The 114,650-nt window shown below is 34.5% G+C and overlaps 6 protein-coding genes and 2 long non-coding RNA genes across 13 annotated transcripts; 4 read left to right on the top strand and 4 right to left on the bottom strand.

Moving 5' to 3' along the window:
• Positions 1–5,278: 5,278 nt before the first annotated feature.
• LOC106130670 (rho-related BTB domain-containing protein 1) lies at positions 5,279–20,224 on the bottom strand. Its single transcript, XM_060951037.1, has 18 exons — positions 20,042–20,224; positions 18,773–18,876; positions 18,139–18,222; positions 16,978–17,091; positions 16,660–16,867; positions 16,207–16,299; positions 15,641–15,796; positions 14,798–14,883; positions 14,307–14,433; positions 13,548–13,685; positions 10,174–10,287; positions 9,754–9,924; positions 8,987–9,174; positions 8,337–8,397; positions 7,040–7,173; positions 6,300–6,421; positions 6,025–6,145; positions 5,279–5,411 (listed from the first exon to the last, which is right to left on the bottom strand). Exons 1-17 carry the CDS (start codon positions 20,219–20,221, stop codon positions 6,042–6,044), a joined length of 2,184 nt encoding a protein of 727 aa, XP_060807020.1. The 5' UTR covers positions 20,222–20,224; the 3' UTR covers positions 5,279–5,411; positions 6,025–6,041.
• A 3,580-nt stretch (positions 20,225–23,804) lies between these two features.
• LOC106130671 (DC-STAMP domain-containing protein 2-like) lies at positions 23,805–27,631 on the top strand. Its single transcript, XM_060950909.1, has 11 exons — positions 23,805–24,223; positions 24,297–24,447; positions 24,531–24,690; positions 24,877–25,140; positions 25,385–25,598; positions 25,889–26,042; positions 26,156–26,324; positions 26,543–26,710; positions 26,906–27,049; positions 27,134–27,233; positions 27,505–27,631. The coding sequence occupies exons 1-11, from the start codon at positions 23,805–23,807 to the stop codon at positions 27,629–27,631; spliced, it is 2,070 nt and encodes a 689-aa protein (XP_060806892.1).
• A 1,447-nt stretch (positions 27,632–29,078) lies between these two features.
• LOC106130741 (uncharacterized) lies at positions 29,079–30,058 on the top strand. The gene is made up of 5 exons (XR_001228502.2): positions 29,079–29,159; positions 29,261–29,381; positions 29,464–29,525; positions 29,843–29,885; positions 30,011–30,058. It is a non-coding gene; the product is annotated as an uncharacterized LOC106130741 (long non-coding RNA).
• An 867-nt stretch (positions 30,059–30,925) lies between these two features.
• Positions 30,926–40,770, top strand: LOC106130740 (ubiquitin-like domain-containing CTD phosphatase 1). Of its 4 annotated transcripts, none has more exons than XM_013329650.2 (10): positions 30,926–31,104; positions 31,324–31,419; positions 31,718–32,086; positions 32,638–32,678; positions 32,786–32,848; positions 32,922–32,976; positions 35,334–35,515; positions 36,211–36,346; positions 37,087–37,298; positions 37,910–40,770. In XM_013329650.2, the coding sequence occupies exons 3-10, from the start codon at positions 31,906–31,908 to the stop codon at positions 38,228–38,230; spliced, it is 1,191 nt and encodes a 396-aa protein (XP_013185104.1). In that variant the 5' UTR covers positions 30,926–31,104; positions 31,324–31,419; positions 31,718–31,905; the 3' UTR covers positions 38,231–40,770. The 4 variants fall into 4 exon arrangements, with proteins under 4 accessions (XP_013185104.1, XP_013185103.1, XP_060806908.1 ...); XM_013329649.2 differs by having other exon boundaries at positions 31,089–31,173; XM_060950925.1 differs by lacking the exons at positions 30,926–31,104; positions 31,324–31,419; positions 31,718–32,086 and adding an exon at positions 33,468–34,402 and having other exon boundaries at positions 32,657–32,678.
• A 4,609-nt stretch (positions 40,771–45,379) lies between these two features.
• On the bottom strand, positions 45,380–46,513 carry LOC132903246 (uncharacterized). The gene is made up of 2 exons (XR_009657350.1): positions 46,417–46,513; positions 45,380–46,207 (listed from the first exon to the last, which is right to left on the bottom strand). It is a non-coding gene; the product is annotated as an uncharacterized LOC132903246 (long non-coding RNA).
• A 5,243-nt stretch (positions 46,514–51,756) lies between these two features.
• Positions 51,757–73,838, bottom strand: LOC106130771 (inositol polyphosphate-5-phosphatase A). Of its 2 annotated transcripts, XM_060951033.1 has the most exons (13): positions 73,518–73,838; positions 67,563–67,793; positions 66,841–67,008; positions 66,083–66,208; positions 63,739–63,867; positions 62,825–62,983; positions 61,712–61,836; positions 60,687–60,782; positions 59,899–59,992; positions 59,125–59,255; positions 58,252–58,429; positions 57,367–57,403; positions 51,757–53,209 (listed from the first exon to the last, which is right to left on the bottom strand). In XM_060951033.1, exons 1-13 carry the CDS (start codon positions 73,596–73,598, stop codon positions 53,052–53,054), a joined length of 1,713 nt encoding a protein of 570 aa, XP_060807016.1. In that variant the 5' UTR covers positions 73,599–73,838; the 3' UTR covers positions 51,757–53,051. The 2 variants fall into 2 exon arrangements, with proteins under 2 accessions (XP_060807016.1, XP_060807015.1); XM_060951032.1 differs by having other exon boundaries at positions 53,067–57,403.
• Positions 73,839–74,994: 1,156 nt separating this feature from the next.
• On the top strand, positions 74,995–80,056 carry LOC106130694 (alpha-sarcoglycan). Of its 2 annotated transcripts, XM_013329593.2 has the most exons (10): positions 74,995–75,130; positions 75,295–75,427; positions 75,844–75,986; positions 76,321–76,469; positions 76,879–77,010; positions 77,410–77,584; positions 78,004–78,254; positions 78,434–78,505; positions 78,831–78,932; positions 79,023–80,056. In XM_013329593.2, the coding sequence occupies exons 2-10, from the start codon at positions 75,298–75,300 to the stop codon at positions 79,420–79,422; spliced, it is 1,554 nt and encodes a 517-aa protein (XP_013185047.1). In that variant the 5' UTR covers positions 74,995–75,130; positions 75,295–75,297; the 3' UTR covers positions 79,423–80,056. The 2 variants fall into 2 exon arrangements, with proteins under 2 accessions (XP_013185047.1, XP_013185048.1); XM_013329594.2 differs by lacking the exon at positions 78,434–78,505.
• Positions 80,057–80,343: 287 nt separating this feature from the next.
• LOC106130688 (beta-alanyl-bioamine nonribosomal peptide synthetase ebony) lies at positions 80,344–113,456 on the bottom strand. Its single transcript, XM_013329587.2, has 17 exons — positions 113,311–113,456; positions 94,309–94,434; positions 91,564–91,711; positions 90,849–90,982; positions 90,012–90,188; positions 89,317–89,543; positions 88,455–88,731; positions 87,785–87,952; positions 86,460–86,618; positions 85,603–85,742; positions 84,970–85,060; positions 84,318–84,530; positions 83,845–83,986; positions 83,168–83,310; positions 82,698–82,841; positions 81,464–81,621; positions 80,344–81,167 (listed from the first exon to the last, which is right to left on the bottom strand). The coding sequence occupies exons 2-17, from the start codon at positions 94,427–94,429 to the stop codon at positions 81,024–81,026; spliced, it is 2,586 nt and encodes an 861-aa protein (XP_013185041.1). The 5' UTR covers positions 94,430–94,434; positions 113,311–113,456; the 3' UTR covers positions 80,344–81,023.
• Positions 113,457–114,650: the final 1,194 nt, after the last annotated feature.

The following is a 114,650-nucleotide window of genomic DNA, read 5'->3' on the forward strand; positions in this document are numbered from 1 at the left end:
AGAAGCTTAAGTCTTTTGTTCGGTTAAAAATGAAACAAATCAATTTACACATACATTTATTACATTTATTAAAATCTATGGGTACGTAAAAAATGGCAGATTGTCATAGACTGACAGTGAAGATTGGCAAATTACAATTACTTTAATTACGCACTAGGATCACTAAAATGCCTTAGCTAGTCTAGATTTGCAATAGAGCCTAGGTTTCAGTACATTAAATATTCCATATGAAAATATATATTAAATGACCAATACAAGTTTCTATCGACCACCCATAAAACGTTCACGTAGTCCACCTCTACAAATTCAGATTAAAACCCAAATCAACGCCTCTATTCACAATTTTAGCAAGACATAATAAATGTATTACCTCTCGCTCTATTTCTTCTATTAACCTTAAATATAGAAAGAGGGCAGATGATAAAGTAATGGACATGTGTACGAGTAAGTTATGCGCGTGGAAACAGGTTCAAATCCTATGACCATATTCTGAGTTATGAACATTAGTTTTGGGTGCTAACCGATGCAATACCCTAAAAAGACTACTAACGATGATGTGACAAAGAATTTGGAAACAACTGAGTGATACTGGATAAATAACATAATGTCTTTATATTGACTACAGGTAGGTATACAATACTGAAACCTATGCGCTATGGTAATACTAATAATTGAAGCAATTAGACTTACGAGAGTAACCCTGCATTAGAATTAGTGCTTCGCGATGAGATCTTAGAAAAATACATTATTTAAAATATAGTTAAAAATGTCAAAATTATCTGTTGACGCTATCTTTTAATCTATAGCGGGAGCAATGATTCGGCTCGACAATGTTGTGTCGGAAGTTGTATATATGCTCCTATACGTGAAAACTTTGCTTGCGCGATTTAGACTTTTGGCTGGTTTTACTGATAGCGTCCTGTGAGAGAGAGAGATGTCGCCACAATGTTGTCTATGCATATGTTTATGAAGCTATTTCAAAATGATAGTCATATAGGAATATCTCATCTTTAAAAATCCACAAACTATGTACCTACTATAAAACCGCCAAAATATAACTTTTATGGAAAGTTTCGAAATATAACGATACTAAAATAACGGTAATATTGACAATCGATAAATAATGTGGTCGCAGATTAAAAGATAGCAACAAATCGATAAAATTAAATTTGTAAATAAAATTTATATTTCTAACGACGACAAAAATGTACTAAACAAATAAACTACCATGACCCAGAACCAAAGACAAATATTTGTAATTCTTTTTTGTTATTAGGTCACGATAAGTTATTTGTTCGAGATAATAAAATACTGCAGTGTATTTAGTGTTGATGACATTTTGTACTTTCAGATACTTAGGGCTTGAAATACTCGCACATTGTATTTAGCGACGAATCATTGACACGACGAACATGTTCCACGCTCAAATGTCTTTTCCATACAAATCGTATTTTTTAGCTGTTTTTATGTTACTATGCCAAAAGAGAAATAAGTAAGTTAATTAATTTAGATATAAAGAAATTACATAAGTCTTTATATCTAAATTAATTAAATTTAATAAAACATGTTTGCATGTAGAAACAAATAATATCAAGAAAAAATACACTTGTAAATAGGAATAATCAACGATTTTATGTCCGCCATTTGCATAGTTTAATTGATGAAAAATAAAAAAAAAACAATTATAAATGCAAAACTATTTTGCGTACATACCCAAAGCGCTCTCAATCGACAACAATTACATTTTAGAAGTACAGTCAGCAGAAAAACTATTGTAGGACGTTAAAATAAAAGAAATAACATTTCGCATGGGGGGTTAATTCAATAAACTTTAAGAATAAGCTTATTACAAATTCTAATTACAGCATCTGCCCTAAAAATCTACCACATTGTAAATAAGTTCTTGTTAATAAACTTTACATAAATTTCATCTGCTGACTGTATCTAATCCAACCTTTGGTATTAATGGTTTGACCATACTAATCACAGTTCTGTCAAAACCTATCACAGACTAATAATTTTGGGTTATTCCCTACTCCTTAAGAATAAAGAATAATCCTTCTTTTTCTGAAGCAATAAGCACCCATCAAACCAAGCGTCCATTTCTCTAACACACACTTAAAACTTAAAATAGACAGGTTTTATTACAAATACCTTAATACTGAATATAAGCTAAGTTTAATTTGACATTTAAAAATAGATCCATGAATAAATAAAAAGGAATTGGTTGAAATTTCACACATTTTTTAATACTGAATAAAATTGCTGAGTTTTAGATAAAAATGCAGTCCCGGGCTATAAACAGGTGAAAATTCAATCTGAATTGCGCTACGAAAATCGAGAGACCATAAAAATAAAAATCAATTTCTTACCTCTATTCTCTTCTAAATATAATTAACCTAAATAGTGAGATGTCGCAAGAAAGTAGTGTACAAAAATATTACATATTATATTAATTATATATGAACTTTCCGGGCTGATGGATTTTGCGATATTTTCTCAAACTCTAGGTAATTCTTAGATTACTTAAAAAATAATTGTAATTAAAATATTAATCAATCACAATTACAATCAAATGACCGATAGATACATCAATCCAAATTATAAAAGTGATCAAACAAAAAAATCGCGCCTCTTTCTCTGAGGGTATGCAGAAGTTTAAGTGGTATAAGAAAGGTAACACAAAATCTACCAGCCCACCTCCCATTGTCACTTCTAAGAAATACACCGCCACCGCCACCGACTATATATTGACTATATTATTCCCTTGTCTACAACCTACCAACACTCACTACGTGCAGTTCACAATAGGGTTACATCAATTATAGCAATTAATATTTTATAGAAAACTAGCGACCCGGCCCGGCTTCGCACGGGTGCAAAATTATAAATGTAAATAAACAAAATAAAAACCTTCCTCTTTAATCACCCTACCTGTTACAAAAAACCGCATCAAAATCCGTTGCGTAATTTTAAAGATTTAAGCATACAGACAAACAGACTAAAATAGCGACTTTGTTTTATACTATGTACCTAGTGGCTAGCCCGCCACCGCTCAGTTATGAGACGGCGGGTTATTGCGATTACATATTGTAATTGACGTAGTATAAACATAAAATCGGGCCTCTTTCCCGCAGGGGTAGGCAGAGACTACATCTTTCCATTTGCCCCGTTCCCTGCATACTTCTTTCGCTTCATCCACATTCATAAATCTCTTCATGCAAGCTCGTCGATTTACATGTAGGTACCACTTCTGATTTTATCTTTTCATAAGCTTCACAAAAAAAGAAAAACACTTCCATCGAAGTGCTAATTAAGTATGTTTATTGTAAACAATTTTATATGTGTATGTATGATGTATGTATGTAATAATTATTTATAATATGTTTTTTATGCAGTCGTAGCCATAATTGATATAATCCGTTTTGGAAACCATACAACAACCAGCATTTAATAACCTAAGTTTTTATATATATATAAAACACAGTCTATACTTAGCGCTAAAATATTCAAAGGTGATCGTGAGCTGTGACAAGTCGTCTTACGAGGAAATACTGGGATTCTAAGCAAATATTTCAAGAAACATATTAAGTTTTTTAGTTGACAAATAAAAGTTACATGCACGTATAATTTGTGTTATTACAACCTAATATGTAAAAAGAATCGGATGTATACAATAAATGTCAATATCGATGATCTGATGATGATGAATGCTTGCATTTCCTCTTAAGACCGCAATTTAACTTAAAATTAAAACTTCAAATAAAAAAATGTTAAGGATATACAAAACTGGTTACATAAATAGTATTTAGGAGCAAGTTAGCGGTTTTGACTTGTTAAGAGACAGGGTGTTTATTTTATACAGAACTTATATGTACTTATATCTCGCTCCTTAACTTTTAGCTTATTTCTCGACCATTAATACAGTCATCAATATTGTTTTGACACTACAAATAAATAAAAAAAAACGAGAACTTATGAGCATAGTCAAGACAAACGTCATGCGGATATATTTAAATACTGATGGTAGGTACTTACTTATGTTTATAATACTCTATGATCAAGCACCAAGCTAAACTCACCTTCAATATTGCACACAATAATAAAGTGACCACACACTGATTAAACCAATCTTTTCTTCCACTAAAAAAAACTAATGGCCCCCTAAAAACTAAACAATTAATTTTTAGGAAAACGTGGTACTATTCTGAGTTACTTACATTAGTTTCATTGCAAACCGAAGAAACTGAGGAAAAAAAAATGGAGGTAACCTGTATATTCGGGCAGCTGGATGTGTAATCATAATTCAATATGAGTTAGATTCACCTGCAAAGGTTGCGGAGATCAGACGGGAGTAGGTTCTTACAGAAACTTATCCAATCCAGTATCTTGATACAAACGGGTTACTCTCCATCTATATGTGAGCACTAATGGGCATCATTAGTTCAAAGTTCAAATGTAATAATATGACCAGTGTGTAATCACCTGATTTCTCATTAACTTTTATCCACACGATGGTTGTTGTTACAATAAAGTTACATTAGAGGCACATGTGCTTACCGAAACCGTTTAGATCTAACCTCTCAATAAGTGGAATTAAAATTGTGGATAAAACATTTTAAAAATTCATTTTTTACGAAAATATCTAAGCCTGACTTTTTTATATTAAAATATATTTACTTTTCGAAAAAAAAACTTAAATTATAAGTAAAAATTGTTGAAATAGTTCGTAATTTTTGAAATCTGTTATATTTTAAATACTTTTTTTAAACATAAACGCATTTTAAAAATCCGTAACATGTGACAATAAAAAAACACAAAACGGTTAAAACTCACAAACCAGCCCTTAATATAATTATAATCAAAAGTAACTGTTACTACATTGTCACAAATTTTATTAAACTTAAATCTTTTTTTCTTATTGGTTAAAAAAAATTAAGACCGAGCCTTTGAGCTTCACAATTTTATGAGATTTGGCTATGATTCATAATTTATGAAAAATAAATGACCATATTCACTGCTTTAAAGTAATTAAATAAAGCTAAAGTTTTTTAAGTAATGCTTTAGAAGCAAATTTTCTTTTAGCTAAAAAGTTCTGAAAATAGATTATGATTTAAAAGCTTTTCCAAGCTTTCATTATAAAAAAAAAAAAAAAATTGTAGAGATAAGACTTTAAAAATTAAATTTTTTCATTAATTCTTATTTAATTTTCATAAAATCAAGTTTCAAAGTCCGTACGAATTATGACAATGCAATATCAGCCTTATAAATAATAGCAGTCAAGTGTTAAATCGAGTGCAATCTCTATGTTAAGACTAGTTTAAGTGTATATGTGAAATAGTACGAGAATGGTCAGTATCGTGCTCATGAAGCACATTGAAACGGGCAACAGCACCGCTAAACGGAGAGATCTGAAAGAAAGAGAATATTTTTTCTTAAATAAGCAAATCATATTAACGAAAAATGTTGGTCTGAAAATGATGCCTTGTGGAGCCCCATTAATTTTTTTTTAATTTTTCAGAAAAGCCTTTGGAACTTCAATTATAATAGTTCTTCATAACAAAATATAAAAAAGTAATCGCAGTCGTGTCTTCATATCGTAAAATGTAATGATTTTTACATTGATTCAACATATCAAGAAAGTCAAACGCCTATGCAAGTTCTGAGAGCGTAATCATACAAGCGTTTCCAAGTTTTTAGTGCAATAGTCAGACAAATCTGTTCTTTTATAGTTAACGTAAGTTCATTTATAAACCCTTCTATTTTTAAATTTCTACGTCACAAATAAATTACGAATTTTTTAATATCGAAGATAATCTTCTAGCTGGGACACTATCCCATTTTAACATTTCTCTTCTTACAATATATATATACCTATATATTGGACTATAGACCTACATACATACATACATATAATCACGTCTATATCCCTCGCGGGACAGACATAGCCAATCGTCTTTTAGACTGTCGTTACTGTAATAGTGATAATATTAACATTATTATCGGTCATAAAGTAAGTCCTACCTCCAATAGGTGTGCTGTCAGAGAGGCGGATGATGCACGGCGTCGGCGGCGCGACACAGCGCGGTCGTCACGTCCGCCGGCGGCTCCGCGGTGCCGGGTTCACTTTCCCGGCGGACTTTACCTACAATAGTGCCACAGATTATATATGTAAAATAACATTGTATGTGTGGTTCCCGGCACTAATATAAAAAAGTATAGGGTCCTATGAGATGGTCATCTCTATCCTATAAATGTGGTGAAAGGCGACTATGGGATAAAATTAAGAAAATACTTACTGCTAAAACATAGACATCCAGTCTGTTGATTCGCCTGCACAGAACCACTTGGTCTGATCTCCTTCTGTTCTTTGTTTTGTTCCGTCACGCATTTCTGGTAATAGTCGTACTCTTTCACGTACCTAATGAGAGAAAAAGACAAAAATATACAACATTATCTTGTTTCTCTGTCATTATTTATCTCATTTATTAAAGCGTATTTTCTGTTGATTTTAAATAAAGAGGTTTTCGATATCATAGTGATGCCGTGTAAGTGACCAGTAATAATAAATGAATTATAGGCAGTTTGATACCAATCCTCAAATTTTATACACAACCTAAATAGCGCAGTGGTTAAAAATCTCACAAGAGAGCATGAGCGAAAATTTATCTAATATAGGAATTCAGTTATTTTCTGAATTTTGTTTTTATCGTTTAGATTTGTAATTGTTCTCTGAGATTGCATAACCGCAGAACCCTTAAGAGCCTTTGCACTTAAAGTCAGTTCCAACTACAACTACACATAGAAGGCAGAGAGTACGATGAAAAACGCTATGATAATAACTTTTGTAAAAAGAGAACCGCCTCCAATCGATATCCTCCTTTCAAATGTCGGTTAAATATCTAAAACCTACACCCAAGTGTCACAAACACTGTCCTGAAAACCACATCAAAATCGGTCCAGCGAAACGCGAGATAATCGCGGACAAACAAACATACATACGACTAAGTACATAAAAAAAAGACCATATCACACTCACCAAACAGGCGGCCACCGATTATCGGACAGATAGTCCCTAGAAGCGGAACTGAGGTATTTAGCGCGACAGACTCTGTCGTACGCGCTACATAGGCGCCACATGCACCAATCCGCCAAATTGTGCGCGTTGTGCAACTAAAAAAAACAAAATACACATTTATTTATTTCCTTTTCTTACATCTACCATCACTGCTGCCCTTTTGAATTTAATCAAATTGCCGGCACCAATAGAAAAAAGAATAGGACCACTCCGTCTCATGGATGTCGTAAAAGGCAACTAAAGGATAGGCGATGGGCTAGCAACCTGGCTATTTGTGTCTCAATTCTATCATTATACACGTGATTATATATATACCCTGCATATATGTATATATACTTGCAGGGTAGGCAGAGCCAACAGTCATCAAAAGACTGAAAGGCCACGTTCAGCCGCTTGACTCAGTTACTTAAGTTTGTAGTTGACCCTCTAAGCACTCTCATCTCATACTTATCAATACCTGAGGGGTTACTGCTAGTTTCACGGATCGAGCACAACGCGAATGTCTATGAGATTTAATCAGCGCCATCTAGTGGTAACGCGATGGTACTAATTCAATTCCATACGAATTCGCGTTTTGAAACAGTTAAAACTCTTACGGTGACGCAAAACATCGTGAGAAAACCTGCACATTAACGCAACTGGTTGTGTAACCATGATCGATCCAATACGGGTAAGATTTCCCTGCAAAGGTGGGGAAGGTCGGACGGGAGTCGCATCGTGTAAAAACCTAACTCACCCAATCCAGGACTCATGGTCAAGGGCAAACCTCGGGCTCCTCGCCAGAGTGGCGAAGATGCAACCGGGACTAAAGCCAGGAGAAAGATCGAGAGAATCAGGTATTTAAATAATTTAAAATAATTTAAGACCGAGCCTTTGAATTTTATGAGATTTAGCTGTGATTCATAATTTATGAAAAATATATGACCATTCTCACTGCTTTAAACTACTTAAAGAAAGCTAAAGTATTTTATATAATGCTTTAAAAGCAAATGTTCTTTTAGCTATAAACTTTTCCAAGCTATCATTATTAAAAAAATAAAAATTCTAAAGACATTAAAAATTTAATTTTGTCATTAATTCTCATTTAATTTTCATAAAATCTGAAGCAAAGATTTGAAGCAGTTAAATCACCCAAACCATGGTCAAGGTCGTACTCCGAGTTCCTCACCAGAGTGGTGAGGATGTACCAGGGATTATGGCCAGGAGGAAGTAGTATCTTTTTTTTCAGAGGTTAATTAAATGGAAATTTTTGACATACCTTCACTGGCTCCAAGAGCGACAGCGCGATTTCCACAACTTGCTCATCATCGCCACACACCCTGAAAGGAATGAGTAACCCTTTATCATTAGACAAAATGATTATTATGTAAATCGTCACTAGGTGAAAGTCTGGAACAGCCAAAAATTTTACATGGCCAGCGTGAAACCTTAACCAATACGTTACTGACTTTAGTTTTTCAATAAATATTACAAATACTATATACCTAATAATTTTTTTTTTAACTTTAGTTTTATTAGATTTAACAAATAATATAATAAATTCATTTATTTCTCCCAAAAATTGAAAATACAAATGTCACACCAAAGATACATACATATAATTACGTCTGTATCCCTTGCGGGGAAGACGGAGGATCATTCTTCTTTATCAACCATCATTATTATTATTCATCACGCTGTATCCTCATCATTCACATTTATCAATCTGCGTAATCAATCTCAATCATCATTCATTATCATCCATCTCATCATTTACTACAATCATCACCACAATAATCACTCTATCATTAAACCAAACAGCTGAACGTAGCCAATTCTTCTTTTTGAAACTGTTGGCTCTGTCCTCCCCGCAAAGGAAAAAGACGTGATTAAATGTATGTACGTATGTATAATCATTGAAAAACTCACGTATCGTGATGCTGCAACTGATGTATGACCCTCGCCTCCACCAAGGTCACCAGTCTGTTCATACACAGTCTGTTAGCTAGTTCCAACAGTTCCAGACATCTTGTGGGCTCGACCATTGGTATCTTGTCGGAATATATGTAGCAGAGGAGTATGTGGAAAGCGTACATTTTCACGCCCGGGAACGATATCTGAAAACGAGCAAAGATTAATTTAACATGTGTACGTGTATAGTGGTAAGTACGACTAGTTTTCACTAAATACAACAAATAATTGTCACTATTTGCCTATAAAATAGTGACTTTATAGGTAAACAGTGACAACTATTGGGATTTTGCCAAGTGAAATATCCATATAAAAAGAGGTTTTACTATGGGAGAAGCCCTTTGGTACATTAGTTCAACGGATACAAAATATCCCGTTTATATTTTGACATTCCTCAAAAAGAACCCATCTACTTATATTATATACCAATCAATTTGAAGCGAAATATTGTTTTTTGTATGCATGTACCCATCTATCCTACTTATATAATATATACCAATCAATTTGTAAAAAATATTTTTTTGTATGCATGTATGTTTGCAACGCGATAACACAAACCGCTAGTCATGATGAGACTTAAAAGGTACGAAAGATCTTTCATTAGAACTTTAAACAAATTTCCGTTATAAAGTTTTTATTTAAAAATAGAAGTGTTCTCGAGGTATTAGTTCGCGGCGTACGACTTGTTAACAAAAGCTAAGTGCGTGTCCAACAAGAATACTTACCACTCTAGAAGTGCTCTCCCTAAAATGGCCTTGGAACATGGCCTTCATAGGGTCACATCTGGCCATCAATATAGCTCTGTGCGCTAAATGTATGCCATCGTCAAGATCAAAAGTCACATCCGCGAAGAGATTCCTCTCTACGTACATATCGCGAAGGCGTTGGGGTAGAGGCTGAAAAATCAAACATATTTACTCAATATTTCTGCCGTGTGGTTCCCGGCCCTTTTGAATAAGACCACTTCCCGTGAATCTCATAAAAAGCGAATAAGGGATAGGCTCAGGATTTTTTAAAATGTTATGTCTTCTTGTTATTCCACTGTTATGGGCATGGTTGTAAGTTCACGCGGGTGAAACCGCGCTCGGAAAGCTAGTGTTACAAGTAAGTATAAATAAATAGAATCCGATTTTTTCGACACTTACCGTGTGGAATTGCAACATGAATCCTTTATCGAAAAGCAAGTGTTGGTCCAGTATAAACTGGCTCAATTTCACTAATTCAGTGAAGCCTAGTAGTTCGGCTGCTTGACGTATTTCCTAAAAAATGTAAATTAAATCTTATGTACACTGTTTTCAGTTCAGTTCAGAAACTTAAACTTTGTATTATCTGTTGTTTTCTATAACCACTACAATCGGTTATGTGTGCTAATTAAACAGATAAATAAATATTCCGAATCGTCTAATTTGGTGCCGTGTCGTTTCCGACACTTTAGAATAGGACAACTCTATATCTTTCCAATGGATGTAGTAAACGGCAACTAAAAGAGGGGCTGATAAGCTTGGGATCCCTCTTGCAGGCGATGGGCTAACAATCTGTCACAACTGAATCTCAATTCCATCATTAAGCCATACAGCTGAACGTGATCTTTCAGTCATTTTGGGACTGTTGGCTCTGTCTGGTATATAGTAGTGACTATATGTATGTATGTTTATCATCTAATTTGCAAGTAAAATAGAGGAAGTGACACAGATTGCGCTTGCTTTAACACTTGAATAAATTAATGTATATGCTCATGAATAAATAAAGAAAAATGTTGACAATATTTCGTTCAGTGTACTATTTGTATATCTAGCTTGTCGTTTCATCATTATTGCTATAATGATGAAATTGCACGAGTCTAAGATATAAATTCTTGACTCCTTTCAACCCTTGAAAAATAACAGAACTTTTTTCCAATACATCACTTCTTTCTTATAAATATGTACTTATATTCCAGTTTGGTTATCAAGCAGTTAAATTCAAAACCGCCATTTCTAACCGGCTTAGGACATCATCATCAACACGGAATTTTTTTCCTGAATGTGTATTTCCCTCACCATAAGAGCATCGGTGGTGAAACTGATAGCGAAAAGTAAAAAAAAAACTCTCCAGTAAAAATGTATTGAGCAGATGTTTTGATTCTTAGTAAACAAACAAAACTTTCGCTCCTTTTAGTTTTAAAAGTTGTGAAAAATATTAGGAAGCTACTCAGTTTCATCGTTCAAATATGTATACTAACTGTAAAAATTTCCTTAATCGATAAAAATTCACGCTGAATGTTTAGGTTAAACTTTAGAAATAAAATAATTTATAATAAAATGTCTTTTATTTTCATGATTTTATTCTTTGAGTAAAAAACTAAGAGTTCAACCAAGACTATGCAATGATATGAAAAATAAATGATAATGACATCAACACGATATAAATTTAATAAACTACAATATGATGTGGATAAACAAATAATAATAACCTACCCCTCCGGGAAAGAGGCGTGATTTTATGAATGTATGTAGGTATGTACAATTACTTCTATATAATATGTTCACACTGTGAAGGCAAATAATAAAACGAATTAAAAATGGTTAAATGGCGATTATTATAATAATCAGATTTACCAGTAGCAATCCAATAGCGGCGGACTTTGAAAGACATGTTATTAATACAAATATTATTATTTATTTCGTTATTATTTAAAATACACACACTAAATAAATATAATACTTTAAGTAAGTAGAATACAAAAGATTAGATAAAGATTTGACAAAGAGAACAATACAACTATAAGACCCGCCACATATATATGGAATATTTCGATCGACTAAATAGTCTACTGACTATAGTATCCAAGAAAAATAGTGCATTTCTAAATGGGAAATTAAAATATGGGTACAGTAAGTTAAAATAAATGAATTCGATAATCGAGACTACAAAGGCTTTGGCGCAAAACGTCTCTTTCGCAAAATGTCCCCTGGTCGCAAAACATCTCTTTCGCAGAATGTCTCTTTCGCAGAACATCTCTTTCGCAGAATGTCTCTTTCGCAGAACATCTCTTTCGCAGGATGTCTCTTTCGCAGAATGTCTCTTTCGCAAAATGTCGCGCCAGGGACTTAGAATAAAATTTGATTCTCAAAGCAAAATCATTTATTACAATTATAGAGTAATTATGCAACCTTAAACTACTTAATTTTTGGGTCCAAAACAAACTTTGAGAAAAATATGAAACACTCCCCCGTGTTGACCTTAAACATAACTGGCTTCTCATTATGGCACTAAAATATGTTAAATAAAAAATAAAAATATTTTTATATCATTTTTTAAATGATTAAAAAAATAAATTTAATATATTAAAATGTCAAATAAACGAATTTTGGCATTGTAATTTACTTTAGTTACCAAGTATTGCAAATAAAATATATTTTAATCATTTTTATAAATGATTAACATATATTATTGATAAAAAGAAAATATAATTAAAATGCATATCTTAATTGTGGTACTAAAGTTAACTTTGGTTAATTATTAAACATTGCGAATAAAATTATTTTTATCATTTTCATAAATGATTCAAAAAATAAATTTTCGCATTTAAATTAACCTTTGTTATTAATTAAAATTTGTTACATAAATTATTTTTTTCGTAAATGATTAAGAAAATAAATCTTTCATTAAGAAAAATAAACAAAAATGTAAGTACTTATTTATTTTTTATACTGTAAGGTACTTGCTAATAAAGTATTGCTAATCAAAATAAACATTGACAAAGTTTGTTTTGGACCCAAAAATTAAGTAGTTTAAGGTTGCATAATTACTCTATAATTGTAATAAATGATTTTGCTTTGAGAATCAAATTTTATTCTAAGTCCCTGGCGCGACATTTTGCGAAAGAGACATTCTGCGAAAGAGACATCCTGCGAAAGAGATGTTCTGCGAAAGAGACATTCTGTGAAAGAGATGTTCTGCGAAAGAGACATTCTGCGAAAGAGATGTTTTGCGACCAGGGGACATTTTGCGAAAGAGACGTTTTGCGCCAAAGCCACTACAAATCCATAATGTATGTATGTGGCTGGCCTAAGAAACAAAACTGTTTAAAACACTAGTATAGTAGGTACCCTCTTTTTATTTATCCAAAATGCACCTTATAACTTCAATAATAAGACTTCATCTCACCTGCTCTTTCAATGCACTGCTATCCAAAATTCTAGTGTAAATGAACTCTTTTTATTCAATCTAAAAGCCACCTTATAGCTTTAATTACAAGGCTTCCATCTTCTAACCTACTGTTTAAACGTAAATTATCCTAATTTCTTAACGCCAGTAATTTTTCCCCAGTCTTAACGCCAGTGTATACGATAAAACTACCCACCATTATTTTTGTCTAAAAATCACCTTATATTCTTAATAACTAAGCTATTTAAAAGCAAAGTACCCTTTTTAATCAAAAAACTTAAATAAAATGAAGTTTCTCAATTCAACCATTTAATATGCTTTATCAACCAAAAATGCACCTTATAACTTCTAAAATAAGGTTTCACCTCACCTGCTGTTTGAAAGCGCCGCTATCCAAAACTCCAGTGTATATGAAATTGATGATTTCTTGCATCACCGTTTGCGATATGAGTTTGCTCATGGTCACTATCGTCTGAGTTTGCGATGTCGCGTGTTGGATTTTGTCACACTGAAACCATTGATACATACTTTACAAAATTGTAAAGAGAAAATAAATTGTTTACAGTGAATACTTTATTTTTATTCTTTAAAGCATTGTGTACGCATAATTTACTAAGTCAAATACATCCTCTCTTAAACCTTGCTTGCTATTGCAATAGTCAATAATATAGTTAGAAAATAGTTTATTACCAGTTTAAGTATTCGTTGACAAAGAAATAAGGTTTGCTTATTAGCTGTTGCTTGAATAGTTTATAAAATAATATATCAACTTCTTTTTCTGATAGACATAGGGTACAGCCCACTCTCAAATTCTACCTATTAAAAACTACCATAGGATTTTGATGTAGATTGGTCTGTGCCAATTATAATTGGCTTGTGTGTACATTAAATTATTCCTGTTGAAGGCGCATGTAACACACCTTTATCTCTGACATTCATCTCATTACAAAATATAAAAAAATCTGTACATAATATTTTTCAGTCTATTGTTTTTCAGTTTTATTACCGTTGGCTCTGTCTACCCCGCAAGAGATATAGACGTGACCATATTATGTATGTATGTATTTTTCAGTTGGCAGCAAATTCTAAGACAACATATTTTTTTTTTAATATACATAGATGATTTTACCTTAACAACCCTTATAGAGTTGATGGCGGGGTGATTGACCTCTCTGTATAAGTCCGGCGGTTTCTTGCAACTGTCGCTCAAGGGCAGAATCTGGCAAGAGGAACGACGTTTGATCTGGTCCCACACCCTGAGAAAGACAAGAAAAATTATAAGGAATAAATAAATAAATATTTATATACGGGACAGATTACTCAGAGTTAGCCCACATAAGTTCGAGACTTGTGTTACGAGATCAAAACTCAACTCTAAACCTTTATTTTAAAAGCTATAATAACACACCCTTAAATCTAATAAAAAAACATATATTTAAAATTTTTGTGTGTCACCAATAAACTAAAAACTAGAAATAATTGCTTCTACAAAAGCATATTCCTATAATATATGTATGTTATTACTTACTTATTATATATCACCGATCTGGAAAATAATAATTTGTACATAGATATACATACATACACAATATAAATTGTACACATCTTTACATCACTCACCTCATTTGTTTAGCTTGGTCCTGCCGTATCAGATATTCTGTGTCCTCATTAAATTCACCGGTCGTCGCTTCACCCATGCTACTGACCTGAAACGAACCATCTTAATTTTTATACAAATACAAGTAAGTATAGGCTTACAAAATTGGGATTATTTTTTTTAGGCGATGGGCTAGCAACCTGTCACTATTTGAATCTCAATTCTATCATAAAGCCAAATAGCTGAACGTGGCCATTCAGTCTTTTCAAGACTGTTGGCTCTGTCTACCCCGCAAGGGATATAGACGTGACAATATGTATGTATGTACAAGTAAGTATAACCGGTAATTACTACTGCTTTTCTTGAGAATTTGGTTACGTAATAAAAAAACAGTCACTTGATATTTTTTTCGAAAATTATGATGCATTTGGTCATGTTTCTTAAACGCTATTAGATAATTTATTGACCTTAGGTACATTAAAATTGTATAATGAATTACTTTCTTAATTTAGAGTTCACTCAACTATTTTTGTTTTCGTTAATGATGAGGTACTTTGACACAATGTCAAAAAATTAAATTACAATTTCAGGATTGGTATGTAAGAACATATCCGTAATCAAATATGTATTGTCAAAATGCATGTCAAATATTAAGGCATCATGTCCGAGAAAACACTTACCACATTGGAGAAACAAGTCACACCTCCGAGAAACATGTCACCATACGCGAGAAACAACTCACTATATCCGGGAATCGTCTCACGATACCCGAGAAACAACTCACCTCATCCGAGAAACATCTCACCATACCTGAGAAAAAACTCACCACAATCAAGAATTAAATTTATATATAAGAAACAACTCACCATACTACTCTCACTAGAACTAGCTCTTAGTTCGGCTGACAAATTAGCGCAGTCGGTGCTGAGGAGCCGGTGGAAGGCCTCGCAGGCGGCCGCGAGCATGAACCGGTGTACCGGGAAGCCTTTGGCGCCGCAGATTATCACCATGTCGGAGAAATACTGGGAAATTATATCAAAACATATAATAAAACAGTAGACAATGTTTTGTATTGTATACGCTATTCTCTTAACGGATTAAGGAATTCTTTACGGATTTTACATACATAAAATCACGCCTCTTTCCAAGAGGAGTAGGCGGAGATTACACTTATCCACTTCTAACACGCCATCCTGCATACTTCTCACGGCTTAGATACTTTTGTTATCCAGCTTATAGGCCTAGGCGATGGGCTAGCAACCTGTCACTACTTATTTGAATCTCAATTCTATCATTAAGCCAAACAGCTGAACGTGGCCTATCAGTCTTTTCAAGACAGTTGGCTCTGCCTACCCCACAAGGGATATAGACGTGAATATATGTATGTATAAGTAAAGTCAAGGGTTAAAGTAACAAAGCAAAATGTATGTACCTGTTGCCGTAGTAAGGTAGTCATGTTTTCCAGGTATACGCTGTTTACCACAGCTACTTCGGGCTCCATAGGCCTCGGCGGTCTGAACGGCGCCTACAACCAAAACCAAAAATAAGGATAAATAGCCAAATCTAAAAACCTCATAATAAACAGGAGATGTAAGGCTTAAAGATGTAGGAATGTAATTTTAAATACATAAATTAGTCTTGTCATATTCAAAATGTGATTAATTAGTTTCAAAATATTTTTGATTCGTAAGTCAGAAAATTTTTACACAAGTTAGCTTTATTGACTTTTTTAATTCGTTGGCGTTGAATTTGATATTCTCTTAATCTCTATTATTAAAAGATTAATTAATTATTTATATTTGTTATTATTGATACCTGAGTAGAGTATTTACAATAAATTACCGTTTAACGACCATAATTTTTGGTGGCAGCGGTGGGATAGTACCTGTAACAAAGGGCGTTGAACCCTCTTCAAATTGGTCATCCAGAATCTCTGCTGCCTCCGAGCAATCAAAGCGGCTCTGATAGCGTTCTCGAACACCTCATTTATGCCATAGTAGGTAAACACTGACGTCTCATAGTAGTATATGCCGAACTCGTGTGCCAATGCTCGGCCTTGGTCAGGCATTACTAAGTCGCTTTTACGCGGCGCCCTGTAAATCGGAATAATATTTAGACCCTACAATATTGTAAAAATTATTACAGCATTTCGCTTCATTGTGCATGTTTTACATGTAAATTTAATACGTAATATATAGCTTACCTTATAAATGGACTGCGATCCTTGCAATAGTTCAAATATGTTTCATCTCTGTACATATATCGCAGGTCGTTTTTACACCCGACGAGAAGAATAGGTGTGTTGGGGCAAAAGCGCCTATTAAATAAAGATTATTATTGTAGGCAACAACATTACTTTATTTATCTTTTATTATTTCTGTTATTAGTTTATTTTAACGTTAACAGGCAAAGCCAGCTGGCATACATATATGCATATGAATGCCATAGCAACGGTTGTCATGATTTGTTTGGTTAGCAAAAAACATCAGAGTTTTTATTGTATTTTTTCTATTTGTTTGTTAAAAAAAAAAGGCGGACTCATCGCTAAAGCAATCTCTTCCAGTCAACCTTTTATTATATAGGTACCTATGATTAATTGATTTTGATTATTTCTCTCCTCTTCAGTTCTCCTTCTTTCTTTTTTATATAGTATATTCCTGAACTTTCGTCTATACTTCCTACATTGTAGTAGTACATTATATCAAGTTACAATTACATCTACCTATATGCAACTCTTCCGTTATTGAGTAACCGACTGACTGACAGACAATGCAATGCACAGATCAAACCACTGGGTGCAGAAACTTGAAATTTGGCATCTAGGCAGCGTATGTAGTCTAGAGATGCACTATGGGAGGAATGGATTTGTCCTTTCTTTTTTTTTAAATGTCTACCCTCTCTTTAATTCGCACTCACAATGTACTCGTAGTTTTACTTTTATTTGCCAATACATACTTGTATTAAACCTTGTGAACATAATATGACCATTTTTCTTGGGGTGGAGGGTTGATAACCTGAGATACAGGACTCCTAGTTCAGGTGTCAATACGCCATAATTAAAAAAAAAAAAAATTACGGGTATTTTTCGTCTTACACTTTGGTATCCATATACATATATTGTCATCCTCCTCATTATATTAGTTCCATTTGCTCCCTCTCTTCACTGTATGTATCACCATGATCCAATATGAGTCAGATTCCCTTCAGTTTTGCCGAAGTCAGATGGGAGTCACTTTATGTTAAAACCTGACTTACCCAACCCTGGATCGTTGTCACTGGCGCAAGGCCTAAAGGTCAGTGTCAAGGCTTAAATTCAGAGAAGTGAACCGTGACTAACTTCAAGATGGTAGTAATTAATACTTACCTAATCTCCGGATACCACATAGCACCACAATTTCTCAGTGATATAGGGTTGGTAATTGAAAAGCAAAGTAAGACCACGTCAGACCTAAAAGAGAGAGACATACATACTAACATAAAATCACGCCTCTTTCCCGGGGGTTAGACAGAGACGACATCATCTTTCGAACAAATTACAAACAAAGTGAATGTAACTAAAATCATGGTATATTTACTTTCTCTAAAACCTATGAGACTTATTATATTGTATTGTGACATTTTTTTTAAATTATTATTGTTTAATTTATTATTACAATTAATTAGAAGTTTAAATTAGTTATTTCTGACTAATTGTACTGTTAAATGGCAAAAATTGAAAATTTTCAAATTGTACCTGTATTCATTTTCCTAAAGACATACTTAAAAACAGTTGAATCGATTTTTATAAAAAAAAAAATATAATCCAACAAAACCTCATCCCGTTCGGTTCGTAAAGCTGGTTTACCCACCAAATGATTCATTAAACTGCTTATTCTGTGTGATGTAAAGAATATTTGCATTCGCGAATGTCGGAAGAAGATATCAACATTTACTTTCACATCCACGAGTTAAAAAAAAAATTGACATTCATTACATCACTACTTCCGAGTAAGCCTTACCTTCCGTAAGCGAATCTCCTGTCCTTTTCGTGGTCTCCGAAGGTATCCCACAGCCTGAGAGAGACATTGACTCCGTCTACCACCTCCCAAGACCTTTCCAGGACCTGACAAACAAAGCATTTGTTTTTTTTTTAATTAAGATAACACTTAATAGGATTCCCGTGCAAAGTTTTTATTTGAAACTAATTCCATTTGCTACAGGAAAGTAATACAAAAAATAATTTTCAACATTTGTTTAATATCACGTGTACCATCAAATTCAAAATCACGTGTCTCATCAGACATCACATGTCTCAGACATACATACATACATATAATCACGTCTACATCCCTTGTGGGGTAGACAGTCTTGAAAAGACTTACAGGCCACGTTCTGCTGTTTAGCTTAATGATATAATTGAGAATAAATTAGTGACAGTTTTAAGCCTATCCCTCATACATCAAATGCCAAATAAATGAATAAAACTTTAATTAAATACAAATACAGTTTTGTATGCTATAACACTACGTAACAACATCGCATGACAAACATACATTATGACTGCATGCAAATTTGCCCACAAATTACATGCTGATTGACCCTTATTTACCCTTCGGGCGGCCTACCCGATCCGCCACCGAGATTCGGGGCTTTGACTCTGAAAGTCATGAAATTATTACTATTCATAATGTTTCTGCGTTCGCTTGCAAACATTATTGTATTGAGATGAAATTAAGGCCAGATATAACGATGTGCAGAAGACGGGTGAAGTAGATGTTTGCAGGTCTAGCTAGATGTATGTCAGTGGTTTTAACCATATAATGTATGTGGGTGACCGACGCCAGATTCTTAGGGAAAAGAAAAAGTAGTGTGGAGTAGTGGGGCGTAGTGTGGAGTAGTGGAGCGTAGTGTGGAGTAGTGGGGCGTAGTGTGGCTGGAGTAGAGGCTTTTGTGACACAAAAAGACATGCCACCTTACTTATGTAGTTTCACATAATATATTGGCAAATAAAAGCTACAGTAAAGTTTGACTCTCCTGGTTGCGTCGTTACCTCTCTAAAGAGAAGCCTGAGCTGCGCCTGCGACCACAATCCTAGATAAGTCAAGTCAGGTTTTTGCATTGCCGGGAACTCTTATCCATATTGAATCATTGTTTCATGAGTCAACAATCAAAGGCTGGCCAAGGATTTGAACATATGCCACCTTTTTCTTACCCTTTAACCATTTGTCTAACACTCTTCACACATACTTTTTAGAGCTACAGAGAAAAGCTATCATAATAACACTCACATCTTTATAAATCCTGTATTGATCAATCGCCCACACGGTTGGCACATGTGTCGTCATCAGCTGAGAAAGCGAGACGTGTTTGTTGCATGCGCGCGCGCATATCAACCGCGTCTTGCCAACCGCCGTGTCCCCGACCACCACACACTTCACCAACTCCTGATGAGGCTGTTCGTTGTCCATTTTCTGTAACAATAAATAAAGGTCCTGTTAATGTAGAAAAAACATAGTGTGCTAGCTGCGTACTTACTGTGCAGATTGTAAAAGTAACAGAACACAGAGACTATTCACAATTTTTTAAGGTAGACAATGTGTATTCGTCAATGGTTTAGATTTAAGAGATCTTTATTTGTTATTTGATGTCTGATGAAAATACTGCAGTGTAGTTTGTTCTGCCAGTTCTTAAATATATGTGTTTTGAAAGCGGTAGAAGATATAATTAAACTTAAGTTAGGTTGATGTATAACTGATACCTTGAATCCATTCTTAAAAAAAAATGTTTTCTATTATTTTAGTATAATTTATTATTTACTTATGGCTACAAAACAAAGGCTTTTCTTTTCTTTGTATTTATCACAAATGAATTAAGTAAAACCCCAAAACTCACATTTTGCCAAACCATGTCATTCAAATGTGGAACTCTCTACTTGAGAGCGATATGTGCTCCAAGTGTGGACACTTTTAAAATCGACTGACGACAAACATTTAAAAACACAAGCGCAGAAATATTCAAGCATCAGCTTAAAGCCGCTATTGATAAATAAATAAATAAAATTAGAAATGCCTTAGAACACTATTTCTTAATCTATGTGTTATATAGTATAAGTCAATTCTATAATCTGTACTGATGACTTAAAATTTTATAATAAAAAAAAATATAACAATAAAAAACCATAACTTTCCATTGACATTCTGAGAGGTCTCCTCCAGATCTTTCTGCCTATTTCGGTCCCTTGTGTGTCTAACCCATAATTACATTTTATGTCTATACTATCAGATCTCCTCAAAAGAGTCCGCAAAATTCAATCAAGTGAAAGGCTTATAATCTCGGGATTCCTCTTTTAGGTGCTGGGTTAGCAACCTGTCACTATTTAAATCTCAATCCATCATGAATATTATAATTAAGTGCCGTGTGGTTCCTGGCACAAATATCAATCAATTATAACGACTAAAGGATAGGCTTATAAACTTGGGATTCTTCTTTAGGCAATGGGCAAGCAATCTGTCACTATTAGAATCTCAATTATATCAGCTTAACAGCTGAATGTAGCCTTTCAAGACTGCTGTCTATCCCGCTAGTGATATAGACGTGACAACATGTATGTATGTATTTAATATTATAATGTCACCATTTTCCGGATTAGTTGAGCTTGGGGGTTGTCAGAGATCACATCTTTCTACATACATCTTTCTTACAGGGTAGATCTCAGGGGTAGACAGAGCCTACAGTTTTAAAAAGTCTGAAAGGTCCCAACTACAGAATAAAATAGATTTATTTTTAAAATTGGATACAAGGTATCACTTATTAACGTCACATAACTTAAATCTAATTATAACTACTAGTAGGTATTATCCAAAAAAGAAAATCAAAAATAAAGTTATTACCGCGTAAACCCTCAATCCACGACATTTCTCAGTTGATATAAATAAATAATTAATATGATAAAACCAACAAAATTAAAATTTTACTGTTGTTTCCAAATTTCAAAAAGTTTTGTTTTTGTTTTGAATTGAATTCAGACTCAAAAATAAATGTAACTTCTAACTTCAGTGACAAATTTTCGTTCTTTCAAGTTCAATCAAAAAAAGTTCAGCAAATTTCAATTCAAATTCAGTTTCTAACTTCAAACAAAACAAACAACTTTGAGAAAACTGTCAATGTCATCAGTCATCACATCAGACAAAATTTTTTGAAAATTTTGAAAGAATAATTTTAATCTTAGTGATGAGAACCCCACAAAATAATTAACATACATAATCATAATCGATTATTTTTTAATTATGTACGGAGAAGGGCATAAAAATAAGTGTAGGTACAGCTACCTGCCCTAATAATTTATTAGATAGTGTTGGGTTATGTAGAATATTGCTTATTATTTTGAATAAAAATGTAATATTACAAAACTTTAAAAGAAGAAACAAAAAAATCCCAAGTTTTATCATTTTAACATGTAAGTATTATTCATAATACAATAACTAAGTACTGGAACTAGGAAAGAAACATGACATTTGAAATTACATTACTCAGGCTTGAAACTGAGTTAACTTATTGCTTACATTGTTGCGATTGTATAACAATGTCTTTTATTCATACTTTTTTTTCGAGCACGTCGACAAAAATACAGAAACAGCCCATTATTTAGGTTCTTAACTTTAACGTTCATAAACTACCTTTTAAAATTAAAGCAGGAATATCATCATCATCAGTCAGAAATATTACTCAGTCTGGATAAAAATCAAACTTACGCCTTCTTATTGTGGACGAAATATATTCCTATTATTCACAATCACAATTTTTCAATAGCAATCCGTAGGAACACTGTCAATGGACCAGTTTTAATCATCATATTCCGCACTATGAACAATATTCACGGACAACACAAGACAACTGCATTATGCCGAAAAGAAATAACTAAAATAAAAAGATTATCTATTCACGATATCCAGAACGAAGTGAAGTTGATTTTGTAGCATTGCAGCGTTGTGCGCATGTTTCATGAATGGACTCCTTGCGCAGCTCCGCATGTCGACTAAACAGGGCTGGTTCATTTTAATTTTGCTATTGACAAATTTCGCTGAATGTCAATGAACTTTGAATTGGTAGGTAGTGTACTTTTCATTATTGGTTTGTACGTATTATTTTTCTCTTGACCGATACATTGTTCTAAATAAGCAACTTCCTGTTTGGTTGTATAGGGTGCGTTCAATTCAATTGCGATCAATTTTAAACCTCATCAATTTATCAAACTGCGCTTGGAAGGTCGAACTCGTAACTACGTTTTGTTGTGTAAATCAAATATTCAGATGAGATTCAATTCACCTAGACAGACATAAAGATAAACTGGGAGGGCAATGTACTAATGACGGATTTCAGTTATTGTTCCATTATATGGTGCCTTGAATACAAATAGAGCAATATTTTTAAATGCCAAGAGAATTATTGCTGATAAGAACATTACAGGCGGCGAGGAGCAACTTTTATTATTTTATTACGGCGGTAAATACTGCGCCTGCTACCTTTTTAATAGCATGTACGATTTATGTTTTATAACTTATATGAACATATCTTAAAATGGAATTATGCGGGTTGGAAAGAATCAAATTCTTTTTTATGCCGTTTATTTAATAGAAATAAATTATAAAAGTTTTTCAGATTATTACAAAAAAAAAGGATGACAAATTCTATTATTCCAAAGGCCTTTCGCCTATTTTAGTAGATTAAATTAACGGCCTGTATTATTTTAATAGTGAAAATTATGCTATTTTAATTTTATGTACTTATTGGGTCGTCACTCATTACTAAGTTTACGAAGTTCGATTTGAATATGAGATAGGTATCAAAACTCCTTGGGTTTCATAATAGAAACTTATTTCACGGTTTTCTTGGTATTCTGGTTCTTTTTATAAAGCTAGGTATGTCAGTGAATTTCAGTCGGAGCCTAATAATTTACTAAATTGAAATGTTACGCTTTAATACACTGTTTATTCCGATTCGATTACATGACGTAACGAAAGATTTTTTTCAACGCATACTGTGAAAATAAATATGGCACATTTCGCGTTATTGTGGAAAGCTAGGACTATTGAAAAGTACAGACAGAACTATGAAAACCAAAAATATATCTCTGTCCAAAAAACTAACACTCCAATGCCGCAGAAATCTCTTTCTCAAAGATTACGATGCTACAGACAGGATACGCAAAAGCGCTTTTCTAAGATTTTTCAAAAGTTGTATCCCGAAGGATCCTCTTTATCAAACTTCTTCTTGTATCTAAGAACAGATCAAGCATGTCTTTATTTTGTCCTCAAAAGTTTGTTGGGTTTTCTTACAGGATTGGGGCTGACATATCTTTGTTTTTTATTTTTAGTTTTTCAACTTTCTATTTCACTTTTCCACGCTACAATTGTAAGCTCCATTATCGGTGTCTTGCTTACAATGAGTCTGGCTTTTAGCTACAGGATTAGGTATGTTATGATTGGTTAAAGTTTCTCATTAAGCATTTATAGTTCAAGCAAATGTATTTGTATTTTATTACAGGTGCTTAGTATTTCTTCTTCTTCCACAATTCTTTTCAAGAGCTGGACGGTACACCTTAACGTGTTACGCTCTTGTGCTTATTCTTACTGGACCTGCAACAAATACACTGAAAAATTCTGAAGTCTTGACGGAATCAATGGCCTGCCGTCAGGTAGTACCTACAGCAGTTTTTATTGACAATTTAAATAATTTGTTCATAAAGTCAATGTTAACAATTTGTGATCATACTTTTAGGAGGAGATAAAATCTCTTGTTTACGAAGTTAAACAGACTATGAGAAAACCATTGAACTCCATGAGAGAGACCATCAAAATCATGGTGCAGAAATTACATTTATTCACAAGAAATCTGAAAATTACTTTATTGAAAGTCAATAGACTCAGTTTAAGCGTTTGTAAGTATTCAATTATTTTTTATGCAAGGGTACTAAGTACGCTGCCCTAGTTCGAAATTGATATTTATGCATGCCTATTATGAAAAATTATCCTGTGGTTAATTTACTAATTATAGTAACAATATTTTGTCATTGTTTATTCCTATTTAACAATTTTGCACACTTTTGCTTTAACAATTTTTGCAGTAGAAACTATTCAATCTACATTTTCCTGGTTACAATGGTTATCAGAAGTTTGCAACAGAAAAATGGGATCTCCGTATGAACGTTGTATTAAATCCTTTGGAGATAGAACTTTTCATTATAAAGGAAAATATAAACCAAACAATGAAAAGGCCAAACGTCAGCCTATTAAAGCTGAAGAGATTTGCTCAAATGTTAAAAAGTATAAAGCAACATGCTTTTTCACTGATTTTGTTAACGGAAGTTTCGTTGCTTCTATTAAGAGAAGTAGGTGGATAAATATTGTTGATATATATATTTTTTATATTTAAGGAAAGTTACATAAAAAGTTCCATCTCTGTTTTCTCAGACATAAACTGTTGTCTTTGAATTCATATCGGAAACTTAATTTTCTACCGGATTTTATTCATAACTTATCGTCATTAATTCTTTCTTCACAAAACCACTTTAAAGTACAACCTTTATATTATATAACAATCCATAGGTTGTAATATCACCTTTGAAATTCCAGGACTTAAAGAATTTTCACAGCGAATCAGAGAAATGTTATATCTTCAGATTCATGTGCACCACTCATACTCTTTCCCAAGCAATACTAGCCATTCAGCTAGCCAAGTTGCTGCTGGTATTGTAACTGAAATAAGGAAGCGAGCTGATCCTCTTCTTACTTGGCTATCTTGGAGTTCATGTGTTACTAGTTTATTCCTATTGCTGATTATATTTAGGTTTGTATCGTTACTTATTGGAATATTAGCTACTTACCTTAAGGAATTTTCGAACATTATTTTTATTCGTCGGTAGGTATACAAAGTAATCAATGCATAGAACTTATTCTAAAGTTTTTTCTGTGAAATTTTGACTGGGTCTTTCGTTGCGTCGATAGTTCATTAGCAGTAAGAATATTAAGAATGGTGATTGCCAAAACGACGAACTATTACGCGAATAACCATTAGACACATACTTAAAATATATATATATTTTTTAATAAGATTTTATAAGGAATCTCCGATTTCAGAGCAAAATACTACCAGCACATGTTTGAAACTCGATCCCGTTTCGATAATAAATACATAACTAAAGAGATAAGAGATTTGGATTTGAACAGACTTCGTCATGGAAGAGAAACTATTTTGCCGTTAAATAAAAGAGAGAGATCCAAATACGTTTCAGTAAGATATTTTAGATAGTCACGAGAAAAATTAAATTGCTATTCTTTATTAAGGTCTAAATATATTTTTTATTCTATACGGTACTTACATTGATGATATAACTTTCTCAACAGACAACATCATTTCGACTTGCAGCATCCGAAAAGATTCATTTGAATAGATCAATTGTTTTCATGACAATCACGACTTTTAAATTACTAATTCATATGGTGGCAGATTATAGTTTGTACTGGGTACTGATGACAATTCAATATCATGGAAAGAATCAGTCACCTTTGCCATGTAAGTTTTTCGACTTTAATCTAACAAGATACATTAGCAAAGTTTGCTCAATCGGACTGTAGAATAATTATGATTACTTAATTATGGAATTTTTTTCTGATTGTCCTATATATGACTGAAAATACAACCAAAATACCATATGCCGAGAAAGATTTCCAGATTACTTACACCTCTTAGTCAAACTTTAGCTGAAGTTACTGTAACTACATTTATTTCAGATGGAGTGCCTAACGCAGGCATGCATATATCGGGTAAGGGAAGAGTAGCAGACATGTTTAGAGACTTACTAATGGCATTAACGACTCCATTGGAGATATCGCATCCTTTACCAACAAACTGTCTTCCAGATCCTAAACCACCGGACTTGCAACGATATACTCAAATTGGTATGTCTCTTGATATTGAGAATTATAAAGAAGGTTTAATGCATCATTTGGTCGACTAATCTAATGTATAAAATAGTCAAAATTTTTAGAATTTTTTAGTGTTTTAAGTCCAGCAGTAGACTACATACCTACGGCTGAAATCTTTGTTTGAGGTACTTATTATTAACTTTAGTAACAGTATTAATTTAATTTTAGGTATTTTGATATTTCTCCTTTGGTTCTTTTCTTTATTCGAGCCATATGGATTGCGTCTTCGCCATGTTGTCATGGGACTTTATCGTCCAGAACGGGCTAAAGCAAGAGCCGAATGGCTTTACAACCACATTCTCAGAACTAGAGGTAACAAATTATAATGTGCATAAACTAAAATTATACCTATAAAAAAGTCCTAGCATAAAAATAATATTTACAAATATTTTTAAGGTGGTTTCATGAAATTTGCTAGAAGGAAACTTCACAGGACCTATAAATGCTATTCAGAAGAAAGATATACATTTAAAAGATGGCTAAGCGATCATATACCGTAAGTATAATAAATTATAAAATATGTAATAAATCATGAAAATGCTAATGTAGTACACAATAATAATATAAAAGGTTAATATTCCAGATTCTGCTGGCTTCGATTTCTGCTGAGAATATCCACACAAGAAATTCATTGCCTTCTCTGTGGTTCAAATAAGATTTCAAAAAATCTCCACACAAAGCTTCGAAAGTAAATGATGACATTATGACAAATTTTAATTCAGTTGAGAAGTAATGTTACATTGTAATTACATGATGATTTTCTACAGGTGTGATACGCCCAATTGTCCGGGAACATATTGTAGCAATTGTTTCTCGGACTTGGGTGAATTATGTACTATTTGTATATCACCTAGTGATTATGGGGACCTAAGTGACGTAAGTTTGGAAAAGTAAGTTTTGGTGCAGGTACCTATGTGTAGTTGATTACAAAACAATTATGATAATGACTTAATTTATTGAAAAATAAATTGAATAATTACGATTTACCATCTTATGTGCTTAGTTAAATACAGTATCATACAGGGAAAAGTACATGAATTGTATATATTTATTTTAATTTATATATGTTTTCATTTAGAGGTTCGTCTGGTGAAAGTGATGACGACTTTTATGAAACAAGCGTAAGTAAAAAAAATTTTAGTGAAACACATAAAAAATTATATTTTCATACCTAAAATCGGTTTATTTACTTGGTTTATTAGGTGGACAAAAGAATGAATGAAGACATTTTTGAATCTGAGAGTGATGACATTCTTTTGCCAAGACCCATGAGAAGTCATTACAACAAAGCCTCTAGAAGTGTATCTAAAAATAACAATAGCAAAAAAACTAACAAAATGAATGATATTGGAAATACGCATCGAAAATCATATAAAACATTACCAGATTTGCTTAGTAAACACATTAAACTTCGGAAGGGTTACTGTTTGATTAATAATAAATTACCAAAAAAACACAAAAGAAGAGACAATGAAAAGAGGGAACAAAATACGGACAATAATTCAAAAACTCTACATAATAAAACTACAAACTCCAAGAATAATCTTGCAGATAAAAAAGTCAATGAAAATAAAAATGACAAGGAAAACAAAAGTGGTGGATCAGACGAGTTAAATCTAGGCGATAAAAAGGAAATTAATAAGAGAAAAAATAATGGAGACCGGGATGAGATACTAAGATCCAAATCAAGTTTTAATTCATGGCGCTGTTTTAAACAACTGAGTACACTAGCTTATGCCTGTTGGGTTGATATAAAACGCACTTTATCAATTTCCTCAAATCAGGCAATAGACAATAATACCTTATGTTATGAAAAAGATAATTTTAAAACTCGTAAAAAGGATATATTAGATATTGGGAAGAAAAATAATCGTAGAATCGAGCACGAAAATTCAAGACAGTATAGAATTTTTGCTTATCTAGCAGAACAAGATTGGGTTCTTAAAAATTCTACTATATATAATTGTGCTAGGATTGAAAAGTCTACTAGTAGTATGAAACCTGATGCTGATACTGTTGAGAAGTTGAAACACGATCTATTTTCACAAAGAATTGTTCACCTGGTATGTACGAGTATAATAAAGACAATTTAAAATCACTTTCGCTATTGTAATTTTTGTAAGTTACTCTACGTTTGGTCTGAGTTCACTCAAACTTTTATATTTATCTATAACATGCTTTGTCATTTTTGGTATGTGTTTTTATTAATTTAGCACGCTATATTCCTAATACTTCCTTGCACGACTCTTTTATATTCAGATATTTTTTCCACACGTAATTTTATTTATATTCTGTTTTATACAGCCGGACAAAAATGATAAGCCTGACTTAATTCGCCACACAATGATTTGCAAAGATTGTAAATATCCTTGTTTTTGTCCTGGAAACCCGATACGACATTTACTTGATTTTCAAACTAAAGGTGCGTCATTAAGGAAAAGTAATACAATTGCAACTTATTAAAAAATAAATAAAATGGACAGTTACTTTTTCTCTTTTTCTAAACGAATGTTGATATTTCAGGTGATACTAAAAATATTGAAACTTCTAATATCGATACAGTCAACCCAAATACGAATGGAAATTATTCTTACATCCAAAGGTTTTCTGACAACAAACTCAAATCTAAAAAGCCTAGAAAAGTGTAAGTTACTTTGTTGTCATGACGTAAAACAGTGTTTAACTTTAGCGAACACATTAACTATTGAAATTGTTTTTATTTATAGACAAAGACTTCTTCGTTGTTTGAAATGCAAATGTTGGTCGAAGAAAAGGAAAACTAGTGTTGGTGAGTAATATTTTTTATACATACACATGTATATTTTTTCGGGGTACCTATAGGTAGCCTTGCCAATACTCATATGAAGTGAGGTCCACGTCTTGTGTGCCAAGTATCATTAACATGAATCAAATAGTTCTCGTTTTATTTCTTTACACACAAAAAACAGAAAAAAATTCAATGTTTTTCCTTTATAATATTAAAATGATGCACGAATTGCTGCAAAATTTGATTATAGGAACTTCTTATAGTTGCTTCATCTTGAATAGGTGTAAATTGTATGCACTTACTTTAGCTTCAGTATCAAATAAAAATTATTGTTACAGATAGCAAAATTAAGTCTGAAAAACAAGCAACAGCCCCTCCTACGTAAGTCGTATATTTATAAGGTTTATTAATACTTCTTTAAAACTTATTCATTATAGTTATTCTTTTATAATAAAGTATGAATAATAATATTGTTAAAATAAAACACAGCTTTACCCATCTTGCAGTACTAAAATTAACAAGAAGAATAATACAAAAACACTTAAGGATTCGAGTTCAGAATTAAAAGATAATGGGAATGTGAGGAATAAAAAATATAAATTTATATCTAACAAAGCCAAACGTGATTCAAGAGATACTTACGAAAAACTAAACAAAAAAAATAAACGAAAAAATCGATCAACACAATACCAGGAAAAAGTCTTTACTAATAAACATGAAAATCGATTCAATAAAGGCAAAAGTGATGCAAAGCTTTCCCTCAATAAAATGAATAAAACAAAATGTTATAAAGACCGATCTACACAATACCAGGAAAAAGTTTTTAGAAATGAGAAAAAAACTTTAGTTAAACCTCTTAAATCTGATAAGCCATCGAAATTAATCAAAGAAGTAACTGACAAAGAAGGATGTCATGAAAAGTCACATATTGAAAAAAAAACTGAGAAAGAATGTAAAATAAATCAAAGGTCATGTACCAAGGGCCAGGGCGATGCAGAATCTTTTAATGATCACAAAATTGATGAGAAGTGTGACGCACTATGTACAGATGATTGTAAATGTAATAAAAAGGGAATAATCATTGAAAAATGTGATCCTTTATGCCCAGATAACTGCGAGTGTAATAATGAAGGTATTATTGTTGAGAAATGTGATCCCCTTTGTCCAGATGAATGTAATTGTAAAAAGCAGGGTATTATAGTAGAAAAATGTGATTTACTCTGTCCAAAAGAATGTTCATGTAATAATCAAGGAATTATTGTTGAAAAATGTGATCCGCTTTGTCCAGACGATTGTTCATGTAATGGATGTGGAGTTGTTATTGACAAATGTAATGCACAGCGTTCACATGAATGTTGTTGCAAGGCCGATGACAAAATGTGTTGTAGTAATGATAAGGAAGGAGATCATAAACAAATCATTGTTAAGAATTATCCTGCCACATTAAATAAAGCAGCCAGTAAAAATTCCAACAATAAATCTAAACAGAAGAATTGTATTCATAAAAATAAAACTCATAATTGCAAAGATAAAGTTAAATGTGATAACGGGACCGATATCGATATTCGTTATTCTTCTGATTACATTTTGTGCGATTATAGTAAGTAACAAATTTTTAAGTAATCCTTTCTTTATTGCGCTATCGTGGTTTCCAGGCTATGATATTTTAGTAAGTGTATATTGGACACATTTTGATATAAAGTAAATACTACTATCAGATATTTGTTATGGATAAAAGAATCACTCACCCTCCACTTTAATTGTTTTTACGTCGTCTGGAAAAAACTAGACAAATTAAATATTATTCTTCTTTGACTAGATGAATATCTGACGCCGGACGAAAACTTTTGCACTTGTGCAATACAATGTCCGTCTTTGGAATATGCAAGCGATTCATGCGAGGAAGAATACTGCAGTAAGTTATTTTTATTTTTTCTTTTTCTTAGATTTTGTACATTCGTAGATTATACAATAAATAAATATTCACTGTTAAATGATCAGGGCTCAGTGGCCTCAGATGACTATAGTTTAGTTTTGAATATTTCTTTTCTCTTCAGATAGCTTTATCCCTTAACCTATTTCATTATTTTCATCAATATGGTTTTCTCCATCATATTTTATATGTTTTACATTTATATTGCAGACTATAAAAATACTTTAAATAATATCTATTATCTTTACCTATACTATACCATACGTATATTTCGTTTTAGCCGGTTCTCAAGTTTACAGCTGTCCATTGTGCTCTTCCAATACGAGCATTGATAGCGATGGTCAGAGAAGTGACTATACTGGAACTGATACGACTATCGGCCATGTATATGTTGAAAAACCCAGGCGAAGGAGAGCTAGACTCACTTTAGTTGCCAAATGTCATCGATGTACAGGAACCGATGAACCTATGACGGCAAACGTGGGTACTATAACTAATGAAAGGGGCTTAGTAGGAAAGATAATATATGTGCCAAGAAACGAACGTAAAATTTGTGTCCAAGACCGCAGATATAAAAAGAACCGAGGTGTGAGCAGCAAAAAGCTGGTGACCTTTAAGACTGCTGTGCAATTAATTCCCAGCAAATATGGTATGATGTTTTGAAGCATTCTTAAAAAGTTTTAATGCTAGTCTAGGATTTTATGCATTACAGGTAGCTCCATTTGCAAACTCTTCAAAATAGTTAATGTTTAAACTAATCAGAGGGACACGTGTAACAGGAAGTCAAAATTAAATGTCAGATCTCACACACATGCAATACATCTGATATTTTATTTATTTGCATGTATTATATTTAACACTTAATTAAAATGAACTCAAATTAAAACTAACGCTAAATCTAATTACAAAAAGGAAGAAAAAAGATGATAACAAATTAAAATTTAATTTACAAATTGTATAGTCCCTGCATGGCATCAACATGCGGGAGTGTGCGCAAAAGGCTGGCAGCATTGCCATTTTTAATAGCAATGGCTGATTCTCTGAGCCAGATGATTTCCAGCTAATTAGAAAATTATTATATGATATAATACTTAATAACAGCCAGATAATTTAGTACCTAAAAAACTTAAAACGGATACCTTACGATGTTTGTTTTCGTTGATATCAATATATTTTAATAATAATAATTAACATTTTTAGGTGTACCCGACATTTACACCCCGTCACGATATCTGTTGGAGGTAAATCTAAAATAAACTTATTTAAATTTTTATGTAAACCTATTTTAATCTTTATTAATTGAATTTATTTAGTAATTAATAAACTTACTTTCAATTGTTATTTACAGTCTCAAAAGTATTACAATGAGTTATTCGCAACAGCAAACATATATCCGATCAATATAATTCAGGTAATTGATATATTTATTCTCAGAATTTGTTTAATACAGTCAAATGTACCTACTAATAAAAATGTTTTTACAGGGACTTTCACATAGACGAATATCTCATGGCAGTCGTTCTCATTATTCGGCTAAAGGTAATTTTAATTTAGTTTTCAGGTTAATATTGTTTTGAATATAACATTAAACAATAAGTATGTATTTTTTTTTTTCTGAAAAGTGTAATAAATTAAAGCAAGCGTGATTACATTAAGCGATAATTCTCTACCGCACAATCATAATTTAAAATATTGTTGCTTTTTTATTTTATATTTATTTATTATTTATGAAACTTGAAAACTTTATTTTAATTTGAAGATATTTTTTATAGTTTCATAAATAAATCAACTTGAAACATATCCCGACTTGTTATCGATAATTACATTGATAGAATTGTGCAAAATAATATTTTTAGACCCTGTGATAATGGATGATGAAATGCCTAAACTGTTTTTTTAGTTCGTCGTCAAGCTAAAAAGCATGTTACCGGCCCAAACATTCAACGAAAGAAAGTATGTTAATTAATATCTAGTAATAGGTAACTAGTTCCTATAACAAACTTACTTACAACTAAAAATATGTTTTCTAGTTATCAAGACCACGAGCCGGCTCCATAAACAAGGAGAGAATATATCGAAAATCTATAAGAATTTTCATACCAAATAATTTTTATTAGTTTCACAAAATTATTGAAAATTTGTTTGCATCTATATTCAAATTGTCATCGTTAAATTATTGTTGTTATGTATAACTGAAGTCCTAAATAAATATTTAAAAAGATTTTTATATTCGAGCTTTACTATTTTACCTTAATATTTAAAAGTATTTGTATTGGTGACAAACATTTTCCTTGGAGACAGTATTTTGTCAGAGGTCCTTATTTGGTCTAGGTCTCAGAGTATCCACTTTATTACGTGGGTGGTACACTTAAAAATGGTCTGGGTTAAAAGTTCAAATATTTAGACATTTCCCTTTGAAACTCACTTACTTGGTATAGTTAAATAAGGTTTACTTTTATCTACATTTAGTTCCAATCTAACCTACTTTAATTCAGTTAAAGTTGCCCACTAGTCTCCTCCAGCTAGATTCCCAAGGGATCTTCGCTGATATGTTTGCGATTCAACTGTGAAAGTGATTGTTAATGTTCGAACTAATCTAAACTAAACCAATATAAATCTTACCGGAAAAAAGCAAATCGTAATTGTCATCGATTATAAATAACACACTGTCACAATCGATAATTTGTTTCGCATATGTCACTTCCCTTCAGTGACGTCAGTCAGAAATTGTTTTGTTTATGTGTCATTTGCCGTTATTTTGATGCTTTCTTTGGTCATCCGTTTTCATGAAAAATGTGTGATTTAAACGATAATCCCCTGAAATTGAGTGTCAAGTGGAATGGGAAAGAGTATGAGATACCAGAATTCTCACCTTCGGATTCAGTGGCTATGCTCAAGATCGCTATTGAAAATGCCACTGGAGTACGACCTGAAAGACAAAAGCTCCTAAACGTTAAATTTCAAGGTATAAATATCTTTAATTTCCATACATTTCCATAAAAACAAGTAGCATCATTTACTTACATGTCTCTCAATAATGATTTTGGGCTTAATGTTTATTATAACCTAAAATCGACAAGTTTATTTTGTTTCCTACGAAAAATATAAATTAAATAAAATGTCAGCAGATATATACTAAAATAGGTTATCTCTTGTAGAAAAAATTACCAATTACCAATAGTGAATTCCCAAACATTTACATAATTACTCACTCAACTATTTGAAAGTTATCATTCCACTCGCTGTAATTTTAGAATGTTAACTATTTAATATGCTAGTTTCTAAATTAAAATTCAGACAATAACAAGCTTTAAAATTACACCCATGTTGATTCTTTAAGGCATTTTCACAATCTGTATCAATTTAGATGAAAATAATGCTAATATTAAAAGAAGGTAACAATAATATATTTACTGAATTGGGATTTAGGTGAAATTTTAAAATGGATAAATAGACTGGAAAGACACATCAGGGAAAACATCATGAGGAATCCTGCACATTGAGGCAATGGGAACTTCTATAAAAAAGTATAATTATTTTAATTTCAATATAGAGTGTACAAAGAATATATGAAAAAACTATTGTAAAATTGGACAGGACATTCCTAGTCCATCTTATCAGCTTCGTACACTCAATTTTTTCTTTGCTAGCAGACAAGCATGGAATCACTTAATGAATGTGCTCCTATTCCCTTACTCACCTTTACCAATATCCATGGGAAAGGGATGGAATAGTTCTATTTTCATTTGACTTCTTGCTTAGTTTTTTGTATGTGTTAACAACTTCTTTACTGTATGTTGTCAAAAGAAAATAAAAATTTTATACAAAATATTCCAAATTAAATCCATTTACCACTTTATGTATGTACTTAATTTGTTTTTTTTTTTAATGTGTAGGCAAAGTAGCTACAGACAACTTCACACTCTCAGAGCTGAATCTCAAACCGAATCTGAAGATCATGATGATGGGTTCCCTCGAGGAGGCCATAGAGGGTGCTAGAACCAAACCAGATGTTGGAGACGAGGTTGTGAACGACCTGGATATAGAGGAAGAGGAGGTTGATGTTGAAAATCAAGAGGTATTTATAGTTCTTTGACTACATGTTGTCATAATAAATTTTTTAAGTAGGTATACTACCTAATTCCAATGGTGATAACTGATAATAACCATTTTTTACACCTTCTGTGCATAAAGATTGCTAAGTTATAACCATTTCAATTTTTTAGTTTTAAGGATTTGTTATTGTATTGGGTTTTATGTCTGTAGTACTGTGGAATAAACATCTTTTTATGTATTCAGTAAAAAAACAATGAGCAATATTTGATGGCGCAGAATAGGGCAACCTACCGGCGAATCAAACAAAATGAAAACTCAATAGAATAACGTCCTACAAGTATATTTAACTTAAAATACAAACATTATCATGTGTATATCCTTTGTGGGGTAGACAGAGCCAACAGTCTTGAAAATACTGATAGGCCACATTCAGCTGTTTGGCTCAATGATAGAAATGAGCTGAAACAGATCAGATGGATCTGTAAATTGGGAACATAGCTTGTGGAAATATCTATTCTCTCCCTACCACCTATATAATATGTTTATCTTTATAAGTATTTATTAGAAAATATAGTATTGTTGAGTTAGGATCTCGTAACACAAGTCTCGAACTAACATCGAGGCTAACTCAATCTGTGTAATTAGTCCTGTATATATTTTATAATCTTTTTTTTTACCACCATAGGAGCAGGCATAAAATATTTTTTTTATTTACAGATATACTTAGCAAAAATAAACAAGAGAGTGAGAGATTACAAAATAAATGTGCTGAACGAGCCCCGGGAGGGCAAGAAGCTGCTAGTCCTCGATATAGATTACACATTGTTCGATCACAGATCCGTAGCCGAGACAGGTGAGTTATTTACTTACGCTTCAAATAGTAACAGGCCCATTGCCTACGAGAAGAATCCCAAGTTTACGGGCTATTCCCTTAGTTGCCTTTTACGACGTTGATTTAAAAGCCTAAACTAACTGTTGTCCGCGATACCGTTCGCCGTAAAAGTTTTATACATTAAAAAAGGGAATCCCCTGTATTGCCCCCTAAATGGGTGAGGAAATAAATTTTTGTATACCAGTTTTATTGCCAGTATCTTTCAAGCACAGACTTTGAGCAGATAGGATTTGTAATATGTTCATAGACTAGCGCACTGGGCAACATGAAATTCCAATTTATTTTACTTAAGTAAATAAAATTTTACTTATGTAAAAAAATTTTACCTAAGTAAATAAAATTTTACTTACCTAAATAAAATTTTACTTAAGTAAATAAAATTTTACTTAAGTTAATAAAATTTTACTTCGAGTAAAATAAATTTTGGTAGACAAAAAAAAGGTTGATCTAAAATGTATCATGTTAAAGATTCACATAATATTGGCTTTAAAATCATTGCCATAAAAGGCGACTAAGGGAATTGCTTTAAAAACTTGGGATTCTTCTCGTAGGCGATGGGCCTGTTACTATTTGAATCTCAATTCCATCTTTAAGCTGTACATGGCCTTTCAGTCTTTTCAAGACTGTCTGCTCTGTCCACCTCGCAAGAATATAGACGTGATTATATCTATGTATGTTAAATTCAATATAAAACATTCCAGGCTATGAGCTAATGCGGCCTTTTCTCCACGAATTCCTCACATCAGCATACGAGGACTATGACATAGTGATATGGTCAGCCACCGGCATGAAGTGGATCGAGGAGAAGATGAGACTGCTCGGGGTGTCCACGCATCAGGATTACAAGATCATGTTCTATTTGGACTACTTGGCTATGATAACTGTGCACACGGCCAAGTATGGAACGATTGATGTGAGTGGAAACTTTATTTTTTTTAATAGAATAGGAATCCTTCATTTTCCATGGATGTCGTGAAAGGCGACTAAGGGATAGGGCTTATAAACTTGGGATTATTCATTTAGGCGATTGGCTAGCAACCTGTCACTACTTGAATCTTAATTCTATCATTAAGCCAAATAGCTGAACATGGCCATTCACTGACAGACTGTTGGCTCTGTCTACCCCGCAAGAGATATAGACGTGACCATATGTATGTATATATGTTTAAATATTAACAGGCAAAGCCAGCTGGCATACATATGCATACGCTCCCATAGTAACAGTTGTCATGACATGTTTTGTGAGAAGAAAAATGTTTAATTATTATACACTGTGCATTCGTCTACGATTTAAGAAATCTATATTTGTTAATTGACGTCCGGTGAAAATGCTGCAGTGTAGTTTGTTCCGCCGCTTCTTCTACACATGCGCTTTGGAAGCGGTAGTAGTTATATATTAGATTTAAGTGATGTGACGTCAATAAGTGATACCTTGTATCCAATTTTGAAAATAAATCTATTCTATTCTATTGCTCAGATAATCTGAATAAAGGTTTCAAAATTTGCTATTCTGTCATGTTCCAGGTAAAACCATTAGGCGTTATATGGGGTAAGTATCCCCAGTACAGTTCAAAGAACACAATAATGTTCGACGATATACGAAGAAACTTCATAATGAATCCGAAGAGCGGTTTGAAAATCAGACCATTCAGGCAGGCGCATCTGAACAGGGACAAAGACAGGGAATTGCTGCATTTGTCCACTTATCTCAAGGACATAGCGCAACACAGCGAGGATTTCGATCAGTTAAATCATAAAAAATGGGAGAAATATAAGCCCGAGAAGAAAATGCAAGGTAACAAGAGGAAAGCGGAAGATAGCGCGCCGTCGACTCCTAAGCAATGACGGTAGATATAAATTGAGTTCGGCTAGCTTGCTTTGTGATCGGATCTGAGATTTGTGTGGATACACAAACAATGTTTTACGGGTCCATGTTGGAACCTATTTTGTTAAATTATTGTTACATACTTCGTCCGCGTGGAATAGTTATTTTGGGCATCATTGAAGTCCTCAAGGCTAATTTTCCCCGTTTTTTTTTCACATTTTCCATTATTGCTTTGCTTCTTATAGTTGCAGCGTATTATATAGCCTAAAGCCTTCCTCGATAAATGGTTTATTCAACACAAAAACAATTTTTCAATTTGAACCAGTAGTTCTTGAGATTAGTGCGTTCAAACAAACAAACACACAAACAAACTCTTCAGCTTTATAATATTAGTATAGATACATACATGTTATCGCGTGTATGTCCCCGGAAGGGTAGACAGAGTCTACAGTCTCGGAAAGAACGAAAGGCCACGTTCGGCTGTATGGCTTTATAATGGAATTGAGAATAAAATAGTGACAGGTTACTAGCCAATCGCTTACAAGAAAAATCCTTAGTTTTTTAGCATATTCCTTAGTCGCCTTTTACACGGCACTATGGAACTTCTTATGATGAATGAGTCTTTAAATTATGCCCTTATATTTTATCGAATCCCTTTCGTACGGGTAACATTTTTGGTTATATGTATAGTATATCTATTTTTTTAAGTACATATATATTTATACAAAAAAACTTAAATAACTTAGTATGGGCTCAAAACAATTAGTGCGAAATCTTATCTGGATTATATTCAAGCAATATTAGAGTATATTGACGATAAATTATTTATTAGGCAGTTACGTTATATTTTATGCTAATATTTTACGGCCAAGTCCTTTAATTTAATGTTCACTTCAAGTCAACAATCTTCTATACAGACGTTGACAAGGCATATGCCCTTATATTCATCTCTCTATCATTGAGGTGTCCAAGAGTAAGAAAAGGAGGGAATATGGCTTATCGACTGTTCGTGAATTGTCCCTAAGTCCTAACAAAAACTTGAATCCGACGCAAAGTAAGACTTCCGAATCGAATCGCCTTAATAGCTCAAAGACTGTTGTAGATTTTGAGCGATATTAGAATAAAACAATTGTAATTCATTCACACTAACGTTCTGGATATCGAGTAGAATAATGGAAGAAAAAAATCGTTACAATTTATGCCGACCGGCCATTTTCTTGCAGAACCGTTATAAAATGTGTAATGACGTAATAAACAATAATAAAGTAATATGGTTCTTAAATCTGTCACATATTATGCCTATGGTGGAATTCAATTCACTCTGGACCTGTGCTCTGGACAAAACAATATTAAGATCATTTTTTTTTCAAGCCAAAAATGAAATTTTATGATAATGTAAAGTGGCCAACTTTTATAATAAGAAATTACTTTTTAGTTTGGCACAAGTAGCAATCATTTAGTTACAACATACACATTTTGGCGAGTACATTTTATAATAATAAAAAAAATATCATTAATTATTTTTTCCTTTTTAAAAGCCTGAAGTCGCCTTCGACACTGCCTTATTGAAAGTATTTATGTTCTGTTTCGTAACTTAAAATACTCATTTAGCATTCATGGCTACAAGTATTTACCAACCGCAAGTACTAGTATAGGTACTTTATATATTTTAACTTTATGTATTTATTTATTTTAATGTGTAAAATGTAAGCGAGTCTTCAATCCAACAATACGGTTAGACATTTAGAATTTAAATTAATAAAACTAACTGCTAAATGTTACTTTTCCGTAAATGTCGTAATTTTAATTCCGTTAATAAATGGAAGGTATGGCATTTTTTAAAGCAAGAAAGATGATATTTAAATTATTATGTGACAAGTCAGTCGTATAAATAAGCGATCAAATAGTTGTACCTAATCGGGATTAATTTTTCTTAAAATTGTTAGATTGTTTTAATTATTTTTACTTATCTATTGCATTTAGAAACTACTTGTTTATACGACACAATAATTTATGCCTTAGTTAAGTTTCGCAAGTAAAAAGTACTCGTGGTTCAGAAGAGGTAGTTAAAAACTACAATTAGTTAAGTGGTGTGAACCTGAGAAAGAATATAAACGGTGTAGTAAAATCCCTATCCGATCCGTAATGGTGATATTGGAAAACTTTATATGGTTATATTTTTATTGTTTCCTCTCCAAAGACTTAGGTACCCCTTCGTATACTATAAGAAAAGACATTTTAGACTAACGAGTAGTCTAGCTAGATTCTAGCTGATTTTATTCATAGGTACATCTGTACTGTATCGGATTTGGTTTTTACATCTTCGCTTGGCGATTACACTTTCGCGCACTCTTAATTTTAACATACCTTTTGACTTATTTTGGTAAGTCACGAGACTGCAGTAATCACATTGTATTTATTTGGCGAATTATCAATGTTCATTGACATAAATTCTTTATGCACTATGTATGTAAACATAAATTGTATATATTTGCATGGTCAGTAAATGTAGGAGAATAGTAATTTTTAATTTATCTATAAAATAAAGTATTTTAAAATACGTTTATCTGTTTTATTCCGTACTCTTAACATTCTTCGACTTTTGCAATCTGATTCTTTAGAAGTGCATTTGGCCTTTTGATCTTAATCCGTTTGATTACTGCTGCTCTGTGAAGGAAAACATCGCGATGAAACCAGCACATTCAGGCAACTAAATGTGTAACAATGGTCCTATATGGTTTAGATTCTACTGCAAGAGTTACCGAGGGTCAGACGGTAGTTGCTTTCTGTAAAGACTTAAAATATAATGTGATCCCGGCCGCCTCTCCAGTTATCACACAACCGGAACTAACGGCAGGAGCACGTTTTCCTCGCGGACCAACAACTTTATGTATAAATTCAGAATAAAGTAGTGCCCTAGTAATATCCGCACTACTTAGTCCTGTGACAGCGATATAACGTTATAATCATTATTGCAGATACAGTCATCCAGCTGAACGTGGCCATTTAGACTTTATAGAGGCGTACTTTAAAGTTCTGTCCAATTAATGGCCGTGATCCTTTAAATGCAACGAATAAAACTAAAATTCTAATGAGAAAAACTGTGGCTGTGTGTTCAAGAGTCATTGTCCGTCGACTTTAACTTTTTCTTTTTAATGAAAGAGTGACATTGACACATGACATTTGGCTTGTTTTGTTTACCTTGGAAGTTTGGACTCGACACTCGAAACGAAACGAAAAGTTTTGTTTTGCCAGTGTTTAATAACGTTTAGTTTGTGTATGTACATACTTCTGAGATGTTATGACTCATTTCGTCGAGTTATTTATATACCATACATACAGTCCAATTGATACGTATATACGAGAAGGTTTTTTAAAGCTCCAAATTGTGCAAAGCAGTGCTCAAAATCTCTTGATTTGGATGCTCAAGTTTAAAAAAAATATCCTGAAAATGTCAGACGTAATTTCGAATCAGCCCCTCTCAAATGGAACTAATCACGACCTGCCCCCGTATTACGACGAGGCTGAAGAAGAAAGAAAGAAAGAGGAACAAAGAAGGGAGCAGTTGAGGACGTTGGATGAAGAGACTGCCGAAGACTGCTGCTGTTACATTCCTGATGATGATGATACTTTCTGTTGCTTGTGGCTGTTATCTAGGTCCTGCCGGTGTATTGGGGAGTGTACTAATGACTGTTTTGAATGTTTAGCTGAAAGTTGTAATAATTGCTGTAATGATACAGGTGAAAGTGCATCTGTAGCCTCGTTCAGTGGTAATTGTTGTGATTGCGACTGTGATTGCTCTGATTAGATGAAGTGTTAGGATGATATACTAAGGTGCTAAAAATAGGTTTTTCTTCGATTAATATACCTATAATCGATTAATAGATTTGTTACTATGTTGATGATTCTGATTAAGTGAAATGTGAGCATTTTGTATAGTTATATTACATTCCAGTTTTTTATGCTTGCTCCACAGACCAATATCAATTTATCTGTCTGCATAATTCAATGTGTGTAGAGACTGAAAGTGCTTAAGAATTATTATACATGTACCTCAATGAAAATAGTGAGTCAATGGTTATTATAATGTATCTCAAAAATAGTGTGATATTAAGGAGTATCTCAAAATAACTATACTAATGCTTTGGGATTATATTTTTGAATATTTTATATCTAATGTTAAAAATATTGTATTTTGTGTACAAGCATGTGGAATACCTACTTATGTGCCAATTTTTTTTAAGTAAAAAGATTTTTTATTTTTAATAATATTTATATTTTCTTGTATTTTAGAATTAAGTGAAGAAAAAAATTTATTGAAAACTAAAATGTGCAAACTATAATTTTTATGAACAGGGCACAAATAATGTAAGTTTAAATTGTTTAATATTTTTGCAGAATATATTTACAAAGAGTATGTTATTTTAATTCATAAAGCCTTATAAACAATATAAGGGTGATTCTACGTTAAGAGGGACAAGAGGCGGCATCATTAAAAAATCATACATTATTTGAAAATTTAAAGGAAATGACAATAATAAATTATAGTAAATAACAAATACTATGATACCACTTAATTGCAATATCTAAATTGGCTTAGTTTGGGTATAATTGCATGTTAACCGATAAAAAAGTATCTACCCTGGCCTGTCCTTTTACTATTCTGTAACAGAGTTTTTGAAATTTAATACAGTTCTTATATATCCTGTTCTGAGCTTTATTTATTTTAAAAAGATGCGTAATCAGTCGTTTTGAATACTTAAATCAACTCAAAAATAAACATAATTTCTATTTTTAAAAATAACGCAAGTTTTGTCCCTCGTATTTTATGTCTCCTCCCCTGGACATTTTTGGTCCTTTTAAAAATGACGTTAAAGTGCGAAGGTGTAGCAAATTTAAGTCTTGGGGCATTTGTTTCAAAGTTAAGTTAGCTACAAACGTCGTCCGAGCAAATCGCGTGCCCTCATTGGCGGATAGTCCGACCACGCCACTCGTCTCACGCGGATGTGTCAGTCAGTGCTGTCTCTCCACTGGTAAGTTTTATTGAATTGTTATTCATACTAAAAGTTTGTTTGTAATTTGTTATTACTTCAATTTCTGCCTAGTTTACCGTATTAGTTTGTTTTTGCGTAACAGTACATACTTTTCTGATAGTATCCTTTTTTCAATGAAAACGTCTCTACCCTGCCATATTTCCCCTGCCTCATGAAATGCCAGGGTAGAGACCTTACTTCCAGGGTAAATACGGAAGTACCATATCAGTCCTTTCTTAGTATTGTAAATATTTATCATTCGAAAAAGAGTAATTTGTTAACATAAATACGTTTTTTTTTTTAAATTTGAGTCATGGTGTACGTTACTTCTACACTATGTAGTAGTTTTATATTCGGAGTTTTATACGCTATTTTGCTGCCTATTTGGGCAGGCTTGACTTAAAATAATTATGTGTGTGGCTATAAAACATCCCACGAATAACATATTTAATATCTTTAAACTGTAACTTCTCTTTATTTTAGATCATGGCTCCCCGATAAAATCTAATTCGTGAGCTCCTGATAAAGTAGGTGCGACGTGCAAAAGAACTGCGGATAGAATTGTTGGAGCTGGGAACGACATTTTTGAAACAAGATTTCACGAACGCCCTCCAAAAAAACTGTCCCAATATAAAAGTGGTGACTATTAGTGACGATGATGAGATTTGGAAGCTTTCTCAGGTACCATGAAGGTCCATCAAGTAACTTATAAATAAAAATATACGGGACAAATAACACAGATTGAGTTAGCCTCGAAGTAAGTTCGAGACTTGTGTTACGAGATACTAACTTAACGATACTATATTTTAAAATAAATACTTATATAGATAAACATCCAAGACCCAGGCCCATCAGAAAAAGTTCTTTTCTCATCATGCCCTGGCCGGGTTTCGAACCCGCGACTTCCGGGGTCGCAGACAAGCGCACTACCACTGCGCCACAGAGGCCGTCAAATCTATATTTATAAACTTATACAAGTAATTTCTACCCAACCGCTTAACAATGAAGAACTTGAGTTGCTTCTGCAATCCTGAGGCCTGCGATCACTTTGTGCTTGGTACCATGGATTTTGCAACAAAGAATACGAGACCGCGCCTTAATGTTGACAATGTCTATGGGTCTGAATCTGACGACGAGCCATTAATCAACTACAGTCTGTCAAAGCAGCTACAAACATCTTCTTTGCCTTGTGCGTATTTGTGAAATGTGCACAGGGATTGAAGAAGATAATGAAGAACAAGTAATATTCTGTAAAATTTGTGACAACACTGGTAAAAATTTCAGGATTAATGACAACAACGTTCCTTTTATCTCATGGGACCAGATTATAGAAAAGATACCGACCCCCAACATAAAAATGAAAGGGCAGCATATTTATTATGAGTTTCACCAAAGTATTAACGTATTTGAAAAGCCATGATTTCATTTGTTATCTTTTTATTTTATTTCTTTAAATGGAAGTTCCAATTTATGTTTATGATTATTCATGAGTATTCATGCTCTATATTCTTATATCACATCGCATTACATGCAACTTATGTGCCATTAATAATTTAAGTATTTTGTTTAAGAACTAATAGAAAAAAATACTGTGATTTTTGTTAGTAGATACTAAGTAATTTTGTTTTCTATGTCCTTATAATTAAAGTAACATTAAAAGACTGTATTGAAATTAAATCTGTTCTTATAGTTGTAAACTATTACAAAAAGTTAAATATTAAAGTTGATTCTTATGAATAAAATTGTTTTTCTTTCAATGTATATTTCCCCTGTAAGGTAAAGTATCCTACCCTGGCCTTCATGTATCTACCCTGGATCCTGTATCTCCCCTGGTACGTAAAAACTCTTGTAAAAATAGATAAACTAACTGGCCATCTTCAACAAGTATACAAAATATCTGTTCACATAGTTCTTTATTGGAAAAATATGTTATTTCAAATATTTATATCGTGCCACTCTTCTTAATATCAGATGCTCCTTTAACGTAGAAAGACCCATAAGATAAATTGAATAAGTCTATGGGCTTGGTGATTGATTTAAACTGTGTGCACCAAGCATTGAATGTTGGCATGTATTGTATAAATGTATATGTAGGGTAAGGAGGGGGAATGGCGTTCAGCTAACGAAAAAATGGTGTATTTTTTTGATTAGACATTTTAATTCAAAATTTAAAAAAGAAACATAGTCTTTAACTCTCTAGTAATCAACTAGTTAACAATAACAGCGTATACCTTTTATTTACTAATAGTAAAAAAACATTTTAAAAAAAGCATGCTTGAGCGGCATTGCCCCCTTACTCTGGGTAATACCGCTCGGGGTACGGGGTAACGACGCTCAAACATGTTTTTAAGAAATATAACCGATTATATATGTGTTAATTAAAAAAACAGGAATGATATCAACATTATAAAATAAAAGTGAGTTCTAGAAACACAAATTCGTATTAATTCGTTATTTTGGAACACATAAATCACAGATAAAACCATCTGGTGCATCCCATCCCGAACATACGGCGTGGGCCCACAGCCCGCAGAGGGTGCAACGGTACCACAATTCCTTGTTTTTGCCGAATTCTTCGCAGATGATGCATTTATTGTAATTTTCATTATCCACATTCATGTCATCATCGCTGTCATCGTCGCATATTTGGTCTCCATCATCACTATTTGAAGAACTGGACATTAAAATTTTTCTCTTGTGCGTTTTTTGTTTCTTTGGTTTCTTCCCTTTGGCAACTTTTTTCCCCGTTTTCTTAAGTTTCTCTACTTTTTTCTTTTCTTTGTCATCTAAAATAATTTTCATAGGGGTTGCTGTTAAAATGGTAGCATGTTGTTTTCGCTTTCTTTGACCTCGCTTAAAAGATGGTCCTGGAGTAGGTGTGATTGCTATAGCAGCAAATGATACCGGAGATCTTGGCTCATCAACGGGTTTTTGGTTACGATTAACTGCGTTTTCTTGGCATATCTACAACAATGAAATAAAAATTGTCACTAAGGGGTAATGGCGCTCAAATGAGCGGTATAACCCCAAACGCCCATTTTGCGATTGATGTGAAATAATAATAAAAATATGCACAATAGAGTTGAAAATTTACTATATTTACAAAATAGAATAGTTTAACTATCAGAAAAAGTAAATTAATAATAAAATAGGCATTAAAATTTAAGACTTACCGACAGAAAACACCAAACGTAAAATTACATTGGCGCGGCCTCAAACAAAGAAACGCACTTCACGGTCAGGTGATGCGGGCTGACTGTCGGTTTGTGTTGCCGCCTGTTAGAGGCCCCCTTCCCCCGCGCCTTCATGCGTCGTGGCGTGTTGCTATGCTGCGTTTTGATAGATTTACTTAGGTGAACGCCATTACCCACTGAGCGTCATTCCCCCTCCTTACCCTATATGTCTGCCATGTATAAATTACCATTCCATAGCCATACCAAACCTATTTGGCTGTTGGCCTGGTGTTTAGCAAATCATCCATGAAGTAGTAAACAAGATGGTTTAACTGCTTACCATTAGGTGGGCCATATTTTTCCGACAAGGCTGATACCTTGTACAGATTTTTTAAGTCATAGGACATTAAGACATTTTTTAGTGCCAATAATGATCCTAAGATGGGTCTTCTCGTTATTCATGTAATTTCTTGCAATGAAATCTGTAGATTTTCATTTTTATTTACTTGTTTAAAATGTGTTCCATCATATTTTGAGCAGATCCATAGGTTTTATGCTCAAAAGCTTAATTGAATGGGAGAGAGCTAAATTTGTAAGATACCTTATTTTGGCCAAATATTTGATTCATGTTTTACATTCATGTTTGTAGGTGTGTATATTAATAAAGTTGTTGACAATAATGTAATTCCGTGCCTAATAAAAAATATGTTACAATGATATCGCATTTTAATCGTCGGTCTGGTATCCATACTAAGTTTTCCTGATAAAATGACAATATTTATCAAAAATATTGTTAAACTTTTTGTAGCAAACAAACAATATTTTTTTATGTGGTAGGTATACTAATTATGTTAATCCACACTAATAATAAAGAGGAAAGATTTGTATTTTTGTATGTTTGTGTGGAATAAACTCATAAACTACTGGTCCGATTTTGATAAAATTTGGCACAGATATAGAATAGATCTTCAAAAGTGACATAGGCATAAATTTGTTTTGAAATAAATTTATTTCAAAATATAAAACACGAAAATATGTCCACCCGTGCGAAGCCGGGGCGGGCCGCTAGTGTTTGAATAAAAACAAATAAAATTCATAAATATATTTAATAGTTTACCACACCAAGCACAATACACATAAAATGACTAGATTATAAAGAGATACAACAATAAATAGCTGAAATTGCTCATGAAGAGTATTATAGACATATATTTCTCTAAGTACTTTTAGTATCTGACAATTTTGTGGCCTTTTTAGGAGGAAAAAGCTAGAAGAAAAAAATTCTACTGTATATTTTATCAACTTCACAGGAAAAATACCTACTAGTTACTGTGTTTAATTTTCAGCCGTCTTTATCAATATATTCTCAGATTCCAATAAGCTAAGTAACAGTACTCAGTCATCAAGGAGTTTATCAAATTAAAAGGTACGGTTTGTTTGATCTAATCTATAAGGCCACAAAACTAACAGGAAAATGCGATTAATAGAAGACACTGTAGTCGTATTACTTGATAACAAAAATTTTCTATTCTAATAGTAACAGATATTTGTGTCCATCAGGATGGTTGACTTTCTAATATGGCTTAAAGGTATTATAATCAAATATATAATGTTTTGGTAATCATCACATAAGTTCTAAACTGTTGGTCAGGCGAATCGTAATCTTAGTGGAGACTAAATGTGTCAGAACGAGTGTCCATAACTAAAATGAAGAATTTACTCTCTCAACTATGCGTATTTATTTAATTACCTAAGTTACTAATTGGTTACTGATTCTTTTATAAAAAAGAACCTATCAAATAGGTATATAATTTTAATTATAAGTACATAGGTACTTATTTAAAAAACTGATCGGTTATTTTGGCCATACATTCTGATGGACACCAGATATATTCGTATATATCTATATCTATCTTATTATACAAGATCCATACAAATATTTTAACCATGTCTTTACGGTGGTAAAACAATGTGAATGGAAAACACTGGAAATTCAGGCAAATTGAATGTTCAACGATAAAAAAGTATGAGTAAGGTTCGCCCGCAGGTTGCGGAGGTGAGACTGGATTCGCTCCGTATAAAAACCTAACCCACTCCAGAACAATGGTCACAGGTGGACTCTAGGCTTCTCTCCAGAGGGAAGAACGTAGCCGGGACTAACGCCAGGATGATAATGATTACCATTTTTTAACTCTTCCTATTAGGTAACGTGTTGAAGAAATTTACCTTTTTAAATATATTTGTACCGTCCTTGTATAATTTGAACACAAAGAATTTACTATTCATAGTATAAAGTAGTAGTTAACAACGACTAAAGTAATAGATAAGTACCTACTAACAGTAAAGATCATAGTATTTTTAAGCCATAATCTAGTAAAACATAACTATTAAGTTGATATAAATAATTTTACTACACAGTTAATAGACTCTTTCGTTACGTAAAGTTTCATCTTTTTAAGTACCGATAATAATAGAATACCAATGTTAACAACTATTTCACTGAAACTATAACACATTATTGGTATTTTTGGGAGCGCAAGCGCAACTGGAAACACGCAAAGATCAAAGAGAATTCTATAGAAGTCAGGTAGAGAATACAGAACAAATTTTTCACTTACGATGTCGACTGTACACCATCAAAGAACAAAATTTTTCACTAACGAATTTCACGACAGTTTCTCAAATTTAAAAATCTTTTACAAAAAATAGTGAAAATCCACAAATATTTTGGAATATAAAATTGTCTATAAACATATAAATTCTCTAACAAAATTCAATAGACACGGACACGGATGGGTTCCGGAAGAGAGATATGATTTTATGTTTTTATCATCACATTTATAATGTTTTTAATGAAGTTTCTTCCGCAAAGCAATCAGTCTCTAATCTCCATACACGATGTGTGTATGGAGATTAGAGACATCAAAAAGTTACCAAATATTTAACTATCTTCTACAACTGTTCATGCAAGTCAGGCATGGTCGACCGCTACGGGCCGTATCACCCTCTTTGGGATAAAAATTTTAATTTACGTCAATTAACATTATAATAGCTAATCTGGAAGACCAGCTGATAGTATGTCTAACCGCCGACATTTTGGCTTAATTTATGTGCTGGTATAGGCACAAGCTTTAATTATGTATGCACCTTGAAAATCTATAACATGTCCTACATTTTTATAATTTGTTTTTGAATGATATGAGCTTATATAAAGAGTATATTGATATAACAGTTATCAAACGCTGATCTATAATAGAAATAGTAATGTATAATAAAACTCTAAATAACATTATAGTAAAACAGGAACACCAAATCTCTAAACTACATTACCTAAACATAACACTAACGATCGTTAAGGTGGGATAGACAGTAGACACATTTGCTAACTAATTAAACCATATAAAGGTACACCATCTAGGTTAATATTACCACTTTTTTAAGTGCCACCGATGTAACTTGCGAAAAAGTAAAATTGTTTATGGCGCAAAGATATTTAAACCTATAAAGTGGGTGATAGACGGGCGAGCAAGTACGCGTACTTATGGCTCGACGACCTTTTTCGCTCGTGTGTCACCGTAAGTACGCGTACTTTAAAACCGCCGAGTAAGTTCGTCGGCGATCCAACCGGTTTGAAATCTTACTCGTAGCTCGTCTTGGCTCGTACGTGTGGCAGCACTGCCAGCCGCGAGCCGCCATTTTGTTGCGCCAGTCTGTGGACGCGCACGCTTGTTTAAATTGCAATTTTTGTTAAATTTGATTCAGAAATTTCTCAAAATGTGTGATTTTCGAACTTATTCACATGAACTGCTAACCGAATTTATAGAAGCTTTCCGAAATAACCCTTGTCTTTGGAAAATTAGAAGCAACGACTACAAAGACAAAAATTTGAAGCTTCAAGCACACAATAATTTATTAGAAATTATACGGAAGGTAGAAAGAGATCCTACGATTGAGAACGTCAAGAAAAAAATTTATTCATTAATTCATTAAGGCATAATTCCTAAATAACACAAAGCTTCTTCAGTGGACGACATCGCGATACGGTATGAGTAAGTTGGCGCGTGTATCGCCGACGTCGAGCCAAGTAAGTTCGCGATCTTTAAAACCGCAGACTTTAAGTTCGTATGTCTATCGCCCCCTTAAGAACGCGTCATTTAAACCCGCGAACTTAACTGTCAGTTATTATGAGCAAAATAGCAGGAGGAATTTTGTATTCGGATTTTAAAGTTTTAATCATATTTTTTATTGTTATTTCATTCAGTTTGATTTCATTTTCATATTCTTATATAATTAATAAATTATTCCGATTTCTAAGGAAATAGTGCATATCAAGGTTCGCACAAATAAAGTAAAAATATTCGACAGAATATTGGTATGGAAAACATTCATCTTACAATTTAAATAATGAAAAAAGTTCTACAGTACCTTCGTCTTAAATTAAAAAAAATATTGAGGAAACTAATGATCTAAATTTTATTATAAATATAAGTATTGTTTCCCAATTTAAGATAAACAATATTATTTTTTACTTAATTTGTATGAACACTCCATAATTATTATTATTATGCTTAGTAGAGGAACTAGTTTTAAAGTATTAAAATTAATTATGAAACATCTAAAGGCAATAATTAAATATTCATAAAATTACATAAAAACACTTGACTAGTTCGATTTATTATTAGAATAGAGAATATTTATGTATGATATGACAAAAAAAATATACAACTATGGCGTGACAACTACATTTTAAAGAACTGAACGGAAATCCTCTTTTGGAAGATTCTATAAAAAAAATTACAAATTGATTCAGTTTGATGCTGGCTTATAGGCATATTTTTTTATAAATTCAACAACGCGTTTTAAATGCACCCTGCATCCAACAAACTACACACCTACTTGGATTTGATTTCTAATTAAAAAAATAACAAGAAGTTGTGAAATTTCTCTTTTTATGTGTGTATTTTGTTAGCATCTTAATTCTACTATAACACCAATCGTTACAGGCATATATTGGTTGCTAGCTTTTTATGCTATCTTTATACCTAATTATTATTTTATTTTAAATACATTGTAATAATTTAAAAAAAAAGTACAATGGCAAATCAGATTACCCTGTGATGTTACTTTCCTATTAATTACTAACACATAACTATAAAAAAATATTTAAAAAGTGAAATTTTAATATTAAATGTTTATTTTTTTTATTTAGTTTCATTTTATTATTTTATCTCCAGCGAAGTGAAACCAACTCATTTTATAAAAGTTATGGTAACATAAAAAAAAAATAGATCAACTCAAATTAGATTATTGTTAAATAGTAAGGAAATATTTACCCAAAATAAAGACATTTTCTCATGAAATTAACACTAAATATTAAGTTAGTATACTATAGTGCACATGAATAATTTATAACAGATTGCACATAAAATGACTTGCCACAATTGAGATTAATTTTATTATTATCTTTGGTTATTTTTATAGTATGGAATGTTTAGCTTAGGTTTTATAAATAACGATTATTATTATATCCTTTTTTCGATATGAAAATGTATATATGGACGATATACCAAAAGCTTTAAATACTATTTCACGTTTGTAGAACGTTACGTTGTTTGAGATACAAATTTTATTTTCCAAATAACATTTATTCACTGCACGTGTCATAAACTTATGCAGTTTTTCACACCTAAAAGTAGGTAGGTAAATAACCAAGGAAACATGATATTATTATTCCGATTTCTGTGGCTATAGCATAATTTAAAGATGCTTCAAATGAGATATACATATTCTAAGAGTGAATTTGTTTAAGCAACGCTATCGAGAAAAAATAACTATATTTACGGAAGAAGAGTACCTACAAACATTTAGTGAAATATGATATTATATTTTTATAAAATACATTTTTATAAGAACACAAGCTGGAGCTATTTTTTTTTTATTTAAAAACTTCTTTAAAAACACGGACTGGATTCACTCTTAGAAATTTGTGACTAATTTGTATAGATCTAATTTTATAAAACTACTACTTCAAATCGATCAAAATACATAGTTTTAACTGAATATATATTTAAATTTATTTTTCAGGGTTTTTATTAATTTTATATCACAAACACGACTTTCTTGTGAATACAATAATGATTTGGACGTGTATTCCTAGTTAACACGCAAAAATATTTGCCAATTAACTGCGAATATCAATGCTATCTATAAACTTACTGAAAATAATTATAGACCTCAATAAATCGACTTTGTGTTTCGAAATATTTAACCAGGAATATATTAAAAGAGAAAGCGAGAGTATTATATTAGGTAGCATTTTTAACAATGACCAAATGTCAAATCTGATGTAAAATAAATTAAAAATATTTTTAGATACAAATAGAGCGCTTAAAAATTCCGACGAATTCGAATACGAAATTGTATGAATCAATATTGTATGTTTATTAAAGTATATATTTTCGAACTACTGGTTAATGGTAGTAACCTTTAATGGATCATTGTTATTTAATATAAATGGATTTTATTAATTTTTTATTTTGAAATGAACTGACTACATTTCTATCGAGAATGAAATTTGGCTAATATTAAGAAAACCTTAAGGAAAATCAAGAGTACGTAATCACAAAAAAACCTTTTCATATATCAGTTTCCTTAAATATCTGGCAAGGGCTGTCCATATTGAAATGTATGAATCTCGAGTTGGGTGATTCTGCGACCTGATCATTGTTCTCTAGCTCGTCCGGCTTGCTGTGTTTCGGAGACGATTCCGAGCAGAAGTCTTGCCGAAAGTTTCCTGAAATGTTTTAAGTCGGTCATAATTTTTATTCGGAAAGGCACAACAATGAATTATGTGTATTGTATGTACAGTAAACGGCAGAAAAAGCTGACACCCTGTTTATACAAAACCATGTGAGGTTTCTACGCCGCTGACTGTACGTAGTAGGAAGTATGATTAAATTCTACATTTAGCTCGAGCCTTCGTGGCCGTGGGATTTCTAAATGCCTAAACTGTATCAAAATTATTGTATCTTCTATTCAAAATGGCTGTGTTTTGATAGATTCAGTGACTTTTGCTTTTATATATTCAGCCAGAGAAATAACTTGGAAAAGCATATTGAATATAGTCAATCGATAATTGTTATTAAAAGAATATACAACATGTAACAGTGATATGAATATAAATCAAACTACATAAAGTAAGAAAAAACATAACAAAAACAAAATACTTACAAGCCAAGCAGCATATTAAGGTCACTACAAGAAGATGAAATAATTTAAAAAAACACGAGCGAGTACATATTAATATAATGTGTAATATCTAATATTCAAAATAAAAGAGTCAAATTATAAAAACATGCGTGCATGCATGATTAATATTAAAAAAAACTTTAAAAAAATACTCATATTGAGACCATCAAATACTAGAAAGCAAACAGACAAAATATAACACATCCAGACATCACACTAATAAAAAGAGAATATGTAATTGCTTTTGTTTTAATTGTTACCCTTTAAAATTAATGTATAAACGACACTTCAAGGAAATCGAAAAATAATATTATGAACAGCACCACGCCATACGTTTAACCTATTAATTTTTTTAAATAAAATGCATGATAAAATTTAAACAAATATTTTACAGTTTTAAAGTCGACTTAAAAACTGTAACATATATTTATTTATTCATTATGAACCAGCTTTGGCTAGCTTCGCTCCTATGACACTATACAGGGTGCCTGATAAATCATATTTCATTTTTAAGGACGTAATAAATCATGAGCATACATAACTTTATAAAATATAAAACCAACAATTTCATCACTAATTTGACAGATAGAAATTATCAAAATAGTGCACAAAGTCTCAAATTGTTCAAACATCGTGCGCTCGTTTCACGCATCCAGTGAGACAGCTGGCGACCGGCACCGCCGCGCTCGATACTCTTCGTTTGAATTCGTTTCTCAGCGCGCCGCCCGCGCTACCCACAAATGTATCTTTTGTTAAACTGGATAAAATTTTATCCCCCTATTTTTTCTAATCATTTGGCACGAGAATCAAATACTGAATTCCCAGTTTCAACACACGACCCGATTTATCAGTCATCCTGTATAAAAAAAATACAACGAAAATATACGTATGTACTCTTTATTTATGGCGGGTTTACTAGATAATGATTAACATAAAACTAGATTAAGCAAAACAGTCTTAATTTATAAATAGTGACTTTAAAAATATCTACAGATATAGATTTAAGCGTGCATATTAATGAACAGAACCGGTACATTTTGTCAAAATATTACACACTACATTTAATTTATAGCCATTAAAACAGCCAGCCATCAACAGCCATTTAAAATATGCGTTTTACAGTTGTCTAATAAGTACAGTGCATCATACAAAATTTACATTACTTTTTACTTTATTGTACACATGTACCTGATTTCTTTTGCATTTGTATTTAAACACGAGTCCAATGCGAATTTTCAGAATGGCCCTACTTTTGAATAAAGAATACAAAAATAAAAAGCGAGATGTAAATTTTAAATTCGTGTTGCGTAAAAATTAAAAAAAAACCATTCAAAGAGGATTCAACTAAATACAAATTTAAAAAAGTTTATTTAAACCTATTTTTTTTAATTTGAAGAAATTTTTTTATAAGTTAATTCGTATTTTTTTTTCGAAATTAGGCTATAAAAAGAAAACGCTTCGATGCAGAAGTAAATAATAACTCTAAAAATCTTAAGAAATATTAAGATGTGTCTTCACCAAGCATCAAAAATCCTAACCGCTTGAGCAGCATCAGACTAGATTTTATTAATAAAAATTTGGTATTTGTTCTATACTAGCACATTTATATATGTATATTGCAATAAGTATACATCTAAGTCATCCATTTCCTGGTATTGGTCCCCGCCCGTGATTACGGCGAAGTAGAAAGTAAATCCAGTTTTATATACAAAGTGACTCAGCTGTTCACACAAAGTGTGTGCATGTATTATATTAAAAATTATAACTTAAAATAAACTAACACCCTAAATACTTAAATATTTATCTATCAGATCATTTAAATCATTTATTTTAAACGTTTTTCATTGCGAAAGGTTAATCCTTTAATTTTCCGTCCTGCAGTCGGTTAAACGTGTTATCGACAGAACTAACGTACGGTTAGCCTCATGGAAGTACATAGTTATTGGAAGCGTCACTTGAGAAAATACTTTCTTGAATCGAAAATCTATCTAAATGGCGTTATTTAAGAGATTAAACGATATTTTTTCTTCAAATTTACAGATTAGGGAAAACTTTTCTAATGGTACAATACCCTGTGACTTACTTTTTATTACAATTACTATCGACTAGTTAAAACCACATCAAAATAAGTATAACTAAAGTTGGTATTATTTACGCAATATATATAATATTGTAGAGACAAATGCCTACCCCTCCGGGAAAGAGGCGTGATTTAATGTATGTATGTAGAGACAACATATGTTTAATGCGTAATTATTACCACAAAATCAAAATACTTTAAACCATAAGATTTTATACAAAGCATTAGATCGAAAATTTTAAAAGGAACATAAGTACTAGTTTTTTCTAGCTATCTCTCTTAGGTACATGTAAGAGAGAGGGAGAGACAGATATACTAAACTGACATACTAGTGGCATATAACGGACCAACGTCTAATCAAATAAATATCGATCTAATTATCAATCCCGCACTAGTATTTATATGTATAAAATCTATGCTTTGAACGAATGTTATCACTACAAAAGTGCAATCAATTTAAGAAACTGTGAAAAAATATAACAGAACAAACAGGCTGAATACAATAAGCTAAAAATAAAACATTAGTCAAGTTTACGGTTTTACTTATAACATATAATCAACCTGAGGCTACAACAACGCATGCATCACAATATGAACACTCGTGCACAAAAATGCATTGTCTTATGTGCATTAATTTGTTGAAATAATACCATAAAATTCATGGTAAACAGTCTATTACATAAAGCGGTTTCTAGTTACAAAAGTACACTTAAAAAAACATTCAGGTAGGTGTGGATTAAAAAAAAAATGACTGGCAGGTTGCATTCCAATAAAAAAAAAAAGAACTGGCAGGTCGCATTCCAATAAAAAAAATGCCCATAGTCAAATCAAACTGTCAGATTAGAACATTATTTTTTTCATTTGACATTACTGGCAAGGACAATTCTCATTTTTTTTGTCAGAATACCTATATGTTTTTAACGACTTAAATGTACAAGGACAGTAGCGCCACAATGACGAAAACATCAAACTCAGTGGTCAAACTCATGAAGTGCAACAACTCAAGCCACTACAACCACATTTGACTTTCCTCGCGCGCCTACTGCAGAGACCATAACACTTCAACGCCAAACAACACAACCCTCCCTTTTTGCTATTAACCGACTTGCACGACTCCGTACTATTCAGCCTCTGTATCTGAGGAACTTCCGTATACTTATCATCGTTCAGAAGTTTGTCTAATTTTTTTTTCAATAGCGTCGGCGAAACGCTGCGTTTAGTTTCCGCCTTCTGCGTTTCAGATACGTTAGGGATTTCCTCCGCGCTCGACGCTTCATCGACATTAGGGGTGTGACTGTCGATACTTTCCGGCGTGTACGGATCCACACACGGCCCGACCGTTAACAGATTGCTATCGATTTCGTTGACGAAAATTCCGTCGTAGCTGGAATGCGTGCTGGTGATTTCGACGTCGGGTATTCTGAATATTTTTTCGTTTAATGATCCGGTTCGCGTGCGTTTGAGTGTGTGTTGTTGTGTTAGGGTCTCGGCGGAGTGCCGCGCGCGGGGGAAGCCGTGTGTGAGAGCGCGTGCGCGGGGCGCGGGAAGGGGGCGGGTGGGGGGCGCGGGCGGGGGGGAGCACAGGCCGCAGGGGGGCGGGCAGCCGGCGGGGGGGAGCGTACCTCGGTCGCTTTGCAGCATCACGCGGAGGTAGATTGGCTGGAAAGAAAAAGCATTGTTAAATTTTTGCTGATCTGTCTACATTTATTATCTGTGAACCAAAAAAATTTGGGCTTGGATAACATTTGTCTGACTAAGTATCCGAAATAAACAAAATCATATAGGTACATTTATTTGCCTTTACGCGTTAGAATCTCATTGCGGTCCTATATTAAAAGCCATTTCACATTTTTCATCGGCGCAGTGCTGCCCTCATTTGAAATAAACAATTTTGTCTAAATCGAAATCAAATAATAAAATTTTTCAATATTCAATTACTAAATAATATTACAAGCGACTAACAGATTTTTATTCACTATACCCCTAATCCACATTTGTGTAATTTCCAATTTATACAATTCAAGTTTACTTTAGTAGACTACATATTAACAATTATTGCTTCTAAGTATTAAAGACACATTAGACACTATATTCACTACCGATTCCTACCTTATATTCCCCTATTCAAGCACCATAATTTGTGTAAATTCCAATTTATAAAATTCAAGTTTCTTTGTTGACTACATATTTACAATCATTGCTTTTAAGCATTAAAGACACATTAAAGATTATATGTATATTTACTACCCGGCACCGATACAAAAAAGAATGGGACCACTCCATCTCTTTCCCATGGATGTCGTAAAAGGCGAATAAGGGATAGGCTTACATACTTGGGATTCTTTTTTAGGCGATGGGCTAGCAACCTGTCACTATTTAAATCTCTATTCTATCTTAAAGCCAAATAGCTGAATGTGGCCTATCATTCTTTACAAGACTGTTGGCTCTGTCTATCCCGCAAGGGATATAGACGTGATTATATGTATGTATGTACTACAGATTCCTACCTTATGGTCCCCCATACAAGCAGTGCCCCCTATAACACCATACTCGCTTCGTTTCCTGGCGGGGGCGTCTACCAATCGTCTCAATTCCGCAGACAGACTGTCCGTGGGCTTCGGAGACCCTTCAGATTGATTTCGTACCAGTTTCCGGCGGATCGGAGAGCTGTCTGATTCTGAAACCCTGGAATTAACCCGTGTTATAGTTAAAAAATAGTTATGACAAATGGTTATGTAGCGGGAGCGATGATTCAGCTCAAAAGCCACCAAAGGCAAGATCTTACGCCAGGCTGGGGCGACAGACGATGATCAAGTCGGGTCTTCGGATACTCTCCAGTTGGAGAGTCAGAGTTGATTGGTCAGGGCTTTTGGCCCTCTTCAATGATATAGTAGATATAGATAGTGCCGTGTGGTTCCCGGCACCAATACAAAAAAGAAAATGACCAATCCATCTCTTTTCCATGGATGTCGTAAAAGGCGACTTAGTGATAGGCTTATAAACATGGGATTCTTCTTTTAGGCGATGGGCTAGCAACCTGTCACTATTTGAATCTCAATTCTATCATTAAGCCAAATAGCTGAACGTGGCCATTCAGTATTTTCAAGACTGTTGGCACTGTCTACCCCGCAAGGGATATAGACGTGACCATATGTATGTCAATGATATTCTACGCTGCCTACAGCTGTAGGCAGGTCTCGATGAAGCTTCACTGTTACCTGGGAGTTCCCATTGGGTTTGACATGGCGGCCGGAGGGCGGGCGTGAAGCGGTTGACAGACGACGTTAAAGAAATTATTTAAAAATGATTTATATGACAGAACAACGTTCGCCGTGACAACTAGTATATATATATATATAATAATATATAAAAATATTTACCTAGCGTTTATAGCCTGCTGTACGCTCGTGGGATCTGCGATACTCTTCCTGCTAACATTTATGCCGGGAACCGATAACGCGTCAATTTCAGCGACGCTACATTTCTTCTCCAAAGTCCTGGCCGGGCTTGACTGTAATTAAATTTACATACATATTACCACGTCTATATCCTTTGCGGGGTAGACAGAGCCAACAGTCTTGAAAAGACTGATATGCCACATTCAGCTGTTTGGCTTAATGATAGAACTGAGATTCAAATAGTGACAGGTTACTAGTCTATCGCGTACAATAAGAATCTCATGTTTATTAGCCTATCCCTTAGTCTTTTTTAACGAAATCCATGGAAACAAGATGAAGTGCTCCTATTTTTATATACCGGGAATCACACGGAACATATTCATCACAGACCGTGATGTCATCGATTTATCAAGGTCCTAGGTTCGAGAAAAGCTCCCGGTTCCCAAGATATATAAACATTTCAAAAACCGCGTTTTAAGAAACTAAGTATATCAGCGCCATCTCTGGTTGACCTAGCAAAGCTCGATCATGTACCTACCAGGTACTATTTATTTATTTACTAGCGACCCGCCCCGTCTTCGCACGGGTGCAAAATTATAAATGTTATTATACATAAAAACCTTCCTCTTGAATCACTCTACCTGTCACAAAAAACCGCATCAAAATCCGTTGCGTAATTTTAAAGATTTAAGCATACAGACAAACAGACTAAAATAGCGACTTTGTTTTATACTATGTAGTGATCTAGCTAGCTACCTGATGGTGCGCGGCCGGGGATCCGGACCTGGCGGGGCTGCTGTCTGATGAGGAAACCCGTCCGCTGCTGTCCGTGGAATCGGCCACGGATTTCCTTTGCAAAAAAAAAATGGCAAATTAGTAATAACGTAACTAATTATTACATTTTGATATATAATAATAAAAGTTGTATGCTTTTTACATACATACATATGATCACGTCTATATTCCTTGGGATAGATAGACGTGACCATATGTATGTATGTATGTGGGTATATTCCTTGCGGGGTAGACAGAGCGAACGGTCTCGAAAAGACTGAATGGCCACGTTCAGCTATTTGGCTTAAAGATAGAATTGAAGATTCAAATAGTGACAGGTTGCTAGCCCACCGCCTAAAAAGCATCCCAAGTTTGTAAGCCTATCCCTCAGTCGCTTTTTACGACATCCATGGGAAAGAGATGGAGTGGTCCTATTAATTTATCAATCAGTGCCGGGAACTACACGATTTGCGTGTATGCTATTTCAAACAATCAGTTTACTTTTCGCATAAGAATGAAGCGAAGAGAGTTATGAATGTGGATGAATAGAAGGAAGTATGCAGAGATTGTGGCAAGTGGAAAAAGGGAGTCTCTGCCTACCCCTCCGGGAAAGAGGCGTGATTTTCTGTATGTATGTATGTATGTATGAAATACGAGGAATCCCAAGTTTACAAGCCTATCCCACAGTGGTTATTCACGACATCCGCGTGAAAGAAAGAAGTAGTAGTAGTACCTATATCAATTCTACATTGCCAAAAAATCACACACACCTGGAAGAATGTCGATTGTCAGCGCGATTTGTATCATGCTGCACCAGCAACCTCGCCGATTGGGACAGCAGTATCCTATCACACCAAGACGGGCATCTGAAACATAACAAACATACACATTGCCATCATAATGTTTATACATATATGCCGTGTGGTTCCCGGCACCAATAGCAAAAAAAGAACGAAGGACCACTCCATCTCGTTCCCATGGATGTCGTAATAGGCGACTAAGGGATAGGCTTATAAATTTGGGATTCTGCTTTCAGGCGATGGGCTAGCAACCTGTCACTATTTGAATCTCAATTCTATCGTAAAGCCAAACAGCTGAACGTGGCCATTCAGTCTTTTCAAGACTGTTGGTTCTGTCCACACCGCAAGGGATATAGACGTGATCATATGTATGTATGTATGTTTTTGTATCACGAGCCCTTGTTTACCTATTTTCTTTGGTTTGGCGTCGTCATGCCCCTCGGGTATTGCGATTATGTGCTCTGTCTACACCGTTACAAATCCGTACTAATTACTCCGTATACGGATCAAATAATTTATTAGTAGATGAGTAATACATCATGTCACCTATCTCGGGTCTGCTGGAAGAGATGTCTTTTGAAATAAGCAGAACGTTTGTAATTTTGTTTCTTGTGTTTATCAGTCTCAATGTTTTCTGTGTTCATAAATTATTAAATAAATAAATAATAAATATAACCTTAGAAAAAAGAATCAGGTAGAAAAATAATTTGACAATAGCAATTAGGACCTTTATTGGTTCTGTAAAGAGAGACACATTCCAGTTTCAATGTAATGTGTGTCTTGGGTCTTCATTATATATAACGTGTATATGTATTACATGGAGATAGTAAAAAGGTATTCTTTATTATTTTTTTAAATTCTGTTTGTATTTATACTTAACTTAAAACCAAGAGAAACCTCATATAAGTTTTTTTCTAGCCATTTTAATGTGAGTTAAGTACCCGGCGAAAATATCATTTCGGAAAACAAAAAAAAAAAACAGCAGATAGAATCACCTGGTTTTCATATAATGCGTGGGCAGGTGTACATCCTCTTCAAAGGGGTAGGAAGGCGGGAATTTCACGGGAAACTCGTACAGATGAGGCTTCAACGCTTCCAGCTCCCGGTCGAAACGCTGCAACTGAAATTAAACGTTACAGATATAGATATACGGTTCATTTTATTGATATAAAGTTTAAAATCGAATTAGCCGCGCCACGGGGCTTGTGGAAATTTCGAGACTAAAGTACACTATAATTTCAGGTTATAGCAGTGTACTACATACTATCAAAATCCGTCTAGAAGGTTTGCAAAAAAAAATACAAACATACATACATCCCTCCTCCTAACAAACTCTCGCATTTATAACATTAGTAGAATGCAAGGCGATACGGAAAAAAATAGATTCAGAAAAAGATGAATTAGAAGAATTCCAAGTTTATAAGCCTATCCCTTAATCGCCTTTTACGACATCCATGGGAATGAGATGGAGTGGTCCTATCCTTTGTTTTTGGTGCCGGGTACCACGTGCGATGGGCTAGCAACCTGACACTATTTGAATCTCAATTCTATCATTAAGCCAAACAGCTGAACGTGGCTTTTCAGTCTTTTCAAGATTGTTAGCTCTGTCTATGTCGCAAGGGATATAGACCTGATTATGTGTGTATGAATTAGAAATACTGTAATTCTTTTGAACTTAGTTTTAGATATCTTGGATATGGAATTTATTAACTCCTTTCTTTATAATAAAGTTTGAAGGAATACGCGCTGTTACCGTCCCGTGCTGAAAATGCACTGTTGCCGTTCAGTACTCACCCAGGGCTCTCGGAATATCTTCTGGTGGTCGACATGAGAGAACTCCTTCCCCACAGTCAGTACAATTCGTTGGTCACTGCTTCTATACTGAAGTTTGGAAGAATCCGCGCTGTTGCCGTCCCGTGCTGAAAATGCGCTGTTGCCGTTCAGTACTCACCCAGGGCTCTCGGAATATCTTCTGGTGGTCGATATGAGAGAACTCCTTCCTCACAGTCAGAACAATTCGTTGGTCGCTGCTTCTATACTGAAGTTTGTAAGAATTCGCGCTGTTGCCGTCCCGTGCTGAAAATGCGCTGTTGCCGTTCAGTACTCACCCAGGGCTCTCGGAATATCTTCTGGTGGTCGACATGAGAGAACTCCTTCTTCCCCACAGTCAGTACAATTCGTTGGTCGCTGCTTCTATACTGAAGTTTGGAAGAATCAGCGCTGTTGCCGTTCTGCACTCTGTTAGCTGAAAGATCTTCTGTCACTTTCTGTAAATACAAAAATTCGTAAAACAAATAGTCGAATAAAGGTATTTTTTTTAAGCATTAGGAGGCTTTTGAGGTTTTAATCATTATTACAAAGGAAGCGGTACCAGTAAATATAATGTCTCCCATTTTTCCGTGTGGTTTCCAGCACTTTAGAATAGAACCAATCCATATCTTTCCCAAGGATGTCGTAAAAGGCGACTAAAGGATAGGCTTATGAACTTGGAATTCCCCTTGCAGGCGATAGGCTAGCAAACTATCACTATTTGAATCTCAATCCCATCATAAAGCCATACAGCCGAACGTGGCCTATCAGTATCTTCAAGACTGTTGGCTCTGTCTACCCTGCAAGGTATATAAACGCGACTATATAATAAATAATAAATACGAGACAAATTACACTGATTGAGTTAGCCTCGAAGTAAGTTCGAAACTTGTGTTACGAGATACTAACTCAACGATACTATATTTTATTATTAATACTTATATAGATAAACACCCAAGACCCAGGCCAATCAGAAAAAGTTCTTTTCTCATCATGCCCTGGCCGGGATTCGAACCCGGGACCTCCGATGTCACAGACAAGCATACTACCGCTGAGCCACAGAGGCCGTCAATATACCGATATATACATATATATGTCAATGGCCGACTATATATATATATATCTCTCGTTTATGCTCATGTTCCCAACTTTCCAATTGCACCCTCCGGGAGAGATATATCCGGGTTAGGTCAACTTACTTGCCGCGCCTTACCTTGACAACACCGCCGGTGTCAGTCCTGAAGTTGAAGTCTCCGAATATGAAATAGGGTGCGGCGTTCACGTCCGAATGCAAATGGCGGAGAGTGTGACGTAGCGCGCGGCGGCGGCTGCGGCAGTATACCTGAAAAAAAAATATATTTTCCAAGTTAATACATACATACATACATAATAAACTTAAAAACACATCTAATATTTCCTTGTTCTGGCAAGCGATTAAATAAAACAAAAGATTTATATAACCAGTATAATATAGTTCCTCGTCTTTCCGCGCAGATTGTCAAAGGTTACACTTGTACAGACTTGTAATTCTTATTTTATCTAGCGATAGGTCACTATCTGAATCAAAATTCCATCATTAAGCCATAACTTTACGTGGCTTATGAGTCTTTAAACATTATAAATAGACTAAACATTCTAGTTTCTCAATAGAACCCTAAAATATATTTCCATTACACAAGACTAAATTTAAATAAATATATACCACACAAATTACACAGATTGAATTAGCCTCGAAGTGCGAAACTTGTGTTGCGAGCTACTTATTCAACGATACTATATTTTATAATAAATGCTTATATAGATAAACATGCCCTGGTCGAGATTCGAACCTGGGTCCTCCGGTGTCACAGACAACCGTATTACCGCTGCGCCACAGAGGCCGTCACGTCGAGATTGGTACAACATAATCTATACTAATATTATATAGCTGAAGAGTTTGTTTGTTTGTTTGAACGCGCTAATCTCAGGACCTACTGGTTCAAATTGAAAAATCTTTCTGTGTTGAATAGACCATTTATCGAGGAAGGCTTTAGGCTTTATATATCATCACGCTGCAACTATTAGGAGCGAAGAAATAATGGATAAAGTGAAAAAATCGGGGAAAATTATTCATACTTCGAGGGCTTCAATGATGCCCAAAATAACTATTCCACGCGGACGAAGTCGCGGGCCCAGCACAGCAGCAGCAGCAAAATAACATTTTAGTTTCTCAATAGAACCCTTAAATATATTTCCATTACACAAGATTGATACAACATAACACCTTCACGAATAAGGGGGTTGGTCGCGTCTCCGAAAACAATGTATTGCGTCAGAAACTGTCACTTTAAGAGGTGGGCCAGACTGTCTATTGTTTAAGAACACGAGAACCACGATACGATTGTACGAAACGACGACGCTATATTTTTAGAATTTGTAATGTCATTTTTAATTTGTTATTAATAATTTATGTCATTAATTCGGCATTCGTTTTCATGTGATTTTCTTTAGAATAACATGTTTTCTTTCTTTTTTTTTTTATTATGATTCGGGTGTTTGACCCTGTGGGAAGCCATGATGACGTCAATAGTAGTACACGTAAACTTAAATAATGCCTATAAAAAAAGATGGTTATTATAAACATAAATAATTCACTGTTTCATTGTAAATTACTAGAATTTGTAAGCAAGTGTCTTTGCTCATGTAAAACAACCAAAAAAAAATTCGTTAATTTGAGTTCGCGAGGGAATTTCGGAAATCGTTTTTAACCGCTTTCAAAAAAAGGTGGTTCTCAGTTTGATCTTTATGTATATATGTATGTACGTTCGCGATTATCTTGCGTTTTGCTGAACCGATTTTAATGCAGTTTTAAGGAAAGTGTTTGTTCATACGCTTAGGAGGAAGTTTTAGAAATTTATCCGACTTAAAAAAAAGAGGATATCGATTGTAGGCGGTTGTCTATTCACAAAAGTTATTATTTAGATTACTTGAAGGGATCTACATGCCAAATTTCAAACCTCTAAAAGGGTTTGACTGACTGACTGAATAACAGTCATATTAACGAACATACCGAACCGCTGGGTCCAAATTTTAAATTAAGCCCGAAGGTTCCAAAAGTAGGAAGGAGTACACTAAAAGGGAATTTCTTAGAATCTCGCGAGAAAAAAGTTTTTTGTAGAATAGAAAAAAAGAATAGGACCACTCCATGCCTTTTCCATGATTGTCGTAAAAAGCGACTTAGGAATAGGCTTATATATATACTTGTGGTTACTCTTTTAGTCGATGGGCTAGCAACCTGACACTATTTGAATCTCAATTCTATCATTAAGCCAAACAGCTGAACGTGGCCTTTCAGACTTTTGACGACTGTTGGCTCTGTCTACCCCTTTAAGCATATAAACGTGATTATATGCTATGTTAAAAAAAAATCTTATTGCTTTACTCAGATGGAGTATATTATTATTTGTGTTATATTTTCCGATTTTTATGACTGAGAACGTCGTCGTATTGTGATCGACGTTTAACCTACGTAAAAAAAAGCAAGTTAAACAAAAAAAAACCTATGAAATGGTACCTACTGATGGGTAGGGCTCCATAGCGAGCAAATTGGAAGCGTCGTGGAACAAATGTATGTTGATGAACTCCACCGCCGTGCCGCGGATCAGCCAGCGCGTGCGCAGGAAACCTTTGCGGGACCATTTGCACTGGAACAATACATAACATGATTCTTAAAAATAATTTTATACTTACCTATAAATTGACTGATTGAAAGTATGATTGGTGAGCAATAATCTAGTACAATCAACAATACATTAACCTATGCAAATTCACTGAAATTTTGCTTCTATTACCGCGTCATAGACTTCCATGCATGTACAGTCAACCTCATATCAAGTTACAGTTGTTGTTAAGGTAAGCTGTATTTAATAGAAAACATACTTATAGGCGTGGTTCCCGGCACCAGTACAAAAAAGAATAGGAAAACTCCATCTCTTTCCCATGGATGTCGTAAAAGGCGACTAAGGGATAGGCTTACAAACTTGGGATTCTTTTTTTAGGCGATGGGCTAGCAACCTGTCACTATTTGAATCTCAATTCTATCATTAAACCGAATAGCTGAGCGTGGTCTATCAGTCTTTTCAAGACTGTTGGCTCTGTCTACCCCACAAGGGATATAGACGTGACCATATGTATGTATGTATACTTATAGGTATATTTAATTTATTTTATTTATCTTAACTACTTAAATAGATTTTTTTTTAAAACTGATTTATTAAATTTTCAGCCATGAACAATAAGTATTCAAAATTTGAAATCGAAAAAGGAACATACTTACTTCTGGAAAGAAATGCTGAGGGAATTTCGCCTTCTCTTTGGTAGTTACACTCTCAATGTTGCCACTGAACACCTCATTTCCTACCACCTCCACGTACGCTTTCAGGTCGAAGTCCCACATTTTGAGATCGGTCAGGGATGAATGCGCGAAGTACATGTTGCCTAGGGCCTGTTCACAAATAAATTATTATCAAAAACTAGTTTCTGTGCCGTGTGGTTCCCGGCACCAATACAAAAAAAGAATAGGACCACTCCATCTCTTTCCCACGGATGTCGTAAAAGGCGACTAAGGGATAGGATTATATACTTGGGATTCTTTTTCAGGCGATGGGCTAGCAACCTGTCACTGTTTGAATCTCAATTCTATCTTAAAGCCAAATAGCTGAACGTGGCCTATTAGTCTTTACCAGTCTTTTTTTCTTTCATGTTTAGTATTTCTTTGACTTTTTCATTAGTTTGTGTATTTTCAAATTTAAATGCAAAATTTTTATTCATTATTATGGGACATTTCAAACATCACTTAATAATTGTCATATCTTTCGGCTTCACAACATTGTATGCCGTCAAATAAATTACTTAAAACTAAGTTTACTGCCGCTTCCAAAGCGTCAGTGCAGAAGAAGCGGCAAACAAACTGCACTGCAGCATTTTCTTCAATAACCTCAACTTGCACGTAACAATTAGTTAAAAGTACAAACTGGAAAATTTGGATTACAAACTTACAGTAAACTTCTCAGGCGAACTGAAGTCCTCGTCCAAATAAATCCTGATCTTATCATAGAGCCTCAATTCCGGACACTCGCAGAGTCTTTGGACGAAATCCGTAACATATTGCATTGATTTCTCGTACGCCTTCCCGCCGACCTCTTGTAGATGAAGCGCAATGAACTTCGGGTCCATTCGGGACACCGCTTGGAGGAACTCCGACGTCCATATCGGTAGCATCACCGACGGCTGGTGATAAAAGGAGAATTCTATTATTACTAGTTTTTTTTTTAATTAAATGCTCAAGCATTATGTTGGCAATAAATAAATAAATAAATATATATGGGACAAATTACACTGATTGAGTTAGCCTCGAAGTAAGTTGGAAACTTGTGTTACGAGATACTAACTCAACGATACTATATTTTATAATAAATACTTATATAGATAAACATCCAAGACTCAGGGCAATCAGAAAAAGTTCTTTTCTCATCATGCCCTGGCCGGGATTCGAACCCGGGACCTCCGGTGTCACAGACAAGCGTACCTACTACCGCTGCGCCACAGAGACCGACAATATTTTTGTTATATTGTTTGTTTATGTTGGCAATATTTTTCTAGGATTGAGTTTTCAAGATTTATTGTAGACAAAAGTTGCGCCGATGATGGGCACCTGCTATTTGATACAGGTACCACATCTTTGCTGTACATTATTACTAGTTAGATACGTACGTACAGACAGTCTTGAAGACTGAATGGCCACGTTCAGTTTAGTGTTGGAAATGGGATTAAAATAATGTGACAGGTTGCTAGCCCATCGTCTACAAAAAGTATAGTATATTAGCCTTCCCCTTTCAAGACATTCATGGGTGAGACATAGATTTGCACTATTCTAAATTGCCGGGAACCACACGGCATATAACTATCATCCTAAAATTATTTTCTGAGTTACGTACATAATTTTTGTGCTAACATCGTGAGGAAACCTGCACATTCAGGCAACTGGATATGTAACCAGGATCCAATACGAGTTAAGGTGCCTCTGCAAATGTTGCGGAGGTCAGATGGGAATCGTTTTGTGTAAAATCCTGACTCACTCATCAAGTGTGGACCCTGGGCTCCTCCCCAGAGTGGTGAGGATGTAACCGGGACTATAGCCAGGAGATATAGATATATGAGGAAGAAGAAGAACGAGAAAAAGCTGCACATGACCATATGGAAGGGTGATCATTATTCAAGCTGGGCTAGGTCCTAATTTAAATGCTTATTAGGAACATACATACATACATATGGTCACGTCTATATCCCTTGCGGGGTAGACAGAGCCAACAGTCCTGAAAAGACTGATAGGCCACGTTCAGTTATTTGGCTTTAAGATAGAATTGAGATTTGTAAGACTATCCCTTAGTCGCCTTTTACGACATCCATGGGAAAGAGATAGATTGGTCCTATACTTTTTTATATTGGTGCCGAGAACCACACGGTACTTATTAGAAAACCTGCCCTATTAACGTTTATATACGTCACGATCATTTAAACACATTATGTAGTTTGTCATTAGTTCACCTAATGCTTGTTACGTGTTATAACTGTATATTTGGTCCAGAAATACTTTACTTTATGGTGTGGGATTCAAATCCCGATTACCCGAACATCCACATTTCTATAAAATAGCAAATGCCAAAGTCAGTATCTTGTTTCGCTTTTACCAGCAAACCACTATACCGATATCGATGAAACATACATACATACAGTCACGTCTTTATCCCTTACGGGGTAGACAGAGCCAACAGTACCTAAAAGACTAAGTGGCCACGTTCAACTGCTCGGCTTAATGATGAAACATTCTATGTAACCCCAAATCAAACATTTTCAAAATTAAAAAAAAAAGTTTATTTTAGAAAATGTTTGTCTTGAAAATTAATTCGACGGTAATTTTTATTAAACGCGGGCGGAGCTAGGTCTCCTACCTATGTATAGTAGGTACAATGAACGTACAATGATTAAGCTGTTTTAGAAAGAAAAGAAAAATTTCTGAATTCAATCCTACTGATAATATCCTATCGTAGACTTTCAAAGAAACTGAGAAAATCATTATCATACGGATTTTGAGTTTGACGAAGCTTATTTGCGGATTTTTCTTTGTGCAATTATGACGAAACATGTTGTGGATATTTTGTCTGTATTTTTTTTTTGACGAAGCGTGGTGTTTATGAGTTTCCGTAAGTTTCCGATTATGTAATAAACCACAAGTTTAACTACATAATATTTTCATATTTTTCATTTTGTTATTAGCTCTTGTTATGAAAAATATTGGCATAATTATTCCCGGCGCCGCGTATGTGAAAGAAGCCCGGGATGCGCCTATGACCTTAATCCTGGATTTGATAAGTCATGTTAATGTTCAAGCGAAGGAAGTATGCAGAGATCGTGGCAAGTGAAAAGAGGTAGTCTCTGCCTACCCCTCCGAGAAAGAGGCGTGATTTTATGTATGTATGTATGATAAGTCATGTTTATATACTAAGCGACTCCGTCTGACCTCCGCAACCTTTGCAGGGGGATGTGACACATATAAAATCATGGTTACACATATATCCAGTTGCCTTAATGCGATGGTTTCCTTAGAATGTATTCCCTCACTGTAAGACCTTCAAAAATTGAATGAAAAAAATGAGATATGTCAAGGCTCGTTACAAGTGAAAAATTTGTATTATCTCCCTATCCCAAAACGCTATCAAATTAATCTGAAAGCTGTAAATAATGTTCTGTAATTCCATCATTAAACTATACCTACAGGTGATCGTTGAGATGAGCTTTTCAAAATACTGCTATCTTGGGAGGGAGAACGTGATTATATGAATGTATATATTTAATAACAAAAAATCTGAGCGGCCGGTCTATAGAATCCATTAGACCTTGTTGCATGTATTCATTCGACAAATGGTACGTCACAAATGACCGCGGTTCTTATGAATTTCTAATTACTGTCGTCTCTATGACGTCAGTAAGTCTGTGGTAAGAATAACATTGTACAAAGTAATAATTCTTTTATACGTTCAGTGCCGTGTGGTTCCCGGCATTATAGAATCATTTATCACAGTCCATCATCCCTGTTGGGTAGATGGGAACAGTCTTTTCAAGACTGAAAGGCCGCATTCAGCTGTTTGGCTTAATTATGGAATTGAGATTAAAACAGTGACAGGTTGCTAGCCCACTGCTTAAAAGAATCCCTAGTTTATTTGTCTTCAATTGATTTTCTTTGATAATGATACGAAATTCATACAAAAAGAGTCTTAAACTTAATAATTAGGTTATTAAATCTAGTAATGCCGTGCCGTGTGGTTCCCGGCAATAAAAAATGAATAGGACCACTCCATCTCTTTTCCATGGATGTCGTAAAAGGCGACTAAGGGATAGGCTTACAAAATTGGGATTCTTTGTTTAGGCGATGGGCTAGCAACCTGTCACTATTTGAATCTCAATTCTATCATTAAGCCAAACAGCTGAACGTGGCCATTCAGTCTTTTCCAGACTGTTGGCTCTGTCTACCCCACAAGGGATATAGACATGACAATATGTATGTATGTATGTAAATCTAGTAATATGTTGCATCCTCACTACTCTGGAGAGGAGCCCAGAGTATGCCTTTGACCATGGATCCTGGAGATTGGGTGAGTCAGGTTTTTAGACGAAGCAACTCCCGTCTGACCTCCACAACCTTTGCATGGGGAACCTAATCCATATTAGATCGATCATGGTTACACATCCAGTTGCCTGAATATGCAGATTTCCTCACGATGTTTTCTCTTAACGTAAAAGTATTGGTTATTATGCAAACTTATGTACGTAACTTCGAAAATAGTTATTGGTGCATGGCCGAGGTGGGATTCGAACCTGTGCCATTTTGCGCCACACGCATTTTAACCCGGCACCTTACCGATTTGACCACCGACATTCTGGTGTGTAATTTTGTCTCGTATTCTGACATGCTAAAGTATTTTAATAACATGTATGTAGGCTAAATCCAATGGCTATAACACCTTAATTGGCATACAACCTTGTTACAATCTAAAGTGATTGAGATAATTTCAGATCCAAACTTAGAAGTAAGCAATTCCAACAGCTTCGTCTGCATAAAATACAAAAATAATTGATATGTCTATTAGCTAAGAGTTGAAATTACAGAAAGGATTTCTTAGAAATTTACATACATATTATCTTTCTTTATATATGACTTCATCCCTTACGGGGTTGACAGAGTCAAGAGTGTCGAAAAGCTTAAAATGCCATGTACAGCAGTATAGCATAATGATTGCATTGTGATTCAAATTGTGACAGGTTGCTAGCACATCGCCTTAAAGAAGAATCCCGAGTTAACGTAATATGTAGGCAACCTTTTTTATGTACACCATAGCAAGGGTTGCCATGATTTTGTTTAGTTAGGAAAAAATATATTATTTTTTTATTGTCAAATATTTTCATTTTTTTTCCATAATATAGTACTTTTAATTTGATTATTTCTCTCCTCTTTTCTGCTTTTGTCTCCTGTAGTGAATAATGTAACATTGCAACTATACTTCCTACAAATATCTTAGGAAAATATTAATTTTTATTTAATTTTACCCCAACTCTCTCTATATCACGGCTTGACTGACTAGTGAAAAAATCCCTAGGCTGACATTTGTAACTAAGTTCAATAAAAAAAAAATATGTACCGAAAGGAATTATTTAAAAACTAGAGGCCGCCCGCGACTTCGTCCGCATGGAAACCCTATCAATCCCGCGGGAACTCTGGGATAAAAAGTAGCCTATGTGTTATTCTGGGTCTTCAGCTACCTACATACCAAATTTCATAATAATTGGTTCAGTAGTTTTTGCGTGAAAGAGTAACAAACATCCATACAAACTTTCGCCTTTATAATAGTAGTAGGATAATAATTGTAAGTAGCCCACTGGTTTTCAGTTGCTCAGTGATCACCAATCTTTGTAACATGATTCAAAACATCTAACATAAAATAAAGATATGTTTATGTGGGGTTTTAATACCTGTGTAATTTATAAATATGTAGTTACAATTTCAACTACACCGTTGTCTTGCCTCAGATTAGGGGTATGATGCTCAGTCAAGCCATGATTGAAAATTTTTCTGGTTAGCCTGGGTCTTAGATGTTATTTAATTACTACATCATGTAAATATTTATTTTAAAATATATAATTGTATAGTTAGTATTTCATGCCTTACCTCAAGTCTTGAATTTACACTCAATACTTAAGAGTTGGTAGAAAAAATCTAAACTTGGGAATAATATTTAAAATTTATATTGACAGCCTCAACTTAAAATTGTAGATCTTTCCTTGTGGGTCTACATATTTTATTTCTGGGTAGATACCTATACTAAGTATGATTTTGTCCTGTTTAAACCTACTACTATCCTTATTTGACTTGTATACTTTTTCCTCTTTAAATTATGTTCAGAGGAATATTGTGTGTTATGAAGCAAATGATAAAAAAATTTACAGATAATTTTGAAGCAAAAAATCTTAATTAATGATATAACTGGTAACATTAAAAGATGAAATAGAGGGAAATACTTTTATAATAAGGGGGAAAAATTGGATAGTCCTTAGAAAAAAAAACACATCAGTACCATAATGTAAATCAATTTAGTTTAAATAAGGCTTTATGTAGTAACTTAACTGTTTTACATAGTTATAAGGTAATAAAGTGTAGCAAACACAACAACTGTATGGAGAAAACATAAACAATAATATTACTTTTTAAATTCAATATCTGCTGTATTCCAGACCCAGTATCAATTACATTTTATCTGGCTGGTAATCCTACACTTCAGTATTACAACACTTATCGCAACACGCATGTTTTCACAAAATAATTAAATTAGGCATCTAATTAATCGGTGTCATGTTCATTTATAAATTACATACGGTACAAATTAAATCATATGTACTTACGTCTTCAAATATAGATCCTACGTTTGCTGTCACGAGTAATAATGGCACTTTATCCGATCCCATCTTTTTGAACTTCAACATGATCCCTAAAACGAATTTTATGCAAAAACAACTGAGCCAAACAGGCGAGGTTAACGTCCACACAGCGTAGCCCGCCGCTTGGCCTGCTTGGCGCGCTAACGCCCTATTAGCACACACTTGATTACATTATTGTAGTCACGTTTATTATTTCCCTTCGTAATAAATACGTAGTAAAGTATTAACGAGCTCGCCAAATCGTTTGTTTCGCTTCGCCAGGCTTCGCCCAATAGCCCTTTTTGACATTTGTCAATGAATGAATGACATTTTTACACCCACACACCCCAATCTTACAAACACTAACCGGCAAATTAAAAAAGGTACCTATCTCTGCATTTCGCAAACTACATTGAATCCTGGAAAATATGAACTTCAAATCACAACTAATCATAATGCCTTTTAGCCGTTAATCTTTTAGCTTTGACTGAAGTGTAATTAATTCATGATAAGTGGGTAATTAAAATATCTAAAAACACATGGTGATTCTTTAGTAAACTTAAATTACGAACGTGTATATTTTAGAGTCGAAAGATTTCTTTTGAAACTTGTACGTAAAATGAAACGTTTAAATATTTCAGCGAAACCTATTTCATTTGGCCAGATTATAGTCAATGACGTCTTTCTGAAGTTTACGTCACACCCAATTTTCAGGGCCGTATTTGAGTATTTATAAAAATTATAAAAATAGTTTAAGGAAGAAGTTATCTCAGTAATAAATATTGCCTCTGTTTTATTTTTATTTAACGCCAACGTGTTTGTCACAGACACAAACTTAAACAAGATTTTATCACACATTTTACATTTTGCTACAGTACATTAGGTACTCGTAGATACCTCAGACTAAATTAAATCGATGTATTAAATAGTTCTACTAAATCGATGGTCAATTACAAAAATTTTGTAAAGGTAATAAGCGAACCTTTTTTATTTTATTATATACAGTAGGTACAGGTTCAGTTCAGACGTCACTTGCTGACCACTATCATTAATTATGCTGCAAGTTTTTGTTTATGTAGATACTAGAGGCCGCCCGCGACTTCGTCCGCATGGAAACCCTATCAATCCCGCGGGAACTCTGGGATAAAAAGTAGCCTATGTGTTATTCTGGGTCTTCAGCTACCTACATACCAAATTTCATGGTAATCGGTTCAGTAGTTTTTGCGTGAAAGAGTAACAAACATCCATACATCCATACAAACTTTCGCCTTTATAATAGTAGTAGGATATTAAATGATGAACACAGTTATTTAATTAAAGTAAGTACTTTGTGTTTATGACAAACCTTGTGTAAGAATAAATAACAATAATAACTAGCCGATGAAGAAAAGAAAAATTATTAAAAATAATCCGGCATGCTACTTATCATAAACAGAATGCGGATCTGTGTTGCGGGGCGTTCCTTTTACTGCACATGTGCGGTACGGGTTTCACCGTCTACCTTTTGTAAACTGTTATAATAGAAATCGATCTTTGTTTCTATTCTGGTGAATCGGGTTGAATTCTTCAATACAGCACGTTCTCATGGTCTTTGGAAGGTATGTTAAAGGTTTATCGATTTGTTTTTTCATTAGTAGGTCAATTTTTCACACGATTGCGCTTGGGTCCGGCCCTGTAATATTTTTGAAGAAAACATGCAGAAAAACCAGCAAACAGTGTTCTTTTTTTAAACTGAAGAATTAATAAAAGTGTTTTATGACAGGTAATGGAAGCAAAGATATATTTATGTGCGGCGTTGATCACCGCAGCTTCGGCTTCTTACGTCCATAATGCTGTGGAAACAGAAATGTTTGCTATTCCAATCAGTCCCAATTTATTTAACTGGACGTATCAAGGTTTGTTTTTATTCTAAATATATATTGCGCTATTCGAATATAGACTTTACGCTCTTCATCTTAAAGTTATTGATAGAAATGTCCTAAAACCTAACGTCTTAACATTATACTAAAATAGTGTTTCAGCACAAAAAATCACGGAATCAGTAATATAAAGGTACTTATTATTATTGTATTTCCACACGTCTTTGGACAATATTGAACCACGAAAGGGTCACTATTCCGTTTTTATGGCATAATATTTACCCTTGTTGTAACTAACTACATAGGTGTATATTATGAATCTTTCGAAGTTATACTAGTAATAGTAACAATATTTTTAATGTTATGGCTGCTTTTCATTCACACATAGTGCTAACTGTGTTTAAATAAAGAGAAATTATTATTAAAATAATAAATTGTCAACCTCCTTTCAGAATTTGACCAGCAATATCGCTTTCACGCATCTTTGCAAGGCAAACCGGAGTTGCCATCTTGGCTTCGTTACATTTATAGTGGGAGACATCACTCCGGGTTCATATTTGGGACTCCACCTAGAGGCACTAAGGAAGCAATTACTGTAAGTGTAGTACCATTTACTCATACCAACCAACCATTAATCTTAGTCGCAAGTCAGCAGCAATAATAAAAAAAATTACAACTTTGTTTTTGTACTATGTGAATCGCTTTCCCAAATGACCTAACCTAAGTAGGTAGTAACAAGATATTTGATGTAATATTTTCACTCATACTTCGGCAAAATTATCTTATTTTACGAAAAAATCAAGCTCACATTTATATTATTCGCCAAAAGATGGCGCTGACTACTGGTGAGTAGGTGGAGTATTTCCAGGAAAAGTAGTTAGACTTCTTTTTCTGCAAAAGCTAGCAAATTAATAAAAAACTCTTTCCAGATTGAAGTGGTGGGGTTGAACCGGCAGGACTATGAAACTCGGCGCATGCTACTCACCCTCAAAATCCAACCCAAAGAAAAGATGGCGCGCTATGAAGTGGAGCTGAAGGTGGACAACCTCAACGTCGAGGACTTGTTGGATGAGCACAGGTACATCTATATTTTCAAATCTATCTAATATAATAAAAGCAAAAGTTGTATGTTACATATTGATTCCCATATTTAATTTTTTTTGTCGGATAATAAGGTAAAATGTTAACCCTTTTGTATGAGATACTGAGTGCCCATTCCAATGTAACGCGACTTTTTTCTAACAAACTTTTTCCCCTTGTATCGCGACTTTTCAGCCATCCTGTATAGGTCAGGTCAGGTATAAAGTTACCATTTTCATACTTAATCAAGGGTGAAAAAGCTATTATTTCGTAGCTACATCTTAATGGAACAGTAAATTATAATTGAAGATATTTTTGTGTCAAAATAGTTGAAGAGAACACGAAAAGAGAGTAGATATAACCTCATAACCTCAAAACTATGACGCTAATCTAGTAATTTATTTTAGGATGTCACGTTTGAAAGACATTCTGAGAACGAAGTTATGGCCAGAGAGTAGTCAGGACCTGTACACTACCTTTTTAGCCTCGGCTATAGACCTCGGAGCGAGGCTGCCTTTAAAACCTGAGGATGGCGAAGGGTAAGTTGATTTGAAGATAATCACGTCTATATCCTTTGCGGGGCAGACAAAGCCAACAGTCATCAAAAAACTGAAAGGCTACGTTCAGCTGTTTGGCTTAATGATGAAGATTATACACGTATAAAAGTATAGCTCTTAATCATTAGTACAACATTGTACTTACGTATACCTATAAGAACAACGCGCTGTGATTTTTATCAGAGTACAATACACAGAATGCAGAGATTACGTTATGAAGGCATCATAAAATTTTAATTCTTCCTTTAGACAATGTGCTTAGTAACCTGTCTCTAATTGAATTTCGATAGCATTCCGTCATTTCCAGATTGTTGGCTCTGAATAATAAATACGTGACGTGTACCTATCTCAATCGTTTTTGTAAAAAATTTCTCATTGCAGATTAGTGGTCCGCCTGGGCAGTTCCGTGCCGTTTTCAGCGGAGATCAAGAGGCTGCGGGAGGAAGTTCGTCCACTGTCCAGATTGCCCAGCTGCCCCAGGGACTATAAACGTACCACGGTCGAGAGACTCTTTAGGGATGCAGAGTTATCTTTAGATTGGTGTAGGTTTGAATTGGTGAGTATCTTTTTTGGTATAGCAAAATCTATAGATACATATCGGGCAAGATAGTGAGGGAAAATATTGCTTGGTTGCGAAAAGAGATTTTATGATGTCGGACTTACTTAATCTGGTTACGAAAGGAGACAAAATGTCTCATTTGATTCCCATGATTACTTATTTTATTGGTATAGCCATCGCATACTAGAGCAATTTTTTAAGAATTACATAAAATATATTGATCTTTGATAAAACCTATCCGTGTGCATTTAAAATCAAATTATTTGAGTTGGTAAAATTACAAATGCTTAATAGTTAATGATGTTTATTATTAAATTACTGTTACCCAGACTCCTCTCCATTGACACCACCTACACAAATTCCAGTAAAATAAATCAACCTTGACCCTGTTACAATTATTGCACTTACCATTTCAGTACAACACAATATACAAAGAAAGAACAACTGAACACCTCGAATACCTAACAGAGATCCCAAACACCAGTAAGACCGCCAAATCTTACTCTGCCCTGGATACTCGTGATGTATGGTCGGCGCCGAGTAAACATGCCTTGCCGTCACGAAGCTACACTAAGCAGTTGACAGCGGCAGTGGCTGTCCCACTTCTGTTAATGTTACTGTCTGTTGCTGCCTTGACTGCTGTCCTGTGCTTCCATTATGCTGCCATGTGAGTATACTTAGCGATTTTTTTATCTTGGTATTCTATGAAGACAAAGTTTGGTATGTTCTTAAAATGTCATAAGACCTGTACACTAAATCTCGATTTTTATAGAAATAAGATTGGAAATTCGGATTTTGTTTTATTTTTGGTTAAACCTTTTTTTTTTTTGTTTTTAATTATTGCAGGCGGGATCCAGTATCAGATTATTTTTTGAAAAACATATTTCATATTTGTATAGAATACCGCCGAAGGAAAAGGTTAGTAAAGGAATGGATGTAGCTTAATGTGCTAATATTTAAGCTTACTAACATAGAAAAATATGCTCTATTTATATTATTACATACTGACATTATGAGTGTGACATGACTTTTCACTATTAATTTTGAATATACTTTGTCATTAGTATAAACAAGATGATATGCCGCTAATTGTTATTGTCTATAAACGTGTGATTGTTACACAATCTTTTCTCATATTTCTTTGATAACAGTTTATTTATAATATAATCTCTTTCGCGGTATTTAAAGCTCCTAACACTTACATGCTGCCTTAACTGACTCTAATCTAATTCTTGTATTTCAGAGGCCACAAGTCTAGCAAAGTAGAGTTATGCCGCTACGGAACTGGCAACACTGACCAAACGCAAATCGCTGATAACACCAGCAATAAGAGTTTAGGCGTAAGGTAATTATATTCAAATATTCACATTGTTACGTTTTTTAAGCCAGAGAAGAATATGTATAAATAGTGCGTAATAAAATCCCTTTTTTTCAGTCCCAACAACAGCTTAGTACGGCCCTACAGCCCTAAGTCTACAACTAACTTAGCTGGCAACTACAACAGGCCCCAACCGCCTCCATACATGGGATCAACCAATAACTCCCTTCACCACCGCAAGTCTGGCAACACCGATACTCCTTCGACGAGCGGACACACCCCGGAACACCGCGGCCATCTTGCGTTAGAAGAATCTTTAAAATTGCTTAACGAAGCCAAAATAAACTCTGAATTTGATAATCTCAACATTCTCAAAGACCCAATTGTCGATCTGAACGACGGAACTGATGATTATGTGCCTATAAAATCTGATATGGCAGGTTATGCCTCGATGAAACCTGAATTGGATGATATCGATGTTCCAGATTTAACGAAGTTCGGTATTGGTCCCATTTGACATGAGGCCTCTAAGGACGGCAAGCCTCCTGTCAAAACGTGGTTTTGCTAAATTTTATTATTCTAATTATTTGTATTTTACTAACGTCTTTGTCAAAATTTTACAATACCTGAACGAAACCTATTTTTTAAATTACCTACGTTATTTTTTTACATCAGACTAGTTACGAAAATTAATGTGTTTATTGATATATTCTTCTATTTTCCAAGCAAGATAACAATGAAAATATTTTTTTTAATTTAAACTTTTACGCTATTTAAATTTGAAACTTAATAAATCAAAGGTTTTACGCACGTGCATAAAAAACAAAATACTGTAAACGTAGCTTACTTAGTTGAACAGTGCATTTAAATTACGACAGTTTAACTACTAACATAATATGATTACTTACTACTTTTTCTTCCTTTTTTATATAATTTATATATTTAGAAAATATTGCCAATTATTAGAGTTATGGTTATAAATTTTGTAACATTAAAGTAGGTGAATATTAAGGCAAAATATCAATAGAATAATAATATACATATAATAGGCGTATTGTTGTCATATTAGTCAATTATACAATGTGTTTTCATATACTGTCTAGTCAAATATCTAGTCATTAATATTTACTAAAAATAAAATAAATAAATTACTTAACTGAAGACTTTAATTATTAATCAGTAAGTAAAATCCCTATTGAATTACGTACAATATTCATGTCAAGTCTACACATTAGAAATACAGAAAAATATATATAACTATGTCTGAATTACTTTTTGTAATCTCATTTCGTTACAAGGTGCCAAGTATTTCTTATATCAAACGATCGGGTGTAAAGTAAAGGTTTGAAAAATAATAAATTAATATCAGATAACTGAAAGAAACAAACTACTTGCTGACTTATTTATTAAATACTATTTATTATTTACTTAAATTACAGTTACAATACTTAAGTAGGTATACTACATCCCAGTTTGGTAATCACATAAAAGCAATAATTTAAGAGATCTTATTTGTCGATTGTTAATTAGAAAATTAATAATAATTTAGGCAAATATATAAAGACATAAATTAATAATTTTGTCAGTTTCATTTTTTCGACAATTTAACATGTTAATTTAATACACATATAACGATTTAACGACCCAATTTATAAATGGAGAACTCTTCATAAATATATTCAACAGTATTTTAACTTATATCAAGCCTCTTAAATTTACTTAGATTATAATTTACTGACACAATTATAGGAATAGTTTTACTGGTCATCCAAACTTAGCACAAAAAAAAGTAGGTACCCTTTTGGATGTAGAGAAAGGTAAAGAAAGTGGAGACAAATTATCATTGTGATCTCTCGTGGGAAAAGGGCGATAGTTTGTAGCATTTATACTGAAAAGTCCAGTGTACTTAGTTATGAAGACCAGTGTGTTTTACATTAATTATTGATTATTATGGGAACTGGCCAAAGATCAAATGAAAATGCGGGCAAGTCATGACAATGTTTGTGCTTTGCTTACAAAAAGGTTACTGTTATTTACTTTCCTTAATACTATTTTATTACATAAAGATAAATCTACGAAATACTTGTGTCAATTATTAATATAACTTAATCTACAATATCACAGTTCAACTGGTTTCCAGCACACGATGGCTCGCATTTCATCGCCAGCCTCTCCGAAGATTCTGTCGCCATTACCATCCACGTAGTGGTTGAGTTGGTAGTCAAGAAGGGTTTGAAAGCCGAGGACGTCTGTTCCTAGTTGCTGTGGATAACATTAATGATTTAATAATTGGATAAAAAATTAATAAACTGGTCTTATTTCAAGGAAAAACTAGGTAGTCTCAATAGCGATAAAAATGTCAGTTAATTCTAATTGATCTCCAAAAAAAAAATTACGGCACGTAATAGTTTGCTTCCCTGGGTTTCCTTGGTAAAAGTCCACCAAAATTTGTATCTAGGTACTATTAGATTAGAAGTTTCTCACATCATAAGAAAATTGCGACCATTAGTACATTGAATTGTGACGAGATAGTAGAAAAAAGAGTAAATTGTAAATACCTGTGTAAGCGGACTAGTATTAGTAGTGAAGACTCCCTTGAACCGCCTCTCGCGGGCTATCCTCATGGTAGCGTGTTCCAAGGCTTTGATAGCAGCCACATTGTCTCGGGTGGACATCTCAGCTGCCGTGGCCATCATGTACGAATGGAGGACGGTGCCTGAAGAAAGATAGAATACATACATACATAAAATCACGCCTCTTTCTCTATAATCTCAGTGCCGTGTGGTTCCCGGCACCAATAGAAAAAAGAATAGGACCACTCCATCTCTCTCCCATTGATGTCGTAAAAGGCGACTAAGGGGTAGGCTTATAAACTTGGGATTCTTCTTTTAGGCGATGGGCTAGCAACCTGTCACTATTTGAATCTCAATTCTATCTTAAAGCCAAATAGCTGAACGTGGCCTATCAGTCTTTACAAGACTTTTGGCTCTGTCTAAAGATAGAATAGAATAGATTTATTTCCAAAATACAAGGTATCACTTATTGACGTCACATCACTTAAATCTAAATCGTGGGTCTACATTAAAAAACATGAATGATGAGGATATGGTTTTTCTTTACTAAGTGTGACATGATGTAAATAAAACATAAATAATACGAAAAAGTATATAGGTAAGTAGTTTGCAAATTAACAACCGTCATCAACGTGAGACACCACTGGATATACCTAGAGCCCGGGTTGCGCCTTTGACTATGATACATGCATACATCTATATCACGTCTATATCCCTTGCGGGGAAGACAGAGCCAACAGTCTTGAAAAGACTTAATGGCCATGTTCAGCTATTTGGCTTAATAATAGAATTGAGATTCCAATAGTGACAGGTTGCTAGCCCATCGCCTAAAAAGAATCCCAAGTGAATTGACTATGATCCTGGATTGAATAACTCACGTTTTACACGAAGCTTTCTTATTCTAGCGCCCGGAACCACAATGGCGTATCCGCTCGATACATACATACATAAATCACGCCTCTTTCCCGGAGGGGTAGGCAGATACCACATCCTTCCACTTGACACGATCCCTGCATACTCGCTTCGTCCAAATTCATAACTCTCTTCATGCAAGCTCGCACTATCCCTGCATACTTCTTACGCTTCATCCACATTCATAACTCTCTTCATGCAAGCTCGTCAGTTTCGGGTACTCTTGGCCAGACCTTTTGCTAGAATGTTGGAGACATTCTAGACTATTCTAGCTTGATCAAGGTATACGTCACACATATAAAGTTACCTTTTCCTTCCGGCAATAAATGTCTAACAGAGCCCTCGACGAACTCCAGGAAAGCCATGATCTTGGCGAGGCCACCTGTCAGCTCTATTTCAGGTTCGTCACGAGCATCGAAGTTCAATGCCACGGCCACGGGTGATCCAGTACCTGAGAAAACAATGTGAAAATTATACATACATACATATGGTCACGTCAATATCCCTTGCGGGGTAGACAGAGCCAACGGTCTTGAAAAGACTGAATGGCCACGTTCAGATATTTGGCTTAATGATAGAATTGAGATTCAAATAGTGACAGGTTGCTAGCCCATCGCCTAAAAAAAGAATCACAAGTATGTAAGCCTATCCCTTAGTCGTCTTTTACGACATCCATGGGAAAGAGATGGAGTGATCCTATTCTTTTTTGTATTGGTGCCGGGTACCACACGGCACTGAGCTTTGCATACATACAAATAATCTTTACTCTATACTCACCGTCAGTGAGCACTACGCTGAGCCTGGCTAGTAACAACGCCGGCCAACAGAGATCGATGCAGGCCGCGTAGTCGACCGGTTCTATTTCGTGTTTCAGAAATTGTTCCAACTCCGCCTTCTCGTAGAATGACGATACCACCATGCTGGAATCAAGTTTTATAGGCAACGTAAGTAAGGCTTTCAACAAATCCACAACAGAAATATAGTATTTTGTATATTTCATCAGCGTTAATATTGTGGAGAGGTTGAATGAAAGCAGGTTGACTAAGCAGATATACAAGAAGTGTGGAGGGAAAGGTCAGAGTGGGAAGACCTAGACGAACGTATCTTGATCAAATTGAGGACGTCCTGGTAAAGGGTCAGAGTATCCGAAACTGCCGAGCTTGCATGAAGAGTTATGAATGTGGATGAAGCGAAGGAAGTATGCAGAGACCGTGGCAATTGGAAAGAGGTAGTCTCTGCCTACCCCTCCGGGAAAGAGGCGTGATTTTTATTTATGTATATATGCATAGAAATTCAAAACAGAAAACGGTAGTTATTTTTATGGCTCCCATGAAAACCGGAATATACCTACCATCCTGCCTACCATATATCAGCGCCATCTATTATCGGATGGATGAAAATATTTATCTACATTTTGCATTTCATTTTTTTACGTCTAAGAATAAAGTACTTACTCAATAACCTGCTGTTTGTGCTCATCCCTCATCAGTTCGGCTGTGAACTTGGGTTCCTGACTGTCTTGCCGGCTGTTAGGGTCCGTGCTCAGATTAGAGAGCACCTCTCCTAAATTAGCAGCTCCCAAAAAGTCGCTGATTTCTGAAAAAAAAATGTGGACGTGAAAGTTTTTTTTACGGTGACTGGTGAGGAAAAACATCGTAAGTAAACATTTCAGGCAACCATGATCCATTCTGTGTTGGAGTCCGTATTAATAAGATCACTAACTCAAAACTGGACCGATGTTGATGAAATTCGGATTTGAAATAGTTAGCCTATTTAGAAAATTTTTTTTTCTCTGATTTTTATGTTCTATAAATTCCCGCGGGATTTATTCGGCGGGTAAAAATGAAGTTCGCTTATTATACCTATTCTCTCTATTATATTTTTTAAATAAATAATTTTAAAACTGTTAAGATTTTTGTTTACTTACCGATGTAGTATCCCCTCTCTCTAAGCCTCGTGATCGTGTAAATTGAGTTGAGCGAATTCCCTCCCAACTCGTAAAAGCCTGCTCTGACAGATAGGGCGCCTCTAGCGGACCTGCCGAGAACTTCCCCTACAGTTGAGAATAGCACCCTGGCCGCTTCCATATCTTGTTCGTCAACACCAGAATAATCTATGTCCAATGTGATCGCTGAATCATCTGAAAGAGAATATTTTTTAATATACATACATACATATAATCACGTCGATATCCCTTGCGGGGTAGACAGAGCTTGTCTGCTCTGCTTGTCTTGTCAGAGTCTTGTAAAGACTGATAGGCCACGTTCAGCTATTTTAATATAGAAATCATTATCACTAGTTGTGGGTTATTCAGTACCAGTAGTATGTAAAGAAAATTAAAAATTTACCATGAATAAAAAAGTATAAATAACTAGTAATAGACAGACATTTGAATCCCTTGCGGTTCTAGTGACTTCTGTGGTGAAAGATAGTGCTAAAAAGTAAAGTTAATTTACTAAAACAATTAATAGATGGCGCTGCACTAAATTCAATATCATTTTCAGTTTGTTTATTAAAACCTAACAATAGATGGCGTTGTACTATATTAATGCAGAAAAAATACAGAATAAATAGTTTACCATTATTATTAGTGTTTTCATACATCTTCAACAATGCTTGTCTGTCCACTTTACCGTTGACAAGCAATGGGATGGTTTCTATCTCGATTACCTGAAAAAGAAGAAATTATTTCTTTAGATTATTGTCAGAATTTAAAACGCCTACAATGATAAAATTATGTCCGGTAGATATACGAAGCAATTATTTCAAATTATTTAAAAAATTTACGTGCGTTCCTCACCAAGTTTTTACGTAAAAGCTAGGCACTTAGATAGTTAATTTCCAAAACCGTGTAATTATACATACATATATATGATCACGTCTATATCCCTAGCGGGGTAGACAGAGCCCCCAGTCTTGAAAAGACTGATAGACTCAGCTGTTTGGCTTAGTGATAGAATTGAGATTCAAATAGTGACAGGTTGCTAGCCCATCGCCTAAAAGAGGAATCCCAAGTTTATAAGCCTATCCCTTAGTCGCCTTTTACGACATCCGTGGGAAAGAGATGGAGTGGTCCTACTCTTTTTTGTAATGGTGCCGGGAACCACACGGCACTAATTAAATATCTATTTATCCTTTTTTGTTTAAGATTAATTGGAGTTATGTAGTGGTGACATTATACAATATTTTTTACAATATTAACAGTAACCCACCTGCGGTATCATGTAACTAGTCAGGCTGTTCTTCAGACTGGCTTCAATATGATGCGCTGAAATCCTTGCTTCAGGGGCGATGGTGACAAAAGCCAGGATCTCTGGGTTGCCTCTCTCCAGCCCGTAACATAAGACTACACCTATAAGCGATGATAAATAGATTTAGGTAACAATTTATATTTTTATATACTTCATATACGGTTAAATATCTAGTAATTAAGTACCTATGTAGCTAACCAACCCTGCAAGAAATTTGGTGTACCTACATATGACTAGTCCAAATTGTTTTATTGAGTTTAAATATTATTTTTAATGAAATGGAAATCTTAATTAAAATGAACTCAAATTAAAACTAAAGCTACTTATAGAAAAAAAAGAAGAAAAGATGATTACTAATTAAAATGTAATTTACAAATTGTACAGTCCCTGCATAGCATCAAATTGCGGGAGTGTGCCCGGAAGGCTGGCAGCATTGTCATTTTGAATAGCAATGCTGATTCTCTGAGCAAGATAACCATCATTTCCATTTTGTATTAATGAGTGAAAATTAAAAAGCAATCTTATTAATTATAGATAAATCTTTGTAACTTCAAACAGATGTATCCTAAGATTGAAGATGAAATTCATTCAGTCTAAAAAAATACATTGTTTTAGGCATACATACATAAAATCACGCCTCTTTCGCGGAGGGGTAGGCAGAGACTACCTCTTTCCACTTGCCACGATCTCTGCATACTTCCTTCGCTTAATCCACATTTCATTTAAGCAAGTGCCTCGACTGGTATATCAACAAAGAAGTCTTCATCTTTCATTCACAAAAAAAAAATACAACACCCTGACAAAAAGAGACAACTAACATTTATCGACTCCCGGCACCGCCGCCACGGCTCTGTCTACCTCCAGCAGGTCCACCCGGTGACCCCTGATCTTGACCTGCGAGTCCGTGCGGCCGGCGTACAGGATCACACCCTTGCGCAGGATGCCGAAGTCTCCTGTGCGGTATAGGCGACTGAAATCTGGGAACAAAATTATATAATAGATAATTTGAGAGCGAACTTTAATCATAATCATTTTTATTCCTTGAATATGGTTACAATGTAGAAAATGTGTTTACTGAAACTGTAAATACTTAAGTATTTAGGGACAGTTTATGTGAACACATTTTCAACCTCTAAAGGCGTCGGAATATATACATAATATATTTTCAATACATACATATGGTCACGTCTATATCCCTTGCGGGGTAGACAGAGCCAACAGACTTGAAAATACTGAATGGCCACGTTCAGCTATTTGGCTTAATGATAGAATTGAGATTCAAATAGTGACAGGTTGCTAGCCCATCGCCTAGAAAAGAATCCCAAGTTATGTAAGCATATCCCTTAGTCGCCTTTTACGACATCCATGGGGAAAAAAGAATAGGACCACTCCTTCTCTTTCCCATGGATGTCGTAAAAGGCGATTAAGGGATAGGCTTATCAAATTGCGATCCTTTTTGTAGGCGATGGGCTAGCAACCTGCCACTATTTGGATCTCAATTCCATCATTAAGCGAAGCAGCTGAACGTGGCCATTCAGTCTTTTCGGAACTATTGGCTCTGTCTACCCCGTAAGGTATATGGACGTGACTATATGAATAGAATAGATTTATTTTCAAAATTGGATACAAGGTATCACTTATTGACGTCACATCACTTAAATCTAATTATAACTACTACCGCTTCCAAAGCGCGTGTTTAGAAGAAGCGGCGGAACAAACTACACTGCAGCATTTCCATCGGACGTCAATGTACAAATATATGTAGATCTCTTAAATCTAAATCATGGAAACGAATGCGCATTGTCTACATTAAAAAAACATGAATGAATTGAAAATTAATGTTATATTTAAATTTTACATTGAATTCAAAATGTATTATGTGTGCCGTGTGGTTGCCGGCACCAATACAAAAAAGAATAGGACTACGACGAAGACGACTAAGGGATAGGCTTGCAAACTTGGGATTCTTTTTCAGGCGATGGGCTAGCAACCTGTCACTATTTGAATCTCAATTCTATCATTAAGCCAAATAGCTGAACGTGGCCATTCAGTCTTTTCAAGACTGTTGGCTCTGTCTACCCCGCAAGGGATATAGACGTGACCATATGTATGTATGCATGTATTATGTGTGTATGTATGTTACCGCTATGGTCAGCATGCGGGTTGTCCTGGAACCTGTCAGCCCCCTGCCCGCCCACGTAGCCCGCGGCCAGGTTGCGGCCCGCCACCCACACCTCGCCCGGCTCGCTCTCCCGCGCCGGGTTCATCTCCTCGTCCAGGAGGTACACGGCGCAGTTGTCCAGCGGTGAACCTGATGGTGACACGACATTTTAAGGGTTGTAAGTGAGAAAGATTTCCTTTACCGACAATAAATTAGGAAAGCATAAGAGAAACGGATGGTAAGACAAAGATTACAATAAAGGTCTATCTACACTAATATTATAAAGCTGAAGAGTTTGTTTGTTTGAACGCGCTAATCTCAAAAACTACTGGTTCGAATTGAAAAATTCTTTTTGTGATGAATAGACCATCTATCGAGGAAGACTTTAGGCTATATAACGCTGCAACTTTTAGGAGCGAAGAAATAATGAAAAATGTAGAAAATAAACCGGGAAAAAATTATTCATCCTTGAGAGCTTGAAAGCAGACCTTCAACGAAATCAGCCTCCTATTACCCATTTCTCTTGAACTAGAAATGATGCTATCACTTCGTCTACATATACTGTTACTGTCATACACACACACGAGACCTTATCTCTCAGATCAAATCAAGGTATCTTCAACTAACCATTAAAGAAGTTACTTTTACTCACCAATAGGAATGGTATCATGCAGTTCCAGCTGTCCAGCCTTCTCCAAGACATAATACGTCACATCTCCCATAACTTCTGTACTGCCGTAGAAGTTAGCCAGCTTATAACCACCCTGGTCACCGAAATATCGGAAGAACTGCGATGCTAACTCTTTACTAAGGGTTTCTCCAGAACACACCCATAGTTTCAGGTACTGAAGAGGTTTCTCAGCAGGATTTAGGGAAAGGTACATGAGCATTGATCGCAGAAGTGTTGGAACGAGAACTAGTCGTTGTACCTGCAAAAGGAAACATCAGAATCAATTTTTCCTCTTCTGCCGCAGTTGGGTTATAAATTATTTGAGATCCTCCTGTTGTTTTCCTGGTTGCATAATCAAGAAGGATCTAGAAATGCACACGTAACCACCATCCCAGTGCTGAAAAGTCTGGCATTTACAGGAAGCGACTTCTACGCAACGTTGTCACGTTTCCCGGTAAACAGATCATCCCCAACTTTGATCATGTTTATAGTGTAGCACTAGACGATAGTACTTTTATCTATTCTATTCTTTGATTTTTAACCTACAAAAACCATACAACCGATAGCTACAATCTGCCACTTCTTCTTCTTCCAGGCTTTAATCCGGGATACATTCACTATTCTTTGAAGAGAAGCCTGAAGTGCTTTTGTCAAATTGCAAATATTATCATATACCTAGTACCCGAAACCGCCGAGCTTGCATGAAGAGAGTTATGAATGTGGATGAAGCGAAGGAAATATGCAGAGATCGTGGCAAGCGGAAAGAGGTAGTCTCTGCCTACCCCTCCGGGAAAGAGGCGTTATTATATGTATGTATGTATCATATGAGAAGCTAATAACATACCTGATTCTCCGCCAAAGCGTTCACCAGCTTCTGCGGATCCCTAGTAGTCTCTCGTGACAAGATGAGCAGGGTCCTTCCGTGGAGAAGGGGGCCCCAGATCTCGCAGACCGAGTCCACGAAGGTAAGAGCTGTCTTCCAGACGCAGGTCACTTCGTCGTTGGCGAAAGGAAACGTTCTGAATTGCCACCAGAGACGGTTGCAGATCGCGGAGTATGGTAATCTGACACCTAGAAGATTTTTATTAATCAGTAACTTGTGAAGCATTCAAGGTTGTACTTGACTCTATTGCTATGCTTTGCATTAAATCCTAATCCTACTACTATTATAAAGGCGAAAGTTTGTATGGATGTTTGTTACTCTGTCACGCAAAAACTACTGAACCGATTACCATGAAATTTGGTATGTAGGTAGCTGAAGACCCAGAATAACACATAGGCTACTTTTTATCCCAGAGTTCCCGCGGGATTGATAGGGTTTCCATGCGGACGAAGTCGCGGGCGGCCTCTAGTAATATTATAAATGCGAAAATTTGTATGTCAGTATGGATGTTTGTTACTCTTTCACGCAAAAACTACTGAACCGATTACGATGAAATTTGGTATGTAGGTAGCTGAAGACCCAGAATAACATAATAGACCCAGAATAGCTACTTTTTATCCCGGCAATTTGCCGGGCCCGATTTGGGCAAGACATACCTTTTGGTATACCAGTGCTCCCAGAAGTATACAGCACTATGGCTATGCTGTCAGCTCCTGACGAAGCCAGGGTGTCGCAGTCACTGATCTCCTCCGCTGAAAGACTGCTGGCTTCTTGAGACAACTCCTCGAAGGAGACGGCTGGCACGCCACTGCCAGTGAACATGGCGGCATTGGCTGGAAATTAGGAATAGTTATTTACAACAGAATGGCCTGGAAGAAATTGCATTTGATATAGGTAAGGCATCGACTTCTGTACTGTTAATCTATACTAATATTATAAGGTTGAAGAGTTTGTTTGCTTGCTTGTTTGTTTGTTTGTTTGAACGCGCTAATCTAAGGAACTACTGGTTCGAATTGAAAAATTATTTTTGTGTTGAATAGACCATTTATCGAGGAAGGCTTTAGGCTATATAACATCACGCTGCAATTATTAGAAGCGAAGACATAATGGAAAATGTGAAAAAACATCTTTGAGGGCTTCAATGATGGCTAAAATAACTTTTGCATGCGGACGAAGTCGCGGGCACAGCTAGTATTCTTATAAAATGTTTTGTTCTAAGTATTCTCCTTTTAGTGTAATGTTTTTACTTACTTACATTATTTACTAGGTACAGTATAGTTATCATAGAACTGCAACAGCAATCCCTTGATTTATTTTCTATTTATTACCTAAACATCATTACATAAATATGTACCAGTTTTTGTAATAAAGTAAAAAATAGTATATAATTTTTTAACTAGAAATTTCTGTTTAACAGTTGATTTCTTATATTTATCAATGAAAGAAATCAACTATAAAAGAACTATACACAAAATATAGTAAGACAAAGATACCTGTGTCGTCATATACAATGAGAGCTGGCTGGGCGTCCTGCAGGATGTGTGAGACCCTGGCCTGGGGGAAGCTGGGCTCCATGGGCACGTACGCAGCTCCCGACTTCCAGGTGGCCAGGAGTGTCATCACGGTACTGAAGGAATGAATTTTATTTTTAAATTGCTGTCAATGTTATAATTACGTCACAATAATGTAAATATTAAGTAGCAGAATGTAAATAAATATATACGGGACAAATTACACAGATTGATTGTTCAATGTAGTACGCTTGTGTGTGACACCGGAGGTACCAGGTTTGAATCCCGGCCAGGGCATAATGAGAAAAGAACTTTTTCTGATTGGCCTGGGTCTTAGATGTTTATCTTTATAAGTATCACTACATAGTATAAAACAAAGTCACTATTTTAGTCTGTTTGTCTGTATGCTTAAATCTTTAAAATTACGCAACGGATTTTGATGCGGTTTTTTGTACAGGTAGAGTGATTCAAGAGGAAGGTTTTTATGTATAATAACATTTATAATTTTGCACCCGTGCGAAGCCGGGGCGGGTCGCTAGTTTATTATAAAATATAGTATCGTTGTGTTAGCAACTCTAAACACAAATCTCAAACTTACTTCGAGGCTAACTCAATCTGTGTAATTTGTCCTTTATATGTATGAATGTACATAAATATATAGTTAAATAAATAAATAAACTTGTCACTCAATACTTACGCATGTGTAGGTTGCATGCACACAGCTATAACAAAATCTCCATCTCTGTTAGCTCCCGTCAGCCTCGCTCGCGCTGTGACAGCTCGGGCCAGCGCGTTGGTTCCAGCTTCCAGCTCGGAGTAGCTCACACGAGCGTTGTTTGTTTCATCTGAAGTAAGAACAATATTATTGAGCATTTCCTGCCGCGTGGAGGATACCATTAATAGTGAAAAGTACACCTAAAAATCTCTCTGGGATTATTTTGTAAGGACCCAAAATTGTCAAGCCCAGTTCGCAATTGCAATCTGGATTGTACTAAAAATGGAACATTAGTGCCGTGTGGTGGACAACATTAGAAAAAAGAATAGGGCCACTCCATCTCTCCCTCATGGATGTCGTAAAAGGCGACTAAGGGATAGGCTTATAATCTTGGGATTTTTGTTTTAGGCGACAGGCTAGCAACCTGTCACTATATGAATCTCAATTCTATCATTAAGCCAAACAGCTGAACGTGGCCTATCAGTCTTTTTAAGACTGTTGGCTCTGTCTACCCTGCAAGGGATATAGGCGTGATTATATGTATGTATGGAACATTAGTTAGATTCAGGTAGTTGTTTGCTAGACCATATCCTCAGTTTTTTTTTTATTAAATTAATATTAGATTAGGCATTTGTTCTCCATCTCACTCAATGGCAAGTGACGATGAAGAATAAGATGTTACAAGCCCATCTAAGAGATACGATATAAAGTACATACTTTATGTTAGATATAAATAAATTAAGTTGTTTTTTTGAGGTGCTAGGCTGGCAACCTGTCGAATCTAAACGATTCTAAAAATCGTTAGACATACAGCTCAAAGTGGCCTTCAAGTTCTTTCGAAACTTGGTTCTGTCTACCCGTCAAGGGATAAGGATGTTAAACGTGTTGGTATGTAACATGCTGTTACCATATTATCTTACATTCAATTTCTTCCAGAACCATAATAAACGGATTAATATTTATTGTAAATTTTATATTAATTTTGAAAGGGAAAGATGTAGTCCCTGTCTACCGATAAAGGCGTGATTTCATGAATGTGTGTGAAAAATGTCCAGAACTCTTATATTAACGACAAACTTACCTAGACAAACGCTGAGGTCGATGACAAAGTGATTAAATGATAAATAATGAACAATTACAAGTTCTCAGTACCAAGTAGAAGTAATTAGTGGAGCCGATGACCTAAAAAGCCTTGTCGTGATGACACAGTTATAAGACTTTTCATTTGTAAAATTGTGTATCTTTGTCTTATCAATTTTAGAATAGAATAGATTTACTTTCAAAATTAGATACAAGGTATCACTTATTGACGTCACATCACTTAAATGTCGTGTGGTTCCCGGCATCATTACAATGTCGTGTGGTTCCCGGCATCATTACAAAAAGAATAGGACCACTCCATCTCTTTCCCACGGATGTCGTAAAAGGCGACTAAGGGATAGGCTTATAAACTTGGGATTCCTCTTTTAGGCGATAGGCTAGCAACCTGTCACTATTTGAATCTCAATTCTATCTTAAAGCCAAATAGCTGAACGTGGCCTATCAGTCTTTACAAGACTGTTGGCTCTGTCTACCCCGCAAGGGATATAGACGTGATTATATGTATGTATGTATGTATGTCACTTAAATCTAATTATAACTACTACCGCTTCCAAAGCGCATGTGTAGAAGAAGCGGCAGAACAAACTACACTGCAGCTTCTAATTTGAATCTAGCTATCCAGTTTTTTGCAAAAAATTATGATAATTTAACTTTAAGCCACTGCTAAGTATAGAATTTTATTGAAATGATAGATAGATAGATAATTCATTTTTTGATTTGCTACACACAATTACAATTTCATATGAAATACAAATTAATTAGGGTGTGAGTTGCAGCAATACAAAAAGGTAACAACTCAACGAATTTATTGCTATAGAGCAATACGCTGATTTTCAGTTATGACCTAGGTGCTAGTGCAGGTCAATCTGCGCACGTGTTATGTTCGTGTAACCTTAAGAAAAGTAGCCTTTATATGATTTTAATTGTGGTCAGACCTTGAATTCTTGGCTTCCACCTGACTTTAGTCCTGATTGCGTCCTCACCTATCTGTAATGGAGCACGAGGTGCGCCTTATAATCCTGGATTGGGTAAGACGACTCCCGTGGGACCTCCGCAACATTTTCAGGGGAACTATAACCCTATGTGATGGTTACAAACCCAATTACCTTTTTTAGAGTAAGATGCTCAATACGTCCGCAAATAAAACCGACATATACATACATAAAACGCCTCTTTCCCAGAGGGGTAGGCAGAGACTAAGAACATCTTTGTGCTTACCACCATCCATCCATCCACATTCGTTTCTAATAAATAGTCTCTCTCAACGGACATAAAAGTGAGTGTAATAACTAGAATTGTGAATAGTACGCTTTAATTTTTTAAATATCATGTTTTGGCATCACTGTTAGAACTCTTTCTCTTTGCCATGGCGTCCTCGATCTGTTCGCACGTATCTAATAATAAAAGTACAAAGCTTTAAGTATCGTTTATAGATAATTAAGTAAAATATGTATTTCCAATATTGTTTATTGAATAAACGGATGGAGATATGAAGACCAGGGTGGTTTCAATGTGAGCACCCTAAAACCTGCCCCACACACACCACGTCCTTATACTTCCACTCTTACTTGCATTGCCTTCACACATTCACTCTCTCTCACTCAACTAAAATTCATCATAATATACCTGAGTACACTAGCGCGGTCCTATCGCCCTGACAGAGCCTGCTCAGATGTCTGGTCAACGGGGCGCTCGGCACACTGTTACGTGCGCCTGTCACCACAGACACCCGAGGCAGGGAACCCATGATTTCTGGAACAAGAAAAGAGATTTAACATACATACATAAAATCACGCCTCTTTCCCGGAGGTGTAGGCAGAGACTACCTCTTTCCACTTGCCACTTCATCTCATGTCATCACATCTCTCAGTCTCATCACATCTCTGCATACTTCCTTCGCTTCATCCACATTCATAACTCTCTTCATACAAGCTCGGCGGTTTCGGGAGAGAGAAAGAGATTTAAAACTGCATAGATTGAATTTTAAGAATAAGGAACGTGGTTATTAAGTGGTTCATTGTCTGCTCGATACCACAGTCATGCAAGTTAAGAAAGGGCAGATGTCTTTGAAGGAAGATAGAACAACATTGTCTAAATTCCTGCTTAAGATGTTAAGTGTAAGATAAGTTATCTATATTTATATGTACATACATACATACATATAATCACGTCTATATTCTTTGCGGGGTAGACAGAGCCAACAGTCTTGCAAAGACTGATAGGCCACGTTCAGCTATTTGGCTTTAAGATAGAATTGAGATTCGAATAGTGACAGGTTGCTAGCCCAACGCCTAAAAGAAGAATCCCAAGTTTATAAGCCTACCTCTTAGTCGCCTTTTACGACATCCATGGGAGAGTGATGGATTGGTCCTATTCTCTTTTCTATTTGGTGCCGGGAACCACACGGAAAGTTTGACACCCCAATCAAATTCCAGGCTAATAACAATATGACCTCCCAATTACAGCAATGGACAGTGATTGAGTAATTGCTCCAATTGGCCATCAATGTTGAATTATTCAATCAGATTTAATTCATTGACTGTGGTTTCTATCGTGGTCATTTATGAATGAACGACGCAGTTGTCCTGTTTTCTTAATAGAGTTGTAAACAGCCTGCCTTTTCACACAATTGTCTCAAAAAGTAAGACGACTATAGAATTTTTTTTTGTATCGCTACAAAGCAGCATTGTACGCGTAAGTTGCTCCAATAAAAATACGGCAGAATTGAGAACCTCCTCCTTTCTTGAAGTATATAAACATACAAGACCCAGGGCCAATAAGAGAAAGTTAGTTTCTCATCATGCCCTGACCGGGATTCGAACCCGGGAAAATTTATTTAAAAAACCATACATCGGTACCTGAACAAAAACAGTAGCTATCATTACATAGTTTTAAACATGGGTACCTAACTCAGCATGTTGGTTATCTCATGAAAGGATTACCAACGCTGGTCTTCCGTTGGTAATTTAAGATTAACCACACAGATTCTCGTAAGTGACTGTCCACTACAACTACCTCGTTGGCTGGTTGACAGGATCATGGTCACAGGCACACTCCAGGTTCCCCTCTAGTGAGAAAGGTCAGGGAAGAATAAAAATCTTGTTTGAAATTTACCGAATATAGGACGATTTATAGATAAATATAGATCGTGAATTGATGTCATGTATTAAAATAGATGTTGTTAACAATTTCATTTTTATATGTTTCTATAATAAATACTACACTATTATTATATAGCATATCTATAACAAACAACATTATTATTGAAGAAGAAAAAATATGTATAAAAGTTTCTTCCTGATAACGTAAAAGGAGTAAAGAAAAACATCGAAATAAATAGGTAGGTAATGCACTCTGGGCAACTGACTAAAAAACTAGCCTATATAACATTCATAGCCTATTTTCAAGAGCATCAAAGTATACAGCTGAAGTGAAGCTGAAGTTTCAATAACGCAATATAACGAGAGAGTAAGTATTGAATAAAAAATAAAACCAAATGATTTAAACGCGCACTTTTTTTAGGTGTTGAAATTTTCTTACACTAAACTTCATTTAAACTTATACTTAATGAACTAGTTTTTTTATACAATTCGTTATATTTTTTTTCCATGGTGAAACTATAATAACTAAAAATGTTTTATAGCGATTACAATTCCAATGGATTTCAACATACTTATTATTAAACATTCCAATTAAAAATCTTCCCTAATAAAACAAATTAAGAAATTCTTATCGGAGTGAAGCCTCAGAGAAAAGGTAGCTACATAATAAAATGTCAATATATCTTTGCCGCCAAGTCATAAATAATGACTAAGGGAAAGGCTAGTAAACAGCAACCTGTCACTGTTGAAATTTAAATTATATCATAAATTCATACGCATTTACTCTTCGCAAAACTGTTGGCTCTGTCCACTCCGCAAGGGATATAGAGGTAATTATATGTATTTTAAAATATACGTGTGAGTTCTGATGCAATATACAAGTACTACATCATCATGCACGCACTTACAATTAAAATTAACAAAACAATCCTATAATACTTCCTCTTACCTTAACCTTTTGTGTTGAGCACTTAACTTTTTGTATCAAATAAGTAAGTATATTCTTATAAATAACAACCTTATACATACAAAAATATGATCTGTTTATACCTTGTGGGGTAGACAGACTCGAAAGGTAACTTTAGTTGAATGACTTGTGAGATTCAAAGATTATGACAAGTTTCTGTTCCATCGCCTCAAAGAATAATAGATATACCTACGTAACAGAATACACAGATTGAGTTAGATTCGAAGTAAGTTCAAGACTAGTGTTACGAGATACTTACTAGAGGATACTATATTTTATAATAAATTCTTATATAGATAAACATTCAACACCGAGGACAATCAAAGAGAGTTCGTGTCTCATCACGGCCGGGATTCGAACCCGGGACCTCCGGTGTCACAGACGAGCACACAACCATTGCCCAACAAATGCCGTCAAATTCGAATCTTAACCCCAAAGAATAATCAAAGTTTAAATGCTTGGTTGACTGCTATAATATTATACATATAATCACGTCTATATCCCTTGCGGGGTAGATAGAGCCAACAGTCTTAGAAAGCCTGATAGGCCACGATCAGCTATTTGGCTTTAAGATAGAATTGAGATTCAAATAGTGATAGGTTGCTTGCCCTAGCTTTGCTAGCTAGTTTTAATATTATGCTTGACTTAAATATTTTGTGCGCTACGAGACTGTACCAAAGGACCATACTAAGTAGTAGGCAATAGTATTTCTTCACGAGTATTTTGTGCCATGATGGATGCACTTCAATCTAACTAAGTTTTAAATACTTGCATAAAAATGCTTTGTTTTGCTCACTATTACATTTTTTATGGAACAAAGAGGAATTCCATTAAATTTTATTACAATTAATTAAGTAGATATAAAACACAAAACGATTCAAGTAGTTAATTATTTAACTCGATTACCTCCGACAAAAGACAATAAATTTCTAAACAATAATTATTAGTAGCGGTGGCTACTAATACCAACTAAGTTTTATTTGTTTCTAAAACGCCAACTTCTGTAATTAAGATTTAGTCATGACATGCTTGTTAAATCACTATGAAGGATGCAATAGTAAGGTTATAATGAAGAATTGCAAGGATTGGATAAGTTAACCTTTGCCTTATAGCTTTTATGATCAAATTACAAAATAAATGCCGGTGCCGTGTGGTTCCAGGCACCATTACAAAAAAGAATAGGACCACTCCATCTCGTTCCCATGGATGTCGTAAAAGGCGACTAAGCGATAGGCTTATAAACTTGGGATTCTTCTTTTAGGCGATGGGCTAGCAACCTGTCCCTTTTTTGAATCTCAATTCTATCGTTAAGTCAAACAGCTGAACGTGGCATATCAGTTTTTTTAAGATTGTTGGCTCTGCCTACCCCGCAAGGGATATAGACGTGATTATGTGTATGTATGTACAAAATTAACATGATTCCATAAAAGTCCTACTTGACGACTTAACATGGGAACCTGTTACCAGCTTACATCGTGACTGCACTAAGTAGAAGTGTTTATTTCTTTAGTCGTCTATTCTACATACGTACCTTATACTCTCAATTCTATCATTAAGCCAAACAGCTGAACGTGGCCTATCAGTCTTTTCAAGATTGTTGGATCTGTCTACTCCGCAAGGGATATAGACTTGATTATTTTAGGTATGTATGTAACAAAAATATAGACTACAAAATGTTTTCCACGAAAATCTTTCGCTACTTGACGTGACTGATGTCAATTATTGTAAAACACCCAGCATCACGGATTTAAGACTAAGAAGAACATTATGCAAGTATTGATGAATTAATACCTAGTATAATAAAAAACATCTGAAATTGGGTTACATTTAATCCATCATTCATCAGGCCATTTCTGAGATATAATTATGGATGCATTATAAAAGAGCACGTTGCATTTTCTTGAATGATGTCAACTATGTAAAAATGTTTTCAGTTTCGTTGTGGATTTCGTAGGAGGTGATTAAGGGATAAGTTACACGTAAACGCAACAACCATGATTTAAGATGGGTTAGGCTCCCCTGTTATCAGACTAAGGGAGGTCCATAGAACGAAGAAAAATAAAAAAATAACGATCAAGTACTCAGGCTACATACATGCACGGATGATTTGATTTGTTTCTTTTAATAACTATGTACGAGTAATTAATATTTTCGTGTTACTGTGGCTCTGTCTACCCGCGAGGGATAAAGGCGTGACCATATGTATGTATGTGTATGTGCTGTGTAAATTTCTATGCAATAAAGATATTACAAACAAACAAACAAGCACCTTTGTACAATTAACAGCATATAAATCTAACCAAATTCACTTAAACTTCGCCTCTATTAGAACGTCATAGATTTCCATGCAGATATGCGGTTGACTGTACAATTGATACATCTACGTTACGCATGATGGTAGTATACCTTTCTATGTAGACCACTAATAGAATAGCACCACTCCATCTCTTTCCCATGGATGTCGTAAAAGGCGACTAAGGAATAGGCTTACAAACTTGGGATTCTTTTTTTAGGCGATGGGCTAGCAACCTGTCACTATTTGAATCTCAATTCTATCATTAAGCCAAATAGCTGAACGTGGCCATTCAGTCTTTTCAAGACTGTTGGCTCTGTCTACCCCACAAGGGATTTGGACGTGACCATATGTATGTATGTATGTAAAATAGTGCTCAGGTATGCACATGTAGAGACATCTTAGCAGGTGGAAAGGTATAGTCTCTTCAAGTTGTTAAACCATACGACAATTATTAAGCGATATAATAATATCCTATAATAATGAATAAAAATTTTGAATTTTGAATTTTTTGAATTTCTTACCCCTCAGGGGAATAGACGTGCTTATATATGTATGTAAATCGTGCCTTGACACATATCAGGAAAAAAACATCAGCAACGATGTCAAATGTTATACCTACGACTTAAATATAGTTTTTATTATAAAATGTTATGAGGAAAACTGTTATATAATCTATAAAATGAGTTTATAAAAAACCAGTCATAATATGTTTTATACATATTTTATAATATGTTTTTTACATTTGTTCAATTGCAGTTTGAGTGAATTCACAAGGGTAGCATTAAGGATAATATGTTATAATTGATTATACACAATTGCATTAGATTAAGTCTGTAATGGTAGATGTAAGAAAGTAAATAAATAAATAAAAATATTTTGTACTAGCTGTTGCTCGTGACTCCGTCCGCGTGTAAGTCCCTTTTCACACATTTTCTTCCTCCAGGCTTTAGTCCCGGTTGCATCGTCAACACTCTGGAGAGGAGCCAGGGGTATGTCTTTGACCATGGACCCTGGATTGGGTTAAAATGCGGTCGAATTCCACCTCGACCGTGTACCGTATATTTATATATATATAGTATTATTAATTGTGTCTTTAGACGGAGGGGGTATAATATGTTTTTTGCTACAACCTAAGGTCATTGTATGAACCTGACCCAGATGTACATTTCAAACAAAAACCGTCTACAATGCAATGTTATGTAACGGAATAAGAAAGGTAATAGAGTAGTATTGGCTACATTTTATCATAATTTTAATATTTTATCACAAAAACATCGGTAATAGGTATATAAAAATATATTTATGAATATTCTCTCGGTAGCAAAACCAATATTGCAGAGATTAAGATAATTTATTTTCTTCTTATAAATAAACTGTGTGCTAGCTGCTTTCCTCTCTCTACAATTAGATTGTTAAGGATAATAAAATAAGACACTTAACTTTCAGTCCATGCGTTACTGTTGGCTCTGTCTACCACGTGAGAAATAAAGACGTAGTTAAAGCATGTAACAACCTACTGCCACTTCACTTTATCTATAATATGAATTCCTTCATTAAACCATTCAGCTTAACATGGAGATCTGTCTACCCCCTAAGGTATAAATACGTAATGCAAAAATCACGATTCGACTCCAAACGTTTTATCACAGGTCAGTCACCGTGGTATAATATAATAGGACCTGTTTTAGACCAATCTTGCAATTGGTGTCACGAGCTCAATGCAAGGACTTAGCCTAAAAAAGGGTAAGGTTCAATTAATTTGTCAGATTTCGTACTAAGGATACAGAAATTTGTTGGTTCTTGGAATTACTTATGGCTGTTATGGAATAAGAGAAATGATCACCATATAGATTATAATAGGATAGTATAGATTTATTTTCAACATTGGATACAAGGTAACACTTATTGGCGTCACATCACTTAAATGTAATTATAACTACTACCGCGTTCAAAGCGCATGTGTAGAAGAAGCGGCGGAACAAACTACACTGCAGCATTTTCATCGGACGTCAATTTACAAATATATGTATATAGATCTCTTAAATCTAAATCATGGACGAATGCACATTGTCTACATTAAAAAACGTGAATGAATGTAAAACTATATCATAGTCCTAGCTTTAGTCTTTAGCTCGCTGGAGAGGAGCCAGGGACGCGACTATAATAGCTATCCCGGATTGGATTATATTTAAAAGGACCGGCAAACGTTGTTTCCGAGGATTCCGAGGATTTCCCAAGATTTAATTTAATTAAATAAAAAATGATCTATATCCTTAGGCAACAAATTACATAATAAATGCTTAGTGCTTAATATTAAATTATTAATAAAATTTACATTTACTAATTAAGTTACATTCTAACAGAATATCTATAGTGACAGATCATAAAATTCATAGTGTCAATTATAATTACCATCTCGTAAAGCACCGAAAATAAATGTCATTGAATAAATAATGTCAGTCTCTCTAATAAATCATTAACGCACATTTTCTATTTATTTATAGTGCTCTAACTAAGAGAAAAGCATCTTAAGAGACTTTAAAATTCAGGAAACCGGATGATATAAACATCATCCAATATGGATTAGGATCCCCCGAGAAAGTTCCAAAAGTCAGACAGCAGTCGCTTCTTGTAAAAACCTGACTCACTAAATCCAGGATTTCTTTTTTCGATTCTATCATCGCATCAAATGTCCTACCCGGGTTCATCTCCTGAGGGGGTTCGGATTGTGACCGGATTTAACGACAGGAGGAAGAAGATATTTGCATACATACTAACACAATATACACGTCTCTTTTATGGAGGGGAAGGCAGATACACGATCCCTGCACACACGCGATTTTGACGCGAAAGCGCGTCATGTACATTCATAACTCTCTCCATGCAAGCTAGACGGCTTCGGATCATTTTGACCTAGTTATATACCTACCTCTTTTAGGCGATGGGCTAGCAACCTGTCACTATTTGAATCTCGGTTCTATCATTAAGCCAAATAGCTGAACGTGGCCATTCAGTCTTTTCAAGACTGTTGGCTCTGTCTACCCCGCAAGGGATATAGACGTGATCATATGTATGTATGTATGTATGTATATACCTATAGGCCTGATTTTTTGCATGTAGTAGTATATTATAGAGGTTCTCCGCTATAAGAACAAAGCAGTAGGCAGCAGCTAGTGAACTAGTGTTTCGCAAGAGATCATAATTCGCCCCGAGCACGGACAACCTTCGCAGTTGCCCAACTCCAAGTAACGGGCGTGCGATACTTAAAATAAACGATAAAATTACGATGTTGCTATTGAAAATCTCTTTATAAGGTAAAGGAGATACAATTAAAATAATGGAATTAAAACATATCTAGGTATGGAGCCAAAACCACGGATATTTCAATTTCTTTTTAAACTGGCTTACTTCTTTGCTGTATTGAATAAAAATCAATGAAGGTAGATTTTGAATCTATTTTTCGCAAACACAATAACAAATGCCGTGTGGTTCCCGGCATCGATAGAAAAAAAAGAATAGAACCACTCCAACTTTTCCCCAAGGATGTCGCAAAGGCGACTAAGGGATAGGCTTACAAATTTGGGATTCTTTTTTAGGCGACGGGCTAGGAACATGTCACTATTTGAATCTCAATTCTATCATCAAGCCAAATAACTGAACGTGGCCTATCAGTCTTTTCAAGACTGTTGGCTCTGTCTACCCCACAAGGGATATAGACGTGACCATATGTATGTATGTAGAATAAAAGTACAATGATTGATCAGCCTTTCAGCTGTCGGAAAGCGGCCGTTGGATTTCCGCAGTCAGCGCCCAAGGTAACAATTCGAAGGGATTCCCTTGGCTTGAATGAACTTCCGATTATTACGGAGCCTTCAACCGATAAAAAAGCTTTTGTTACCCGACTACGACAGAAGAGGTGTTGTGTTTGTTGTAATACCAAACGAAAAAAGTTAGATCATACTAATCCATCTATACTTCATCACTACATAGTGTAAAACAAAGTCGCTATTTTAGTCTGTTTGTCTGTATGCTTAAATCTTGAAAATTATGCAACGGATTTTGATGCGGTTTTTTGTAACATGTAGAGTGATTCATGAGGAAGGTTTTTATGTACAATAACATTTATAATTTTGCACCCGTGCGAAGCCGGTGCGGGTCGCTAGTATATTATAAAGCTGAAGAGCCGGGAACCACACGGTACATTTATTCTACTTTAGCATTATTTGATTGGAATCTTTTTTAAAATAGGACCACTCCACACCCTACCCATGGACATCGCAAAAGCCGACTGGGTAAGACTATTAACTTGGTATTTTATTTGTAGGCGACGGGCTAGCAACCTGTCACTATTTGAATCTTTACATATACATACATACATATACATATGATCACGTCTTTATCACTTACGGGGTAGACAGAGCCAACAGTCTTGTAAAGACTAATAGGCCACGTTCAGCTGTTTGGCTTTAAGATAGAATTGAGATTCAAATAGTGACGGGTTGCTAGCCCATCGCCTAAAATAAGAATCCCAAGTTTATAAGCCTACCCCTTAGTCGCCTTTTACGACTTCCATGGGAAAGAGATGGAGTGGTCCTATTCTTCTTTCTATTGGTGCCGGGAACCACACGGCAATTGAATGTTGAATCTTAACTTCATCATTAAGTCATACAGCTGAACGTGGCCTTTCAGTCTTTTCAGACTGTTGGTTCTGTCTACCCCGCAACTGATATAGATGTAGTTATATGTATGTATATCATTCTACAGTTCTTCGAATCTAAAGTAACCTGGTCAAAACTAGGCCACATTGTGCCAGATCCTTGGGTATGTATGCGCCACTTAGTATTAAACGCACTTGCGTAGGCGCAGCCAACAACTTCCATCCGTTTGGCACACATGCTTCAGCCAATCTTTTGTTATTGCAATTTGATAATTAATACCATTAAATAGGGTTTATTCGTGAGGTTACTCCGAAAATATTGACCAAAGACATAGTAGATTGTAGCTCGATATCGAAAGTTCACAAATGTATCATGTCTGCTATCATAACGATACAGATATAATTGTATTGTCTGTAATTTTGAGCTATGTCTATTAAATTTAATCTACTTTAAATGTTAAAACATCCTGTAGTATCTTCTTACTTATTTTTTTTTACCGGAAATCTGCTGTGTAAAAGTAAATATACTCATACAGACTTTAGCAGGTGAGTGTGTACATACATACACTCGCGGGGTCTATCCAGATCTATGTCAGTGGTATTGACCTTACTTATTTGTACCAAGGCCAATGCAGCGGGCTGTAGTTTGGCGGTCAGTCCCCTCGTTGCATAATCGTAAACAATGATAATGGGATTTTCCGCGCTATAAGAACCGCAAAAAATATTTGGTTATTTATTGATAACTATTTAGAAAAGACTACTCAATATCTTTTCCTTGGATGTCGTAAAAGACGACTAAGGGATAGATTTATAAACTTGGGATTCCTCTTGTAGATGGTGTGCTAGCAACTTGTTACTATTTGAATCTCAATTCCATAACTAAATCACATAGCTGAACGTGGCATTCCAGTCCGTTCAAGACTGTTGGCTCTGTCAAATAGACGTGATTATATGTATGTATGTTATGTTATTGATTGACTTCTTTCACGCCAACTTATGATCACAGATTCTTCTTCTAACTATACTGCCCTGCGTCGATTTTGAAGGCTGATTGAGTATTAGAATTAGGATTCCATCTCAAATGGACAGCCTTGATTTGTAAGGCTAATCACATCTTTTCTTTCCCTCCCGATCAGAAACTCGTAAGTAGCGAAACGTCTAATGAGCAATCTGCCTATCTATTAGCTAATCACCCGTGTACTAAACGTCTAACAATCAAGAGGAGAGAGAGAGAGAGACATATAAAGGAAATCGCGGGTAAAAACAAAGGTTACCCGAATCGCAAGTAATAAGCTTTTGTTTTGTTTTATTGAAATCAATATTTTTTTCAGGTATAAGTGTAAGGTAGAGTTAAAATAAAAATGCCCAAGTTAAAGATTCATCTTTTATCTAGCGACAATGAAGGTCTCAAATCATCTTGGCTCAATAAAAAAAGTGTTTAACAATAATAGCTATTATTACGTGTCGTGTAAGGCTAATTTCGCTTGACAATAGGTTTGCTTGACCCAAATTAGTGCAGTCAAAACCTTGCGTACGCCATCCACTCACTTCCGAACTATCAAGGAGAACTTCGCGGATTTCTTGTAAACATTTTTCAGATTAAAACAGCGTCAGTGGTCGACTCGGTAATGTGCCCGCTTTAAATGCGTTATGCGCAGAAAGGCCCAGGTTCGAATCCCACGTCAGCCATGTACCAATAAATATTTTTAAAAATTATGCACATTCGTTTCACATTGTTTAAAACACTTTAACATATCACGTGAAGAGGTTACGGGGTAGACAGAGCCAATAGTCCAAAACTCAAAGGTGTGATTAGATTGGAGAGTTATGTCAGGTTAACTGTAGATAGGTTAGTAGCCCTTTTAAGACTGTTGGCTCTGTCTATAACTTAAGGGAAAATAACGTGATTATTAAATATGAATATAGTAACAGGTCACTGCCGATCGTTTTATGAGAAGAATCACAAACTAGGATCCCAAGAAATACCTATACTTTTAATTGGGACTTTTTATCGAAGTTAATCAATGAATCGATTTGATTCAATTAAAAAAACTGTAACAAACGAATATTTCATTACGCATAAAACAATATTTAGGCACTTGTAACAAAACACTTAGATAATTGAATACTTACTTAAGTATAAAATAATAAATTCTGTTAATGGTTATTGGTTTTAATAAATTTTTCCATTTTATTTTAATATACATACAGTTGAACGTGGCCTTTCAGTCTTCGCGACACTGTCTACCCCGTAAGGGATAAAGACGTGATTATATGAATGTAATTTTGAAACCAGATAATTTTTATATGTTTGCGATTTTCTAAAGTTACATAATGCATGCATTAAATCCACATGTTACAGATATAAACCATGTCTAAGCCTCAATTAATTTGTAAACAAATTTAAATGTGTCAATCAAATTAAAGTATTAAGTAATTATAAAATAAACAGCATTTTAGTTTGATACAGATTTTGTAATTAGCTTTATATCTTGATGACCTCATATCTCTAAGATTAGCAAATTGTAGGAACTGTTCAGAACAGTTTTTTTTAGTTAATTCAGGAAGTTCATTAGAGACAGTAAGGTAATTGTGCATAAAATTGTGAGTTGACTTCCGTTTTCATGGAATGTTTTGATCGTTCTTGACAAGTAATTATCAATTTATTTGACAGTCGCTTAAGTACCTAGTTATTCACGAGATCAATAGTCTCGCGACCATAAAAATCAAATCTGAATGTAGGACTAAATTTTCTAATACCTATGACCCTCACAATAAGACCTAAGAATCACTACATAGTAACTGTTAGAAGACGATAAAGCACTCTAAAAAGTAAAACTTAGATATGGAAAAAAACTGGGGATGCTCTTGGGATAAAGTGAAACTGCACTTTGGTTTAACTTTAAATATGCACTGTAATAAACCGCTGAATTTATTGATACAATAATGTTTAAACAATTTGATTTCTACTTAATATTACTTTGTAAAAAGGATTCAAATGCACATTTAAAATTTCCTTTTTCTTTTTTTGTAACTGGCCAGTTATGACACATTCTGAACAAAACAGAAAAGAGGTTGCACAATACAAATTATATTAAACAGTAACAATAAAATGAAGCTTGAATTCACGCTATCTGTCTATTTGCATGCCGAAATCTTTTAAACTTTCCAACGCTTTTTCCAAATTTATCGGGGATGGTCGCGAGACTGATATAATTTTTATCTCGGTCGGATTATTTACTTACTTAAAAGGTTTACATTTGAATCGTTTATAATAAAAAAAATCTTTAATGTCAACAGCCTGTTCTTGAAAGGCCTTTTGTTCTTTTTTTCGATTTGTCTAAGTATTTGATAGACCATAACGCGAATCTATTTATGGATGCAAAAAAAAAAAAACAACTCAGGCCTGAACTGGAAGGGGCAAAGGACTGAATTTATTTAGACGATACACATAATAAACTTATATAATAAATAACAGAAATCGCAATAGTTATTAGTCAGATGTGTATTATCACGCGTTTTTCCGGAGAAAACAGAAACATATTAACATATTTTCATTAAACAACATATCATTCCTTGTTACTTTTTAATTTTATATCATGTTAGTGGTGTACGATTGTTTGTAAGAAAAATGACATTTACTATTGTAATTCCTTCTTTTCTATCATCTCTCATTTTTGTTCACCTCAAAGTTAAAAGGCGAAGGTTATATCTACATGATACTTTCATACATACCTACATATAATCACGTCTATATCCCTTGTGGGGTAGACAGAGCCAACAGTCTTGAAAAGACTGGTAGGTCACGTTCAGCTGTTTGGCTTAATAATGGAATTGGGATTCGAATAGTAACAGGTAGCTAGCCCATCGCCTAAAAGAAGAATCCCGACTTTATAAGTTTAAAATCCATGAGATTGAATGGTCCAATTCCTTTTTTATTGGTGCCGAGAACCACACGGTTAACATGATTATAATGTTGTATCATTAGAATATAATGTTAATGGTAATGCTTATAATGTTGTATTATATTTGATTTTATCTATTTGATTTTATTGAAAATTTGTATATGGATCTTTGTTGTCTGAAATAAATGAAATTTATTTAATTTATTTATTGGAATCGATCGATAGAATGATCAGTGCATATCGTTCCCAACAAATCCTCTTAAGCAAAACCAACCGTTGCGAATCGTCAATGGTTAATTGGTGACTGTGACCACGGTCAATGGTAAGCGGTTACATAAACCTGCGACTAAAAACACTGAGGTCATTTGATGGCTTGATTGACGCACTATTGATGCGTGATACGATTGTTTTAGATCGATTTTTATCTATTTACTAGCTGTCCCGGGAAACATTGTTTTGCCATATAAATAATTTCTAAGGTTAATAAAAAAAGTTGTTAAGGGTGAACAACTCTTATTACTAAGGGGTATGAAAAATTGATGTATAGCCGATTCTCATACCTAGTCAATATGCTCACAAAATTTTCATGAGAATCGGTCAAGCCGTTTCGGAGGAGTACAGGAACGAACACCTTTCAAAAACACAAGTAGGTAGTTCTTGAGAATAATTAAGAACTAAATTGTGTTATCGGAAAAATGTGTGTGAAACGTATTTGCTTACAGTACATTCCCCGATAGTAATTCAAAAAGATCAAATAAAAAAGTTCAGTTCTGACACAATACCAATTTGAATACCGGTTAACCTACACCACGTTTTCCATCTCATAAGCTAAAGGAACAAGGTCATAGAAAAATTATTAAAACTTATTAAAAAAATTAAGGACGTCCTGGTAAAGTCAAAAGTACCCGAAACCGCCGAGCTTGCATGTAGAGAGTTATGAATGTGGAGGAAGAGAAGGAAGTATGCAGAGATCGTGGCAAGTGGAAAGAGGTAGACTCTGCCTACCCCTCCGGGAAAGAGGCGTGATTTTATGTATGTATGTATCTTTATACATACATACATGAAATCACGCCTTTTCTGTATCTTTATACATACATACATAAAATCACGCCTCTTCAGAAGGAAGTATGCAGAGATCGTGGCAAGTGTAAAGACGTAGTCTCTGCCTACCCCTCCAAGAAAGAGGCGTGATTGTATGTCGTATGTATTCTAAAAATAGATTGAGTAACATTGACCTAGCATCGGGCGCACGTCCCTTCAGACCTTGACGAGGGTTGTTGGTCCATGAACCTGGTGAAACCAGTTTCGCTAAACTTATCTAGAGTTCTTCATGCTCAAATAAACTTCGAACCAGAATATTATATAAATATATTTGTACTATGTAAAAAGTGCCGTGTGGTTCCCGGCACCAATACAAAAAATAGGACCACTCCATCGCTTTCCCATGGATGTCGTAAGAGCGACTAAGGGATAGGCTTAAAAACTTGGGATTCTCTTTAGGGCGATGGGCTAGCAACCTGTCACTATTTGAATCTTAATTCTATCACTATATTTGGCTTAGTGATAGAATTGAGATTCAAATAGCTGAACGTGGCCATTCAGTCTTTTCAAGACTGTTGGCTCTGTCTACCCCGCAAGGGATATAGACGTGACCATATGTATGTATGTAAAGATCCCCCCCCCCCCTCCCCCCCTTAGTCGAAAAATATCTCTTTCGCACAATGTCGCGCCAAGAGTTCGAATAAAATTTGACTGTCAAATCAAAAGCATGTTTATTAAAATATGTATAAGTATTATTAATATTCTATAATATATTATATAAAAATACTATAAATATATATTGTGTTATTCAAATCTTGTTTTAACAAAAATCAATTCTGGTGTTTACAATGATTTACATAACAAACTAAACAGTTAAATACATACTTATCAAAACAAACCATTATAACCATCAAACCACTTATGAAACATTATTATGTACTCGTATGTAATAATCATGTGTATTTTACGTGACACACAATCTGAAGAAACACTACGTGTAGGTGAATATAAATAACGGGGTCTACCCGGTTCATTCATTATTCAGTCAGTCAAACAATGAGTCAGTCATTTTTTCCTGTCTACCAAACCCAGTTAAGATGAGGAAAAACCCGACTGACTATAAGAAATGAACAAATTATTAACTGTAAATATTGTGATAAGTATATGTTTCCTTGTCTATGACATATTTATGGTATATGTTAATGACCAAATAAAAACAAAAATTTGGAATTATTTAAACGTATTGACAATGATTTCATTAACATTTTAAATTTAAAAGTTTGAATCGAACCTTTATCATCATACCTTTGTGGCGCAGCGATAGAACGCTTGTCTGTGATACAGAAGGTCCCGAGTTCGAATCAAGGCCAGGGCATGATAAAATTCTTTTTTTTTCTGATTTGCCTTAGTCTTGGATGTTTATAAGTATTTTAAATTTAATTTAGTATCGCTGAATAAGTATCTCTTATCAAAAGTCTAGAACTTACTTCGAGACTTACTCAATCTGTGTAATGTGTCCCGTATTATTATGTCTGTGTATAAAAATAAAAGGTATGTAACCTGCATACATTTAGGTATCTTATAGTATCCATTTTATTAAAAACATTCATAAATTATCCTCATATAATAGTCCAAAATTTCTATTATAAAAAGTCAAATTAACATATTGTTATTCATCATAATTTATGAAGGGCGAGCATAATAATAATTCAGATTTCTTTGAGGGCGAGAAAGACTTAGTCGTTATTTCAGATTTTCTACATATAAGAGCTTTAAATAACCTTCCATCACACGTTCCATAGCGAAAGATATTCCGTATGTGGTGATTGAAGTAAAAAAAATCCGCTGTTTAATGCATATAATGACGAAAATGATAATTCTAATCGTCTTTTCTCTAAAACTTGGCGTAAGACCCTGTTACATCCTCACATGTCTACAGAGGAGCCCAGGATGTGTCTTCTGACCTATCCTTTTAATCATTCTGTCAGCATTTCCTCCCGGTAAGAAATATGGATGGAAATTATGCAATAGTCCAGTATATATTGGTTCAGTCTAGATTGCACCTACGCCCGCATGCAGAAGTGCAAATTGGCCACTTAAATTGGCCCTAATTTCCCGCTGTAGACGCCTGCTACAAATAGTCAGTTTGTAGACAAAATAGCATAAGGTTATAGACTATATGAATTGTGCTTTTAGGTGATAAACTAGTAATTTAACACTATATGTACCTACTTGAATTTCAAAAGTTCTACGGAGAATAAATTATATGTATATGTCTACCTTAAACCCGCTGGACCACCTGAAAATTAGTTTTACGAAGTTCTTATAATCATTTAAGTGTACTATGCATGACTGAACAATTTATTTATTATGCATTATATCAAATAATATTTTAAAAGAAATTTTTAAAAAATGAGAATCGAAATTTAATGTGTAAGTTTCTTTTAATTAGTCCGTCCAGAGAATACACCTCCGTACATCGATTGTGTTTACACTTTTTAAGTAAAATAAATAAACCTTTTTCAATTAAAATTTATTCATTTCATAAATATAATCACGTCTATATACCTTACGGGGTACAAAAAGCCATCAGCCTTGAAACACTGATAGTCCATGTTCAACTGTTAGGCTTTATAATAGAATTGAGATTCAAATACAGTTTTCTAACCCAACGCCTAAAAAAAGAATCCCAAGTTCATAAGGCTATCCCGTAATAAAAACATTTACTTATATATTAAGTAAGTTTTTTCACCTCTCCTTATCTCCTTTATAATTATGTCAACATGATTCTACATACGGAAGTTACAGTGACTTGTTGTATTAAATAATTCCGCTGTACTCGTTAATGTTAACTCCATCAATGGCTTCTTCTACATACATACATATACATGTCACGTCTATATCCCTTGCGGGGTTGACAGAGCCAACAGTTTTGAAAAGACTGAATGGCCACGTTCAGCTATTTAATAGAATTGAGATTCAAATAGTGACAGGTTGCTAGCCTAAAAAAGAACCCCAAGTTTATAAACCTCCCTTAGTCGCCTTTTACGACATCCACAGGAAAGAGATGGAGTGGTCCTTTTTTATATTGATGCCGGGATCAGGATCAGACGTGATTATATTTTATGTTATACTTTTTCCTCGCCGTAAGAGCATAAGTTAGACTCAGACTGCACATATCTCAGAAAAAAGTCATTGTATTTTATCGAAAGCGATTATAAAAGAACAGAATATAGAAATTTTACTCAATTAAAATAATTATACCTAAGATTTCTAATCTAATCGGCCAATCAATATAAAGTGGGAACGCTTGCGAAATAATAATAAAATGCCTTGGTACCTGATTGCCTGTAATTTAACTTCAATCTACATTCAATTCTAACACAGAGCGAGGAATACCTAGCGGCCGGGCGTTCTGAACTCTGTGTTTTGGAGTAATGTGAAAATAGAAATGGCGGTCACGTACTTATATTTTTTTTAAATAAGGTATAGACAAATCACGTAATTGATTCATATGGACACAAAGCACTTCTTTTTTCTTAAGTTCTAGAAATAGACGTATCTCAAATGCATAAAAATTGTACCTTCATTTCCACTTTTGCTATGAAAACAGGTTATTATTTTTTTTGTAATCGACGATGGAAATTAGCGTCACCATATTGCTTTAGGTTTCCCTGAAAAGTAAGCGGGGGTCACACGGGAGACGCTTCGTGTACAAATCTGACTTATCGACTCCAGGATCGTGGCCACAAGTGAACCCTGGGCTCGTCTCTGGAGAGGTAAAGATGCAACCGAGACTAACACGAAATATAATGAATGATGTCAATATTGAAAATGAAATGATTTATTTCAAATAACCTTTCTTTTAAATTTATTTTTCGTTCAACACTTTAGCATGCTTTAAGTGTTGCATCAATATAAAATGCCGATTTTTTTTGTAAGTAGATTAAAAACTTCCTCAATTTTTTGTATTGTAATTATTTATTTACTCTACACAAATTTTCGCTTAAAATTGCCTAGTTAAAAATAAAAATTCTTACACTTGCATATGCAATAATACTCTATGACAAAAAATAACCTGATCTTGAACTTTGAAGTTGGCCTTGGAAAAGTTTCATGTATATAAATAAATCCGATAGAGATACAAAGTTATTTAATATTATTGATATTCAAAACACTTTGACATTTAACTAAGGTAAATAAATATACTTAGGTAATATTAACGTTATTATTTGCCTTAAAAATTAATAGGTACTTTTTTGGAATAAAAATTTAAACATTTTGTTTTATATTAATGTTAGGAGGCCTTTTAAACGCTAGGCAAATTTTCAATTTGTTTTTATAACCTCGGCGTTGTTAAAATAAATGTACTAAAATACGGTTTTAAATCCATTTATTATCGATTTATGCAACAAGTAATATTGCAATCATAATATTAAGATAAATACAGTTATTAATGTACCGACCTTTATCTACTATATTTATTGTAATTATTATAGACAGGCATTATTAAAAACTTCTACTGCACCACAGACTTAGTATTTACTGGCGTACATAGTCTATGTAACTAACTGCATGTAGTACAAGTGTGAAGGGAATTATAAATACGATTTGTTTTTTTTTACAATTTTATGTATGAAAATTAAAAAAAAAATACTCACGATTTCCAGAAAAGAAAACTACACCACAAAATCACAATGCACTTTCAAATTCAGAACGTTCACCGTTTGTAACTTTTCGCGCGCAATACGCATTCGAAATACGAAGTCCAGTCTCAATATATTTTTAAAGGCAAATGCATCGCACTACCAACGGCTTGCCGGCCAACTGGCAGTATAAACAGCTACTACCATTATATATAGTCCTTGCAAACCTAATTGTCTGTAGGTCCAAGCGTCCTAGAACGAACGTGCCTCTCGGCTCCCGGCATATAATTTGTTGCATAAATTCAGATTAATTTTAAACATATTTTTTTTTCTTTTTTTTCTCCTAGATTATAATTAAATATTTATAATTTATTATGAATAATATTTGAATATTCCTCAACAAACTTATTCTTAAGTCTGAAAAATTAAAAACAAAGGGTGAAATGGCATAGAGATGCAACTGTGAATACGCAAAGACAGAAATATGAAAATGATAATAAAATAATACAAATTTAAAACATAGTTTAAAATTTTCTAACGGCTCGAAATGTGAGGCTCCGACCAGAAAATGAACTTTCAGGCATGATTCTCCTACTGAGACTAAGGCCCAATTTTTCCGATACATGCTTCACTTCAAGAAAGGTTTTTTAGGATTTTACGCCTGCGCCTTCATAGACATGTAGTAGTAAGTGTAGTGTAAGTTAGGTATGTATGTATACCCTTACATATACATATCCCACTAATGGCCTATTCATCTGGGAATATAATATATTCCCAGATGAATAGGCCATTAGTGGGAGGCATATGAAAAGGTAACAATTTACCTTATGATAAATGTTAATTACCTTTAAACATAAAAAAAGAAATTTCGCTCTTGACAAAATTTGCCTGAGATACCAAGCTGACAGCAGTGGAACGATCAATGCATTCTTTTTTTTTGACTAAGTAAAAGTTTCCCTTATTCCTCTGTGACATCCGAAGGAAATAGGTACTAAATTAAAAATGACAAACCCGTGGGAGCAAGGCACGTTTAAAAAATTATATAGGTATGAACCGTCATAGGGTTTTCAAAGATAATATTTACCATGTACCCAAAGGTAAATACCAAATGCGTGCACGGTATATTTTTAGCAAAATTCAAGCGTTTTTCACAAAGAACTTTAGCCTTGATTTTTATATCAAATAATTATCTGATTGTACGTTTGTTAGTTAAGAGTTCCGTGTACGGGGATTACAATCTGCACACATATGATACAATTATAGAAACTTTTTTTAGGTTCAACGTAGTTCGGATTTTTCCGTGCATATGAATAGCTAAGTCGTATATTCAATAATGATAAAAAACGGGTTTTTCG

The sequence above is a fragment of the Amyelois transitella genome, chromosome 23 (genome assembly GCF_032362555.1).
Source record: "Amyelois transitella isolate CPQ chromosome 23, ilAmyTran1.1, whole genome shotgun sequence".
Lineage (NCBI taxonomy): Eukaryota > Metazoa > Arthropoda > Insecta > Lepidoptera > Pyralidae > Amyelois > Amyelois transitella.

Excerpts from the sequence above, each read along its gene's own strand:
- LOC106130670 (XM_060951037.1), bottom strand. The coding sequence starts at position 20,221 with ATGGACAACGAACAGCCTCATCAGGAGTTGGTGAAGTGTGTGGTGGTC. Across the intron at positions 18,223-18,772 it reads AGGAGATTCGCTTACGGAAG|GTCTGACGTGGTCTTACTTT; the intron begins GTAAGGCTTACT and ends TCTCTCTTTTAG. Across the intron at positions 17,092-18,138 it reads ATGTGGTATCCGGAGATTAG|GCGCTTTTGCCCCAACACAC; the intron begins GTAAGTATTAAT and ends TTTATTTAATAG.
- LOC106130671 (XM_060950909.1), top strand. The coding sequence starts at position 23,805 with ATGGCACATTTCGCGTTATTGTGGAAAGCTAGGACTATTGAAAAGTAC. Across the intron at positions 24,448-24,530 it reads AATCAATGGCCTGCCGTCAG|GAGGAGATAAAATCTCTTGT; the intron begins GTAGTACCTACA and ends TCATACTTTTAG. Across the intron at positions 26,711-26,905 it reads GCAACGATATACTCAAATTG|GTATTTTGATATTTCTCCTT; the intron begins GTATGTCTCTTG and ends ATTTAATTTTAG.
- LOC106130740 (XM_013329650.2), top strand. The coding sequence starts at position 31,906 with ATGACGGCAAACGTGGGTACTATAACTAATGAAAGGGGCTTAGTAGGA. Across the intron at positions 32,679-32,785 it reads CGTCACGATATCTGTTGGAG|TCTCAAAAGTATTACAATGA; the intron begins GTAAATCTAAAA and ends TGTTATTTACAG. Across the intron at positions 35,516-36,210 it reads TTGATGTTGAAAATCAAGAG|ATATACTTAGCAAAAATAAA; the intron begins GTATTTATAGTT and ends TTTTATTTACAG.
- LOC106130771 (XM_060951032.1), bottom strand. The coding sequence starts at position 73,598 with ATGTTGAAGTTCAAAAAGATGGGATCGGATAAAGTGCCATTATTACTC. Across the intron at positions 59,993-60,686 it reads GACAATCGACATTCTTCCAG|GAAATCCGTGGCCGATTCCA; the intron begins GTGTGTGTGATT and ends TTTTTTGCAAAG. Across the intron at positions 57,404-58,251 it reads CTTGTATGGGGGACCATAAG|CCAATCTACCTCCGCGTGAT; the intron begins GTAGGAATCTGT and ends TTTTCTTTCCAG.
- LOC106130694 (XM_013329593.2), top strand. The coding sequence starts at position 75,298 with ATGGAAGCAAAGATATATTTATGTGCGGCGTTGATCACCGCAGCTTCG. Across the intron at positions 75,987-76,320 it reads GCACTAAGGAAGCAATTACT|ATTGAAGTGGTGGGGTTGAA; the intron begins GTAAGTGTAGTA and ends AACTCTTTCCAG. Across the intron at positions 77,585-78,003 it reads ATTGGTGTAGGTTTGAATTG|TACAACACAATATACAAAGA; the intron begins GTGAGTATCTTT and ends TTACCATTTCAG.
- LOC106130688 (XM_013329587.2), bottom strand. The coding sequence starts at position 94,429 with ATGGGTTCCCTGCCTCGGGTGTCTGTGGTGACAGGCGCACGTAACAGT. Across the intron at positions 90,983-91,563 it reads TGCATGCAACCTACACATGC|TACCGTGATGACACTCCTGG; the intron begins GTAAGTATTGAG and ends TCATTCCTTCAG. Across the intron at positions 88,732-89,316 it reads ACGCTTTGGCGGAGAATCAG|GTACAACGACTAGTTCTCGT; the intron begins GTATGTTATTAG and ends TTCCTTTTGCAG.